Source organism: Phaethon aethereus (assembly GCF_964289735.1).
Source record: "Phaethon aethereus genome assembly, chromosome: 4".
Lineage (NCBI taxonomy): Eukaryota > Metazoa > Chordata > Aves > Phaethontiformes > Phaethontidae > Phaethon > Phaethon aethereus.
Window position 1 is genome coordinate 9,350,034 of NC_138578.1, and position 144,179 is coordinate 9,494,212.

Below are 144,179 nucleotides of genomic sequence, written 5' to 3' on the forward strand. Positions count from 1 at the left end.
CTCAGTAGGTCTGAAATCACATATGGAAACAGAAGACTTATCAGCCAATTCTACAGTGTAATGGAATGGAAAGAATATAGGGTGCTTTTCCTACCTACTTAGCCTCATCTCACTGCTTTCTACCTATAGGTGGAATTCCACAGCAACATCAGCCCACCCATGACAGAGCTGCTGCTGTCCCACCCTCCCTCTTGCTCCCATTTTGCAGTCCTGTCCCTTCCACTGCACTGGTACTACCACTGGCACAATCACACACTGACCGAATTCAGGGCACTGAGCAAAACCTAACCCTGCTGAAAGAGAACCCATTTTTAGCTGTTTCAGCTTCTTAAAACGGCTTGCCACTCTGCTGAAAAAGCATCAGAGCCAGCATATGAGAGAAGATAGATGAGACAATGACAGCCCTCAGTAAGCTCAATCCAAGATAATGGGGACCAGCAGCCTTAGAAAGTACGAGTTTGTTGTTAAGATTAAGGGGAGGTTTAGATTGGATATTAGGAAAAATTTCTTCACTGAGAGGGTGGTCAGGCATTGGAACAGGCTGCCCAGGGAGGTGGTGGAGTCGCCATCCCTGGAAGTGTTCAAAAAACGTTTGGATGTGGCACTTCAGGACATGGTTTAGGGGACATGGTGGTTCTGGATTAATGGTTGGACTTGATGATCTTAAAGGTCCTTTCCAACCTAGTGATTCTGTGATTCTGTGATTCTGTGAAGATGTAGGGTTGGAGGTCTGCCAACAGGCATATCACTCAGGGCTCTGCCCAATAATGCATTAGTACCTCAGGTTAAAGAAAGATTTATGTCAGAGGAGCACGTAAGCACAGGTGATGGAATGAGGATCACTCCTGATTTTCTTCATTCATGTTTTTTTAAGACTCCAATTCGACTCACAGTTCAGAAGTTATTTCAGCAGGAAAATATCTGGAAATAGCATTTTTGGAAAATAAATCAATGTAGCTAGGAATTAAACCCACAAATGGATTAAACCAGCTGCTCTGCCTTTGCCTCTCAGGTCTGCCTGTACTTAACACTCATCACACCTTCTTGTGGTAGAGGACAATTCAAAGAAAAGCTGTGCTATACTCTAACAATAATTACAACCATAACCACCACTGTAAAATTGGCATAATTTCTATCAGCAGAACAGACTAACAGAAGTGGAAATTGCAGTACCTTTGAAAAAGGTTAAAGATCCAAGAGGAATTTGGTTGCAAAAGCATGTCTTGCAACCTGAAAGCAGCACTGAGAGATCAGACATGTAGATGAGAACAAGGGTGCTGGTAGAATAGTTGTGGAATGACGGAACAGTCCCAGATCCACTTAAAGCATTCTACTCAAAGAAACCACAACATGAACAGAACCTCACAGCAAGGAAAACAACCAAACTTAAATAATGAAGTTATATATGACAGGTCTGCTCTCCCTTTCCAAATGAATGGTTCAAAAAAATGTGACTATTTCTCTATAACTTAGATTCTGCTCCATGAAAGGCAATGTAAAATTATTCTGGCTCTACTTTCAAAACCACCAGACTTTGGTAATTTTCTAACTCAACTGTAACCCAGCAAGAACGTTAACTAACTTTGTCTATGCAAATGAAGGTGTGTAATGAGCAGAGCGCAACATTTTATCACACTTACAAGAAACAAACATATTGTTATTCCAGTTATATGTATCATAAAAGCGAAGGCCAGAAAAACAGTAAGGTCTTTGGAGGGATGATGCTACAGACGATTAAATGAAAGGGATATGTATCTTAAAGGACATCATAAAAAGCTCACAAAACCTGCTGCTTTAAGGGAAGCAGTCACTTATTAATGACAAAGAATTAAGATCAATACAAGTAGGAGAATACTGACCTGGTCCCTTAGTAGAAAAGATTGTCTCAGAAGGAGTTCTTACTGCTAAATGCTTCACTGTGCAAGATCATTACAGTACCGAGTACCATTTTTCCGCTCCCAAGTCGTGAGAAAAGAACACTTCATTAATGTCTATTAAGACCAAAAAGAGGAATTACCTTCTGGTTGGAAAATTTACACGTCTGCACAGAGCCCCTTCTTCTTTGCCTGGTGTGCTGACAGCTCCCCCTTCTGTTCCAAGCGACTTTAACCAATCTTTCCGAGTGTACACAAAATTTTTATTAGTAAGAAAATGGTATATCTGCTATGAAAGGTCCATCTGTATTATGCCCCATGCCCTTTAATATATGCAGGTCAAAATACCATGCCCCCGTTTTATGAGAGAAATACAACCTGATGACAAACATCACAAACCATAATTCGTTCCCAGAAACACTATTTCTCCTATTAAAAGTCCTTTCAATTACAGCACTTTAGTAGTGTTTCAATACTAAAAATACTTCCTCTTTGTCCTAATTAGTATTCACATTTAAGTCTGCATTCAAAAACTTCTATATTCGTATGACAGTATAGAAAGAATCCAAGAAGTAGGTATCAGACACAGAGAATCGCCACTCTCAGCTCAGTGGTCCATAGCACACTTGTAGATAAAATTAGTTACCATCTTGCACTGTATTTATGTTAAAGCTATGCTACTATCCCAGTACATTACTAGTTTGGCACTACAGCCCTAAAATCCCAAGACCCTCCAATGAGTTCCTCAAACAGAAAAGTGAATTCAAGCCAGGCCTTGCTGTTGCTCAGCATGTGCTCCGGCAGTCTACTACACACAATACCACAATCAGCCGACAAAACCTCACTGGCCTAAGGTGTTTCAACTATTTGGAGAAAAAATACAGCAATGTACCTTCAAGAAAAGATTGGGAACGGAGGATTTAAAGCTTCAGCTTGCACCTCTTCTTCCTTCAGTGGACTGAACACCTGGGAGAAGCGTATAAACCAATGTAGACAGCTCTTCCTCTTGGCTATTTCTGGGCACGTTTCCTGCACAGCTGCAGATTCGTCAGGGCGCCAGGTGGAGGCAGCTGCTGCCCCCCATGGGTACCTTAGAAGAAAAGGCTGGGCCCCCAGGCCCTGCCACACTAGCAGTTTGGCACCTAAGCCCATTGCCATTTCTAGCCTATACATCCGAGATAAACACCCTGCATCTCCATTACTAGACACTGTATCAGAGAAAAGCAAAGAACTGCTCTTTATGCTTAATATGTAAAGCAGTAAGCCAAAGAGAAGCCCTCAAACTTTGTGAGACTTCATCCCAGAATTTAGCCCAGTTATTTAAAAAGTATAACCAAGGAATAACAAAACCCTTCTGCTGAGTATAAGGAAGATACCCACATGAGGGTATCACGTTTATTCACGACCAACCAGGAGCTGACTCTACCAGCTCAGTTCAGCCTGAGCTCTTCCACCAAGACAGCCAGCCTCCCTAGACCACAGGCAGCATGGAAGCTCTCCCTCCTCTGAGGAAAGATACCTGGAACCGCGCAGAGCTGTCAGAAGTGGTTATTTTTCAGCTGCCGGGCCGAGGCGACACGCTTAGCCCGCCACAGCCGACCCCCAAGAGCGCATGCGCCGTAACGGCTGCCAGGGAAACCGGCACGCGACGTCCTGCGCCTGCGCAGTATCTACCAGCGCGACCATGAGCGCTACTGGCCCTTCTGCATGACGCGATTGCGTCAGACGCAGCCTCGACCTGGGGCGGGGCGAGGGGGGGGTAACGGCGCGATTTTTCAAAATGGAGGCGCCGGGGGAGGGGAGCGGCCGCCGGGCCCGGGAGCGAGCAGGCCTGGGCCGAGGTGGGCGGCGGAGGGCGCCGTGATGGGGAGCCGCCGTCCTGAGGAGAACTCATAGCGGTACCTGGGGAGACCGGCCGGCGCAATGGCGACCTGCATCGGCGAGAAAATAGAGGTGCGGAGCCCAGCCCCCTGCCGCTACCGCGGGTCTGGCCGGGGCCGCCCCGCCATTTGCTGGGGGCGCGAAGAGACCAGGCAGGGGCTCGTACTTCTCCCGGGCGGCTTGTTTGTGGGAGGCGGCCGCTGGGGCGCCGAGCGCGGCTCCTCCCAGGTCTGCCCGCACCCTCGCTCCCCTCCCCCCCACCCGGATGCGGCCTGGCGGCGGGCTGTGGCGGGGCAGGCGCCCTCCTCTGTCCCCGGGCCGAGCCGTGAAGCCGCGTTTCCCCACCCATGGGGCGGGGAGTGACGACCCGACCCAGGCGGAGCGCCTCGGGCTATGACAGCCGGCAGGAGATCCGCAGCTCCGCCGGCGCGTACCTTGCGCGGAGAACTCAGCCCCCGCGGTGGTTTATGTTCCCCGCTCTCCCATGGGAGCGGCCCCTGGCCCGTGCGGGGCCCCGGGGAGCCGCCCCGGGGCCGGGCTGCGGAAAGCCCCGGGCGCTCGGTGTTTGCGGGGCGGGCGGCCGTTGCTCCCCAGCCGCTGCCATAGCAGCGGGAGCCGGGGGCGGGCGGATCTCGTCCCCCCGGGAGCGGCGGGAGAGACGGCGGGAAGGCGGTAGTGCCAGTGCAAAGCCAGCCGCCGCTCGGGGAGGACGATGCCGCGGGGAGTGCTTCGCGGCCCCGCCGCGGACGGCCGCCGCGCCGCGGGGAGCTCGGTCCAGGTACCGCCCAGGCGCCCCGGGGACGCCCAAGTGTTTGCCCCGGCATGGGGGGTGTGTGAGGACACCCCGTCTCTTGGCGGGGGCCTCTGCATCGGGAGAGAGAGGCTTCGAAGCCTGGGCTGGGGCTGACGGCTATGATTTCTTTGTTCGTGCTGTAGGATTTCAAGGTGGGGAACCTCCTGGGGAAGGGCTCCTTCGCAGGGGTCTACAGAGCAGTATCCCTGAAAACCGGTCTGGAAGTGGCTATCAAAATGGTAAGGCAGGCAGCCAAGGAAGCATCTGTTTTCCGAGAGACTGAACAAGGGCAAGCTGCAACAGGTTGGGGTTAAGCGGTTGGGCGTTCATGTCTGGATTTCTTGTTTGTATGTAACCGATATTTAGATTAGGATTCGATCCTGAAAGATGCAGTACAACCAAATAGACTGTACTGATAATTAATAGAAATGCTTACAGTGCTACTGAAAGAGCTTAAGCTCAAGTAGTCAACACTGGGTGGACAATCAGTGCTATAATTCTAACATGGAAATTTGTGACCACAAAAACTTCATTTAGAATCCTTCTGGCTGGAGAGGACCTGGAAGAAATGCCTTGAAAAGTTGCCCTCACTGCCAGAACAAACTTTGTTTGTGAAGGAAACTCACATGTCACAGGTGTTTTGCCAGATTTCTTTATAACCTATAATACTTCTATTTAGCCACCTTTTCAATGTTTAACTATATTTAGCATACCTGCCTGGCAAAATCGGAATTAGGTTTCTCTGCTTAAGAATTTCAGAATTTTTTTTTAATCAGTGTTAGTATTGAAAATGTGAATGCTTGTCTACTTTCAGGCAGTTGTGTGTTCCTCCATTTATCTATGATATTTGTTCGTTAAAAGCATATAGTAGGTTAAACTGTGTGAAAACTTGCTTATATTTAGAAGTTTTCAGGCAAGCATGCATTGAATGTCTAAAATGTCAAGTTCACTTGAAATGAACATATATATAATCAGTGTTGCAGTGCTTGAAAAAATATTCTGTGATCTGTTTACAGATAGATAAAAAAGCCATGCACAAAGTTGGAATGGTGCAGAGGGTTCAAAATGAGGTGAAAATACATTGTCAGCTAAAGCATCCATCTATACTCGAGGTAAGAATCATATTTTTGTAGAGAGGACTGTATATGTGACTTGCTGTATAGTCTACACAATGTACTTCAATTTTTTCATTGTTTTATGTTCTAGCTTTATAACTACTTTGAAGACAGCAACTATGTGTACTTGATACTTGAGATGTGTCACAATGGTGAAATGAGCAGATATATAAAGAACAGAAAGAAACCCTTTTCGGAAGAAGAAGGTGAGATTTTTTTTTTTTTCTGTGTAGCTCTCTTTGCATTAATGTTTTGGCTTAATAAATATTTCATTCCAGTGAAAGAATATTTAAAACTGCCATCACTCTGAACCAGTTTCTATATCTTAAAATCTTGTGATAAGTGATAATCTAGAGATTAATTACTATTACACATATATTTGCTTGAATTTTTGTACACTTTTGTTTCTGTTTATGCCATTTTACAGTAGCTTGTGCTATTTGGGGTTTAAAAAAAAAAAATAGACAGTGAATTTAGAAGGCAGAGCTTACCTTTGTATGTAAAATTATGTCGAAGTATAGGTCAAGACTGGGAAGTTCCACAGAGGAAAACTGGCAACTTCACATCCACAGATTTGCTTTCTTTGTGTTGGACCTCTTCACTGCAGTATTACTGTATTACATGTCACCAGGTAGAAAGCTCCAGATTAGTCTGCCTTATGTAGTATCATTGGAAATATTTACTGTGTTCCAAGGTGTGTAGAAGTGAAAATAATGCAGGTACCTGTGTTGTTTAAGGGCTGAGTTAGCAAGGAAATATCCAATTTGACAATCCATCTAGAATTTTTGAAGGACTGGCAACTGAGGGGAGATTCTACTGTGGGTTTACTTCTGTTTCTTATGGGAAGCACTGGAAACCCTCCTTCCTTGGGAGTTAACTGTAAAAGTAATTCTAAAAGTTTTTAAATTGGCTATGTTACTCTTTTGAATAGTCTTTTGAGAAAGAAGTCTTGCAAAAAAAAATAATTGCACTTATGAATTTACTAGTTTCATTTTCTTACAGTTGAGAGTGAGAGGATTTCAGTTGGAACACAGACCACTGAAGGCCTAATCAGAACAGTGTAATTAAAAAAAAAAAAAAAGGCAAAGCAAGCTGCTGTGTATAATGTTTAAGGGCATAGCCAAACAAGCTGTTCTGGTTTCAGCTGATCTGGATTCAGTGGTTATTGCCTCTGCTGCTTCCAAAATTACGATGCTGGTCATCTCTTGCACAGTTCTGCCAGTTTACCTGCTTCTCTATCAGTTTCTAATCTAATTCTGTGAAACTATTATATATATGGATTTTTTGGAACCCAGATCACAGGACTGGATTAAAGGGGTACTGCTGTACAGGCATCATCTGTTTAATTCGGATCTGCTCCAGCAAAAATAGTTCATCTGATGGTACCTTAGTTCTAAAAGCTGATAAACCACTGACCTGGATAAAGAAGTCTTTTCCTTTGAGGAGTGGTTTCTACTAAGGTGTGTTACTCACCAGTCTTTGCCCTCTGCAAAGAGAAGGAGGAGGGCTGTAAATTTTTTGCTCTAGGAAGAATAATTCTTAAAATTGCTGTAATTACAGCGTCATAACAAATGATGCTGTTTCAGCCTGGATGAGGATTTCTTACTCCTGCTATAACCTAAAACTCTTGAATATTCCCTGAATTTTGAATGTAATGGAACAGAAAGACTATCCCAGTATTGAGAACTTAGAAGTTTTTGAGAAATTTAAATACTACAAGCGTGGCCAGTTTGCCAATTATAAAACAGATATAATCCAAGTTGTCTCTTTACATTCTATAATCTGCACATAGTGAAGCTGCTTGATTTTGTGTATTTGCTGTTTCTGAAAGTGTGGAGCAACTTAACTTTTTACACTCTTAAGAATCTTAATTTTTAAAAGTTTAGGCCAGTTGCAAATATCTCCAGTCCTGTTTACATTATTCTGTTAGAAAAGAAACAAATCAGATTGCTGCAGAACTTTTTTTTATGAACTTAGAACATACTCATGCCATGTTGCTTAAAGCAAAAAGCAGAAAGTTAATTCCAATCTCATTAGCATGACACTTAACATCCTTGTAACAACCTTGTTAACAATAGCAGGCTTCAAAAACTTATTTTCACAGCTATGACTTCAATTTTATGACTAAAACATCTGGTTTTGTGTTTTGACAGCCCGACACTTCTTGCATCAAATTATTACGGGTATGCTGTATCTTCATTCTCATGGAATACTGCACCGGGACCTCACCCTTTCTAATATCTTACTCACCAATAATATGAATGTCAAGATTGCTGATTTTGGACTAGCAACTCAGCTGAAAATGCCTCACGAAAAGCATTACACCATGTGTGGAACTCCAAATTACATTTCCCCAGAGATAGCCACAAGGAGTCCACATGGACTTGAATCTGATGTGTGGTCTTTGGGCTGTATGTTTTACACTCTTCTTATTGGAAAGCCACCTTTTGACACTGACACAGTCAAGAACACGCTGAATAAAGTAGTATTAGCAGATTATGAAATGCCAGCCTTCTTATCAAGAGAGGCGCAAGATCTTATACATAGGTTGCTTCGCAAAAATCCAGCAGATCGCTTGAGTCTTTCATCAGTGTTGGATCATCCTTTTATGTCCAGGTGTAGCTCTGCACGGAGTAAAGATTCGGGAACTTCAGAAGATTCTATGGACAGTGGAAATGCTACCATCTCTACAACGTTCACAGGCTCTTCCAGTATCAGTACCAGTGGTTGCTTGAAGGAAAAGAAGAAGCTGTTAGTTGGACAGCCACTCCCAAATAAAATGACTTTTTTTCCTAAAAACAGGAATTCCACTGATACTTCGTCTGTAGATGGAAGCAGTTCGTTTCATCAGTGGGAAATGCAGGGAAAAGAACTTGGTGTAACTGGCAGGGGAAGAACCACGCAACTTGCTGAAGACAGACCACATTCACGCTACCTCCGAAGAGCCCACTCTTCAGATAGGTCTGGCACATCCCATAGTCAGACTCAAGGCATATCAAATATTGTTGAAAGATGTCACTCTATGGAACTGCTTTCTAAGCCTAAAGTAGGAACAAGGGGAAATACAGAATGCTTTTCACCTGCAAACAGCTATACTGATATAGGAGAAATATTTAAGGAGAAGACTTCTAGTAGTTCTGGTTCTTTTGAAGGGCAAATATCTCCACCTGTAAAAGATCAACCACAGTAAGAATCAGTTTTTATTACGATGAAATTTCAACCTGCCTTATATTTTAAATGCGTAATTTTTCCTGTAACTAAGCTGTTGTACGTGCCCAAAGTCTCTAGGCTTGTAGCTTGAACACCAAATAGGAGGGGGTGATAGTTGATGCTGTTGCTATGTGGAGGTTTACCTCCCCACCGTCCCCATCTTAAAGTTCATAGATGCAGCATGTCAGCTAGGTAGATTGTAGCATTTATTTATCCTGGTAATACTCTATCATTGACTTCCATGTGCAGCAAGTTGAGTGGTTTTTTTCCCACAGTAATCGTAGTAGAGAGCCTTGCTAATTCTTCTTTGTAGAAGACATAGACCAGGACAGAAGGCATTTAGAGAGTGACTACCAACGTTTTTGCTTGCTGCTTTGGGTGCTTTTTGCTGTTCATCTTTAACTATGCCTTATGTTCAGACAAGATAAAAACCAAATTAAGTACAAAATTAGGTGATGGATTGTAAAACTGGTATACCAGAAAAGGAAATCACACTCAAAAGTAACTATCTGAAACTTAGTCTGTCCTTAGTTGGAGCTTCTGGGTGAAAATCCAGCTGATACAAACCAACTCCAGTGTCAAACCTACAAGTGATGCTAGGATGTTTTCTGTGTTGGAGGCCTCATCTTTGCCCTCTGTACACCAAGAGCCCTTCTTTGTGATACACTTAACTTGCCTATGCTCAGAAGTTTGCTTTGTTTTTTTCCATCAGCAGAATATCGAAGAACAATTTCCTATTTTAATACAAGGACTACTGCATATCTTGGTTTTTGCGGCTCTCTCCACATGAAGAGTGACAACTTTGTGTGATGGTTTTATACGTTTTTCTTTTTGCAAATCAGTTCAGGAAAAATGCAACTGAGCGCATTGCCCTGTAGAAAAAGTAAATGGAGTAAGATGTTTTTCTTGACTGTTCACAACTGTTTGACCTAAGCCTCTGTTCAGAAGGTTCAGTGGGCATGTGCGTTCTTTCTAGTTTGAGAAATGTTTGATTAATCAAAAAATAAATGATTTATACAAATGTTAACATAATGCTTACTTGTTTTCCCCATGACTTCATAAAGACATGCTACATGTAAATGTGACAATGTTAATATGAGTGTGGGAATTAACTGAATGATTACTTTTTTTAATGGTTGATTATAAGAGAGCCTCTTACATCTATAGTTGGCCTGCACAGTAGTCTGAAATACAAGGTTCTAAGACCTAAAGTAGATGCTTATATTCTGGGCAGAGTGGTGTGTGATAACTGAGTCCTTGCCAATGCTAAAGTAGTGATCATTGCAAAAAGAAAGTACAGACAAGTACAGGCTATGGAGACAGAAAACCTCGCAGGAGCTTAGTGTGTATTTACAAGATCAGTGATTCTGCGGTAACTGTTTTTTTGTGTATTCTTCTTCAACATGTGGATTATAGCTTGATTTCACCAGTGACTACGTGTATGTCATTGTCTAAAAATCTGGTAAAAAATCTTTATAGTCTTTGGGATTTACTGTATTTTGTATAAACCCGAATTATTTTAGATTATCAGATTGCCTACGTATTTCAACTGCATATTTATTATGCTGAATGTGATCCACTGGGGTCATGGGCGTTAGCCCTGTGTCCTCTCTCAGGTTGTTTCCTCTACTGTGAATTAAGAACAAGATGTAAGAACAGCTGCTGCTGGCAGCATTATCAATAGTCTCTTTGTTCATATATGTCTGTCCCAAGAGTCTACTAGTGAGTGCTAACAGGCTTAAATTTGTGCTAAAAAAAGTAATAACTTTTCATTCCATTTGGAAACAGTATTTTATTTTTTTTAATGATTTATCCTATTAAGATTCCTCATGAAACAAGAAGCATATTCTATGCTGTCTAGAGCTGCAAAATGCCATCTGCATTTCTTAAATGTTCTAAAACTGTTGTGGTTTCTGCAGCTGTGAAGTTATAACTTTTGTTGTGCAAGTGACTTTGATGTAATCTTGATGACGTGTAACTCTTATTTTGCAGCTCAAATTATCTCTGCCCAATGAAGCCCCAGGTTGGTTTATTAGAGCAGAAGTCCCAGGCTGAAACAATGCAGCAGTGGCTTGGAAGCATGCAAACAAACGGTGTGTTGCTAATCAGTTGTATATTTTTGCATTCAAGTTGGAGTAGTGACTTCTAACTGTTTCTGTGGGTTTTTTTCTATATTTTCTTTCTTTCAACTTGTGACAGAAAGGGTATCTGTATGGCCAAGTAACTGTGATACCAGAGTATATTGCTGGCGTCCTAAATAACAGCAATTGGGTGTTAATATAGGCTACTGCAGATAGACTTTTTTTTTTTCTCTGAGTTAAAAGTATGGGAGACCCTAAACTGACTTGTCACTGCAAAAAATTGACACAGATATTGAAAGAGGCAAAATGACTTCCAGCATCCCTAATCTTTAGAACCATTCCTAAGCAAGAAATACCCCATTGAAAACATTTTGTTCTCTCTCTTGGACTAAGCTGTAACATTTTAGTTTCCTGAGGTAGGAATTAATTTCAGAAGGTTTTGTGTTTAGTGCTCCTTTTGAGCTTTTGGGTTGGTGAAATGAACTGTATGTAACTGCCTTCATAAGACTGAATAAATTGTATGTTGAATGTCAATACTTGGCTTCCTCAAATGAGGTCATTCTCTTCTTTTAGTATTTTAGAAAAAAAAAAAGGGCAAAAAGAGAAGAAAACACAATTCTACAACCTGCCATAATTATTCAGTTGTGACCTGAAATGTGACCAAAATTTGGCAGGTGGCTCAAAAGCCTTGTTAATTTAGTTGTGCAAATACGCCTTAAGAGAAAATGGGGACCTCGGTGAATGAGAAAGATAATGAGTCTGCAGAAGGAGGGGTGGAGGAAAGGACAAAAGACACAGAAGGGAAGGAGGTGTCCTTTGTCATGCATCATATTACATCATTTACAAATAATGTAATTTAATCATAAAACTAAATCACAGATCCATTCTGGCCTTTTTTGTTTTGATATTCCTAGACTCCTTTCCAATTCCCTGTAGACAGGAAGGGATCATATGACATATGGGCTGAATAATCCTACCTAATTTTTGGGCCCTTCTCAACTGTTCTGCAACATGGCAGGAGGTGTGCAATACTTGTTTTAGGTGAGGTAAAAGTTGATCAAGGGCTTAAATATCAAAACTAGGGAAGCAGTTATAGGAAGTTTAAAAACAAAAATAGGTTTTTGTCTTTTAACAAGTGATTGGAAATAAAACAAGGGTTTTGGAGCATGCATTTAACATCTTGAGTACTAAAACCTCTGGTTGATGCTAAAATGCTAGTTAGTTAAGCTGAAACTTAACCACTAGTACCAAGTTTCATTTATCTGAATGGCAAGTAAACTGTGTTTCAACAGATTAAACTAATTCTTGTTTAAGTATCTATTTGAAATCTTAGTATGTTATTTATAAATGGTTTTGCTAAAATGATTTGATAGATGTTAAGACCAAAGGCCATCGTAACTGAAATCCAGTAACAGAGTATTTTAAGTAGCAGTGGAATTTTGTTGGCATTGGTATTCACTGGTACTAAACTCATAGTCTAACGATTTGGACTTGAGACTAAAGAAATCTCATTCTGCCCTTAAATAAGCCTTCTAAGCTGGTATTCTGAAAAGCTTTTAAAAACATAATAGCATTTTTTCCTTTGTACTGTGACTTTTTGAATCCACAATGTACCTTTATGATGCTTTCAGTTCCGCTGAGGCCATCTGCAGACCTAACTGGCAACAGTAATGCACATGGAGGCTTTCAGTATCATCTGGATGTGCAGCAAGACATGTCAAGAAATGCATGGAACACCTTAAAAGATATAAGGAATCATGACGCATCTGTTGACTGTCTGCATTCTTTAAACCAGAGAAACCCAAAGAAATATATCCCTGGAGCTCTCTGCAAATCTGAAAAAATTCAACAATCGTCTTCTACATGTGGCCTTTGGTCAACTTCAGAGCAAAACCAAATATGGGGCAAAGAACCACCAGGACATCAGAAACCTACACTGCGAAGTATAGTATCACCTCTCTACGCTCACAGGCTAAAACCAATCAGGCAAAAAACAAAAAACGCAGTGGTATGTATCAGTTCTTGAAATGGAAACAGCTTAAGTATTAAATATAGTGTGACTGTCTCTTAAAAATCACTTGGTAGACTACAAGTATTTGTTTCTAGAGAACTTAATTTATAATAATCTAATTAAAAAGTTTATTAGTAAGATGCATCTTAGTTTCTGTATATGGAATACTGTAACCTTGTGGTCTCTTCCTGCAAATAGTGACTTGGCGTTGCTTTTAACGAGCAAAGAAACTGTAGGTAGACATAACAGATTAAATGCATATATACTTCCTACAATTTTAAAACTCTGTACTGCTTAGTTAAAATCTTAACATTGAAAGCTTAAACACAACTTGTACAGCTACGTCAAACACATCAAACACTTCTAAAGATTAGAAAAATAACTGGATTAGAAATTAAAACAGCCTTGCTCTCAAGTAAAAACTTGCATCTTTTTCCTATAGTACTGCTTTTTCCCTGTCTTGTGGGTGGGAAAGCAAAACAAATTCCATTAATTGTTACTGATCACATAAATTTTCTGGTTGGTTTGTTCCTGGTATCACCCTTTTGCCTTTTGTTCCATTTCTTAGTCTTGCTCATCCTGTCATGTTTCCCCCTGCTCCCCAATTTGGTTTAAAAAAAAAAAAAAAACAAACCAGAGCTGACCTGTCTTTGATTTGTCACTTAAGAAGCCACACCCTTGCTGTGTGTGTGAAGGCTTATAACCTTCACTCATGTTGAAGTGTTCTGTTTTAATAGCACTACTAGTAAAAGTTACAGTAAAGAAGCGTTTACAAGTTCACAGTGCATTCGAGGAAGAAGACCCTTTCTTTAAAGCTTTTGTTGAAAGAAGTGCTGTCTCATTTTGCTGCAAAGTAAAGGTCTTTTTGTTTAACTAGTATATTTAATATATTTTAGGTGAGCATTCTAGATACTGGGGAAGTGTGTATGGAGTTTCTAAAAGAGCACCATTCACAAGAACTTGTGAAAGAAGTTCTCAGAATATCTTGTGATGGAAATGTGGTGAGTATATTTTCAATTTCTTCACTATAAAGAAGACCTGTATAAAGACCTTAGAGTATCCCCTTCTTTCAGAATTGTTTTTATTTTGATTTAAGTGATTGTTTAGAAATGCAATGTTTACATATGCACAGCTATAAACTCCCTTTCCCCCCAGCCCTGTAGTACAGCCATACAAATATAGGTAGCAAGCAATTACTTCAGAGCAAAATTGGACTTGACTTTTGAAACAGGCGAAGTATTGTTGAAAAACTGCTGCTGTTAAATAATTACTTAGGGGAATAGAGCATTTGTGGTAAATCATGGTAATTAATTAAACTGTGACTTATTTCCATACCTGTTAAAAGTAGGGAGTGCTGTAGTAAGTTGCAACTGCAAACACTTTTTTCCCGCTTTTTGTAGATTGCAGTTTATCATCCAAATGAAGGAAGAGGTTTCCTTCTTGATGACAGACCTCCTGCTCCTCCTGAAGACATCTCTATGTATAATTTTGACAACTTGCCAGGTAACCTGAAATTTATTTTGAAGTTATGATGATTAATGTAATTTTTTAGTGAATCTTCTTTGAGACTTTTTAGCTTTTAGCCATTACTTTTTAGATAATTGTGAAGATAAAAGTGCTTTCAGAATAAGATTCAAACCACAGTTTAACTGGAAACTGTATTTTGAAACTTTACAAGATAGTGTAAACCCACAGGTTTTAATTTATTTTGTATGGAAGTTATAAGGAGTCCCTTACCCCTTTACAATGTAGTGTACTAAAATTAAAGCATTCATGTTCTTCTCCTTGTTCATATTGGAAAATGTTTAAATATGAATGGAGAAAATATTATCAAGTCAATTTTAAAACAGAGCAACTTTACTTTGTGCTTCCTAATACTTGTATTTTTCCCCTCCCTGCCCAAGTTACATACTTGAAAGCGTTGACAGAGTTATGTAGACAGCTGAAGAACAAATATAAGCTAACTATATGTTCTTGAGACAGGCAGACTTCTCTACTAACTAGAGATCAGAGAAGGGTTTTACCTAAAGCTGGGAAGCCAGCTGGGCCATGCTAGCCAGTTAAATGGTACATGCAGCTCTTCACTATGTCATTTAGGTTCTGAACTGTATTAATTGAAGCTTTCAAGTGAAGCTATTGAAAATGCACACTTCTCTCAAAGCTGGTGGAAAGAAGTCAGTTTCTTTGAAGATGCTTCTGTAAAGTACTTAAATATTACTCACAACCTTCAGCTATCAAATACCTATTTTAAATTACTTTTCTCTTAAGCTGGTGCACAGTGTTTAATCTGATGACTTTTATCAACAAGTTTTTAAAATTTTCTTTTTTAGAAAAGTACTGGAAAAAATACCAGTATGCAGCCAAGTTTGTGCAGTTGGTAAGAACAAAAACCCCCAAAGTTACGTTCTACACAAGATATGCCAAGTGCATGTTGATGGAAAATTCACCCACTGCAGATGTTGAAATTTGCTTTTATGATGGTATGTATTCATTTTTCAATTATGCCAATAGTAACATCATGTTATTAAAGCTGCACTAAAATACTGACAAAGAACACTTCAGGTTAAAGAAAATACTAGAAACTTTTTTTGCCACTCTGCCTTTATTCTAGCACTTGCAGATCAATTTATTATTCATTAGTTCCTTACTGGTATCCTCTTCAGGAAGCACATGTTGCAAAAGTGTTACTTAAATTACACCTCACTTCTATGCATGAGCTCTTCTTTGCATCTACATCTGATAGTTAACCTACTCAGTGAAAGGTGGGTCCCTACTCCAAGCTTTCCATTGTTAGCTGAGGTAATAGTATTACCAAGAGTGCTCACTGGAGAAAGCAGTTGGCTGCCTTCTCCAACTCTGCCCTTCATAAACTAGACTGCCCTGACAATTGTTTTCTCACTATGGACTACTGTCAGCTAGTTTGATTTGCCACGTGTGTAGACATACCCCAACAGAATTTATGACAAAAAAAAGACTTAAGAGCTCTGTGGTTCAGTGTGCCACTGACATTGAAAGAATGGGTGTCTTTTTAAAAGCTCTATTCAAATACTAATAGAGCCTACTTTACCGGTATTGCCAAAAGTTGGTTGAGACATTAATTTTGTCCCAGATTTAGAAAGGTAGTTCTTAAAATATGTAATAATCGCATTATTCGGCCTATTTAAGTAGTGATCTTTGGCCATAGAGGGCATTCCGTTAACATCACAGTTGCAATTTAAGTGGCTTTCTATTTCTGCTAGACATAGAGCTCATGCAGGAGTGGTTTTATTCTTGCAGTAATTAAGTCAGTGAGATGCACTTGAGTAGAGTAGAATGTGATAGCAGAAATCTCTATCTTATAGATGCTGGTATTTTATACAATTCATGCTCGGAATTTTTATGTTTTTTACAGGAGCAAAGATACACAAGACAGCTGGTATAACTCGGGTGATTGAAAAATCAGGGAAATCCTTCACTTTGAAAGGAGACAGCAAAGCAGGTTTGAAGAAGGAAATACAAGTTTATATGGATCATGCAAATGAGGTAAACTTATGTAGACCTTTTTCAGTGCAAAGCAACTTTCTGGAAAATTCATTTTTTCACAAATGTACTTCTGATGTTGCTTTTCATATTTTTATTACACTAATAAGGAGGGATCACAAAGTCTTTTTTGGAAGAGCAAATATCAATGTAGAGGTAACAGTAACAATGCCTCACAATGAAGACTGGTAGAGGAAATTCTTACTAGTGTGTAAAGCAGGCTTGCCTGTATGGTGAAAGGATTAAACAGAACAGATGAAGCTGCTTTATGCAAGCTTAAAAAAAAAAAAAAAACCAACAAAAAAAACATCCCACCCCCCTGAAACCAAACCACACAACAAAAACAAAACACAAAAAACCAAAAACCTGCCAGGTGTTTAACTGGTCTGCCTGCTGTGCTTTCCATCTCTTGTTTCATGTCAGCCCAATTAGCAGTCACAATTTTTTTGTCTATGAACTTAGGAAATAGCAAAAATATAGGACAGATTTCCTATTCAGTCTTCCTTATGTTCTGTTATTTTCTGGAATAGAATTCAGGGGTCTTCTAGTCCTGCTAAAAGGGAAGGAGTTGTGATTACTAAGAGCATAATTCCAGATGTGCTGAAGTTAGAAGGGAGTCTTGCTGTAGTGTAGTTTTTGAATCTCTGCCATGGTACAAGAGTGCAGCTATTCTCGATATTCAGTACCATTGAAAAAAGCATTTCCTTGTGTCAGCTCACCTGCCACACTAAACACGTATGGAATAGTTATGCTGTTCTCAATTAAAAACTTTAACAAGCTGCTCCTAATTCCAGGGACACCGTATATGCCTTGCACTGGAATCTGCTGTTTTGGAAGAAGAGAAAAGGAGTGAAAGTGTTCCATTTTTTCCAATAATTGTTGGAAGGTAATATCTTTCACTGGAAAATACTCTTGCATTTGAATATTCCCACTAAGCAGCCTTATGCAGCTAATGTTTGCAGAAGCCAGCTTTGTTTAACGGGGGCTCATAGTCATTAGCAAGATAAATATTAACTGGATAGCATGTATGAACACCTTATTTTGGACCTGCAAAGCCTCCTTTGATACTAGAACAACATATACTTGTGGATTTAGACTAAACCACGCTAACAGTTAACATGTGTAAAAACAATTCTGCAGAAGACCAGTGCCATCAAGTGCTTTGTACAGTTGATGGTAAATTGAAGGAAAAGCTAAGTCTCCTCACTTTTTTTCTTCAGTTCCTTTTGGACAGACTTTTTCCCAATTTGTTTCATCTTTTTTCCAGAAAACCTGGCAATACTGAATCGCCACAGGCTGTAGCACCTCCATTGTTGGACAATACAAACTCTTCAAAAGAAGCGATGGTGCTGGATAGCAATATAGCTGCCAGTTCTACCCCGGTTCAAACTTCAAACTGTACGCCTCCTGTAAGTATACAAGAACATTCAGTGGAGACTGCTGTCCAGTAGAAATTAAAATACTGCTGTTTTATTTGACCTAATGGAATTACCTTTGTATGGACATAAGCTTTTATTTGCTGTTTGTGAGCATCTTGACTAGAAATGTTAATTTTTATTTCGACTAACTTCTGATATCTGGACTTAAGATCATCCGAAAAATCAAAATCCTCCAAAACTTTGCCACAAATGACTCCTTGGAACACAGCTGGAAAACCGCCTACTCATCTTATACAGCACAGTCTTCAATTTGTTTTGGAGAGCTCTGATGTGCCCCCAGGCCTGTATATCAAATGATAGTCACAGGAGATACTAGCACTTGAGGCTACTGTTCTGAAATAATCAAGTGTTAGTGTGTATTGAAAAAAGTGTAAGTGTAGATATACTTATATGTATAGCAAACAAGGCTTTGTGTGCAGTTTCACTCAGCTTAAAAGACCCACCAAGCTTCAACTGCTGCATCACAGCCTTGATACAGCTTCCCCAGCCGACAGAATTATATTGGGGTTGTGGCACACTGTGTTTGTATCATCTGAACTTTTTTGAATTTATGTGGGTCTGCATCTCTGTTCTTTGATTGTGTAGCATGTGTCCTTAGTGCAGAATCTGCCAGTTTTCGCTTGACTGAAATGAACCTGGCAACAGAAATCCCTCAGGGCTTCAGTACTAGTGGGGCTTCAGTACTAGGGTTCATTTTGACACTGACTTAAGGTTACTCATCACCAGAGTTCTAACTTGAGGGTTCAGCGTTCAAACCTCATTTTTTGTTTGCCATATAGCAAACACTTAGGTACTTCTAAGACTCTCACTGTTTGCTTCCTCTTCTGAATTTGTATTTCTGAGCAAAATAACACAATAGCTGGTTGCCTTTCCATGTTACTCTTGACTCTTTCTGTCAGTTTCTTTATATTTGAACTAGATCTGTATATCCTGAGGTACAGCTTGTTGTTTCTTTCAGGTTCCTGTAATTATCTGGATCCTGATCTCTTTCCTGACCAAGTTGTCCTATTTCAGAGGCATCACCTGACTTGCATCTTTTCCCTGAACCCTGAATCTTAAATGCTGCTAAGGACACCACCTCATCTCTGTGACAATGCAAGGGGATATCTGAGTAGCAGAATTTTTATAGAAGCAGACATGTTCCTCCTAGACAGTAGTGGCGCTGCTGCCCTAAAGGCCTCCAATGTTTGATCCTCTATTATTCTTAATTCATCACTTTTGTCTCTCCAAACCTATAACAGACTCTGTATGTGCTGTAGAACTCTTCTATTAATGTCTAATATTCTAGTTGCCAATTAATAGCCATGTCCATATTTTTGTAAACTATTGCCCAAGGTCATGTGAATGAGGGCTGTTTTATAATCTAACACATGCTGAACACTTTTGCTGAAGATGGACAGGTTTTTCTGACAGTCAAATAACAAAAAAATGGGGTTTAAGTAGAAAAAGTCTGCTTAGGGAAAGCAATTCCTTTGAGTATAGGGAAGTGGTAGAAAAAAGGTGATAATACTGAGAAAGTCATACAAAATCCTATGGGGGTTTTATAATGTAATGCTGTTAAGTGAAGCAGATAGGCTAAATCTCTCTGTATATATGAAGAGATTAAAACAGGTTGTAATTGGCTACTATAGTTGGTACATAATCGGTTGGATTAATGCTAAGGCTGCTAATACTGTGTGTCTCTGGGCTTTAGGTGGTGCCATATGAAAAGTCTACGCTTATGACTAACACTGCTGAAACAACATGCTCCTCTGTTCATCAAATGGAATGCAGTCCAAACTCAGCCCAACTTTTAAAATCTGTCTTTGTGAAAAATGTTGGTTGGGCTTCTCAGGTGAGAAATTAATACTGATGAAGGTGGGAACTTGTTCTTTTTTTCCTATTAAACTTGAGAGATATTTTTAATTCCATTAACTTTAAACTAGATTTGTGAGAAATATATGAAGTTGTGCTCTGCTAGAGTTTAAATCTGAACATTGGTAAATTCCAAATAAATACCACAGTGAACTACGCAAGTAGAAGAAACTAAAATAACAGTTCACTACTTCAGTTTCACTTATCACAATTTTCCTGTGGTGCTTAGTGCTTATTTCAGTGTCTTGTCATTTAAATTTGACTCTAGTGAAAAACTGAAGCTGTTAAACTTGTGTCTGTTCACTAATGTAGATGTAAAGGTGTCATGACAAAGAGTTTTTAACAGATATGTACCAGACCTGTGCAAGAATGTACCTACCTATGCAACAGGAAAAGCTGTTTCCTTACAGAGAAACTTTTCCTCTGCTTCTCTGTGGGACCAGCTTTAGATTTAAAAAATGGTTCTCTGCAATTTCCTAACAGGAAAAGTTTGCTTTATGTATAAAAACTTTAAAATGTGTATAGCTGTGAACTCTCACAAATGAACCTTCTGTTTTATGTTTGGTCCTATTTAAAATTTCTCTAGGAGTGGTTAAGCTAAAGGTACTTCTTTTATTTAACCCTCACTGAAAAGGAGGGCTAAAGCAGAGTATCTGAAACCTTAGGAAGGCTGATTCTTGAGATTGTATGAGACTACCTACTCCAAAGTATTACACATGCAGTCTTTATCTCTGAAAGACTGACCAAGATACCCAAGTTACTTCAGCAATTATGAAAAACTTTCAGCCTTCAATTATTAGAAAAGTTCTAGGTATGTCATCTTATGTCTTTATGTCAACTTCTCTTGTTAGCTGACGAGTGGAGCAGTATGGGTTCAGTTTAATGATGGATCCCAACTGGTAGCCCAAGCAGGTGTTTCTTCTATCACTTACACATCTCCAGATGGCCAGACAACTAGGTGAGTCTATTACTGCTGTAAAAATAGTTCTGTTTTTACTGTCAGTGCAAGGCTGTTATACATAAGGTAAATTTCATAGTTGCTCTTCATTTTGTGTTGTAAATATTAAAACTTAGCTTTTTAAGCACTTCTAAGTTGATCAGCTTCTATAAGCTTAATAAAAAAACCCACCTATATAGCTTTGACCGAACTCTGGATAAGAAATGAATAAAAAAGCTGGGAATGCATCTAGTACTTGGTGTCCACAGTATAGCCACTATTCATGTAGAGTATTTAAAAGGGGAGAAAAGTAAGGTTTTAATACTTTTTTTCCAAGATACTGCTAGATTAGGGAGATGGTGTGCCAACATTGACGCATATGCCTGAAGTGCTCAGGAAGTCTTGCATGTCTTTTGGACACTGGCCCTTTCCCGTACAAATATAGCCACTCAGTAACTTGCTTCCTTTGCACAAAGTTTGACACAGTAATACACAGTCTGTTCAGACACTATTGCCACTTTAAACATTTACATGATGTTTTCTTAATTGGAAACACTTAGTTAAATATGTAAAGGGAAGAGGGGCCTGGATTTAAGCGATCAAGCTCCAATGAATGTCCTTAGATGTACTTCACATCCACTTGATTTAGTGGTTTGCCTCTTTACAGGCAAGTTTTGAAATAATTATACTGTCCTGAAATAAAAGTAATTATTTCAAGCATCTAAATTTTGTATGCTTATTTGCCTTTCTAGGTATGGAGAAAATGATAAGTTGCCAGAATATATCAAAGAGAAGCTGCACTGCCTGTCTTCTATTCTTGTGATGTTTACCAATCCAGCTGGTCCCCACTGATTACAGCAAAGCAGGTGCTGGGACACAAGAGCTTAATATACTCACTGACTTTCAAGGGATGTGACTGATCTTACTCAGCTTATGCAGAAATTCTTACAAAAGCTGGTAAAAAAACCAAACGAAAGGGTTGCTCTGTTTACATGTAGCAACTTGCTTGTAAAGTGTCTTACAAAACATGTTTTTCCTCAATGATGGATAAACTTGCTCAAGCAAAACTTTGAGCAACTTTGTTCTAGATAGATTATTCCCAAAAAGTTGATGCTGAATCTTGTATTTTTTTTTCTTCCCCCACTGCTTACTCAGTGCCAACAATCAAGGAAAATGCATCTGTGCTGTTGAAGTGTTTGTATCTGTAAATAACTTACATTTTTATGTCTTACAAGTAATATATGTAAATATGTATATGTTTTATAACTGTTTTAATTTTTTGTAGCAGTAGCTTTGACTTGCCTGCACAAGCATTTTATTAAAAAAAAAATAAATGCAGTGGTAACTGTCCAAATCTGCTTACTTGTTTCATGTTCAAGTGATGGTTTATTGAGAGCCCTTTCCTCTAAGAATTATGCTTGATTTATAATAGGAGCTGAACTGGTATCTTAGAGCATCACATGGTGGGAGTTTAAGGGCTGCGTGAAGCACAAAGTTACTCCTAAGTTGCTGAATTGAGAAACGGTACTGTGCTTTGTATATTCAGTATTTAACCTCTGGCCTAAACTGACTAAACCTAGGAGCACAGGTGATAAGAAAGCAAACTCCACTTACTGTAGTAAAAGGTAGGAAAAAGATGTAAGAAAGGATCCAAAATGGTGTCAGGGAGTGGGAAGAGGGGGAGTTGCAGCAGAGCTGAAAGTGGCTTGTGCATGTGGTCTAGGCATGACAAACTGAGCTGTAAAAGCCTCAGGAAAGAGATGATACTCCAATACAGCTCTTTCAAAGCTGTAAGCACAGCACAGAGCTGAATCACAGCCTTGATTTCAAGTCAGTTCTTACTCATCTAGTCTCTAATAGAGACAATTTTTATTTTGTCATGTCCAAATCAAGGAAATAGCGTGCAAATAAAGAATTTGGCACCAGAACCATAAGAAAAGATATAAGTAGCACTGAAAAGCCTGAAATGATTCTCCAAACAGAATTTTGTAAACACTTCTTTTAGTTAAGAAGCATACCTTCTCATGTTTGACCTTAATACTCAGAATGACTGCATGGTAAAATGACTTGACTATTATAAGTCTTTGATAAACCAAGTACTATGTATAACTTATGTAGGCTCTAAGGTTTTTTGAACATACCTGTAGATACAAGCATGTGTACAAACACAGCTTTCTTAGAAAAAAAACATTCTGGTTTAGGACTTTTAAAAGTCAATTTGATTTAAGAAGCAAGTAAACCTTGATAAGATATAGGTCAGCACTGCATGTTAAAAACTTTCATTATCAGCCACAATGATTATCTTCATTTCAGACATAATATAATCTAGCTTGATGTGCTAGCTCAACACACAAATAGTTGAAGAAAGCCTAAGGGGCAGACACCAGAGGGCAGAAAGGCATAACTTCCTTAGAAGCCACCTGATTGTTCTTTCTAAGCAGTGTGACTTAAATGCAGTTACATTTCATTGCTAACCACCATAAAAAGAAAAAATAAGCCCTACCTGTGAGTACATGAACATGTTTTTAAGAATGAGAGGATGATAATCCATTAACAAGCAAGCCACAGCTTAAAACACAGCTGACCTAGGAAAATAAAAACAAGTCTCTTGGCCACAGAATTTCAAACCTTGCTTTCTTATTTTAATTGTTATGTAAACACATTAATGTGCATGGGCTACCCCTTTTTAGGGACATTCTGTATTCTACAGGTGTTTGCTGCAGAAGAGACTTGAGTCTAGTTTTATCCCCTTAACCCTTTAGAAGAATCCCTTCAACTACCCAAACATTTACATGTTGGAAGTTAACTATCCTGAAGAACAACAGTAATAAAACCTCTAAAACATACATTTTCAGCAAAAACTAAGGTGCAGAACACTAAATCCTAACTACACTAGCAGTTTTGAAAACTCTTGCATTTCTTGTATCTCAAGTAACACCAGTTTCTCATGACTTCAGTAACTTTTCATTGCCGTAACTCCAAGAGCTTCACTTGGAGTCTGTTTTCACCACCAAAACAAAGTACTTCTGGTACTATTTACGATGAGTTAGCATATAAAAGAAATGCTTATAAAAGCAAAGTCCTTCCTCAAAATATTTTGTGATTCTGCAGTAGGAAAGCCTGAGAGAGAATAAAACTTCTGTATTCCATTTAGTCAGTTTTGAAAAAATAATTTAATTCAGCAGTCTTTTAGTGTTTGAACAATTGATTACATAGGAATACTTAATGACATTTAATAGATTCAGTAAGCATCAACTATTAAGACATACTAAGACACATTAAGCAGCAGCTGCAACTCATACTGGAATAATTCCATTTTTCCCCCCCCCCATAGTATTGAAACAGATAAGACAAACCTGTACAACAGATTAGTTTAGGCCCCATTATGAAGGAAAACTATTACTTCACTTTCTAAAATAAACACTGAATGATTCAAACATCAGGAATTCCCGTTTCTCACACCATATTATCAGAAAAAATACGTCTACAAATAATAGTCAACATCCAAGGAGCCACTTTGTTCCTTTTCACTTAATTAACACCGGTTGCTCAGCACAGTGTATTCATTCTCACAAATGACAATGAAAGTGTAAACTATCACGCTTAGTATTTTCTTCTTGTAAAGTAAAGCAAAGCTGTGCATAATTCAACTCTGTGCAGGCTATCCTTGCAACAAAAAGGGTCATTCAGCAAAACAATAGAAGAAAAATTGCACATACGGTTCACTGTAGTTCAAGTAACAGCTACTGAGGCAGTGATTTTCGATGGCTCTTCACCAACTTAACTTAAACACCCAAATCCCACACAAACTGCTTGTGAAGTCGGCACCTACCTTCCTCTAGAATTCTGTCACATTTCGCTGGAAATCCTGGAGAAGACGTATTGATATGTAAGAGTTTCCAAAGTAAGTGAGACATTTTGTATTAACCAGCGCTTACAAGCTAGCAAACCAAACGTCAGAAGGTTGACTCAAGTAGTGATGTTTTCATACAAAGTGCGTACAGCTCAACTAATCTTGTAGTTACAAAGGTTACTAATCCTGATTCACGGAATCAAGATGATACTTCTTTTACTTCTTCCTGGAAAGATGCACGTAACCTGTGACCTTCACAGGGGCATCATTTAAACTGTACACATTTCAAATGTGCCATTGTATTGACCTAACTTGCTCACATCCCTTCCTCTGCTGCCAGAAAAGCAGGATACAAAAGTTCTGTTGCAGCAGGTGTAGCCATATATTAGGATATGACCAAGCTATGTGTTCTGTCAAGGTGTAAGTACAGGTGTACAGTTCTTAGCACACAGCCAACAAGGTCAGTGGTTAGGTACTCCTCATTAAAAAGTAGTAATAAAACCAAGTATTATTTCTGGTTGGTTTTACTTTTTTTTCTTTAAAATACATATTTAACAATTCTCTTCTTGCATCCTTCCATATCTGACAGAAAATGCAATAAGTCTCTTGTATACTATCTCCAACAGTAAGAGAGAGACTACAACTACTCCACAGATTAAGCTAAATGCCCAGCGTGGTCCCAGGTGCGTGTATATTTGGCTCACAAAAACAGGCCCAAGTATTCGTGCTCCACTTCCAGAGGCAGTTAACCATCCCATGTAGATACCCTACAGAAAATCAAAACCTTACATTAGCCATACAGGAATTATTTGGCTTGACAATAATTCCCACCAATTATCCTAATTAGAAAATTCAGAAGTGTTTAAGCAATTGCTTACCTTACTTAACTCATTAAGATACCGAGTACTTTGTTTCTAGAAGTACTGCTCAGCTTCTCTAAGCATTAATTGGAAGGCTCCACTGAGCTAATATTCTATAGCTTTCTAATAAAAAAGCATTCTGGCTCAAAGCATTCAGTCTCTTTCGGCAAAATATAACATGGTAAAAATGAGATAAGTGGTGAAAAAGGAAGAAAATCTTTTGTTAAGCAGTAAGATCAGCTTGCTATGTGTTTTACCACCGTAAAATGTCAATAACTAGAAGTATCACAGCATTTGTAGTCTTTATATAACATACTTAGTAAAAGGAACATTATTCCGTACTGATATTCCAGATATATAATCAGTTGTTACAAAAATTACTCTTCCAGAACAGTCGTGAAAGTCACAACCTTTGGGCTTAGCTGTTCTGAAATTTTCACGCTGCACGATTTGCCATAAACTGTAGCATAAGCCTTGCTTACTGATTCCTCTAGGGACTTGCCTTGGATTTTAAAAAAGAATAGAGTTCCTGGAAACTTCTGCCCTGGTTGAAACACACTATTATTTGGCTAATGAGAAAAGGAATTTTAGCTGGATCACTCATTCTAATAAAGAGGGTGCAAGTCCTGGAGAGCAAATGGAATAAACCGTTTAGGCATCATGCTTACCTGAGGCTTTGGTCCTAGAATTTTTGAGTATAAAGTGTAGGACATGACGTTACAAACTGGATAGCCCAATCCTATTAGTATGTCAGAGCTGATATACTGGGCCAGATAGATCATAGGAGTATTCAGGCACCAGGACTGTGTGACAGGGCAGCCTACGGGTTCTACCGTGTGGTTGGATGGAAGCTGCATTGCTTGCAAACTCCAGAACGGCATTAACATTTCAGTGGAAATTGTTCTGGGAATGGAGTTATTCTTTATTTCTGTAAAAACAAGTTATGCATACTGTTAAGAAAAAATACAATAAAAAGCTTTCAATAAAACATTGCAATGTAGTTCAGTATGACTTGAATTATACCTTGCCACTGGATATTTGGTAGTTTTTTCCCCCAAGGCAGTAAGATAAAGAATCCAACCAAGACAATCAGTAAGCCTCCATGGAGTATGGCACGCTCACCAGTCCTACCAAACAATGAAATTACAATTAAATATATCATTTAATTAAAGTAAAATTTATGAAGGTGTGTCGTGGTTTAGCCCCAGCCGGCAACTAAGCACCACACAGCCGCTCGCTCACTCCCCCTCCCCCAGTGGGACGGGGGAGAGAATTGGGAAAAACCTCATGGGTTGAGATAAAAACAGTTTAATAGGACAGCGAGAGAGAAGGAAACAACAATAACAACAACGATAATAATACCGACAAAGGAATGTACAAGAACAAGTGATGCCCAATACAGCAATTGCTCACCGTCCGGCAATCGATGGCCCGTCCCCGAGCAGTGATTTCCACCCCCCGGCCAACTCCAGTTTATGTACTGGGCATGACGTCGTATGGTAGGGAATATCTCTTTGGCCAGCCTGGGTCAGCTGCCCTGGCCGTGTCCCCTCCCAGCTTCCCGTGCATGCCCAGCCTTCTTGCTATCAGCCCAGCACTAGAAGCTGGACTGTCCTTGACTACTTAGCAACAGCTCAAAACATCAGCACATTATCAACAGCTTCTCTTCCCAAATCCAAAACATATCCTCACACTAGCTTCTGTGAAGAAAACCAGCTCTATCCTGGATGAAACCAGGATGAGGTGCTAATGACATAGCCCATTAGTTTTTTGAAAAGATGCCTGACCAAAACACCTGCAACCAAACCTGCAAAATCACAGTAATTTAAAACTTGTTTTTCTTGTGATTCAAGGGTATAAGACTGACAAGGAAGAAGGCTATGTTAACAGAATAAAGAATAACCACAGCACAGCATCGTAACTGTGTCAAAATCGGAAGTACTTCATTGTCCTAGTAAACCCAAATTCATTAACAAGTAAAAGACTTAAGTGGATTTGGCCTTGCCATAAAGTTTCTCACATTTAGCAAACATACGTAACAAAATCCCAATAAACTCCAAAAACTTACTTTTTAGATAGCATTTTAACCACCATGAAAACAATAACCGATTCAATGCCAACCACGCTAAGGATTATTCCATTATAAAAAACGGCTTCTTTCCTGGTCCAGGAATACATATCCATCGTCAATGGAGTAGCTATACTAAATTGACAGAACAAAATGACATTAATTAAAGTAAAGCTTTTTCAACACAGCCCTTTCCATACATACATTAGCCCAAAGATCACACACAGTGGCACAGAAGCCTTTCCTCCTGACAGACATATCAGAAAACACAGGCTAGTTATAAACTGTCATGCATTATTTATTAAAAATAAATCCACTAGAGAAAACTCACAACTGCGTTACACGACCCATACTCTGAAGCATCATTATCTATTTCATGAAAAGATGATGGAGTTAAAGCAAAGCAATGGTAATACAGAGAAAAGAAAAATCAGGCCCTGTGAGTATAAAAATAACAAACATTTAATACTGTTTCAGTTTTAGCAACTAACCAGTCTCTTAGAAAATTGAGTTCCAAAAATAATGCAATTAAGAGAGATGTATTGTTAAAAGAAATTTTAGCTATGTTAGAGCTCAAAAAACTTACAAAATAAGTCTTATACTCTCAAGGTATTTTGTAAATTTAAAAAAGGAAGTATATTTCGATCTGAGGTAATGTTGCGATGTTTTACTTATTTTCTTATACACAGACGATCTGGGAATAACATACTTCTTTAGGTAAAAAAAAAATGACCATGTAAAAGAAAGCATTTAAGAATACAATTGCATTAACTATATGAAACAATTGTTTTCATCATTACTGAAGTAATCATCACTAAGAGCTTCACTGGAGCTTTTGGAGCTAATCAGAATCATACTTAGAAATTACATAAAATTAAAATAGAAAGCATAGAACAAGGTACTCAACTGAAGACAGTTTTCTCTGACGATTTTAGGTAGCCCAAGTTAAGCTACTTTTTTTTTTTAAACACTTAAAAAGTTGAGGATATGGGTTTGCATCCTTTGAAAAGCTTTCACATTAATGTTTCATATGCCACAAAGTGTAAGCTACATATTTTTAGTGATTACTGACCTTTTAATTCATTACTTTATATTGGTATACATCAATTTGATTGCATATGGTTTTGGACTTCTATTTATGAAGAGTATGGTTAAGAAAATGAGTGCAATGGAAAAGCCTTTCTATGCACACCAAGTCTAACTACATTAATGTCTAAGTATTTTGAGAGAAAATAGACAAACTTACGTTTCAAAGACAGCAAACACAAACAAGATGACAAAGAAAAGAAAATTGATTGCTACCACAGCAACATGGTCAACGTCTCCTTCTGTGTCCTGATCCGGAACACCACTTTCTGCAACAAAACAAAAGAAGACTCTCAACTGCAAACTGAGCTTTTTTTACACCATCACAAATCACAAACTAACGATTTCCTTACTCTTGTCAAGTATTTAACATGCAGGCTGGTGGGCAGGTAAGGCAGTTATATTTTGACAATCTAAGTATAAAGTTTTTAAATCAAAATGGAATTGTTGAAACTTCAATTCAATGTGGGAAAATTATTTCCAATTGGTTATACCATCTCTTTTCCCACTGTAATGCTCGAACTGACAAGTCCTGAGCAACAGCAAAATAAGCAAACTTCTTTAAATACCTTAACAATGGAAACCAAAACACCTTCTGTTCCCCTCACAAGGTCAAAAGTACATAGAGCAGAATGCTCTGCACTACCATGTAGCCTTTATTCCTCTCACCTGGGCATAGTATTTTCATACACAAACCACCCGTGTGTGGTGTGCACATATAGCTCCCTTTTTAAACAAAAAAACAATGCAATACTGAAATGGGTGACTTCCACCGATTTTTAAGCAGTTTAAGATGACCTTTCACATACTTTTTATTCTTCAAGTGAAAGGGTTACTCACAATGTTTTAAAAAATTTGAACTGCCTACAAAAAGGGTATACATTGAACGTAAGCTGTTGCACTGTATGTGGCAATTGCTGTACTTTAGTCTCACCAACCAAACTTGCTTATACAACATACAGCTTTTAATAAGATGCTGTATGTGAAAGCTGATATGCAATAACAATATTACTCAGCATGATACAGAAGAAGAGAGAAGTATGACTGCAGAGTAGAAGTTAAGGGAGGGTTTTTTAATGTTCATATTCACTTAATCCTGTCTCTTGGAAAAGACAGTTTCAACGTGAAAATCTGGAAGGATCCATACAGTTGTGGGTTTTGGGTTTTTTTGCCTTCTTTGTTACCAGACAGCACTATGGACACACCATGGACTTGAAGCAATTTCTGGACCAGTTAGAAAGAGAAGTAGCCTATTTTCCACTTTGAGTTCCAAATGCATCAGATTTTAGAATGCTTCTGAATGCTTGTATGTAATAAGACAGTACTTCAAAATTATAATCACAGAGTAAGTTGTTAAGAAAACACAGGTACCTTCTCCTTCAAAATTGATACTTTTGCACTGCCGTCCCATGTCATCCACACGATGCTCTCTAGAAATTTAGAACTGTTTTCATTAAATACATGTATTTATTTCATCTCCTATTGAGTCAAATTTCTATTGAAATAATTCTAAATGGCATAATCTTATATTCTAATTATTCCCAGCTCCTTTAAACATCACCTGTGAAGTCTACATTTGACTGCACTGGACACCACCATATTCAAGAAAGACAATATTCCAGTGGGAGAATATCACATTGAGCTCAAAAAACTTACAAAATAAATCTTATAACCTCGAAGTATTTTATCAATTTAAAAAAGGAAGTATACATCAGTCTGAGGTTATGTTCCTATGTTTTACTTATTTTCTTATATGCAGAAAATCTGGGAAGTGTGCATCTCTTCCCTCCCCTCACTGCCACAAATCGGCTAATGCATAAAATCAGCCCTTGAGATTCTTAAAGGAAAGACACAGTGTGAACCCTAAAGACAAGCTAACCTTAGCTCTCTTTAGAGAAGGGCAGAAACCATCAACACTAAAAATGTATCAAGGCCAAGCTAATAATCTAACAACTGTAACTTTTTTCATCGGTTTACATTGTAGCTGTCACATCACTATAATTACTTTATATGCATAATGAAAAAAGATATGTATTAAAGGTAGAAACCCTGAAAAATAAATAACAGCTTATAGTTTTAGCACTCCAGACTTCACGCTTATTACTCCTCCTTCTGAGCAGAGTATTATTTGTTACAAGCCACCCACTAAAACAAAGTAGAATACGTCTCTTTTTTGACTTGATTACCTGAATATGGCAAAGATGAGAATAATATTAATAACACCTAAGAGAGCTCCAAATAAAACTGGTGCAGTGTACATGTTCAGCTGAAGATGAACTAATTTCCATGTTATTCCTTCTTCTCCAATAAGTGTAAAACATGTCTGAAAAACTTGAAAATATAAATGTACTAAAAAAATCTTGACAATCATTAAGAAAATATTAGAACACATATATAATAAACACATAAAACTGGATAAGCAACGTTGTTTTAATTGCTAAGTAAAATTTAAATATTCTACCTGTCAAACATTTTACATTTTGAGAATCCTACTCTAAATAAACCGATGGATACCAGTGGGACCTCAACTAGCCAGAAAACTACTTGGTTACATACAAATACACTGTATAAATAACAACATGACACTTAAAGAACGGGAACTGAATTCTGAGTTACCAATGGTTAATTTTCTTGGCCGTGTGCAGACAGCTGATTTACTATTTTTCTTCTTCCTTCTACATGGAAAACCTTGGGACTGGACTATCCCTCCTGCTAACGGCAAGCTACAGAGAAGTTGTAGGGGCTTTTTAATTAAAATTTAAATTGGTGCAGAGCAAAAGATTGTAAGATCAGGTCATTTGCTTACTACTATTAAGAAACAGACTGAGAGTCCCTATCAAATTAGGAAAGGGAATTAACGAAACTTATACTCTATGCAAATCACTCAAATACAGATTTTTTTGTTAGTGTAGATCCTTTAATGCTCTATCAACAGCACTAGTAATAATCAACTGGAGAAAAAAAACCCTTTCAACCCTAAACATTCACCTCATTATATTACCATACACAGAGCACTTCAGCTCTACTAATTAGATAATCTTCATCTCCAGCTACAGAAGACAAGTATGTCAGTAGAGGCTGTTTAGGACAGAGCTGCTGGTCTCTCTTTACAACACAAGGCAAGTCTAATATTTCTCCCATGGAGGCAGAGTATCTTAGGAGGCACAGTTACCCCTGATCTAGCAAACACCCCTTGAGTTCTTTAATCCTTTAGCTCTCTGTAGTACCTGTGCTATGTCTTAAAATTTTTGCCAATATGAAGATACTGTGATCGTCACTACAAGATCAGAAAGATCTGTTGGATGTTATTTTCTACAATGTGTGAGGCAAGGTGAAATTTTCAGTCATTTTGGAAAGGTGGAAATGTTTGCTCAAGTACAGTAATGTTAAATTCCCTTCTCCATCAATAAAGTGCAATTGGGCATAGACTATTTAGTGCATAGTGGTACTTCTTTTCCTGCAGCCAGCAATCCAAAACAGCTAGTTTTTAACTACAAACAATAGAATTTCTTTGGACTATTTCATTTGTATATTTGAATATTTCATTTGTATTGGCATACACAAGTATATATGATCCCATTTATTCAATTTTGATACCACTGACAAACATGCCTTAAAATCCCCAACATAGAGCTGCTGAGGATTCCTACTTCCAATGCCCATTTTCATCCTAAAAAGTATTAGAGAAGTGAGGAAAGAAGCTATGCTTTACCTGGTCCTAATATGAAGCCAACTGCTTGGCAGGCACTGGTATTGGCCATGGCACTTGTTCTTTCCATAAGGGAAGTTGCACCCGCTATATACGATCGAACTACAGCTACATTTCCTTAAAATACAAAACCAAGAAAGCGTTCATGTAAATACTAAGTTATATACTTAAATTATCTAGTTACATTTATTTTAGGGTTTGGTTTTTGTCTTATTTTGCAAGAAAATAAAACCCAGAATCCCTCTAGTATTAATACATAACTGCACAACTACACAATTTTATTATAAACTAGTATTGGATGACTCTTTGCTTTGTTAAGTAGTAAGTTATCATTAGTTATCATTCACATAACAGTAAATACAATACTAAAATATCATGTTACTATCTTACACACGACATAGAATTTAATAATTTTCAGAAATGTAAATTCTGCTGTGGTTACCTGCTCCAAATCCCACAAGAGCACGTGCAGTCAGCATGTAGTATTTGTTGTGTGAATGAGGTACATGGACATAGGCATAAAGACAATTAGCAGCTACTGAAATAGCAGTTGAAACAACGAGAGGTTCTCTCCTTGGCCTGTAATTGGACCACAAGCCAAAGAGGGGAGAGGCAACCATTTGGCCGATGCTATATGAAGCTATAATCCAGCCCAGGAAACTCGCATCTGCTGTCGGATCAACCTGCAGAAACAAATTAATCAATTCTATGGGTAAAGTATTATAGTATTTTATAATATCAACAAAACCATTTTAGAATCAGTACCCTGAATACCTAAGACTCCTCATTGTAATTCTGAGGGGGGCATATGGCACTATGCAATGCAGTGTCAAACCTAAGCTATCGCTAAATAACTTAGTGTCTCTACATGGCATTGTGCAGCGTTTAGTATCAATACACCGCTCCAGGTCTCTGAGGCAGTTGTTTTCCCATAGTACTTTGTCTGGGGCCATAAACCTTGGCTAACTCCCTCCAGCAGTGCACCAAACCAATAAAAAGTGCTTTGCTTCCAAGACTAGAAACGGCTCAGTTGCAGCAAATTCAAATAGTTTTCATACCGCACTGCTGATGCTATAGGCTATAGACATAACTTAAGCAGTATGGTAGACAGTTTACATGCCAGGAGCAAAGAATCACTCAAGTCATCTCTGCACATGCCTGAATCTGTCCTCATTTACAAGGCTGATTGATGCATTTCCTTTTCTTCTCCAAGAATTCAGCACCAGCCTCAATTTTAACCATACCACTAGGACCCTGCCCAGAATATGTTCTTCCAAATTTGCATTTGGAACTTCCTTCTACAATTACAGGAGCAGTAAAGTCCTAGCATAGATTAAATTAAAGTTTGAGAGACCTTTTATGCCACTTTTAACAAGAATGCAATGAAGAGGGGGAAAAAAAACCCAAACAAACTAAAAACACTATCCAGGAACACAGGTAATTCCCTATTAAGGATATCAAGAAGGTCTATGTGCAACAACTTACAGAGCAACTTCTGCCTTCAGCTTCCCTTTTTTTTTCTTTTCAAAACACAGATGAGTCTCGTGTATTATGTTTTAACACTACAAATGCATTCAGATAAAGAGATTTCTATTTGATTCACTGTCCAAGAAAACAGTGAAATTATACTGGAAAACCAAACATTTCTGGATTACAATGTACCTTTATCAATTCAGGAAATCAACTGACAGATTTTACATGAAATAACAAAAGCTGTCTAAGCAGATGGCAAAACAAAAGTCTCTTATAACCACACACTTCCCTTTACTGTTTCTTTTCCTAAATAAAATGCCAAGTTTTGTATTACATACTTTCTGAGCAGGAGTTTTCTGTCCTTATTCATTTAAAAAAACATATTTACAAACCTTTTGGAGATATGGCCACACAGACATAATAACAATTGAGAAACCTGCAATGCAGTAAAAACATAACAGAAGTTACTTTATTTGCCATGTTTATCAGCAATTCACTTTACTGAAACAGTTATTAAAGGTTCATTCTTCTGCTCCTAAGTGTATTATAGTCTAAAACTGTGCATCAGTCTGTCACCTCAAAAAATTACATATTATATACTCATTTAAGGAGTGATAATTCCTCCTAAAAGGAGGAACTATTTTTAAAAGGACATTTTATAGGTGCGTACATACCAAACAAAAAAACCTCTTATGAAAAAAATACTGATTTGTCAAGCAAACTGCATGGGATTTTTCCTCCCACCAAGGTCCCCAGAGTAATAAGAATTTTTTGATATACTGACATACTTGTATCCATTTATCAAAGAAATTCTAATTCATCAAATTAAAAAAAAACACTTTTGAAAAAAAGTGATATTTTTGAAAAAATATGTTTTTCAAGATCATTTCTACATCCAGAAAAAAAATCAGCAGAAGTAAAAAATTACCAGAATTCTCATTACTGGGGCAGTTATTTAGGAATGAAACAGTAATTTGTTCTGCAGCAGAGAGGCAAAATCCCATAGGGGAAAACAAGTTCTCATACACATTTTGAACATACACTCCCACAAAGATCTTACCTTTTAAGAAGTCAGCATTACTTCTGTTTTCATTCCCTAGAAGTTTCACTTTGAATGATAAAAGTGTGACCCTTGTTTTGTTTGGTTCTGAGCAATAACCTTGCTCTGACACTACCTTTTACCCTGAACTATTACAAAGCCATAAAACAAAAATCTAATATGTCATTTAGTCTCAAAATAGAGTATTATTTAACTTATCTTATTAAATGTAACTCTCTGATTTGCTAGTCCTATCTTCTCTTTTGAAGAATTGGAAAGCGCACCTTTCTAAGGTTATAAAAGAACAGTAGTATTAAAGGAGGTATGTTGAGATGTAGAAAACCCTGTAATTTTCAAACAAAAATGTATTCATTAAGCAAATAACACTGAAATCCACCTGTTTACTCACCTACACTACTAAGAAACATAGTAAGATACATAATCCAGATGGATCTCCACCTGCTCTTGTAATGCTCTTGTGTTTCCACAACATCCCTGTTTTTGAACCAAAAGTCAAGAGAGAAAGAAATCATTATCACATTCTTTTCTAGTTGTTCCCACACTGAAATAATTTTTCACAAATGTCTCAATACAATTGTGTAAATTGTTAGGCAGGAATGGACTTCCACACAGCAAAGAATATAGAGAATTTATTTGAGAAGCAAGCTAATTTTTCACTGAAAAATACTAGATTGACAAATCAAAAAGCTAACAGAAATTCTGTCACATACCATTGCATTCAAATGTTACACAAAGAGAGAGATCTTCAATTCTGCAATCTTTGTATAAACACTTTGAAGCATCACAGATACCATGTATAAGCCTTAAAAAATGCATATTAAACCCTAAAATCCGAGACATCTTCTCAGAACTGTGACTTTAAAGCAAAAAAAAACCCAAATCTGAACAACTATTTATTAGACTAAAAGGTATGGCCAGTCTATTCTTACCATGAGAAAATAAGTATACAATGTAAAAGATGTGTGTAAGAGATACTGCTGAAGATTGAGGGCTACAAAAAAATTTAAAATAGAAGTTACCAACTTTGTGAGCACTAAGTTATTTTTCTAAAATTCCTAAGAACCTTCTGATAGTCACATACTTTTTTTCACAAGCAAGAACATTTCAGGGCTCTTCTTTTGGTTTTGAAATATTCAAAACAAACTAATCTCTGTCCAAAAGATGCAGACCTAGGTTATATATGCCTGAACACAGTTTATCAACATTGTTTATACAGGTCATACACAGACTTAGGCATACACGCAATTTTAAAGCTCATCTAGCTATTCCACATCATGATTTGCACATTTATTTCTTGAAGTGTCTTGGTTCAATGAAACTTTAACCACATAAATGATGCTTCTAAATGCACTCCGTGATCCTATTGCCCATCCAGCATAGGAAGAAGTCAGTCAAACTCTTGTATATGCTATGCATATGCTGTGTTTGGTTACTTTCAAGATTTTAGTTAAATCAAGAGGTACGCTTCAAGTAGAACACCGGCAAAGAGAGCAGCAGCCGCCACTCCTACACGTTCAAGATACTGTTGTTTTCCTGACAGAGCGCCCGGGGAAGGCGGCTCGGACTGTGCCCCCCCCGCCGGCTCTCGAGGCGGGCGGCGTCCCTCCAGCGTGGGCCTTCCTTGAGCGGTAAAACACCCACGCAGGGGAGACGGGGACTCGTCACCCACGGGTCGTTCCTCTAGTGCCTCATGGGGGGTGTCGCCTCAACGCCCTCGGAGCAGGGAGAGCCGGGAGGCGCCTGTTGGCGCAGCTCCCCTGCGTCCGCGGCACCAGGAGTCGCCTCACCGCCTCAGAAAGGAGGGGCGCGGGCAGGAACAAGCCCCTACCTGCTCTCCTCTGCCGCCGCCTCCGCCTCTCCAGGGTTCAGCAAAGGCTCCTGCCCCTCAGCAGCCGCCTCCGGACTGAAGACCGCGGCCGCCATACCCACCCGCGGCCGCTTCCGAGCCCCGTGGTGCCGGGATCCACCCCCGACCCCTCCCGGCCGCCCTGCGCGCACACCACCGCCAGAGGGCGCACGCGCCGCCACCGGTGGGCGCTGCCGGCCGGGCGGGAGGGCCGGGGCCTCCACCAACCGCCGCGGAACCAGCTGAGCGCGAGAGCCAGCGCGCGGGGCGGGGAAGGCGAGGTGAGCACTGGTCACGTGCATGAGGCGTGGCCAGCGGCCTCCCGCGCGTTCCCGCTCAGCGCCTGCGTGCGTGCGCGCGCCTGCCCGCGCGTGAGGCCCGCCCCGCCCTTTTTCCCTCCTCCGTCGGTCTTCCCCCCCCCCCCCCCCGACTCGCCCACCCGCCCGCCCATGTGGTGCCTCAGCGCCGGCAGCGCCGGGCCGTCGGGTGAGTGACCTTCGCGGGGTGGACGGGAGGGGACGGGAAGGAGGAGCTGGCCCGGGTAGCGGCGGTTGCTGCCTGCGCGGCCCTCAGCTAAGGGCGAGGAGGAGCTGTGCTCTCTGGTGGGGCTTCTTCGTCCCTACCGCTGGCGGGCTACCGGCCCCTGTCCCGGCGCAGGGGGATGGCCTCGATGTCCAGTGCACCCCCGGGGGCTGAGGGAGAGCGGGCGTCCGCGACCCCGGGGTGTTAACGGGCCATCGGGCGCCTCCCCCCGCCCCTTCCCGCGGCCGCTGAGGGGAGCGCGCGGCTCCCGCTCGGGGCGGGCCGAGGGCGGGCGGCCTGAGGGGGCTTCCGCCAGCCGGCGGTGAGGTGGTGGGGGCCGCCCGCAGCCTTGGGCCGGCGGGGTGCCGGGCGTTGAGCCCTGCACTTTGGACCGATAAACGTTCGGGTTAGGCTCCTCGTCCGCTGGTCGCAAGCACAGAGCGAGTGGAGGAAGGGCAGGTAGGCAGCGGCAGGGAGCTCCTCGGCGGTCGGTGTAGCGCGTCGGGCTTGGGCCCCGTTGTTTATCCGCAAGCTTCCATCGTGTGAAATTGTTGTGGGGCTTGTTTCTTACTCGTCGCCGTGACTTCTTCGTGTCTTTTTTCTTTTTTTTTTTTTCTTTTTTTTTTTTTTTGGTAAGCAGCCTTTCTTCTGTTGAAGGGAAAAGGAAAAAAAAAAAAAGCATGACCTAATTGGAAGAGAGATTTTTAAACAAAGTAATAGGCCAGGGAAGTTAAGGACTCAACCTTCTAAAATAGATACACCTTCTTTGCTTTTTCATGTTGACTTCTTAGTGGAAGCGGTTTCATATTCATGTAAGGAAGCAGTAGTCTGGGACTTTAATAAAGTCTTTATGTACTTGCCAGTGATGTTTTTCTTGTAACTGGAGCCACATGCACTGGATAAAAAGGAGTAGCGGACCTTTCACATGTTGGATTTTGGATGTATTTTTGTGTCTGTTTTTGTGAAATAAGTGTACACACCAAAAATTATAGTTACTGTACAGTATGAAGGTTCTTAGAGCAAGAGCCTAGTTATAATTTATCTATAGGTTTCCTTCTTCTCTGGAAAACATTATTTTAAAGTGTAGGGGTTTTTTTAGTGGATCACTTCTTAATGTGCTTTTGTACCTGTTACAATTTCTATTCACAACTTACAATTATGTAAAGCTTACCATGTTATCAATATACTCATTGAATATTCATAACATGCATACTGTTTCTTGGGCTACACAACTATGCAGCATCTTTATCAGGCCACTGCTTCCAGCTGACCTGTCTTACAAAGGGATCGTGATGTGATATGTGTGATGGTATCAAGTGGTGGAAATCCAGTCGCATTCTGAAACAAGCTTTGCTGATTCTTTTCTCCAGTTCAAACCCTCACTGCTAAAATACTCTATTTGCTTCTACTGTGAAGTTATAAAACCTTAGCCTCCAACAGTTGGATTTGCCTTTTCTGACAGTGGAAGTATTTGTAACTGTCTTTCTATGTAGACATTGATGGGCAGTGACTGAAGCGTGTCCTACCCTTTTGTTACCAAGATAAACAACATAGGAACATAACCTCTATTTTATCTCTGTAATATTTCTGAGAAGTTCTATAATAGCATGCTTCATGTACTTGGAATATTTTTTTGGTTTAGTGTTTTCTCGCACTCTTTTCAGTAGTGGTTTAATCTTGAACCTGATTAATTGAAATATCCTGAATTACTTTAGAGTCTTTATTGAATCAATGAAATAGAATACAGGATGAGACAACCCTTTCACCTCAATCAATGTTGCATTTAAATATAATGCACTTGTCTAGAAATTTGTTTTGGCATTCCCTTAGTGCAACAGAGCTCACCAGGCCAGCCTGCAGATTCACAGCAAAATCAACATCTTCATGTTTTCTCTCTTATTTGGCTTTTATTTTGGAGGGGATTTAAAAAACCAAAACCAAGAAACAACCAAACAAAACATGCAAGGCTGCTTTGCTAAGCATCAAAACATTCATGAAAATTTCTTTTCACAATTACTGGTAAGCAGTGTACTGACAGAACTGCAAATCTAGTTTTTGTATATTTTTGACAGCGTAAATCTACTCTTCTGTGTGCTTACTCTGAACTGACTTCCAAGCCCCATAGAGGGTCTGCTCCATATTGCTGTCCCTGTCTCCACCACCCAGTTCTCATCTAGCACCAGCAAAATACCAAGCTGTCCCCCCGCTCCAAAAAGTGGTGGAGGGACCTTGCAGAGGATGCCAAACATTTCCCGTCTGACACCCCAACAAGCACATAAGGTCAATGGATATCTCCAGAGTAGGCAAATAAAAAGCTTATATTGAGGTGATTCTATTAGACCAAGCAGATATGGATCAGAATGATAAGATTACAGAGTCAGCTTTTTGGGACTGGTGGAGTAGGAACTAACACTTTCTAACAGTGTTAAAATAGAAGGTCCCCACTTTGACTTTCTGGTGATTTCAGGTACTTATTTCTGCCCTGTAATGAGTGACTGTAGAACCACTGTGGCTTTCTAGGATGTTTATTCTAGTATTCAAGTGCCTTAACTTGTCTATAAATTCTATTTTGATAGTAACTTACTCTAGGTGTTAAAGTGTTTTTCTTTTTTCTGTATATTGAGTCTTAAGTATTGGCTTTTTAGAGGTGCAAAGGAATGTATTTATTAATCTGACCACAATTTTAACTTGTTATATCAGACAAGTTTATTTTAAGAATGACCATATTAAAGTGTGGCAGAATAAATTAATTTTTAATTAAAATTTAAGAAACCTAATATTAATTAAATTACACTATTTTGGAGTGTGATGAAGTTATTTAGACCATTTAGTATGGAGGGATCTGGAAATACTAGAAAATAGTTGAAGGTAACTTACTAACCAAGTCTTTGATTATTAAATCTGTTATTTTCTTAGGTGTACACAGATCCTGGACCTTTTTATTTTTTTAATTGAATAACCTATATCCTGCTGACCAAGAAACCAGATTTCAGTTCTCTGCTTTTCGTTCCTTCCATGTTGGAAAAGCACAGTAGTGGCTCCCTGTTCACTTTGGTAAGTATTGCTTTGAAAATAATACTAGCTTGCCTAAAATCTTGTTGGCTTTAGCGATAGTTGAGCTAGTGTATTTGCTGAAGGAGAAATGATACTAGTAAGGATTTTGATGGCATGATTCCTGTGTTTTTTCCCTGAAGGCAGTGGGAGCATCATTTTCAAAACTGTAAGAAATGAGTTGGCAAAAATTGGAAAGGAAGGGCTAAAATAAGAATTAGGATATATGTTTAAGACACCAACGAAGACAAGCTTACAAAAAAAAGATTTCTCTGCATCAGTGACTGGAGCTACTTTTTTTTTTTCTTTCTTTTTTATAAACAAATAATTACGTAGCCAGAGAAAACCAAATATTGTTTCAAGCTTTCAGTTTGAGATGTGTTTATGAAAGCCCATGTTGACTGAAAAGTTTTTGCCATCAGAGCTATATTGGCAGGACAGAGATCAATGCCACTCTTTGTTTTATCGGTTCAAGTAAAATACAGTTAGGACTGTTTGAAGATGTAGTTTGGTGACCCTATGTGCATCTTCAGTTGGCTTGTCATCAATTATGTAATACATTTCTGGTTATATTAGGCATGTTAAATTCCTACTCCTAAATTCCATTTTCCTAAAAAAGATAGAGTTTGTATTAACTGCCTTTGTATTTTGTTTAAAATGAAAAGAATTGACCTGAATGTCAAGGTTAACTTCCTTGGAATAAAGTGATACGGCTTTTCGATTAATACAGATACCAGAATAAGAACCTACTTTGTGTTACAATCAATGAACTTGCCACTCAAGTTAACCCCTCTAACTGCCTTATTTTGACCTGTTCTTTTTTCTAGATGTCAGTTTTCTGCTAATGGGTGTGAGTAAATTAGATGTCTTGTACAGAAAGCTTCTCCTCACTAAGCTTTTCATCAGAGGATGGGGAAAGCCAGAGGATCTGAAAAGGTGACCTGTTAAAAAATAACAGCATAAACAGTACTTTATATTAAAAGAAAAATACGATCTTTGAAGTACCAACAATTTTTACTATCCTATTAAAAAAAAAAAAAACAAACAACCAAAAAACTAAAAACCCAAACATGTTAAAGTTTGTTTTGCTCAGGAAATCATGTGTTTCCATACCAAGGAACTGGATTTAAAATAAGTCCTAAAGGGGTTTGCTAAATGTTTGTGTTTAAAGAGGCTCTTCTTGAGGGGATATCTACGTGTCCAATTACATTTTTCACTTATGCATATGTGATAACATTCGTCAAGCAGCATCTCTGACAGTGTTTCTAAAAACAAAACTTGCTGATTTTTTGCAGAGGAATCATTCTGTTTAATGTTGAAGAGGATCTTGCTAGCTTTCTGTAACTTCTTAATAATAATGAGCTTTAAAAGTGTAAGATGTAATCAGAAGTTTCTCTCGTAGCCCAAAGTAGTAAATTCATTCTTCTTAGAGGTCTTGAAAATAAGAAAAAATGGAAGTACCTCTTAATTTTTGAATATTTACTGATTTTTATTAGTTATTATTAAGAATAACACCTGGAAGTTTAGCATTTGCATCTCTTAAGTAAAATTAAGTGACTGAATATATATATTCTGCATCATGTAGTATTTAAATAGAAAAGTATAAATCTGCATTTAATAAGCTAATTCCTATGTATTTGAAAATCAATGAAGAAAACTTTTAAAAATACTGAAATAAAATTTTGTTCACTGTGGATAGCAGTTGAGTTATGTGGGGGCTTTTTTTTAAGTCCAAATGAAACATCTCATCTGGAAGTGGTGCTTGGATTGCTCTGTATGTCTTATGTCTTTCTTCAGTTGATTTTTCTGTTAAGTAGCAGACTTTCCTGCAAAACGAGAATGTTGGATTTTTAAACTGTTTAGTTTACTTTTGTTGGAATAAGCAAAAAATGTGGATTTTGTTTTGATTGCAGCATTTCTGTATTCTGTTATGTGTGTGTATCTGAAATGGGACATTTTAATGTTATCAAAAGCCTCTCTCAAAAAATTTTAGGTTCTTGGTGAGACATGATGAAGTTTCATTGTCCCATCCCCATCTCCGCCCCCCCCCCCAACACAATTACTATCTACATAGGAGGACTTCTGAATAATTCTACTATTAGCGATTGCAGTACTAGGCAAGGCTTTTCTCTTGCATGGGGTCTATAAGGATAATCACACTAATGTCAAATAGCAATAAGGAAGCATTGGTAGTAATAATGGTATTGGCTATGGCTCTTCCTTTTTCATAGTGGGGGACAAAACCTCTCACATGAGATCAAAAGCTGGAGGGGATACATAAGGCAGGCTTGCTAGCCTGCTGGTATGAAAAGTGGAAGACTAATTTGTTCTATGTATTGCCCTTGAATGGGAAGAAGATGAGCTGTCCCCCAGCAGCCTGGCTTCACCTGGATGAAGAAGGAAGAATACCATCTCCTCCTGACCCCTCACACTGGCTAGTGGGAGAAGGCAGTACCGTTCCCTAGAAGGCATGACCTGTCATGCCAGAAACAGTGTCAGCATCTTTTTTTTTAAACTGATCACTGTGAAGCTCCATTAGAAGAAATTATTAAATTTCTTATACTTCAACCATTAACTGAGATTGACTGATACTACACACTACCCTGCCTAGATGTAATCTGAAGTTTTATGTGCTGATGACTGTTGATATCCTAATGCTTTATCCTCAACTCATTATCAAGAGTTGAAATTCTGGAACACTTGCAAGTTTAGCCTTCGGTATCCTCCTAACTACAAAGGAAATACATAAATGCGGTGTTTTTCAGGGGATTTAGTGTCAAGCAAAATGTCTCTTCATTTAGTTTATTATCTACACTCACGACTCATACCTTTACCATTATTTTCTCCGAAATACTTGATGCACGTGCTGTTCTATATAAGAAAAGGCTATATAGTAGAGCTATTTTTGATATGGTGGTAAACTGGATTTTCTTTCCTCTGCTGTTGGGAGGTGAACAGATCACTCCTTTTATATTATTGTTATGTACTTTCCACATAAATCTTGTTTTAGTTGCTTAGGTAATGTTGTTGTGTGTATTTACAACCATAAGAATGAGCAAGTTATTCTTAGCGTAGAGTATTTAAGGTTGACAGGGCCATCTTGAGGGCATCTAGTCCAAATCCCTATTCCAAACAAAGCTAACTTCTTAGTTGATTCAATTCACTTGGCACCTCATCCATTTGGGTTTTGAAAGTCCCTTGAGGATGGAGAATATTCACAGTTTCCCTGGGCAGTCTTTTTTTGGTTCTTAACCACTAGTTCCAGTGGGAATTTCTTATGTTGCAACACGCAACCGTTGCCTCTTATCCTCTCACTGTATACCTCTGAGAACAGTCTTGTTTCATTTTTGCCGTAAGACTGCAGCCCATTTTAGTAGTAGAAAAAAGCAACTAGATTTGCCCCTTAGCCTCCTCTTTCCCAGGCAATGCAAACCCCTGTGCCCTTGACCTGCTGGCTGCCCTCTCACTAAATGCAGAGGGTATGCCATTGGTTTTCCTTGCTGCAAGGATGTGCTGCTAACTCATATTCACCAGAAACCCCATGCCTTTTCCTGCAAAGCTGCTACCTAGCTGGGAAGTTCCTAGCCTGTATTGTTACATGGGACTGTTCTGTCCTAGGTGCAAGATTTTGCAGTTTTATTGTTGAGCTTTAGGATGTTTGTTGATGTGTTCCTCCAGCTTATGCAGGTAGGTCTGAATGGTAGCCCTACCTTCCAGCTATCAACCTCACCTTCCAGTTTGTGTCATTGATGAACTTCCCTAAGTGCTGCTAGTAATTTATTTCCAGCTAGACTTCAGATTGTTGGCAACTCCACTTTGATGTTGGCAGTCCAGCCTGTTCGTCACCTGTTCAGTCTGTATTGCCCCAATGTGGCTACAAGGATGTGTAAGTGTTAGGGAAGTTTCTATGTCTTAATTTGGCCCTGAAAAATTACTTAAGTTTTCAACACATCAGGTGTAAAATACTACTTAAGAGCTGTGCAACCGCTAGCAATGTACCTGAGCCTTGTTTTTTTAACTTAAAAACATTCTTATATACCTTCCTTATGGTAGCCTGATTAATCTGTAAGTGCAAAGCTGCCTTCGTAACTTTGATTTTCTTTGTGGCTTTCTTTAGGTCCTCAACGTTTTTTTATATCTATATCTTTTCTTTTTTTAGATTAAAAGTTGAATCTTCTCTACTTGTTTCCTTTCAACAGAATATTTGAATTCAGAAAGATTATTGGAAACCGGGAAAAATGCCAGACGCTGGTTTCAAAAGATTACCCAGTGTTCATTGACAAGGTACTTAAAAGCAGGAGGTGATGCAGTTTAACTAAGTTTCTTTTCCTGATGGTATATGAAGGTGAAATCAACTTAGTACTTACCAGGCTGCTTTTACAGGATAGAAGAATTGAATCTTGATGTCATGTGCGTCCATATTTTCCTGATGTATGACGTTATCACAACGTGACTTGCTGCTGGGATTGGCAACTGGGGACTTCAGTTAGGGAGTACATAGAGACAGGGTGATGAACTGCACCTCTGTCAATATTGGGTTAGCTTTTGCTGAGCACCAGCTTTGTAGCAGGTGGCATTAATTGACTTCGCTGGTGTTCCCAGTTGCTCTGTATCAAGAAAAGGACATGAGCATTTATCTGTAGAGGCAAAAGAAATCAATGTAGGGTGAGCTCTCAAATGCTCTTGATTGGAAAAAGGAGGCCCTGTGCTTCCAAGTGAGGTGTGCAGATAGAAGTAATCATTGCCCTGAAGACTTTTCCATCTAGAAAGTGTGAATAGGGGGTCAGAAATAAAGAGTAGTTCTAAAGTCAAATAAATGCTCTGGTGGTCAGTGCTGTGGCAAGCTAAATACTTTAACAGTTTGCTGTTTCAAATTTTTTTTTTTTTTAAATTGAGCTGCTGTTGATAGAACTAGGAGGTAATGGCAAAAATGTGAAGTGGGGTTGGAAGGGATGGGAAAATGAGCAGTTACGTTGGTTACTAGTGGAGAATGGAAGGAAACTGAGAGAATAAAGCAGTGGCTGTACAGATACTGTTTTATTTTTTCCTCAGTAATAAAATAGTTGGGGGGCTAGGATGTCAGATCTTAAAGCTCAAAAAATGCTCAAAAATTATGTATTATGGAAGTTATTTAAAATGGGCCAGTATTACACTTTATTCCTTGATTCCTTTAATAGGTCATTTAATAAAAGCAAAGCTTGAAACAAATGTTTTGACTGTGTTGATAACATGTATCCCTATAGTTGAAATAGACCTCAGCTTTGGGGTTTTTTTAAGTACATTTTTATCCTATAACAAATTAATCTACTTTAAGGGATTGGCTTTCAGAGCAAGTTAAACACTGATATGAAATATACTGCTCTCATCCCATTCTCTCTGTAGGTTGAGGAGCAATCCGACTGTAAAATCCTTGAGGGGCACTTCATTTCCCCATTGGCTCATTATGTCCCAGGTATCCTGCCAGTCGAATCTCTTGTAGCAAGGTAAGAGAAACCAAGTGGTACTTCCTTTCTGAAACTAGTACTGCAGAGAAATAAGAACGGTCTATAAGTAGTTTTATTGTGAAGCTAATTTATTGTAATACAAATTATCTGTAAAATATTTCAAACTGTTTGTACTAATGTGTTGAAATAGATTTTGATCCCAAAAGTGAAAATAAATCTTATTTATTTGATAGTTTAATCTGTGTGTAGAAATCATATTGCACAAATCTATGGAATACCCTTGGTTTTCTTAAATTATTTGTTTGGGTTTTTTTCCAAATGAGCAGGATCCTGTAAATGAAGGGTACTACGGCCAGGGCAGTAGTTGTTTGTTTTATACATACCAGGAGAAGCTGTTTATATGAGAGAAGCATGTTATATTGCATTTGAAGGAACCATTCCAGCCTTCAATTTACATTGAATACAAAAATATTGTATGTGTACTGAAGTAGTCAATTCATTTAATTGTAGCAAGAGAGTCTAGTGCCTTTCTTAAATGGCAAGCAAAAAAAAAAAAAAGCGTCCTAACAGAAAGCTCCCTAATAGTCGGAAGATACCTAATGGCATTTTTTTCTGGTTTCACACTAGCACTGCTTTCCAGTTGAGGACTGGGTTTGGGAGCATAATTTCTGTTTCCTTTTAGTTTTGAGCCAAACTTTTGTGGTGGAATTTTTTTCCCAAGCTTTGTTTAATAACTTAAACATAGAAGTTTGTCAGCTCAAGTTGATAATGGCATTGTCAATTTTATCAATATTACTGGTTGGTGGTTTTACACGTAGTTAAACATGTAACACTAAGGAATGTCAGAAGTTGTTTGATAGTCAAAATATCAGTTCTCTTCCACCTCTCCATTGGTTAGAGAAACTGTCCCTCAACTTTATTGGACTAGTTGGTAGCATATTGGAAATTATAGTATACTGATTGTTTCCTTACCTATGTTCTCTTTACAGTTTGTAGTCAAGTTGTGCTAATTGTTACATTGGACAGTATTGTTACGGTTTTGAAATGCTCTACAAATTTCCCTTAAGATCATAGTGCATTGTGTGAATATTTTTTTCCTGAAGTGTAACACTGTTGTAAGTAACAGTGCTCCATCTTGTGGGGAAAATACTAGTGGTTCAGAACTGGGTTTTTTTTTTTCCCCCAGTAGACTGTACATAACTTGAGTAGCAACAGAAGACATTAAGTGATTGATATTGGGCATATGGAATAGTTTCATGGGTATGAACATACATGGGTGTCAACCCCATGTATGTTGGGTTTTTGATTCTTTTTAAAATTTAAATATATTGCTCATCTTAATCTTCAATTTGAGCTGTTATGCCCTCAGGAGAAAAATAGCAATGCTGTCTAGGAGAGCTAGTCATACTTGTTTAGGCTGCTCTTCATCTGAAGTTCCATTTCTCCACTCGGCAAAATTTAAATTGTGATGATGAGGCAGTGGTCTTTTTTAGGAATATGATCTTTCAGCTTGGCTCCTTTTCTTGTTTGGCATTTATTCTGTCCTACTTTTGGATTCCTTTCTTTGCTGGACCTGTTTATGAAAAATGATATTGCTGAATTGCTGGCAGTTTGCCTGCATGGGTTACAAAAATACTTTATTCTGTCTTTTTCTCTGGTGCAGCTTGTACATCGATACGCTTTGCTAAAATAGGTGTTCATTTCATATAGATTTCAGTTCATAATACCCAGAAGATGGAATAGCAAGCACAGACCTGTGTGCATTCATTTAGCAGGCACTGGAGATCATGTGAGTATGTAAAATGGAAATTTGATTGTTATGGAGAAATTAAATAATCAGATTTTATTTTAATATATGTTTGTACATCTTATCTTTAGCACTTCTGGAGGAGACGCACATTAATGGCACGTCCAATGATTAAAGAAGCCTGTATGGCTTCCCTATTGCTAGAAAATCCTTATTATATCCTTTTGTGGAAAGCATAGTAGTTATTCTTAGCTACCTCCAGAAGGTAGAAGACTTGTATGTACTTTGTGGATCAATTTCCAGTGGACTTTTCAGTGGATAGAAGCCAAGTATGACCATTGTATGAAACACAATGTGGAACACAGTTAATGTAATATGCTACTTTTACAGCAAGTATTGCTTTTCTGATTTTTTTTTTAAGATGTCCTCTACAGCTTCTTATTGTAATCATTAGAGTAGAAGTTCTGATATGAATCTGTTTACTGATCAACGTACTGATATGACTCCTTTAGCCATGACAGAGTGAAAACTATGCATTTTCTACATCATACTGTGTGACTTCTGCATGTATTAATCACAGAAAAGAAAGTTGCCTCTCATGACTTCTCTTCTCAGATACAACCCCTTGGTACCTCAGGTACTTTTGAGAATCTCACTGCTACCATTTAAGATTTGTTTTTTTAAAAAAAATTTAAGTTCTGTCTTGTCATTAACTCATCAGTAACTTTGGTAACACTGTTACTCTGTTTTATTAAAATAGGATCTCTGGTTATACTTTTTTCCTACCCATAGATCTGACAAAAGTAAAATCTTAATGTTGCAAACTACATCATCAAACTACATTTAACTTGATTTAGTTCCAGTTAAACATTTGGAATTTAAGTTCAAGATTTTAATTAATCCATGCTATTTATGTATGTGATTTATTTTATTTTACTTTATTTTTTGTTTTAAATGCCAGTGTTTTATATAGAATTTTTTTACTTTCTTTAACTTGAGTCTTCTACATGGCTGTAGAAAACCTAAGGATCAATTGTAAGTATTACCGTTACATTCATGGATACTGTCTTTTCAAAATACAACTTTTTTTTTCTCAAGAAGCTCAAAGTAGTATAAACTTTGATAACTTATTAAAAAAAAACCAAACCCCAAGCATGGACCACTTGTAACCGCCTAATGTGAAATTGTCTACCCTCTGCTAGATTGTTTTGTCATTTTTTATGTTAAGAGGTCACAGTGATCAGGAAAGTTTGCCACAAGATGAACTTGTACTATAGAGTGAGGCGCAAGCATGTTGCATGAAGGCAAGCAAGTACCAGTTTATTTTCCTGATTCACAACTGTGCATGTGCAAATGCTACAATTAAATTTCAGTCAACTGTGAATAATCTTTGGTCAAGTAGTGTATTTTCCTGTCATAATTAATAAGATTTTACTTTTCCAAGATATTCTAAGGATTTATGGTCAGACTTGTAAATAAATCTGATGTTGGTTGGCTGTTAGTCAGTGGAAACTATGCAATAGTCAGTATTTTACAGGACTTGCTTCCTCAATCAGTTTCTTAAATGTGAATTTAGAAGCCTAATTAGGCAATCCTGCTTATTTTGCTTTTCACATTTTCCAAACCACTGGAGTATAAATGGAATTCAGCAGGACATGTGTCTGTGGTTTTAGTCTACCAATGTTTCTTAAAGTCCAAATATGAGTTGGTGTTTTAATCCTTTTTAATCCTAAATTGGACATTTAACATGAGTAGAAGACTCATAGAAGGTGATTTATTTTTAAACCTGTCCATTCTATTAGCACTTCACCAGAAGCACTGTCTCACACGACAACATTTTAGATTTTCTAGATGTTATTTATATTTCAGCATTTGGATTTCCTAAATCCAAAAGCTTAAAAAAATTACTTTGAAGGAGTAAATTTTGATTCAAAAATAGTTTCTAGTTGTTTAGGGGTTTTTTTTTTCAAAGCAGGTGCTGAATTTTATTTATTTTGACATAAGAACCACTTTTTTTCAAGAAAGTGAATTACATTTACCAACTAAGATGATTGTTGCAAAATTGCTTTTTTGATAGGAAAACAGCTTAAACATGGTGGTTTTTTGGTTTTTTTTAATTGCATTTAGAAGTGTGAGATAATAGGAAAGTTACAGGAGAGAGTATGTGCTGGAATACTTCCATTGGTGGCTTTTTTCCAGTTATTGAGCATCTGATGCAGAAGAATAAATTAAATATTTTGGCAAGGATATTTCTAACTCCGTTCTCAGTTGTCAGCTTAGTATGTGCATGATGTAGAGAAGAATTCTTTGAAAGGAGAGTGCTCAGTGTAATACCTCAACCAGTAATCCTCTTCAATACACGGTTACAAAGCAGCAGCAGTGGTTTTTGTTAATATGCTAGTAACAGTGTTTAATAAATATAGCAGCTGGAGAGGGCTGAGGAATCTCCTAACAAAGCTCTAGGAAAGAATTACATGAGCCTATAAATACTGGTCTGCAGCAGCTATGTTCATTTCTCCTGTGGCTTGCACAGTAAGCTTTGTCCTTGTGCTGCAGGGTGTCTCAAATGTGATTGTATGCTGGCAGAAGAGGCCAGTAGCCTTTTGTAACCTGACTGTGCAATACTGAAAATACACAGTCCCCCCTCCCCAAATTAGAGGTCTAGTAATTGCTCTGTAAAATACTTCTTAAAATTTATTTTACTTTTTAGAGTCCCTCTGATGGTTCAGCTGAATAGTTTTCTACTCTTTTTTTGTTTCTTCTGTGTTTTAATGCTTTGCAGTACACTACATGAATTTCTCAGTACCGTGACAAACTTCCCACTTTACAATTTCAGTCTTACAGTGACACTGATGAGTGCTTCCAAAGCTGACATACTGGTTGCTCTTCAAATGTTGTGTGCAATTTTTCAATGATGTAAAACAGGTAAATAAGAAAAAAAAAAAAAAAAAGGGATTGTTTCTGCAAATGAGATAGTGTATGTCTAGGACTGTATCATTTTGATTCTATTCCTAAAAGATGCATTATAACTTCACAGGACAGAAGATTACTACTAATGAGATTCTAATGTTGGTAATATCTGTTTCTAGAAGACCAGGCTGTCAGTGATATTACATTAGAAGTTTAGCAGGTCTCTATTTCTATCCTCATTTAGATGAAAAAGTACAAGTGCCAGAGAATCTGGACTTGCTTTTTCTCCTGTTGAATTAACAGGAGTTCAGCTCCAGAATTCTCTGGGTTTGTGATCAGGCTTTATATAAAAGTATGTATAGAATAATGAGAACTGTCAAAATCTAATCTTAGAAAATAAATCCAATATTTTCCTTTTCTGGGGAGAAAAGACGATCATGTTTAAAAAATGTCTCGGACCTGTTTGTGATGGGAGGAGCTCTTGTTCTAGAATCGGCAGCTCTTTTGCACTGGCTAGAGAGAGAAGGCTATGGACCGCTAGGGATGACTGGAATATCCATGGGAGGACATGTAAGCTTTTATATTTCCTGTTCAGTAATTTTTGTTTTAACTTCTCATTTGATCATTTAGCATATGGAAATAATTTATTTTATAGTGTTCCTCTCAGAAGTACTTTAAAATAAACATTTAAGAGTCATGAGAAACAAATTGTTGGCAATTCTCACGTTCTGTGGTGCTGAATTAGTATAATCCTCAATGAGTACTGACAAATCATAGAGCCTTTTGTCAGCCTTGACAGGCTTAATAAGAATATAAGCTTCTCACATAGTTATGTTTTTTTCCACAAGAAGCGGGGGTAGAAATGTTGTCTGAAAGAACGTCTGTACTGATAAATTGCTAGTTCTCCCTCTTTTCCTCTGTTCTTCTTGCTTAAACTTTTGTGTTTGAATGCATTGGTTGAAATGTCTCCTCTTTGTAGGCATGTTGTAACTGAGGTGACTTTTGGTATCAGTTCTGTTCTCAACTCATCTTTTTTATCTCTATCATTGGTATTGATTAGAGAAGATTTCTGTGGTGAGGTGGGTAACATTTTGTGTATGACACTGCATATTCAAACTAAACCAGCAGTGTATTAGTAAGATGCTTGAAAGGCTGATACACAGTTAAAATATTACTGCTTGTGTCTCTACAGATAATCGTTGGTCTCTGAGACATAGGTACAAAGCTTATTAAAACAACATACCTCTGTTTTGCTGATCCTTGTTTGTTTGTTGTGAGGAGCTAAGTAAATAATGTTGGTAATGGTAGTGTCTACTGAAAGGGAAACCATTTTCCCCAAAAGCACAATTTTACAACTCTAAATGTTGTAAATGTACAAAGCAGCTTTGATTTACATAAATATCACCCTGCTGAAACAACAACTTCTGTGTTAAACATGCCCTCCCTATCTTATTTGTAAGTTGGATTGGAATTCTCAAACTGATACATGCACCACGAACTGTGCAGGACACTTCAAATGCTGTGTGGGGAATAACTGAGTACTGTATCCTATGGCAATGGTCATATACAGCATGGGTATAGAAGGAGGCAAGACGTGAGAGAGTGGGTTTGGAAACTCTTTTGAAATTTTTTTTTGTAGTCCAGGAAGGTATATTTTTGGCTAGTCCTGACTTACTTATAGGACTTCTGGTACAATTTAAAACCAAGGAAGTAAATCATATTTGATGTTGATCATCTGTCGAATGTGTTTTACAACAGAAGGTAGGTGCATTAATTCAGTTCTTACTGATGGGGAGAGCTGGAACTAAGAAGAAAGAAGTCGGACTTTCTGGTTCAGAACATAGATATGTGGTGTTCTTGTAACTTTTTATTAATAAAAATAGAATAGAATTATAGTTCAGTTGTATAAATCCATTTATTAGAACATCTGGCACAGACATGGGGTATTTTCTATTAAGGGGTTTACACTGTTGTTCAGTTTAGAGAAATAAAATAAAACTTGTCAAGAACATACCCTGTAGGGAACTTCTGTACGGTGAGCTTCTTTGCTTTGTTTTTTTTTTTTTTCTGGGATAAATAGAATATTCACAAAAATGTGTTCCGAGAACTGATGTAATAATTTAAACTTTAAAGGACAGAAAAAGAGTCCACTTGATGTGCTGAATTACTTCTCCTCCACATTTTTCCAGTACACAAATTTAAAAAGTACAGAATTTTAAGTAGTTCTTCTCGAAGATTGCCTTCAGTTTGCCTTGAGATAAACTTGCAAGAGCTTGATGAAAAGGCTTTATTGACGTTTTTCATGGTTTTAAACAACTAAAAGGTCAGAATAAATATTACACTGGGAATTCTTATAGAAAAAACTGTTCAGCCTTGAAATGAATCCTATTCAGAGCAATGTTTATTGTCAGGGAAATTACTGAAGAATAGGCTGTGTCTTCTAAATAGGTGAAAGTATATCTAACTGCCACAGTCCTTAACTGCTGTGGCACTGCATATTTGTTTGATACTGTATAAACAAATAAATTGAAGGTGAGAGAGTACTTTTTACCATATTGTTAATTCAATATTAAAAGATGTAATAAGTGCCTTTGATTCTAGATGGCTTCACTGGCAGTGACAAACTGGCCTAAACCATTGCCATTGATTCCGTGTCTTTCCTGGTCAACAGCTTCTGCAGTCTTTACTACGGTAATTAATATATATTTTTGTTAATACACTAGAATGTAATCAGATACTTAAGTTAAAAGATTTGGGTTGGCCATGTTTACCTTTTCAGTCAGGGCATTTTGTCACCCTTCGACCTCTATTAGTGACTAGTGGCAAAACCCACCCTTCCTGCTCAGAATATACAGCAACTAGTAAGGAAGGTAGTTTAGAGCTACTTCAGTGGGTCATGTACCAGATTAGGGGCTGGGGCTGGTTTGTAGGATGATGGTTAGAGACCTGGTCTGAACATGGGAAGGTGAGGAAACAAGCTGTGAAATCATGTTTCCTTCTGCTTAAAGCCTGGCTTAAATATTTGGGTAATAAAGCTGCTACTACCATGAGGGGTACCTGTTTTCATTACTGGGGTAGGTGAATGAATAGACTGGCTTTGACACCCATCATTGGTTTAGCCCTGTCTAGATGTGTGTAAACCCGAAGTGGGACTGTTTTCTGCCTTTTTTTCCCTTTCCTTTTCTTGTTTGTTTTTTTAAAGGGAGGTGGGTTTCCATGTCCTATGTTATAATATATGCTTATGCTTTGATTACAATAATTCTAAGAGTTACCAGGAAACTTGGGCAGAATTTCACTGGAAAAATCACAGAGAAGAACAGATCGATTTTCTCTGCATATCATTATTTTAGAGTGATCTTTGGGTTTTACTTGTGTACTGGATGCTTGTGTTTATAATCTCAGGGTGTGTTGAGCAAGGCAGTGAACTGGAGAGAGCTAGAGAAACAGTATTTTACACAAACAGTTTATGAAGAAGAAATCATTCAAATGCTTGAATACTGTGGAGTAAGTATAGTTTCTTTTCCCTATTTACTAATATTTACATGTGCAAATCTAAAAATAATGTAACTGCTTTTTACTTACAGTAAAAGTAGCCAATTGTGAGCTAAAACATGTTTGCCTGTTGTTTCCTTATATGCTTTTGATTAAATTTAATCTTTGAAGGAAAACCTTCTGAAAAACAGAAGCTAATATTTTGGTTGTATAATGTGTGTTAAGTATAGCCCTTGCCACAAGTTTTTTCCATGACCACACTTAGTGTAATTTGCAACATAAAATTAATTTAATCCAAATATTAGAACTGTAGATAATATTTCCCAGTGACTGGCTTTATAGTCTGGAAAACCAATAGCCTGGCGTGTAAATATAAAAACGTGTTTTATTGCCCTTTGAAGCAATTGCTTCCACATACTCAATGCTGTAGAATATTTTTAATATGTAGCAACATTAAGTTACTTTTCTAGTTTGTTCAGAGTGCTAGGTCTCTCTATTTCTGTTTCTGTGTGTGATGCTAGCCTTCCCTCAGCTTTTTAGACTTTTATTGCACAGGCAGTTGGGAAAAACATGAGGTAGAGCTTTCATCATTAGCTTCTTGTTTTTTACAAGAAGCTAATTACAAAGGACAATAAATATAATTTATTGTCTGCTTTTTTTTCTCCCCTCTTTCTTTTTGACTAGGGTTGAAAGACTCTTCCCAAGAGGAATTTTGTTGCCTTACTGCTCTTTTAAATTGGAGTGGTAACTTCTTAAAAATTGCTTATACATTGCAACACTGTCTTCTAGACAATTCTGATAAATAACTTTTTTCCTAAGATTCTTTACTTTGTGACAGTCCTTTTTCAAATATTTTTATGACAGGAGAAGAGGGGCTGGAGTGGAGATAGTTAGTTACTCAGGCACTTGCCATTTTTAAGTAAAATATACTCCAGGAATACTGGAGCAGACAAAATGAAGAAACATTTCAAGATGTCCCAGCTTGTGTCTTCCTAGTATTTAGAGACAATAGATTTTTCAGTCCTAGACCTAACATGAGACCTGTTCACATATGTTTATTGCCCAGAAATTTAAGCTTAAATGACTGCAATTATAAATTAAGAGTTTAATATAGAACTAAAACCAAATGTTTGTATCATAAGCTACTATATAGAAGTACTTCCTGCCTTTTTAAGCTGACAGAAAGGAAATTATCAAGAGGTTATGATGATCAGGATTTAATTGAGTGACATGAGGGCTGAAAATAACAAGTACTGTGAGCAGTCCTGTTTTGTATGGGGTTTTTTTTCCTTTTTTTAAAATATTGAGTTGATCTTAAAAATACAGTAAACCAGCTGGTTTAAAGGAGAAACCCTTAATAAATGAGCTGTTGTCTTTGTTTAGACGGATTCTTTCAAGATGGGACAAGACTTTGTTAAAAACTTTCCGGACAGTGTGGACAGTCTGGAGGATGTGGACATGACTTCTGGAATGTTCGACCTTGATTCCTCAGACAAGACTGTATCTAAAGAAGCTGTGCACAGCTTTACCACAAATAAAAGTACTCTAAGTGCCTCATCAGAAAGACTTTTAATACAAGATGCTCCTAAAATGCAGTGCATAAATCAAACATTTTCAACCAGTAGCAATAGCAATAAAAACTTCACCAGCCCACAGGGACTCAGGATAAATAAAAGAAAGAGTGACACTTTACAGAGAGAATCCTTAAGATTCATGAAAGGAGTAATGGATGAATGTACCCATGTAGCTAACTTCTCAGGTATGTATTTCTTTGTTTTAATGTGCAGTTTCAAAAACTGAATAAAATACGAAGGAAGGAAAGGTATTTTCTTCATTCTCCATTGTGTAAACCTGCTGGCACCTTAGCTGAAATATGAAAATATCTGGAGTGTTATTCAGTAGCATCTATTTACCACTCCATTTCCTAATTGGTTTTGTTTTTTCTTAATGGCCAACTAACGATAAAGTGAGTTAAAAATTTGCCTTTTAGTATCTTTTCACAATTTTTTTTCTCTGCCTTGCTGTGGCTATTTTCAGTTAGTGCAAATCTGTATTATTTAAAAGTACAAAACATCTGTGTGATGTGAATAATATCTAGATCTAATTAATCTGCTAATAAGGTTTTTCAAGCAGATTCCAGTAAATGGTTCAACTGTGCACATACCCACTGAGGATTCTCAGCATGTCCTAGAACATACTTTGACTTCAGACTGGTTTCTGACAGTTGTCTTTGAATGTCAAAACATTCTTGATGCTGAGAACCTCTGTCATTTTTTAATTCTGGCATTCAGTACTCTACTGGTAAATGTTTAAAAAAAAAAATCCAAGGATTTCTACACTAGTGTAGATTTCTTGACTCGGACAATGTCCCAGATCACTGCTAGCCAGGGATGTTTTGTGGTGAATACCAGTGAAGTGCTTTCCTTAAAGCTTTAAAAGTTATTTCAGTAGACAGAAAAAAACCTGTAAACTTCATTCTAAGTACAAACATTCTTGTTTATCTAGACACTTACCCAGGTATCACTTAGCTAAAGCATAGACCTTTCTTGAAACTTAAGAGGGCCTGTGAACCTGATGCACTCGTCAAAGTGATGTACTCCTCTGTGTCAGTTGTCTCCCAGTTTTTTTCCTGCTCTGGAAGACATTGCATCCCGTGCCAGGTTATTTATCCTTGAAGTGTGTCTGGAGAGGAGCTTCAGAAAATCTGCCTAATGTGCAGATTTCATGGAAAATTGAATGGAAGACCAGAATTTATCTTAGCATTATATATCCTCTATACATGATCTAGTATATGCAAAAGGACAGAGTCTTAAATTATTTGTGACACCTCATTGTCAAACATCTTGGCTGGTTATTCTTTACCATACCACATATACTCTTTGTGAAGAGAAAACTGGTCTGTGTTCAACACCATTTTGGTGTTATTTTACTCAACATCATTCTGATGTTACTCCTTTTAGTAACCTGATCGGTGCAATTCTGGTTATGAGTAATAAATATATATATATAACAATATGATGGGATTTTCATGTAACTAACACATGGAGGAAACAGAAAGGAAAGTGAACATATACTGCACTTTGTCTGACCTCTCGTATGAAAAGTTGTCTTTTTTCGTGTCCTTGAGGAAAAAAAATTATACAAAGCTTCTACTCTATTGAATTTCAGATGCCTCCTAGTTCTTTTTGCTGAAAAAAGTAGATCTCAGAGAACCAACATGAATGCTATAGTTTTGTTGATAAGAGGAAAGACAGTTGTCCTGTCATTCCTCAAAGACTTGTGAAGTTTTCTGCTTTAAGGGGGGGAAGGGAATTGGTTAGTTTGTTTTTCTACTGATGGCCTCACTACTGTAATGTCAAAAATCAGATAAATTCTGCTGGAGACTTTAGAAAATATAATTTTATTAAAGCTTAGAATAATTTTATTTTTTTTAGAAATAGAGAGTATTTTTACAACAGAAATCTCAGCTGACGTTTCTATTTCTTACCTTAGATGAATTAAATTTTAATTTGTTTTTCTCTAGTTCCAGTTGACCCAAGTTTAATCATAGTTGTACAAGCTAAGGAGGATGCATATATTCCTCGAACTGGGGTGCGCAGTCTTCAAGAAATCTGGCCTGGATGTGAAATTAGGTATCTGGATGGAGGTCATGTCAGTGCCTACCTCTTCAAACAAGGACTCTTTAGGTAAGCTAAACAGTAAAGTTTAAAAATAGTTGAGAGCTTAAACCATAATTTTGAGACACATATTTTTTCTTGTAAAAGCAAGTTTATAATTTCTCTAGAGCAACAAATACCAAATACTGCTTTGAAGAACAAGTTATCAGATCTGAAATAACTTAAAGAGAATGTCAGCATTTCCAGTTTATGAGTCAGTGAAGATGAGGTGCAATATAGCTCAGATCGTTCAGTAAGCCAATGGCAAGAGAATGATCCTTCTCACTCTTGTCTTCCTATAAAAGCTTTTAGTTAGTTTGTGCATCGGTAACTGGAAAATAGGGGTTTTTTAAGCAGTGACTGCTTATGTTGTATTGTGCAGCTGTTGTCTTTTTGCAAATGTTGTCTTCTGGGAATTAAAAAAACCCACACAATTGAAGATGAGAATTAAAATATAAGCTTGACTGCAAATGAGTAGTACTTGCATGAATTCTTGCCCTAGTAATACTCGGCATTGACTTTCTGAAGATAGTTATATAAATGCAGTTCCTTAGTTTTAAAAAGTTAAGTACTTGTGCTGTTAATTTAAAAATATAAGGAGTTAGTAAGACTGTACATCCCATTTAGGAAGTCTAAGCAAGACCAAAAAGGCATAGCAACATACCAGGTCAAGGTATGCTAACCACTAGCTTATTGTTATTTAAAACTTCAGCCTTATTTTATGACAGTTTCTCAAAAATTATAAATTATGCATGTCTCTGACCCATTTCCTGACGTGTTTGAGTAGAAAACTCCTAAAGCATTAACATTTGCAGTCGTATTAAGGTTGGTAAACAGTCCGACTCATTCATGAAACTTGTAACTGGGTTGAAGTGAAAGATCCCAGAAATAAGTGAAGGACAAAGACTACCTAATAGCACGATTTTATTAAAAGCTGTTTTGAAATTGTGATGATAGCTTTGTAAGTATATCGGAATACGCTGCTTATGTCTTCCCTTTCCCAAATTATACAAATGATCTTTTTTCTTTCTTTTAGACAAGCGATTTATGATGCATTTGACCGCTTTCTTCAGAAATACGCAGTTTAAAAATCTTCATAATGTGTTCAAACTGATCTCATTTGTACTTCCGCTTACTGGAACTCGTATTTGGAAAAGAAGCCTCTTGCAACGTTGAGTCACTGACTTTGACTGTTGTAGGTAACAGTTATCAAAAATGGTAAAGTACCAGCATTACTTGCATTTCAACCAAATGCTATTCTGACACACTTGCTTCGGCTTTACCTGTGAAAAAAAAGTGGCAGCATTTATTAGTGCATGAATGGTTCAGATACTTCATGCTTAATCGCATTGTGTATTCCTTTAATGCTGAATAAATTCTGAATTATATATCAGTTGAAAACAGACCAATCTCAATATTGAAAGAATGTAAAATTTGCTGTAGGGCTAAGATGCTCTTCTTGCGTTTAGTGTATTTCTGGTTTCTTCCAGGTACGTTGGTTTCCTCTTGCTTCCTTGTCCCCTTGCTCTTCCTCTTGTGTTGTACGGCTTTGCCAGCTGTCGACCTCTTGTGTTTGTCACTGATTTTCTCTATTATGAATTGAAAATGAGCTACAATAGAAGGGGCAGCATCAAATCTAGCAAAAAGAGACTTTCAAAACTCAGTGAAGTGAAAGACACATTTTCAGTCAGTGTGCCCATGCGATTTTTCTGCCACTGAATTAAACTGTGCCCTTCCAAAAGAATCATGTAGCAATTTGTTGATTAGTTTCACAAAACTAGAATAAGTGAAAATGGACTGTCTAGTAATTAAGTGTTTACATGCATTTAGTTGAATAACATAAACTTTTTCTTCTAGATTGTGTTTTTTAGAATGCTATAGGAAATAAAGATGTAACCATTTGTCTTTAGAAGCAGTGGCACAAAGAGTCTGATTCTAAGCGGTTAAATCAACAGCAGATTATATGGTGCTATAAAGACCTGTTGGAAGTATTTCAGCAGAGGTCCTTTTCAAAGTGCGCTCAGCACTGATATGCAAAATACAGTTTTGCTGTATAATATTAAAAACGTATGTGAGACTAGGGGTTATCAAACCAGTTAGGTTAGCTCCTTATTTTTCAACACTGTTTTTTTAATTGGATGGAAAATTAAAAAAAAAAAAAAAAAAAAATCAAGATTATGAATGCATTTAAGAAAATCCAAAGTCTGTTGTTTCCTCTTTTAGGATCAAAAATGCCAACAAATTACAGTAAAATAAAAGGTTGTCATGCATCAGCTGTATATGGTATCTGTCTACATCTTATTTTGTGGAAACCTCCTGTAACATTCTTCTAAAGCTAGTTTGCAGAGAAGTTGAAACCTGAAACACTGCAATATTAATTTTAGTCCAGTAATGACTGGAGCTACATAGAAACAAACATAAAAATCCAGACATTTCTCGGGACATGTGACTTCTACACCTTTCAAATCTAGCACTTCATTGAACTCCGTGGTTAGCGGATGAAGCTCAGTTTATATAAATATATTCTCTTAAATTTTAGTCTGGCAGACAGGGCTGGTACCTGGGAAGATATCATGGTTCACTTGCAAATCGGATAAGTTCAGGTAAAACTGAAATGCAACAATTTTTAATAACACAAATTATTTAACATAAAGATTTACTGAAAATGCAAAAGAAGTTATATTCTGTTGGAAGTTAAATTGCTTATTTCAAGTGTTTTTTCATCATTTCTTCTGACAAGTATTGGTTTTATATATATTGTGAGCAAGCGTGAAGTGACTAGCACATTTAAATATAGTAAAACACTGAATGTTGGAAGGTTTGAAATCAAATATAAGTAAGCTTACAAATTCAAAATTGAAGGCTTGAATACTATAACTAAAAGATTGATGGGTTTAAGTTTTATGAGTTCATTCATCAACTAAGAGTGTTTTACAAGACCATTGTCTGCTGTTCACCAACCTTTTTATATCTCACATTTTAAATGTATTTGTGTGCTTTATGTCCTGTTTCTGTTGCAGCTATGAGAAAGGGAGATAACTGGTGGCAAGGGGAAGGGCTTGAATAAATGGAAGAGAGAAAAGACAGATTTTGTAAGGTGGGGAGTGAGCCGGAAAAAAAAAAAAATCAACTTCTCCACACTACAAAGTATAACATGCCAAAGTAAATATTTTCAAAGCGCACAATAGTAGGAATAACACAACTGATGGGAACTTGACATCCTGAGGTTATTGTTCTGATGATATTACTAACAAGGTTTAATTTGCCAAAAGGGTGTACTGTTCACAGCAGCAGATTTATGCTAATGTAACTCCTGTTTGTGAAAGTGTCTTTTGGGATAAGTGGTGAAAGATTGGTCTCTGACAAGAATGACAAATCACACTTTGCTGTGTAACTAAAGTAATGTTGCCAAATATGAAAGTCCAGTAAGAAGCATTTAAGAAATTTCTCAGGTTAGAATAACAAAAAGGTTTATTTCTGCCAGTTAGAAGACATGGGAATCTATTAGCTGGTCTGTGAAGGGGGGAATCTTGCTGTGTACATGTTTTTAACTTTTGGAAAATTGACTTTTTAAACCAGATTTTAAAATAAATCCTAAGAAAGCATTATTAATAATCCATTTTGCTGTTAAATGATAATGTGATATAAATCCAGCAATTGCATGAGAAAAATATTGGAATAAGGTTCCTGCACTAAATCCAAATAGCAGGTAAGCCATTCTGTATGTCTTAAATTTATTGTAAAACTGACCTTGATAATTTTTTGGTTTTAATGTTTTTCAATAAAAATTCTAAAAAAACCCAGCCTATTAGGTGTGAGGTTTTTTTCTTTTTCATTAACAGGAATATCGCTGTGATCCTGTAACCCTTTTTATTCCTATTAGTACTGTAGCACAAGAGGAGTCATTGATCTACAGCACAACATAAAAGCTTCACATAACAGTGATATTGCTTTCGTGTTTTTCTACATGCAGTACCTAGTAAAGAAAATAAGCTTGCATCATCTAATTGAGATACCGTTGTGATTCCAGTTTTCTATTTTTCTCTTCAGTGGCTTCATTGTGCTGGAATTTCCCAGACTTATTTAAAATTCTTTCTGCTTTTAAAAGGGTCCAAAATCTGTACAACTTCCTCCTGCTTGCTGCTGTGTTTCAAGCAAGGGTGTGTCTTACCTTAATAAATTCAGAGCGTGTAGTAGGACTGTCCAGCAGTAATTGAAAAAATCACCCGTGCTGTTGATGGTTGCTCTTGCAAGGTGGGAAGGTGGTGGTAGGGGTTTGAAGTGCTGCTGCTGGGAGAAGAAGAGGCCATTTCATCGTCTGCAGCAGTCTGTCATACGAAGAATATCACACGCTAGCTGAAAGGCTGCGTTGAACAGAGAGCTGTAGATGTTACTGGCAGGTGTATCTTTGAGTCATGGTGATGTTTATATGCAAAAAAAAAAAAAGACAAGTCTTGAAAGATCATTGTGGCTTACTCTGGGCAATTGGAGCAGTCATTCTGACTGAAGCTTGCCAGTTGCACACAGCAACTAAGATGCAATCAGTTTTTATTCTGGTGCTTAGTTACGCTGTCTGAAAAGTGGAGGCCACAGTAAAACACCTCTGCATAGTAATACTATGACTGACAAAACATGAATAGGACAAACGGAGCGGGTGGTGCATTTTGTTTACATTGGGAAGGAAAGGCTCAGGACAGAGTGAGATGTTAGGTCTGGTGTGTTATCCGTGAGTAACCCAGGTGGGTTTTTTTAGTGATTTGCTTACACATTTCTCTCCTGGCACCTAAGTGCTGATCACCATCTAGAACAGAACGCATCGAATTGTCAAATGGAGCTTTTTGCAATTTTTTTTTTTCCCCTCAAGTCTGAAAAACACCCCCCTCAAAAGTGAGCTCTCAGCAATTTTTTTTAGCAAAGCTCGATCACTTAGGTTGTGTTACTCTAGAAAGTCTGCAAAAAGGTACCATTTTTATGAAGGAAGGGAGTCGTGTTGCTTTTTCTTACTGAAAGTCATATGCATATATATAGATACTCTTTAAATAGTAAATTGGAAAGTGAAAAACCTTGCATCCTTGGAATGTTATTTTTGCTTGGTAGCTGCTAACATTTTGAGGCAGTTAATATTTTTTTAATTTTATCTTAATTGTCTTTGTCGTGTGTAACTTTTTAAAAAAAGTTGATCATTACGGTTGGTTGGGCAGGGAAGTTTCTTTATCTTAAACTGTCAGGTTCTCTGTCAGCTTGGCTGTACTGATAAGTTACACACTATTGAAAGGAGGCTTGTATAGTCTGTAGGCACGTAATTTCTCATGAAAAACTATTACATGAGTAAAACGCTACTTTATTTTGCAATCCTGTAATTTGCAGTGTTTCCTGGTACGCTTGGATGCTTCTACGCAAGAGAAAACATAAGCTTTAAAATGTAAAGTAGCTCGTAACGATTGTTACTCTCTTGGTTTCATGTAGTGTAAATCAGCCTGTTTTTCTATTTTAAATACTGTGCTCTTAAAGGAAAATGCCAAGGAATTCTGACTTGCCCTGCTAAAAAGTAACGAGAGGGATGATACAAAGTGGACAAAGAGGTATGGATGAGTCTTTGGCAACTGTAAAAGCTTTTTATCTAGTCTTCAGGCCCAGTCCATCCAATGAAGTATAAGCCACCTACCACCTACCACCACGAAGTTAGCAAAACAAGAACATACAAAAACTTCTCAAGCTGTCACATTACTGGTCACCTTTTACTGTTTTTTTGCCTGCCACATAGTTAACCCTTACTCAGTTTCCTGCTTTTTCTTGGTCTGTTCAGGTTCCTGCACTGCAGTGTCGCAGCGTTCCTGAAGCCCCAGCTGGCCAGCACATCTGCTTCCTTATCTTCTAACCTTTGTATGAGAAAAAGAGGAAACAGGAGGTTAATCCCCTTCTTACCAGTGACTTAGGTAGGGCCTGTGTACTTTCATATCCCTCTAACCTCTGCTTAACTTCTGAGTTTGGGAAACCAAATAAAAGATGTGAAAATTGTTTTGAATGGGTAGCGAGACTGATAGTCCTGTTTTCAGGAATGTAGATGTAAATATATACAGATATTGCCCTTTTTCCCTATCAGAATTATTCAGTAAGAATGCTTTCCTCAATTTCAAATATATTTGTCACTGCAATATGCAGTCAGCATATTCTAGGTTAGTAAATTTATTGCATCTGAAAATATGGAGTTCTTGTTGCAAAGAAAAATGCTTCTAAGAGCCTGAAGATTTGCTTTAATATTTCTACCTTTTTTTTCTCTTTCTTTGTATAAGTTTAAAGTGAAGAAAGAATACACGTGGCACTTTCTGTACAAAAAAAGTGCTTAGAAGCAATAGGAATTTTTTTTTCCCTGTTTATGAAAAGAGAAACTCCTCCCTTATTACCAATGTTTGGAGCTTAAATTGGCAGTTACAGAAATGTGCATTTAAAGTATGTAGGTGGCTTGCTTATGGTAGCATAACAGTTGTGGCAAATGGTTTAATTTCAAGCCCTTACCACAAAAGGTCATTAATTTCCAAATATCTTGAACAAAGCAGCAAGCACCTCAGGGGTTTCTTCTTTGGGGTGGACCTGAGCCTCCACCAGGTGATGTGATCTGATCTCATCACTCCTGACTTCATGGCACTTTGCTTGGGAGGGAGGTGTCTGCCAGCCACTTCGGCAGGTTGGGACAGTTGAACTGCTTTGGGGTTGTAGAAGATGGCCTCCATTATTTTGAGCTGCTACTGTACCCATAGTTCCAGAATTATCCTAAAAATGCCTTGGTGCCTGAAGAAGCGTGAGTTATGGTGGAGGCTTGGGGGTTCTTTTCTGATGAAGGGGTAAAATTGCATACAATCCCATGAAAGCAGAGAAGAATGTTACCCCAAACAGGATGTATTTTGCTGCTGCAAAACACTGGATATTTGGTTACTTGTGACATTGCTTTAAAAATATTTGACTAGCTTTATAGGAGCCTATTTAAGAATATGCTTACATTCATTAAAGAGATGTTGGCATTCATTTTGGAAGACCTTTTATAAGAAAGGGAGTAAAACGGGGCCAAGAGACTGAATGCAAGAAATGGGAGAGGAAAGGGTGTCTTAAGGTGTAATTGAGGCGAATTACAGAGACACTAGGAGCTTGCAAAGAGTGAAAGGGTTGATTAACTTCATGCTGCAGTGGCTTTCCTCATTCTGTGACCATCATGCTTCTGGGTTAATGCAGTGGCAGAAGCGCGGGTATAATCTCCCAACGAATCCAGCAAGCAAGGTACAAGTGCACATGTGCGATGGCAAGAGGATTTCTAGGGCATTTTTGGCAGAAAGCAGAGAGGCAGAGGAGGCATGGTGTGATGGCGAAGGTACCAGTCCGTTTCGATGCTTAAGTGTGGCGTGATTCCCGCGCTACTTGGACTGAGTATGTTTTCTTGTGCCCGTTGAACATGTTCTCTAGGCTGCGCTGAACCGCAGAAGCCGGCTTTGCTTCAGCGAAATGTTTTGATCCTCCTCCTCTCTTTGGAGACCCTCGTCCTGTTGTACAAGTACGGGAAAGACCGATAAAAACGAAACAGCCAGTAAGCGTTACTGGGGAGCTTAAACCATCTTTAACTGGGTGGGTCTGCAATGGAGAGCAGGAGCACGGCAGCTGCCCTATCTTGCGCGATCGTGTTCTGCCTTGCCCGCCGTCCTCCCCCGGGCTTTCCTGTCAGCCCTCCCCTCCAACAGCCGGTTTCAAAGGGGACTTGATATTTTAAAAAGTGAATAAAATTATTGCCGATTCTAGTCAGGTTTTCAAAACTGAGCCGTGCCTTCACTCTAAATGAGCTGTTGGGCGATTTATTTATTGGTTTGGGTTGGTTGTTTTTTTTTTTTTTTGCAGCGGCGAGGAGCTCCGACGTGCTCAGTTCATGCGTTTGCGTGTCGCGCTGAGGCGCCCAGGTGCCGGCCCTTTCCCCCCTCTCCGTTGTTTTTTTTAATTACGCAAGCTCATTAAGGCAAGGTCAGGAGGGGGCGTGTTACTGGCGACGGCTGAAATAAATGACGCGGTTTTTAGCCGTGTACCCCCGCTTGCCGCCCTTGGAGGGGGTGGGTGGTGAGGCCGCCGCTGCCCCGCCGCTTCCGCCGACGCGACGCGGGGCGGGAGGGGTGTGCTCGCGCCGCCGTCCTCGAGCCCGGCCGCCGTGAGGTCATAACGCCGGGGAGTGCCCACGAGCCCTGCCCCGCCCCTCCGCTTGGCTGCTCCGGCGGCCGCCGCCCGCGCACCCCCCTCCACGCGGGCAGGGCCGGGCCGCGGCGGGGCCGGGAGCGCGTCCCGTGCCTCCGGTGCCGGCGGGTGGCTCTGCCCCGCCTCGCCCCGCGCTCCCAGCTCGGGGAAGGGGCTGCGCTAAGGGGGTAGGAAGGAGCGAGTGGCGTTTCTGCCCGGCCGGGGGGGGGGCTGACAGGGGATCTCCCGCAGCCCCGGCCGGCGGGGCGGGGCAGTGGGGAGGGGAGGAGGCTGGCCCCCGCCTCAGCTTCCCTGCGGGCGGCAGGGCATGTCCGCGGCGCAGGTGTCGGCGGCGCCCGCCGACCGGCGGGGCTGGGGCGCTGAGGGCGGAGGCCCGGCGGTCAGCCGGCCCCGGCAGCCGGAGGAGACCCGGCAGCCGGAGCCCGGCTCGCCCCGCAGGGAGGAGGCCGCCGCGGGAGGAGGGCGGGCGGCGGCGGCCGGCGGTGGTGGAAGCCCCGCCGCCCAAGGAGAACCCGTGGACGAGGCGCAGACCCACGCAGGACAGCCCCTCCCCGCCCGCGGCGGACGGGCAGCTCGTCTGCAGGACCCAGGTGCGGCGGCCCGGCCGGGCCGGAGAAACGGCGCCGTTGGGGGGGGGGGGGTGATGGTGGTTTTCTGGTTTTGGGGGGTTTGTTTTGTTTGGGGGTGGGTTTTTCCGTTTGTTTGTTCGTTTTTTTAGGAAGGAAACGCGTGTGTTTCTCGCCGCTGCCGGAGACGGGCCGGTGCGGGCCGGCCGGCGGTGCAGCCCGCGGGAGCCCAACCGGGTGCTCCGGCTTCCGACATAGATGGGCAGAGGAGGGAGGCGGGCGAGGGGAGGTGGGGTCCGGCCGGCCGGGCGGTTCGCCGCGGGGCGGGACACGGGGGACACGAGAGGGGTGAGGGAGCTGCTGTGCCGGCTGCAGGGGCCGCAAATGGTCGCCCCGGCCGGGGGTGACCTCCGGCGGGCCCCACATGGCGCTGGGCTCTCGTGCTCGTCTCGCTTTGCTTGTCTTGAGAAATACTGCTAAACCCGTTTACTTTACCGCAGGTCGTTTGGGTGTTTGGTTTTGTTTTGTTTTTTTCCTAATTATATAATAAGGACCTCTGTATGATCCGTTACTTGGTTTTGTTTTCCAGAAGGTTTGGATTGCAGAGGCTTTAAATGTTAACAAAAGTAGGTGGTTTGCTTGCTCTTGAGATTCAAACTGTTTATCTGGAAAGGGACGAAGCAAGAGTAGCTGTGGTGTAATTTTCTGGCCTTTAATCACGATGTGTAAGGTAAAGCTACTTTATAGGCTCCCTACAGCCTAAGCAGGCAGATGGCTTTACAAAAGTTGGTCGCTGAAGACCTGACTTGAAATTGCCAGGCTTTATGCTTAGGCTAGCGAAGTGTTCCTAGAAGTTAGCAACTTCTTGGAGTATTGTTCTTGGCTGGAACTAAACAGCTGACTTCAAAAATATGTATTTCAACCTCTGTTTCCTGAGAATTTCAATGTCAGCACTTGCTCCTGAAGGCACCTGACAAACCTTTCTGTGATCTCACAGTCACTTTTATCCTTGAATTAAATATGTCTTTCCTTCACAAAAGAGAAACGTAATTTGTAGTTTCAAGCATACAGGTAATGCAAGGAGAAGAGTTCTCCAGACCGCAAAACAAAGATCAAACCTTTTGGCAACATATTTAGTCATCTTTATCATCTCAGCTGTTTTGTTTGTGTGTACTGACGCACTCATAAATACCTATTTATGCATAGCTTCTACAATCTGGTGCGCTGGGCAGCAGCTTGTGGTCTTGTCCATGCATGAAAGAGAACTTGTCACTCGTTTGCCTTGCTGGGGCAGTAATAATAATGGTACATTAGAAGCATTGGGGACGCTTCTTTTGTTGCATTAGCACCTCATGCTCACCTTCTGTAAAGTTTATTTTTCTATGTAAGATAAAACACACAAATAGCTGTTGAAGGAAGGATGAGAAAGGAGGTGGTGAGTTCATATGCTGTGCACATTATATGCCTAATTGGATGATTTCAGAGAACTTCAAATTATTTTTCTTGTGCATAAAAGTTGTTCTTGCCATTTATCAAATTTATATGAAACTGAGTAGTTACACTTGCTACTGAAAAAGGTGTTCTGATGCATAATTGAACAAATATGGGAGTCACTGTTGCTGCTAATGGCATTGGTGAAGAACACATACCAGGGTGCATGTTTTGGTTTGGCCACCACTGAAAGCACTGTGGAGGAGCCACCGTGCTTTCCCTTGTGAAGGGCAAAGTAGCTGATCTTTCCTGGCTGTTTGAAGGAAGGAATTGCCGTGTGCCTCCATCTGCAACCAGGGATGTGCTTTGAAGTAACTAATTGCATGTTGGCAAAGCAAAATCAGCCACACTAAGCCATTATGAATGTAGTAGTATGGAAATTAGTCATATGAAATAATAAGTAGATGAGCAGAAATACTACTGGGATGGAATGTAAAACTATCCGTAAAGAGGATAATAAAACGTAAAAGAATCTCACATCAAAGTAGTGACTGAATCCTGTTCGACTTGTTGATCCTGGCTTAATTTGTTGAGAATTTCCCTGAGATGTGCACCTATGGCATGTTCAGTGATAGTTACACACTTGAGAAAATTGGCCCCAGTCTGTCATCTTTTGACTTTCAATTTAGTGTGGTATTAGTTTGTAATAGAGGCAAACCTGACTCTTGTTACTGAAAGAGACTGTTAATGTCACCCGACGCTAGAACGGAAAAAGTAATGTAAAAGACTTAAAATTCTTGGCGAAAGAACTTGTTCAAAGTGTTGTTACTATGACCTATTATATTTTTGTCTCAGTTTTCTTAGTAGGTTTTAATGGTGTTATAGTAAACCAAACACCTAATGTAAACATATTTGAATTTTTCATGGTATGTTTGTTACCACAGTTCATTGTTTCTGACTAAGCCTTTCATTAAAATTCTCTGAAATTATTCTGTTTAAAAGAACTACACAGCTACTTTTACATCCTAGTCTGCATTTAACTCATGGAGAAAGACTCATAGCAGAGTGAAATTGCTAGTGAAATTAATAGGCTTCTGTCTAATCCTGGTGATGGTGAACACAGGGAGTTAGCTTTAGCATAGGCTGTGAAATGATGAAAGGTACTTCTGTGGTGTGTCTTCCTTCCCTTGTAGGGCCCGGCCAATATATTGCAGTAAGTCTTCGCTTCTTCAAGTTGAAGGTCCATGAGTAAGAGGAGAGGAACAGTTGCAAGGAAGAAGTCCTATATAATCTTGTAGATAATTTTTTACTAGGTAACAAGTTAAGCTTTTTTTAAATCGAGCCAACAAGAATGTCTGTACGGAAGCTGCGGAACAACCCAGTATTAGTCCCGTATTCCTTGTCTTTCCTCCAAGTCTTGTTTTTCCTCAGCTGCCCCTCAGAGCTGGGCTCTCCCAGAAGAGGCTACTTACCCTTCCTCCATATAAGTAATTTGCCCAGGATGGAGTTGTGGAAATAATTGTACTGTGAAAGTTTTCCCACCTCTTCATTTGATGAAACACAAAGTACTGCCCTTTTTGTAAGCTTGCAAAAGGGAATCTGAATGACAAATTCTCTAGTCTTCATGTAATTTGAGTAGCTGATGTGGGTCTCTAATGATTCATTAGGTAATTATTCAAAAATTGTTCATGAAATTTATGGAAGTATTCAATGAAGCAAAATATCTGTGCTGCTTAAGTGGTTGAAGTGGCTTTGCTTCCTAGGGTGCTTGAATGATGTAGTTAATTAAAATAATTAAAATACCTGCACACTTCAGTCTTTTATATTGTGCTCAGTTTGCCTTTCTTCATTGCGTTTATTTCTGGGCATCAAAGAACACCTTTTATCTGATCGATATTTTGGTAGCAAAACTAGTTTGCTTTAGTGCTATTATGTAAATTAATTTGCTTTAGTCTGTTAGCAAACGGGTTGCAAAAGTACAGTTTAGTAAAGGTATACTGTCTTCCTATGAATAGCAAGCTTTTGATTAGTAAATGCATAAATGATCTGATTGCCAATTTTCTTTGGTGTAGCTAAGGCAGATATTATCATTAGTTCTCATGAATTCACCAAGGGTTTGATTAGCAGCTTTTAAAAATTATTTTAAGAATTATCAGAAGATACAACATTGACAATTACCCCAACTCTGACGGGATTAAAAACATTAACTTTGCAAACCTGCTGTCTGTATTTTAGTTGTGTATAACAGCATATGTAATTTTGTGTGGTAGGGGGTTTTTTGTTTCTAAACTGGAGGCCTGTTATGAGAGAGAAATCCCTCCTGTTCACCAGAGTCTAAGACATGGTACTGGCTTGCTGTGCTCTGGCATGTGCTCCCTTTAGACCATGAAAGTTTTTGTGGAAATTGAGTCACAGGTTGCAGCTTTCTATGAAGAAGCTAAGAAAAAATTGAGATGAGAAATGAAATGCAAGGAAAATAAATAGTATCACGGTTGATCAATTGTGTATCGAGGATTTTTTTTCCCTTATTGCTTGTTGTATTGAAAAACTGGGTGGTTTTGAATGCAGATAGGTGGAAGGATGCAGGTGTCATAACTCACTGCCTTGGTTAGCTGTTCAGATAGTGTGAAGAAGGTCAATCAAGGTCAAATAGCATGGAGAAGGATGTTAGCATAATTACTGTTGGGTTTTTTGTTTCCCAGAATCTTGGATCTAAATCTATGCTCTAGGTTTAAGTTACGATATACTCCAAGGGATCGTTTTGTCACATTTGTAAGACTTTCATATTTATCTGTTTAAAACAATAGATTTCAGTATCGCTTACCTTGTTTAAAAATAGATTATACTGTGACATTTCAAACTGAGCATTGAAAGCAAAATGTTGTACAAGTTCAACAAACGTGTTCCACTGAAGGTTTGAAGAGCAGTTCTGCTGGGTGATTTCAGCCACCTCCTGAAGCACTTCTGGTATTCATGCGATGTTGTTCCTTCACTGAAGGACATACATGTGCAGTCCAAGTAAAAATAAAACTTGAACGTTGTCTAGAAATCCTTTCAGTGTAAACTGCGCTTATATCAAAATTAGCATGTGTTCCACCTTTTATTAATAGACTTTGCTTTCAGAAGGAATTGACAATACCATCTCTACCCTTCTATCAGGAAAAAATTACTTGCTGCCTAGTTATTTGCAGAACATCATCCATTCTGAAGTACTACTACTGAAAACATTTTTTTTTCTTGTAATCGGTGGTACTTTGGTGATGCATCTTTATGTACAAACTTTGCTTCCCTTAAACTCTGCACAGCATCCAGTCTGCATTTCCTTTTCTGTTGCTGTTATCCCAGAGGATTGCTGCTGCTTTAGTGGTTCCAAAATTCATCTTTCATTTTTCAGAACTGTCGTCCCATGTATCTTGACATACTGCACTTGGCATGTTTGCATGTCTATGTCTTTCTGCACAGAATATCTTGTGTTAGGATGTGGTGTGTTAGGAGACTCGGAAGAACCGTAATAAAAATGGCTTTTAAGTATGATTTCTGTTTTCACATGGATGACATCTTTGCTGGATGGAGTTCAGTGATTGAAAGATGATCATTGGCCGTTAAACTTCCCCATCCCTGATTTCCCCCCCCCCCCCCCCCCAGCCTCTCAAAACTCAGATGAAACCCAGCAAGTAAATTGAAGATAAAGGAGTTCTTTTATCAATGCAGCATGCCACTACCAAACAGGTTACCTTGTAGCATATGTCAGAATAAACCATTTTAATACAGTTAGGTTGGAATTAACAAAAAGTGTATTAGTTTATTTGCAAGGGCTTGTTGGGTTCTGCTGGAGCAGTGTACTGAAGATGCCATTTCTGGGTATTCAGCATGATGATGTTGAAACCAAAAAATGGCATAATGGTGAGCATAGAGCCTCTATCTAAATGCACTCTACAGTTAGTTTTGCCTGAACAGTGGCTGTAGGCCTGTTCACAGCAACGTGGGTTAAGCCTTTAAGTGATCTAATTTTTTGTTCTTTTACTCTCTCATCCTCATTTTTAAATTTTTTTTTTCTTCTCCTTTATCTTCCCTTTCATGCTTCACATTAAAATCCAACTCTCACATGATAAGCCCCAGAAAGCTGGTCAGGAAAGATCAGTTAATTTTGTCTTGAGCATGGCTCTTCTGAGAGGGTCAGAAACTCTGTGGAGTTGTTTTCGGGTAGGGAAGTAAAGAGTGTGGTGAGATCTTGGGCCTTTGAGCTCAGAAAGGACGACATCATGTAGGCAGTGTGTTGCCTAATATTAATTTTCCTTTTCCTTTAGTGTGCAAATGCATCTTCCAAGTCTTGGATTCCTACATACAGATAAGAGAGATTCCTTCAAACTAGTCAGGTCTTATTCAACTTGATTCAGATAGCCTCCCCTGCCGCCTGGAATAATATCCCATGACTAAGATAGTGCTGCGACATGGAGTCTTTTATTTTTTTTAATCCCTTGCTACGCCCTGGTGACACACAGAGTAGAAGTTCTGGCAGAGCAGTCCTTCAGCAGCAATTTAAGTAAAAGTGCTGTGGGATGGAAAAACGGCTTCAGTAAGGTAATTGAAGAGCTAGAGAGAGATGTGTGTTTACAGACTACTGGAGGACAAATGCTATGGCCCATCAGTTTACCTTTACAGATAATTGGCAGTTTTGTTGGAGAAAATTACAAATTTGTTTGCCACTCCACTTCTGCAGCTGCTTGTCTTGTTTTGTAAAGGGCAATTAGTTTACTATTGAATGACAAGTGAAAATTAGGATTACACAGTCGCTGTGTGTTTCTGAAAGTGCTCAGTCTAAAGTTAATTGAGGCCAAATACCAAGAAAGAGGCAGTTTGGGTGTGTGTGTTTTGTCTTTGTTTTAAAAACAGATCTGTAGGAGAGGGGGGGAGAAAACCTGCTGGTAGACGGTGTAGCAAAGGTCACAGGCCGATCAGGACTCACTGAATTCATACATCTTGTGTGATGTGCAAGTTGTATATAGCAATAGTAATATAATTCACAGTGGAATATGGAGTATACATTAGTTTATGCTTCTAATGTTCACCGTATGTTCCAGGAAGCAGACAGAGAGGGTTTTCAGAGTCGCTGGGGCACGAGGGTGGGGTTCCCAGTGTGAAGCTGTGATAAGGAAGATTAGTCACTGGATGTGGAAGAGATCAGGGTTGAGGAGGTGATGTTATCCCTGCATGAAATAATAATCCACTAGTGATTTCAGTCATGTTCAATATTTCAAGCTTGTCTTGCAGTAAAATACTGAATAAGAAATTTCAAGGAAAGGTTGTGACCACTTCTCTATGGGAAAATACGCATTGGGAGAACAGAACCGGGGCTTAACAGAAGTTGAGAGGTGGTTTCCTCTGTCTCAGTTCAAATCTCCAAGAAAAATTGCCTGATAGTAGTGGTGTTTTTTTTCCCCTGAATTCCCAACGCAAAAAGTAGAACAATTGAGATGGGTAGGGAAAGTTGCACAGAATAAGAAAATCTGACTCACATACAGAAAGGTAATTGCACGTGTATTAAAAGACGTAGTATGTTTAAATAGACTTTCTTTTTTTCAATGTAGGTTATTGATCCTAGATTGTTAGACCCAATAATGTTTCCATACATGACAGTGAGTTATTTCTAAGCATTATATTAATTCCTGACAGATATTACTTGTAGAAGTATAATGGACTCTTTCTCAGGACATCAGATGAGGTCATTATTATAAAGTTTAGGTCTTGACTCAGGATGTTTCTGAAAATGTATGAGTGTCAGCTTCATTGCCAATGCTCGTATTTATCATAAACATATCCATTGTGGAATTTGGGTGTTAAAATGTGTTAGTTCTAATGCAGTTTTCATAGTAATTTTCTCTTTTCACCTTTCCTTACATTTTTTTTCTGTTGCTTTTGGCTTGATTATGAGCAATATGGCTAAATTTGATTTGGCATTTGAGTAATTGCTTATAAAAGGAAATTATTAGGAATTTGTATATATAATTGCGTCTATGTTTTTTCCATGCTTGCATAATGGTAGCTTTCATAAATTCTGTCTTCTAACTTCTAATAGGATAACTTTTTAAATGTGTTTCAGGGGCTCATTTTCTTTGCTGCTACTTAGATTAAAATATCAGCGTTTTAAGATAGTCTTGACCTTATAGCCGAGCAAATGCTTAAATACTGTGTTATACAGTATCCTGTACACCCCATTTTCAGATTATTGCACCCATTATGAATGAGTTTTTCAGTGTTGTGTACTATTAGTTACTTATGGAAATGTTCATTGACTTTGATACCAAGACCTCAAAAAAACCACTTTGATGTAGTACGATAGATAGTTAAACAGAGTTGTTGAAGTATACCTTCCTTACTCTTTTGAAGTGCAGTCTAATCCTTCACCTGAAAATATTTTTCTTCCTTTTCAGAACTACAAAATTCCACTAAAGTTATAAAAGCAGCAAAACCCCGGACAAGGAAATCCAGCAAGGTTTGTATTTGCCAGAAAATTGAACTATGAGTTATTGGATTGATTGTACTAGAAGTCCCAGTTAATCTAACCTGTTAAGCTAAACTGGCATTTAGCTCAGCTGATAATATGGTAGGAAATTGAAGGAGTATTTCTGGCTGTAAATATTGACTATGGTAAATAGCTGATATTACTAAAATTAAAAAATAGTAAGGTATTTTGAAGCTACAACCAGAAGTGTTACCTTCTGCCGTGGTAATGGTTAATTTTGAAGGCAGAGAAAAGTAAAAAAGGAAGGGAAATTTAAAATTAGAAGGGATGCTAAAGTGACGTATGTATGAAGGATAAGGAAGGGCACTTTTGTGTGAAGGGGCTGCAAGAAACACATCACTTGAGCACAAATGATACTAGATTAGTTTTGGAAATCCTTTTTGCATATTATGTGATGTGTTCTTTATGTGCTCTTATAAAATTATCATTATGACAACAGGAGCCACTGAATCCTGTTACTGAAAAATTTAGTTTCTAAAATTTTGTACAGCCATCCCTTTTTAGGTTCAATAATACCTGTGCTCAAAAGTCTTAGAAAAGCTAAAAGACTTTTAAGCAGTACATAACTTTAAATCACATAGGAAGCTATGTTTAAGTCAGCATTTAATCTGACAATTGTTTTGTGTGCTCAAAAGTCATAAGCTCACTTTGTTTTATAATAGCAAGCAAGCAAAATTTTTTACATTCTATCTTTTTTTGTCTGTGCACACTTAAAATAGTCTTCATGAAGACATCTTTTGACACCTGTACTAATTACAAGCTAAAATGTGTTGGACCTTGATTTGGATGTAACTGAAATAACTATTTTTATAATGGATCGTATTCTGTTTTCAAAATCTGTGTGTTTGTTTTCTGTTCTATTTCTCAGTTTTTAAAAATTGCTACTTCTAACAATTCTGCTCAAAGAGGTAGTCTGGCCATCTGAGTGATGACTGACATCTCTCATGTATTAAGAAGGACTAAATCTATGATGTAGTGTAAACTGTTTGTCATCTTTGCAGGCTGGTGATTTTGGTGATATCACAAACTGGCCAACGCCAAGCGAAATAGCAAACAATGAAGTAAGTATCCTTTGTTATCTTTAGTATTACTTTTTTAAAAACCAGGTGGACTTCTCTGCTTAATACTATTCTCCTCTTGCCTCAAATGCATTTTTGGTGCTGTAGGGTTTCAGCAGAAATTTTGTCAATAATTCAGGATACTGGTCTTTGCTTAACTGTCTGCTCTGGTACTGGAATTTGGAACCCTTCACGAGCCCACACACGTACGCTCCATTTATTGTGAGTGGCGTGCCATGGACATGTAGGTAAAAATGTGCCGTATTTACTTCACCATTTTAAAACTAGTATTTTCCTTTTCTACTCGTTGGGAAGTTTATGCACAGATGAGAAGGCCTTTGGGGTTGTGAACATGCTGCCCTCCCTTGTGGCTCAGAACGTTTCGTGCGGGTTGTCTTAGGACAACGTAATTATCCTTGCCCTATTCCTCTGATATATTTCCCTCTTGCTTGGATCCTTAGTTAACATCTATTTCGTCAAATTATCTTCCTTTCACTTTATCTCAAGTGGTAAGCGCATAATGTATCTTACACCTCTTTTATGGTATTTAAAACAAGAAAAGAGCACAAATTATTCCAAGCTGTGAGGTGCCGTTTCATTCTCTGCTTTAGTTCTGCAGCACCCCATGATGCTTTTACTGTTTTCTTGGTGAGGGAAACCAGAAGATTTGGGTTCAATGTGCATTATATAATTGCAAGTGTTCAGATGAAAACTAGGTGTATTAAGGTAGTTTGGTGTGAGTCATTTGTCCTGTTGGGCTCGGTTTCTAACACCCTCCCTTCTCCCCCCCCCCAATCTGATTGTCATAACTTTGCTGTTTATGTCCTCAACAAACATTTTCTGGTGTCTAACTAGGCTTTTAGCTTTGCAGGTCAAAATTACAGATGTCTGTAGATTTGACACGTTATGTTTACTGCTGGGTAGTATTTGCCTCCTCTAGTAGCTTGTTCTACAGGATCTCAAAGAAAAACTTTGAGATTGCTAGGAGAATCTTTAAAACCTGAATAGATCATATGCCAAAAAAGTAATGCTCATTCAGTTGCTCAGATACCAGTTAGAATACTTTGTGTGCATACATCCCATTGAGGCTTAGGGTTTATACAGGATCCTTGATTTGACTTTTGTGTTTTAAAGTGTGTATAAGCTTCTCCATCATCAATATTCCTGTCAGTTGCTGATATGCTGTGAATGGAAGAGAGGAGACAGTGGTGATATATTTAACAATATCATGAAGGGCGCATGACTTGCATCCTTAAGCTGCTAATTTGTCTGGTGGCCATAGGGGTGTATACCTCAGAGCTGCACATCAAACTCCTTCCTTGCTTTCTGAACAAGATTAGAAATAATTTCACCTGTGCTTTTTATATCTCAGATGCACAGCCTTTTTGTTTGCTGCAGTCAAAAATGCTGTTCTTGAAGATTGTGTGGTCATTTCCACTGTGCAATACTTCTAATAACTTCTCAGAGAAACTTCTTGTAACACATGAGATGCAGTGTAGAGAAACTCTGTAACTGTCAGAAAAATAACGATATTTTCTGTCATGTTTTGATGCTCAGAGGAGGGGGTCTGCTGATGTTAGATCTCAGAGATTGAATAGCAATGAAAGGATTACATTTTATGTCCTTTAATATTTGTAAATGCTAATGTTGATTTGTGACTAAGACAAGAATATGCTTATTTTATCATCTCTTTTTTTGGAAATACTGATTTTGGTGACTTAAGAAAATGGGCACCCATATCTTTGGCCTTCTCTTTAGTACTGCTGGTCTTCAGTATCTGTGTGGTTATGATGTCAAAGTTTGATATGATTAATGATGTCTGTACAGTACTAATGAGAGTGGCTGAGATACATGTGTAGTGTTTCATAACAATATATACATGTTTGATGTTTGTCTGAAATAGTCTGCTTTAAGAGAATTTTTTTAAAGATACTTTGTTTTACCAGATTGTCTAGATTGCATTGCATAGATGTTAATTAAACGTTTGCTGACTTAAGTATGTGAGAATTTTAGTACACAAATTCATGTAGTGTCTGTTAAACCAAATCACATTTAGTTCATATTTAATCTCAATTGATTTGTCTAGGGGAAGGCTTTGTGTTCAAATTGATTATGGTGTAGTAGTGCACTATTTACTGTACGTACCCCAACAGGTTCAAAGCCATCTCCACAACATAGGAGTGTTCTTTCTGTTTGGCAGAAATGTCTGCGAAGCTTAATTTTGCAAGCAGATATTATATCTGATCATGGAATGATTTGGGTTAGAAGGGGCCTTTATAGGCCATCTAGTCCCACGCCCCTGCAGAGAGCAGGGTCATCTTCACCCAGATCAGGTTGCTCAGAGCCCTGTCCAGCCTGACCTGGAAGGTTTCCAGGGATGGGGCATCGACCACCTCTCTGGGAAACCTGGGCCAGGGTTTCACCACCCTCACTGTGAAAAATTTCTTCCTTAGATCTAGTCTGTATCTGTCCTCTTTTAGTTTAAAACCATTACACCCCATGTCCTATCGCTACAGGCCCTGCTAAAAAGTCTGTCCCCATCTATCTCAGAAGCCCCCTTTAAGTACTGGAAGGCTGCAATAAGGTCTCCCCGGAGCCTTCTCTTCTCCAGGCTCAACAACCCCAGCTCTCTCAGCCTGTCCTTATAGGAGAGGTGTTCCATCCCTCTGATCATTTTCATGGCCTCCTCTGGACCCTCTCCAACAGGTCCATGTCTTTCCTGTGCTGAGAGCTCCAGAGCTGGATGCAGCACTGCAGGTGGGGTCTCACCAGAGCGGAGTCGAGGGGCAGAATCACCTCCCTCGCCCTGCTGGCCACGCTGCTTTAGATGCAGCCCAGGAGACGGTTGGCTTTCTGGGCTGTGAGCACACATTGCCGGCTCATGTCCAGCTTTTCACCCAGCAGTACCCCCAAGTCCTTCTCAGCAGGGCTGCTCTCAATTCCTTCATCCCCCAGCGTGTACTGATACTGGGGAAAAGCGAAACTTTTCACTGTTCACTAAAATGATGTTCATTTTGCCTTCTTTGAAACCTGTTCTGTGGGATTTCCAAGAAGTGATGATCTCCAGGATGCTGGCACTACTCAAAGGCACACAGTTCCCAGTAAATGCCATATTCTAATGTGGGAAAAAATAAATCTGTAATCATACACCTCCACATCCTCTGGTCTTTGGTTCTTGTTCTGATTTAGCGGAACAGAATTGTCGGAGTGAAGACCTATGGCTCCTTATAGTTTACATGAACATTTGGTGTGCTGTTGAGATTGTACAGCATCATGGGGATTTCTGATGTACCATTCAGTATTCTGTAAGCACAGCTTTTTAAAGATGAGTCTGAACAGTAGGTACTAGTGAGTAATATTTCCTTCTTTCCTGTGAAATAAATTTCAGTTCTGAGGTATTGAAACACGATCGTTCTGCACTCTGCAATTCTACATCTTCAGTTAAAAAAAATACACAAAAACTTTTAAACTAAAAGTTCTTTTTATAGTCTTGTCAAGTTAGCAGAAAATAGAGCTATTTAAAATGAGACTTTACAAAACAACGCAGTTCTTAACCTCCTCAGTAGGGTGAGTTTTGAGAATAGGTAATAATAAAGGAATTTTAATAGGTAAAGGAAATTTATACCTCTTGCTATGAGCAGCTGTACTGTCAGAAATAATTACTAGTATTTCTTGCAGTGTAAGACTGTAAGTCACAGTAAGAAGCCAACAAATAGAAGAGAAAAGGAGGAGAAATCTGATCAAAAAAGCAATAATGGAATCAAGGACAACCCGGAGGCAAAGCCAGATTGTCCAGGAGATCATATTAGCGAAGATGAAGCTCAAACTAATAACCAAAGGAAAAAAGGTCAGTCTGGGCACTATGTATAATACAGCAAGTCACCACTGAGACACATTCATTTCGGTTGAATGACTTGATGAAACTTTTTATGTTTTGCATTTTCTAGGTGATAACAGGATATATTGCTTTCTGCTAGGAAGCCTAAAACAAGCTTCGTGTCTCAGGTTTTAGAGTGTTCTGTTCAGTCAAATAGGAATTCTGGGGAAAAAGCAGCTCGTGTCCTACTGATAGTTCATGGAACTCTGATAGTTTCTGGAAAATTTTAGCACGGCTGTACAAACCATTACTGTCTCTCACATCTTTATTTCACTAACTAGATAGTGCTGTGTTAATTTAACTTCACATATGTGTGTGTGTTTCTATATATACTAACATTTTAATTTTCATATTTTACTATTAGCTTACACCTTGAAGTGATCACTTGAAAGCTAAACCAGGTTATTAATTTCCTTTTGATCCAGTCTGTTACATTAAAAATAAGAAGCAAACCTGTATCTCACTTGGTCATTGGACTTGTGCAGGCTGGAGGACAGCTGAGAGAGTATTAAGATACTGTTGCCATTTGTTTTTTTTTTCTTGCTTCCCTGCTGATATTTCTTCAGATCCTTAGGACCTTTGTTGTTCAGATTTGTTAATTTTCCTATGTATATCTTTAAAAACAAATCCTTTATTGCTTTTAATTTTTTCGGTCTAAGTGGAAATCTAAAGCAAAGCATTCCACAAGTATAACCTTGGGGGTTTTTTCTGCCGGTGTAGATAACGTTTTTTAGGTATTTGCTTCTATTTCTTAGCTACAAAGGTATGGAGCCCACAATACCAATCAAGTATAGAACAGCAAATATTATCATTAAATGAATGATTAGTGGATAATTTAGGCCAGCCTACAACAAAATACAGCTTTGCTAATAATTTTTGATGCACATGAGTGAACTTAATAGAATATCTCAAGGTAAAAATACAGTACCACAGCTAAATTACCAGGAAAATTTTTATGGTTTGTGATTGAAATCTTTATTTTAGTGGTTAACTTTGTCTTTTTTTACTTTTGTTTCATATGCAAGTTGTGAAATTATATAGTATTGAATTTACTGTATATATTTAACACTTACGTAGCTATAAATTATTGGTAATGGAGCTTACCTGTAAAATTCATTAAATAAAAAAGCTTACTTTCATTTCATATATTTAAAGCTTAGTTAAGGTGACCTTTCAGTTTGAGAAATTCCTGTTTACTGCATTTAGTGTTTTTTTTAGTCATTCATCATATCTTAAAATGTCAAAGTTAAGCTTCTCCCAGTTTTTAAACTTCGAAATTAACTGTTACTACTTCTACAAGAAGAATTCTATTCTATAGAATTCAGCTCTTTTCAGGAGCTGAAACCTCAAGTTGTACTATAATTAAGAGTAATATATTAACTTCTCAAGGTAACAAGCAGAAATGGGTGCCACTTCACTTGGATGATGTAAGATCAGACAGTCAAGAAAGACCAGGCTCTCGAACTAGTTCAAGATTTCTGCTGGAAACAAACAAGTTAATACCTCATAACAACAGACGCAATGAGACAAGAAGTAAGTAGTTTTCAATCTTTGGGTCTTTCTACTTGTGGCAAATCAAGTATAATACCACGTGTGTAGGCATTAGATTGGCAGTTTATGTTGAAACTTGACTTCGACTATACTAAGTAAAACCAAGTGCTAATATTGGCCAATTACCAGCAAAAAATAAATAAATTATGCTGTAGTTTAACAAATTCTAAATTGGAAAGTTTTGTTTAAAAGCTTGCTGTCACTTTTTTTTTTTTTAACTTCTTCACAAATTGATCAGTTGTAATGTCTCAATCACTGAATCTGCTGAGTTTGGAAACAGTCTTTACAGCATGTGCTGGTGCTCTGAATCAGAGCAGCATATATTTTCTTTTTCTTCATGGCTCCTTACAGCGTCTTTGCCCACAGCTTTACGATGCAGAAAGTTTGGAAATAGTGTCATAAAGTGGCTGCTCTGTCCTGTTCTTCTGCTGTTCCCGCAGCTTGTTGCTGCTGGAGCAAATGCTTGTGGACCTACACTTTGAACTCTGCTTTGGCAGTTCCACTGATGTTGTTTTTTTCCTTTAAGTTGGACCAATTCCCTCAGTTCCCTGACCTATTTCTCAGCATGGCCATGCAAAAAAGTTGTAGTAGCACAACAGAGGGAGAAATGCAGCTGGTACTGCTTCTGGTCCTCAGGTGTTCTGAATACAGCTTGTCAGATGGCAGAAATCTTAGGCTGAGTGTAACTCTGGTTTATGTAACTCTTTTGGTTTAAAGTTTTTAAATCGCAATATACATTAAAAATTGTTTGCTCATTATAGTAAGTGCTGGACGCTACTGAGATGGGATTTGTTTATGAAGTCATTTTAGGAACATGGATGTAAGGGTCTGATCTGGATGTCTGAGGGATGGACAGGGGCGGGAGGAGGATTTTTACTAGTGTATCCCTTTCTTCAGCAACTATTCCTCAGGAACCTGATGATCAAATGACCAGAAACTTGTAGCATGAACTTTACCTCAAGGCTCTAGAAATTCAAGACCAGTTTCAGTGTGAGAGAATATAAAACATCTCCTATTCTTCAGGAACACTGGCTGTTTAAAGAAAAAACTTGTTTCAGGCTTAGTTACAACCCTAGCTCATGACGATGTTATATGTAGGACTTTTGTACGTGTCTAAGAGCCACGTGTACTCTAAGCGTGCAAAAATGAAACTGATTTGGGGAAATAGTTCAAATGATGCCTATGCATTTGGGGCCTTTAAGGTTGAGGGTAGCAAGTGCGAAGGTGAAGGTCCAGATTCCCAGTGAGATACATACAGATTATGATATTCATAAATTCAGAGTCTTTTTTTGACAGAAAATAAAATACAGGAACTTGAACATCTGAGCATACATATTTTGTTGTAGGGCTCATTAAAAAGAGTTGCTAGTGAAACAGTATTTCTAATACGAACAAGGATCATACTTCTAGTCAGTCCTGTGTTAAATTTAGCAGCTCTCGATTTGATCAGACAGAGGCTGTATTCCCAGGCATTCCTCTGAGAAAGAGGTCCCCCAGGATCTGGAAGACTATCCAATTACAACTTAAATAAACTTTAAACAAGGGTGACTGACTGAAGATGGAAGTCTCTGAGAGTGTTAGGAAAAGAGAAAGAAATGGTGTGAGAGAGTGTGTGTGAGAGAGGGTTCATTCTCTTATGCGTACAATGAGAATTACACCTGTCCTTAAGATTTCTGGTGAGTGGAGCCAAGGTCCCTGGGGTCTTGTTTGGACCTACTTGCTTTCCTTCCTTTCTTCTTTTCTTCTGCTTCTCTCTCGCTCTCTTTTGCTATGTGCACACCACATATATTTATATGAAAACCTTACATGGATTCTTAGAGAGTCATCTTAGATTTGCATCTGTTATCAAAAAGGGGTTCTTAATATAAAAAGCTCAGTTTGGGGTGGGACCAGCAGAGAATAAATGATTGCTGTTAAATGGGCAGAGTCAGGGGAGTGGTAGACAGTTGCTGCTGGGAACAGAAGGGAGGCTCCAGAGAGTCATTGCTGTGGAAATGCTACCCTGAGCAGGATCATCAAGAGCTAGCAGCTCTTCCTAGCTCTCTCTAGGTACTGGCAGTTGTCCACAGGAGGAGACTATTATGCCCGGAAGGAGAACTGCATGATCATTCCTTCTTGTCCCAAGCTGACCCATAGGTATTGTGATCCCTGAGCTGGCATCAGGGTGTCCAGTTGCTTCAGAAGCATTTGAGATTGACTGCCAGTCAAGCCCATTTACTCTTCTTTATTGCTAACAGCTTCTGCCCGACTCGCCCTTGGGCCTGGCTGGGCAAACCTTACCATTTCACCCTTGCAGCTTTCACATCTGACCTTCGCTTCAGCCAGTGTGACTGAGTCAGTGGATTGCCTGGGTGCAAGCTGAGACCTCTGTGTCACAAGGGACTTTTTGGCACTAACCGTGTATTTTGCAGTGTTGTTTCCTTCAGCCTTTCTGGGCATCCATGAAATGGAGACAGACACTTTTCAGTGTAGTGTTTTATGGTTAATACCTAGGAATAAATTAGAGAATACTTAATATACTGTGATGCTTAATTATGATTGCAAGTATTATTCTTTTTTCTCTTAAAGATTGGCGTCGTGATAGAGAAAAGAGAGATGACCATGATGAAGTGTGCAGCGTGAGAAGTGAGGGTGGCAGTGTTCGTGGATCCTCCAGAGGCAGAGGAAGAGGTAGAGGCAGAGGAAGAGGACGAGGCAGAGGAAACCCTAGAAGTATGCAAAGTTGCTTAGCAAAAATTTTAAAACTATGTTTACGATGTTACTGTTTGCACATGAAGCAAGAATTGTCTTGAAAAAACATATCCTGTAACTTAATATAATTAAGTAGCTTGAGTCTTTTTAAAATCAAACACTGAAAACCAACACTAAAATAGCAGCGTGTGTCTTGCCTTAAAATATTTGTGTGCTGGACTTAATATTTTTCATCATCTTTGTTTTATGTTCTCCGTTATTCTGAAGTGAACTTTGAATATTCAGTTGGTTATCAAGAACTCTATGGTGAAGGAACTGACCAAGTATTTCAACCTGAGCTTAATGCTAGTGTGTTGTATTACTATGGTGATGGAACAGGAGTGCAGATGTATTCTGTGGATGAAGCACTTCTCAAAGAATATATAAAGCATCAAATGTAAGTAGATTGTTTAATGTACAAATGCTTTTAGAGATCTAGTTAAGATAAAATAACTCATTTCAAACAGTGTTTAATCCTAGTTATCCATATTAAGATGGAGATGAAGGCATTTCAATTTAACTTTTTGATTTGTCCATTACCAGTGTCAGTTTGAATTCATGCACTAGTGGGCTGGAAAAACTTGAGTGATGGGGTGGAATTTTAAGGAAGGTGTTCTGCATCTTGTGCTGTAGTCTGGCTCTAACTCGTATACCTGCTTTATTTATGGTACATAGCCCTCTTTTTATGTTGTCATGTAATTGAGATATGGATGTCTCTGAGCTTGTGCCTTTGAGTGCTGTTGGTCTGTTTGCCTATAAAGCTCTTCTTGGGTGATGTAGCTAGATGTTTCCCTTATTTGCTCTCAATTTCACTTTGAGAAGTCTTGTTAGTTTTATGTTTTCAGAGTGTTTCACCTGAAACATTTAACTGAAAGAGAGTAGTTTTGCAATGATACTTGATTTTTCAATAATCTGAAATGTTTACTTTCTCGTGTACACCATTAGGCAATGAGAAACCATCTGGAAGACTGATTATCACCAGGAGACAAGTCAAAAAGGGCCTGGAAACCACTAGTTCATTTTAAAGAGACAGTTTCCACCACTGGCAGATATTTCATCTTCTGTACTTGCAACGGCATTTTTCTGCGATGCCTTTGTGGTGGTTTTGGATTGCCCTTGTATTCCATAAAGCAACTTGCTTATTTTATTCTTGCTTCTTTTGTTACAGTTGACGCAAAAAGGAAGAAAAAAGCCTCTTTAAGGGCAGAAAGTATCTGGCATGTGGCTATCAACTTCAAAACTTCTATTGCAGTCTTTTTTGTTACTCTTGCTGCCAGGCCCCTATGAGACCTGACAGTGGACATGTACCCCCATGTCAGGATAATCGGCCTGCACTGTCCTCAGACAAGTGAGGGAGGAGCACAGACACTCCACTGTTGGCCAGATTTCTGGGCATGCAGTGTAGAATCCAGACCTTCTAAGGTAGGACATGATGATGTCCCCCTCTGCTGAGAAAAAATGTCAGTTACAGCATTGGTCACATCTGACTTCTGGTTATATTTGTATTTTATTTTAGCGACAAGAGGTTGGCAGGTGTCAATAGAAGACTTGGCAAGGCTGTCTAACCAGAGCCATTGGTTGCTTGTCTGATATGAACTCCTAAGGCAGTTTGGTTATGGAGTTTGCTGTTCATGAGAGAGAGGGAGATTCTTGAGCAGGTTTAGAACATAACTTCACTATTTTTATGCTCCTTAAAAAAAAAAAAAAAGAGATGGTTTTGTTATCTATTCACTTCTTTTATCACATTAAAAATGATGGGAAACAGGCTTTATTCATCAAATACCTATTATTAGCTTCTAAATGGGGATGGTTTTGTCTGCCTTAGATAAATTAGTTATAAAATATTAAAGTGACTATGCCAAAGAAGGAAGTATATACAGAATAAAGCTACACAGAACTTTTAGGTCTCAGAGTTCCTTGTGGAGGCCAAGATAAGTCAGGATATATTAGAGAAGTGAGATTGGTTTGCATCCTAGTGAATTGATGAATTTTAAAACAATTTACCTGCTTAATACGGAAAAATCTTAGAGTCAGTGTCCAATTGAGTTGATGTGTAATTACAATAAGAAATACACTGCTATCAAGCAGTTTATGCTTATATAAGAACCAGCTTGATGTACAAGAGTAATATTAATATCACAATAAAATTTTATTTTATTACAATATTAACAAAAATATTTTTAACATTTTTAATTATAGGCTGCAGTTGTCGGCCTGAAAAGTTTCAGTGCTTAGCAACTCCTCAGTCTGTAATATGCAGTAGAACTCTATTTAAAGTCCTCTTTCTTTAAAAAATAAAGAAATAAATAAAAGTTCAGATATGTATCCAAGTCTGCATCAATTCAAGAATAAGCAAAGAGACTCTGAGGAAAATGAAAAAGAAAAGCTGGAGAGGTTGTGTATGTTTAGGTTTGTCCCTCTAATTGGAGCAAACTTGTGCATTGTCTTCATTTATCATTAATGGTCTTTCACGTTCCTTTTTCTAGAGTGATGGACACCAAGTGAGGCAGTTTGAGTCAAGTTCAGTCATTGTCCATTTCTGCTTGTGGAATTTTTAACTAGGTGAATCGTTACAAGATTTTACCTTTACTGTATGACTGTAAAGGTAACATTAGTGAAATGTTGATACATGCCTTTTGTGCTTGCTTATCTTCTAGATTGGGAGGGGAAAGGAAATGTAGCAGTTCAGAACAGTAAATAGGATATTCTTGAAAGAAACCTCTTTGTGCACTGTTGCTTCACTGATCAGTTTACTTAGCTCTGATTAAGAGCTTAATTCTCAGGAAGCCTTATTCTCTTCTCTATTTGCTCTGACTTAATGGCAGTGTTTTCATTTGTCGTATGTCTTATTGTCCAACTTTGAGACTTTATATTCATTCTGTCTTGGAGCTGGGTGTTTCATACAGAGAGTTTTTGCTTCGGAGTTCTTTAGCTACCAAAAAATAGAGAAAGAAATGGTATCAAGCTTCTCCTTGGGTCAATGATGGCATCAGAGTCCTCTCCTCTTGGTAACCTTGACCTTGATCCCAACTTCAGTGGAGACACTTAGCATTTTATACTTTGTTGAAATTAGAACTAACTTTATTTATATTTGCACGTGTTTTGGTTTTTTTTTTCTTAGCATTTTAATGCCCTCTTGTTTTATTTTTGCACTACCTCTATTTTTGTGTCGTGGAATTTTAATTGCTCTCCATTAAATATTTTAACCTTCCTGAACCTGATGAGGAGGAGTATTCCTTGGATGTAACATGCAAAATCATGGTATAACGTGTAGACTCTGTGAAAGGCCTAGATTTTAGTAGATTTTTTTTTTACGTTGTTTTTCATGGGATATTTTCTCATTCCCTTGCTTTGTGTGACAGATCATGATTTGAATTCCTTACTTTTTCTTTTCACTAAGTATAAAACATATCTTGACACCCTGATCATTTCATAGAGCAGCTTCATTGTTTGAGAAGATTCGTCTTTCTGCTATTTCTTTGTCCCTCGTCTCTCTTGTTCTGTGGTATTGTCAGATTCCTGAAATGGTCCTCGTCCCTTTTCTCTCCATCCACTAAACATCATCTCTTCTTTTAGACTTTACCTTTCTCCATGAACTGTTGTGCCTTTTGGTACAGTTTCGTGACAAATACGACGTTACTCTTTGTTTTCTCATCTTCCCACAAGCATGCTTGAAGTAATGATTCAGAGTACATGTATGTGCCTCAACACTCAGATAGGATACTTAAACCTTCTAATGTACTGGAAGCTGGGAAAAGAAAAGATACAGTTCAGGATGAAGGTGCACTGATACTGCTGTGTGGGAAATAACTTATGCCCTGACTGTAAGCAGTAGTTGTCCTTCATCTATATGGAGGCTAAGAGAATGTTGTTTCCTCCTGTTCATGTAAGTAATAAGGGAGGGGATGGGTGAAAGAAAAATTGAGCATAGTTTTTCCTGATGCGGTTCATCTATGCAACTGTAACAAGGCTTTGATTTATACCCCTAGCACTGTACTGGATCGTATGTCTGTCTTAACATGTTGAGCGTGCATGCTGTTCTGTAAGTCTTGCTTATAATGATACACCTGTTGAAAGAACGATGTTGTTGATGACAAAGTATGCTCTGTTTTTAATGGAAGATTTTAACAAGGAATCTTTTAAGTTGCTATTTTAGGATTTTCTTTAACCTGTAGTAAGCTCATATTTGTATGTTTGTTTCTGCAGTGAGTATTATTTCAGCACAGAAAACTTGGAAAGAGACTTCTTTCTGAGGAGAAAGATGGACCAACAAGGATTTCTGCCTGTTTCATTGATTGCTAGCTTCCGTCGGATGCAAGCTCTGACTACAAATGCTGCACTCATTTTGGAGGTAAAATAATTCAGAAGTACATATGTAGAAAGCTGCTTCGTTAATTTTGTACTGCTGTTGAAAGTCAGTGCTATGAAGTTAAGAAAAATTTCTGTTTACAATAACAAGGATTTTATAAAGAGGCTATAAATGGCAATGTTTGTGGGTTTTTTTCTCTTTTGGATGGTGCTGGATATGTAAAGCTTTTAAAGTTATTATGTGCTTGTCACACAGGCCCTGAAAGACAGTACAGAAGTTGAAACTGTGGATCAGAGGATAAGAAAAAGGGTTGATCCAGAAAAGTGGCCAATTCCAGGTCCTCCTCCATGCAGTCTGCCACCGACTGACTTTTCTCAGCTCATCAATTGTCCAGAATTCATACCAGGCCAAATTTTTGGCTCACATACTGGTAAAGGATTTATTTCATAGAAACATAAGTTCAGGACTGTCTGTCTAGCTTAGGAAGTTTACCTCTTGATACTGATTTCATAATAAAAGTTGTACATTTGGTAACCATTATTCAGCTGATATGCCTGTCAGCCTTGCAGTGCCAAGTCACATGGCTGGCATGGCTGATGTGAAGTAGATAAAAATGTCTCTTATGTCTTAATGGCCGCAACCATTCTCCAGCGTATAGTACAATGGAATACAGTCCTTTACTCTTACTACTTCTACTACTACTAATAATGTTAAGTTAGTCATAAAATCTGCTTCATTTTGGTAGCAGCTGAAAGTTAAGTTTTTAATTTGGTGCATCCTGGTTTTGGATGGGGATCTCATTCACATTATTAATAGGGAGATGGCTTTGTTTGCTGACAACCCTTGGCTAGGAAATATTTTACTAAAATGTTGGCTGCAAGTAAATGGGAAGAATAATGACTTAGTTAGGCACTCGTCCATAGCGCTAGAGGATGGTGTGGAGAAAACATGTCCCTAATGATGCTGCTCTTGTTTTCTGAATAACAAATAATTTTTCTCACTGTTAGATACTTTCTGCCTAAATAAGTTGATCTTTCTCTACAATGTTGAGTCAACTGTGAAGAGCGATCTCCTAAAAATGAAAAGAAATTCTGCTGATCAGTGTTACATTTAACCATCGGTTTAGAAAAATGATAGTGAAAGACTAGTGAAACAATTAAAAAAAAAAAACCCAAAACAAAGAAAAAGCCCCCCCAAAGCCCCCCCCAAAACCCACAAAACCCCCCCAGCACCAAACCACACAACAAAAAACCCCAAAACAATACCCAACGGGAACTGAACTTCTGTCTTCCAATGCTAGAGTCTGCACCGAGTTCTCCAAGAATGGGAAGCCCGCTGAGTCCAAAGGAAAACACTGAAACGAGCAGTTTTCAGACGATGTCTAAAGGGTTGTCTACAAGTTTGCCCGATTTGGACTCTGAACCTTGGATAGAAGTGAAGAAGAGGCATCATGCATCCATGGTCAGACTAAAGGTAAAATCAAAACCCTCTAAGTTATGTTTAAATAAACAAATGCAAAACCTGCCTGTTTTAACATATGTGATGCTTGATAATGCAATACAGTTAGCATGCGTACTTCTTGCTCTACCACACCTAGAATAACTAAGTGCATTGAAAACCCTGATCCAAAGCTCACTAAAATGAAAAGGAAATATTGGGATGTTTTTGTCTGCTGAGGGACATTTTTACTTGTTGATTATTGAAAAATGTAATGCACGTTGAGAATTGTTCTAAAAGCTTATGGCAGAATTATTTAGAACAGTAATTTACTTGGTAAACATCTGAAAGTTGCTGTATTGTTTCTGATTCCTGTACATCTGTTTATTGAAAATGTTCTGTCGTGCTCTAGTTGTCTCCCATTTGGATAGTCACTACCCAATTCAAATATAAAATGCATCACCTTTTCTAACTTAGGAAAGTGTTCCTATACCTGATCAAACATCAGATCAACAGCCACCTCCAGAGGAACAAGAACAAGAAGAACTTGATTTTTTGTTCGATGAAGAGATGGAACAAATTCAAGGTCGGAAGAATAAATTTACTGATTCGTCAGACAGCGATTCCAACTATGAAATTGATGATCAGGACATAAACAAGCTTTTGATTGTAACACAGACACCACCATATATGAGAAAACATCCTGGTGGAGATCGTACCGGCAACCGTGTGTGCCGTGCAAAAATTACATCAGAACTTGCTAAAGTTATTAATGATGGCTTATACTATTATGAACAGGATTTGTGGATGGAGCAGAGTGAAAATGACACTATGATGAAGGTAACTCTCTTCATTTTTGACCTGAAAACCATGACCGTCCAAACAGTTCCAAAATTAATTTCAGCCATCTGCTGAAAAGGGGGGGGGGAAATAGCTTAAAGGACGAATGGAGCATGTGGGTATAAAAAAGAGCTGACAAAGATAAAAATGAACGTTGAGAAGAAGTGCAAGAAATAAAGGTAGAATTCAGAATATGGAAGTTTTAGTACAAAGCAAATGGACCAAGAAAACCAGCAAACTGGAAGAGGGCAGAGAGAAATAGCACACAGCAAGAGAAAATGTTTCCTTTTTTGTTATGTTCTTGACAATGACTTTAACAAGATTTTTTTCACACACAGCATGCACACGCACACATGTCCCACCCCACCTTCAATTGAGTAGGGGCATGAGTGATTTGAGGTGCTACCACGCATCTTGGAAAATGCTGTCCTTTTGCAGTTTAAGCTACCAATCACAAAAAGAAAAAGCTGAACACTTTATTTACAAATACTGACTTTTCTTTAGAATGTAGCCTGAGGAAGGGAACATAGTCTTTTCTGCTCCTCTGAATTGCTAGGACCTTCCTTGGCACACTTACTGCAGAAGAAGGATGGTTTTGGGCTTTGCAAGGGGCAGGATCTCAGTCATATTTCTGTTTCTTAATTGCCTGTGAAAATTCACATGTAGATGGCCTTACCTGCCTCCCTTCATCCATTTGTTGGTGTAACTGTCTTTTAGCTACACTAGGTTATGTTCAGTGCTCGTGGCAACTTTTACAATGTGTGCTAGAGGCTCCTTCCATCTTCCTTAAAAGAAATCTGTACTGGCTGTGTACAGGTAGCTGTGTGTCAGTTCTGGCTTGCTTATGTTATCTTTAATGAAATTCACCTGTTTCTCAGGATGATAGCCATTATTGTGCTTTGTGTTTATAATTTGCTTTCTCTAATTTAGCAAGAGATTGAGAACTTTAAGAAGCTAAATCTCATTAGTAAGGAAGAATTTGATAATCTTGCACCAGAACCAATTGCTGATCCAACCCAAGAAGCTCCTCCAGGACCTCTAAGGTTACAGAAAGGTAAGTAATACATATTTGGTTTTAGAATATCTGTAACAAAGAACAATTTTGTAGGTGTTAACTCTTTCTGCCTGTGTCATATGTTAATTTTGATTTAGTCAGCCGTCTGAGGGGCTTTTTCTTTCAGTAGCGTGGTTTCAATTGAATTAGAAGAAGCTGGTACTTTTTGAGAATATATATGAGCAGCGATAGGCAGAGTTCTATTTTCTTTTCGCCATATACCAACACCAGGGGCCTTTTGTGTAGCGTGGCATTCACAATGTGTAAAGTAATAGCCAGTGATGTTGTGAAACATTTTTCTAGAAACCAGTGTTTTTCTGGGAAATGGGGATAAAGTGAGACTAGAAGAATTTTTACTTGTGTCATAACCTTACTGAGCAGTCACAATGTCCAAATCTTATCTTTTGAGGTATTTCTGATATAGCAGCATTATTAACATTTGCTAGAATACATGCTAATAGCATCTTCAAAGTAGTTGAAGAAAACCACCTCACCAAACCCACCACCTCACCAAAAAGCAAGAATGTGGTTACTCTTTCACCAGTGTTTATTTTCCATTACTTTGCTAGTGTAGATACACAAGAACAAGCAGGCAAGAAAGAAGTGCATTTAAACTTTCTGGCAAAGACATGCTTGAAACATGATTTCATAGTTTTGAGCAGTTTGTACTGCTTCTACATCAAGTGCTTATGTTAATTTGATTGTCCTTTGGGGATGGTGTAGTTCACTTGAAGTGAAACAGGCCTTTAAGATACATGGGGAGCTTATGCTTTGAAATCCCAAGTTTCTTTTGAAAACTAATATTTTTTCCTTCCTGCCTACAGATTTAGCAGAGGAGCTAGCTTGTAATTTCTTAAGTTTTGAAGTACCTCCAACAGCAGCAGTAGCTCGATCACTGCCAACAGCAGTTCCAGATTCCCCTTCTGTTCATCCTGGCTTTGTGCCACGAACGCCTCGCACCCCAAGGCTACAGGATCCCAACAAAACACCCAGATTCTACCCTGTTGTTAAAGAAGCACGATCCATTGATGTAAAGGTAAACAGAAAGACGTAATTTTTTTTCTCTAAATCCAGAAAAAGCCTATAAAACTCATGTCTGTGCATACGATTTAACAAGAACGAAAAGGCAAAAAATGAAATGCTTCTACATTTGAATTGTTTATTTTCAAAATCTTTACCATATTCTTTTTTGTTTCTACAAAATGGTTTCTGAGTTTTCTCTGTTACGTTTCTTGGAAGTCCTTCCTGAAAAAGTGTAATGTCTAAAGATTTTTAATTTGTTACATAAGACTTTAGGTTATGAAACAGGAGCGTTGTGACTTTATATGTTAGATAAAGCAAAATTCTAAAAATTTTACATTCCAAGAAGGGGAGAATGAGTGAAATCCAATTAGGGGAATAAATATTTCATTTACTTTCTTATTAGACTCCAAGAAAAAGAAAAACACGACATAGTACAAATCCTCCCTTAGAATGCCACGTCGGTTGGGTGATGGATTCCAGAGACCACAGGCCAAGAACTGCCTCTGTGAGGTAAATTTTTTTTGTTGTAGAAAATTTGTTTGCAGTGTCATTAGTTCTCACTGCTAATGGAGAAATAGGCTGCAATAAAAGACAATTTATACATACAGTGGAAGCAAGAAAAGAGTGATCAAGAAAAGCAAAAACCATCGAATACAAGGCTGTCTGGAAGTAAGTGAGCTAGACTGACTATGTTCACAACATTGTTGATGTGTATGATATAGTAGCAGTAATATTATTTGAAGTAGTAATGTTGACTTCAGTGTGTTTTGCCTTTGAGTGTTCATTTAAAATCAGGCAGTACAGTAATATTTAATTATCATCATCCAAAACTTCCTGGTTTTTGACGTATTAGCACAGAATCTAATTTTCTTGAGGTGCACCTGAAAACAGATGACTGGGACCCCAGGCATGCATTATGGTGGTTGTCAGGTCACTGTACTATTCTGACAGCTCTTGCGTAGATCAAAATAGTTGAAAACAGATTCTGTGGAAAAGGCCAGAAATAAGTTTGGTTTATGGGGTTTTTTTTCTTCAGCAGCTCCAACGCTTCACCTTCAGAAGGAGCTCCACTACCAGGAAGTTATGGGTGTACCCCAAATTCTCTTCCAAAATTTCAGCATCCTTCTCATGAACTGTTAAAGGAAAATGGCTTTACTCAGCAGGTGTACCACAAATATCATCGAAGGTGTCTAACGGGTAAGCTGCTAAATGCGCTTCCTAAAATTTTAGGTAGAAGTTACCAGGTGTCATCTGATACCAGTTTTCTCCACATTGCTCTGCGTTCTTAATTTTTCTTGGGAAAGGAAAGCAAACTTTATTTGATGCTTCTATTTTATAAACTCTGATTTCCATTTAACTTTACATTCCCTGACAAAAATTTACCCTCAAATTTAAACTTAAGTTACTGGAAGATCTTATGTGTGTATTATTAACAGCAAGGCACTTGAAAAATATTCTGCTGAAAAATTAAAAATAGCTTTCTTTTTTGCCCCTTCTGTCTTCTTCCAGAGAGGAAACGGTTGGGAATTGGCCAGTCCCAAGAAATGAACACACTTTTTCGTTTCTGGTCCTTTTTTCTGAGAGATCACTTTAACAAGAAAATGTATGAAGAATTCAAACAACTTGCTCTAGATGATGCAAAAGAACACTACAGGTATTTGCTTTTTCCTGGAAGTTGAAAACTCTTGAGGTCTTACCATTCATTTTAATGACTGTGAAGTTTACATGTATCTAAAGTGAACATTTTTAGTATTGGCTTTGACTCTTTGTAAATCTCTAAAATAGCAGCCTGTGTAAGTTATTTTAATACCGAAAATCTGTTTGCGTATATTTGTGCTTTGCAGATAAATAGCTGAACGTGCAGCATTTCCTGACTTGTAATCGGTCCTGAATTCTACAAAATCCTGTAACTTGTTGACCGTGACAAGTCAGTTCCATACTTACTAACATTGATAAGATTCTTCCTTCCATAGGTGAAGACATTTTTAACCTCATTCAGCTTGTTCACACTGCTTCTTGCCTTACAAAAATACCAGAAAAATGACCACAAAGAGAATTACTACTGCCCCTTCAGCTCTTCGATATTATTCCCTTCCTTTCACCCAGTTCCCCTCGCTTCTATTTCTCTTAGCCAGAGACACAGGGTAGCCCGATGTTCTGAATGCCAAGTGAGGAAGTACTGGCTATGGAAATCCTGAAGTTCAGATATGTTGTCTGAGACTGCAGAGTGATAGTCCCTAGGGTGCAAAGGCAGCTTTAATAATACCTTGTGTCTCTGCTCTGAGCTTTCTCAATGCTCTGTGATTATCCGAGGATACATTTACCAGGAGAAACTTCAGAAGGCTCTCAAGGGGACTAAGGTGGCAGCAGGTGAATGCAGAACAGCAGGAGGTCCCAGCTCTCTAGAGGCCCAAGGCAGCTCTGGTGACGGTGTGGCAGCCAAGGCCAGAGTGTTACTGAGTGTCACCTGGCACTGGGGTGTGCAGGAGCTGAAAGAACAGAGAGTCCTGCCCTACACGTTGGGTTCTGCATGGGTGGTGGGTTAGGCTGGCCTTTGGTCCAACCCACTGTGGTTGGTTTTATGTTGAAACTGTGGGTACAAACATACTGAAAACGTGAAAGCATTTGTCTTCATTCTGTTACATGTGTATAGTCTGTAGTTTCTAAGTTGAAACAGTGGGACAAACCTGATTTTCCCAAGTCAGTTTTGATTATTTGTGAGGGTGTTTCAGAACAATAGGTTGATAAAAATTGATGTAAATGGAAGTGTTTTTTATGAGAAGCTTAAAATGCCATTTACTTAAATGCAAGGAGAGACTGAAGACTTGCATCCTTCTGAGGAATGAGGAGCATATGTATAAGGTTTTTGTACCTCTTTGTTCTGTTACAGGTATGGATTGGAATGCTTGTTTAGATTTTACAGCTATGGCCTAGAAAAGAAATTCAGGCAAGAAATATTCAAGGATTTCCAAGAAGAAACAATGAAAGACTATGAAGCTGGTAAATATCGTAGACCAGTCACTGCTCGCACTGGTTGCCCCGGTTCCTTGTTGCAGACTCGTTAACTAACCCAAGAGCAGCTTTTGTTCATGTTCCTTTTATCTTACAATTCTCTTAATTATTCACTGGTAACTATATGTTTAAGTTTTTAATTAAACCTGACCTTTGTAAATTGGTAAAATTATCTTTTTCCATTATTAGGTCAGCTGTATGGACTGGAAAAATTTTGGGCTTATCTAAAATACTCTCAGCACAAGACTCCAGCCATTGACACCAAACTGCAAGAATACCTGAGTAAATTTAGGAGACTGGAGGACTTCAGAGTGGATGTAAGTTTCAATACCTATTTTAAATAAATATTTGGTGTACAAATATTTTTCCTGCAAGGTAAACTGAGAATAGTACTTCATTTCACAAAAAGGCAGCTTTACAAATCCTGTCAATGACTAGAAGAAGCATGATTAAAAAAACCAAATTCAAATGAAAAAAATGCAGTTTTATTCTAGACATTCTTTTTTGAACCAAAGCATGATGCTGAGATGTGATGGCTAAACTGTAAAAAGTGTTGATCCATTTTCATTATGTAATGAGATAAATAGCAAAAAATATCTTATTTGTCATCTGGGAAGACTGATGACTTCTGTAATGTCTAAGAATTTGGCAAATTAAGAAATGCCAGTTGGGCATTCATGCATGAACTGTGACAGGCATTGTCCTCGCTGAGACTTTATATGCCAAATTCAATGTATCCTTCCTGTAGAATGCCGAATTCTTAAACTGTGTGATTCCAGAGTACAGTGCTGCTGTGCTTTTCGCAACTGGGTTATGGTGCACTACATTACCATCATCCTCTATAGTCCTCCATTTTCTAGGAGTTGTGGCAAACATTTGGGCAGTGACGATTAAATAATGCTGTAGGACTGTTTAAAGTCCATAATATGTCACACACTTGCACTTCTGGCTAAATGGCCGGGAAAGCTTTAGGATATCATCAGTGAGTTGGGAATAAGTGAGATTACAAGGCCTAACTAAGGGCCTAATTATGGAATGCTCTGCCTTTTTTTGATCCTTTAAATACATGAAAAGGCAAATACGTGGCCTTACAGAAAAATATTTAACTGGTTGCCAATGTTTATTTTCAGCCTCCTATTAGTGAAGAATCTGGCAGAAAGAGACCGGTTGCTGCAACAGGTGAGGATTCAGGTCATCGGAGACATCAGTCTAATTCTTCTAAAACGCTTCTTGCCGCTAAACCCGTGGCTGCCTGTCAGTCCCAGGCACTGGGAAACGTTACCAGTGGGAATACTGTGCAAGCGTCCATAGGCAATAACAATGCTGCCACAAAATCTATAGAAAGTGATGTACCAGAAAAATAGACTTAAGACGAGCTTGTGCCCTTGAGAATCAACTTTTACGTCACTCTTTTTAATTTGGAGATCTTCAAGGCGAGCCAATCTTAACACATGATTAAAAATGTATGGGAAGACAAAGGATTGGATTTTCTTTTTCACGGGATTTAGTTCCAAAATACACACTTACCCTAGGAGAGTTGCTCTTGGTTTTGGGATCATCGGAAGGATCCTAGGGAAGATTCTTTGGCTTCAGTATTGCTTTCCTCAAGCTTTTGTTTACAAAGAACTGCATTCCTTGCATATGCAAAAAATACATTGGGGATGCCTTACATTTCAGCTCATATTTCTTAAAACAGGTATGATATACCCATGTTATTTACCGCGCTTTCTTTACCCAGATTTTCCCATTATTTGTATTTTACCAAAGCCAAAAAGATTACATTATATGTAGAATTTTAAATGTAAAGGAAGGATCTATGTGATTGGTTTGCTCTTGAATCTAGTTATTAAAAAAGTACGTTTTTGTGCAAAAGCACACTTGAGACTGTGTGCAGCTATATATGAAACTGCATTTCTGGATTCTAGTTTAAGACACAGCTTCTATTATTTTCAGGGTCTCCACAGTGTATTATATTAAGTATGGAGTTTGAGTGGACATAACTGGGATAGTTTTGCAGATATTTCCTTCAGTACTGGTTCTTAATAACTCAAGCAACAGAAAAATACAGGGGGAAAATGGATCTGTTGATTTCATGGTGTCTTAAATTAACATACAGTTTGTGCAGGTTGGTAAAACAGCAAACTATTCAAATTATTCTTGGCTTGAGAGGTGTCTTCATTTGGATTCTCCTATGATTATGAAGTACTCTAACAGGCGAGGTATCATTTTTAAATTTTTTTCTCCATATTTCCAGTAATAAAAGTTAGCTTGGAGGGAAACAAAGTATTCCTTGTAAATTTTATTTTTTGCTTTATTTTGCAATATCTGAATGAAGTTCTGCTTAAGTTGTGCTAGCTAAGCCTAAATAATTTCATACAGGTCTAAATATAATTTCACTGAATGTAAGTTATTCAAATAGAAATCCATTTCTGTAGCTGAAAGATGGGGATGTTTATATCCTGTAGTTTCTTAACATCATCGTTACTTTGTTTTTAAAGACTCAAAAAGAACTGAGTGGGTAACTTCTCTCTTCCAAGGGTAGGTGAGAAGAATTTCAGCTTTTTGTTAGTTAATTGCAGAAAAGACTTCAGTTAACTTTTAAAGTGGAAAAGTTATGTCTAGCACAAATGCCTTAATCCATGAAGGTGTCCTAACTGACCGCGCAGCCACGTGTGGGGTTTTCAACTTGTATCAGATCTCGGAGGTTGCAACAAGTCCATTAATTTTTCAGTCATTATCTTGTGAATCTCAATGAAATGAATTTTGACTATTTGCATTGTAAAGGAGTATATGTTAGCAGTGGCCTTCCCAACAGTGAATACAATTTCAATACAAAATTGAGCCTTTTGTAAGTGGCCTGTTCTAAATGAATTTAAATGAACACATACTGATATTTTAAGTGATATCCTATAAATATGCTGAAGTGACACATCTCAATCCTGTGTTTGATCCATGCCTTTTGCTGTCCAAGAAAATGATGCGAATGTAAATTTGGATTGAAATTGTATATACAAGTAATAGATTTAAGATATTTCACTTTTTCATTGGAAAATGTGCAGATTAAGCCTTTAGTGTGTGTAACTTTGTGATATCTTGACAAATTTTATAAAAACAAAAAAAAAACCAACCACCCTAATAGTGTTGTATATCAACTTTTTTTTTTCCCCCCTCCAAAGCATGAAGAAAAAACAACTTGAAAGAGTGTAAGGCTGTATATTTGCATGTGAATTTCTGTTGCTTCTGGTGCACTAAGGTATCAGGGAAACCTGTCCCGTTAAAGGCTGAAGAGGTTCTTAGAATGTGAGCCAGCCTTCTTTGAGTTCAATATTGATTTATGCTTTTCATGTGACTGGGTATTTGTCAAAGAAAAATGACAGGTGAATACTAAATAATGGCTGAAAGCAAAGAGTGCGAACACTTTACCTGCTGTCTGTCCTGCTGGCCTCTGTAGGAGCAGTTGCTTAGACTGTGTCCCTTTAGGTGGACAAAAACCCCACCCAAATCTGTCCACAGCTCTGGCTACCTTTTGGGAATGTCCCCTTTCATGTCCCACAGGCTTGAATCTTCTCTCTCTCCCCTTGCAGAAATGTGGTAAAGACAGTACTTACCCTTACTGCTCTTTGCACACTGGGCTGAGAACGAAGCCGTTGAATTTTAGAATAAACCTCAAAGCCTTTGCTGGTGAAGCAGCTTGGCTGGCTGGCTCAGGGTGGTTAATCACTTTTCAATAACTGGCATACCTGTTGCAGAGCCATGGATTTGTCTTTAAACATGAATGTACGTGTCCATCATCCTTTCCGATGCCTTTTAGGTCTATTTAAGCCAACTTTCAATTTGTCTTTTTTAAGACCACTTGTATTCTACCATTACTAAACACTTAGCAAGTCTTAGACCTTTCCTTGTCTAAAAATTCTCCCATGTGCTTATTAAGGAAATTTGAAATTTGTTTAGGTTTGTCTTCATTTCTTCTGTTGAGAAATGACTGTACAAATACTTCAAAATGCTACCTTGCCTAAAGTCAGTAAGATTTTTCTTTTGTTGTGGTCAGAATATTGGATTCTAAAGGCTTTCTAAAAGGGCAGGAAGGGCAGGCTCAGGTTGGCTGCTCTCCCTGGTGGAGATGGCTGATGCTCCTGGAGTTTGACGGGGATTCGGGTTCCTGTGGGAGAATAAAGCATTAGAACGAACAGAAACCAGTTTGTATTCATAGCAGCCTCTGCCCTGCGGACTTTGCTTCAGGCAGTGCTGCGGTACCGAGGTGACAAAGGACACTCCCTGGGTTCCAGGTGGAGGAAGAGATGACACATTAGCCGATGTTTTACTGACAAATCCCTCAGCTATGCGAGGCTGTACCCGTAATCTTAAAAGCTGTCTTCTCTGTTGTTTGGGGTTTGGGTTTTTTTTGGTGTGGGGAAGGAATGCAGTTCCCTTTACAACGTGCACTTTCACACACCCCACTATGAAAATGCAGCAAGCAGACCAACCCCAAAACCTAACCCTGTAATGGACTTGCAGCTTTTAACTTGTCAAAGGTATTGTTATTGTGTGACCTAAGTAACACTCTTCAGAAGGCTTTATTTCTAGGTGCCTACAGTGTGTACAGCTATAGGCTTTGCCCAGTTACCTCTAAAACATGACAGATGGGTAAAATGTGATTGTCACAAAAAAAACCAACCTGAAGTAAACTTAGGCACCAGAATGGGGACAACGTGATTTGTTCATGAATTTTTTGCAGGAAGAGTGCAGTGCCAGACTAGAAACTGTGAAACACATGAAAGTTGCCACCTTCTGGTACAGGAAAAAATACACAAACACAATCCCCAAAGAAAAAGGGTGAGGAACACTTTGGAGTTTGGTTGGGTGGGTTTTTTTATGTTTTCAGGCAAAAAAAATCCTTCACCTGCATTTGGACCACCACTGGCATACATGTTCTATCAAAAGCAAGCTTAAAACCCAACCTGTAAACACCTGTTAGTAAACATTCACCTTTTAAGCATAAATAGAAGCCAGGGGAAGGATTTGCCAGTAATGTTCATACTTAATTATTTATTTGGTTTGTATATTTCAGTAAGCCTTCAAGGCCAGAGTTACATTATTACTGATGTTAAGTAGGAAAAGGAGTAAATGGCCAAAGCTACAGCACGGAAGTCATGGCATATGCAAAACTACCCTTCTTTGTCCAGGAGGAAGTTTCTACCTAAACCAGCTACAAGCATGATAAAAGAGCTGATGCTACAGCAGACGTGGTGAAACTAACAGCTCTAATGAGTGAAGAGCAGAGTAACTCATGGCAAGTGTTAACAACAGCCAGCTGTGGCTTTGTACAGTAGCTGCAGCAGGTAGCATGTGTATTTATGTGGAAGCATGGGGAAAAAAAGAGTTGTCTGGCTGTCCTAGCTGGTAGTTGGGTCAGCCACCTTTCCCTGCTCCACAGCTGCACACTTCCTGGTTCCACGATGAGGTGCAACAGCTGGCGCAGAAGTGAAAGGCATACTGTAAGTCAAGTGTAGTGTAAAACCTTTTCTAGTGAGATTTAGTTAAAAGGAAAAAAAATATAGTGAAGCATCCAGATAAAGAAGTGGTGCTTAAATGCTCCCAGCTCCTGTCGTAGGCAAGAAAGCTTTTCCTTCTCCCTTGGTGTAGCTTCCATGGTTCCAGCTAAACCCTCTATTTTTGGGGTTAGTTACACTAGCGTGCTCGGCGTTAGACGAGTAGCAGACACTAGTAATGTGCAAACCGAAGCCTGGATGCTGTACCAGCACTCGGCTTACAAGGATGTGAGCTAAGCACTAGCGCTTTACTGCATTACAGTCTGTAGCTGAATGGCCACACGCTGAACTGGATCGTGCAGCCTGTACAAGAACCGGCGAGTGTAACCTAGCTTCTGTGGGGGAATGTGGCTGTGGCTCCCGTTCGGTAACTACTTCTGTGAGAAAGCTGTTCTTGGATATGCAAGGAAGAGAATTCAACCTGCCTTCTAGGACAGGTGAGTTACATGTGATTCAAGGGAGGATTGTTTATTTGTTTCATTTACATCAGTATGTCTCTCTCAGTCAAATAGTAATAAAAAGGAAGCAGTCCCTGGAGGTGTAGAAATCTGTTACTATAGACTTACCACAGGTGAAATCTGCAGAGGTACAGCTGTAAACCATAAAGCTGGAAGTCATGAACTCAGTAGTGTCACTGTTACGAATTTAGTGGAACAGATGGTGAAATTTCTGTAATATGTCGAGTGATACCCATGTCTAGATCTCCACTGTTCTTGTCCTATTTAGCGCCGTGAGACATAGTCCTTTTACTGCACATTACATGATTTCCTAAAATGCTTCTCCTTCATTTACATCATTTTTTCCCATTGTAAATGCATTGGTATAGGCTTATTCTCTTAAATACAGCTTACCTGAGTAAGTCTCCAAGATTCTTCAAAAGCTGAGCCTTGAAAGGAAAAAGAACACCACGAGGACAAGGCACAGCATTATTAGGAGTCTTGGATGTGAAACATGCACCGCTGTTTCCCCTTAGTTTGTATTCCATCATATTCTAGCTCTGCTTCGCAGCTTCTACATAAAGTCGGACAGCACTTTTGGTATCGTACATGCTTTATTAAAATGATACTCGTATTTACAATATCTGCAGAAACAATCCCTCCCAAGTCTTGCATTCAGACAGACACGCACACATACACACGCGCGCACGCCCCTTCACTCTACGGGGGTGTGAAGGCTATGCTCCCAAAAGTTAGGCAGCTTCTGGAAGAGGAGGAAGGGTGACTTTTGTGTGTGTTTGTAATTACTTAAAAAGAAGCATGGGAGTATGCATTTGGCCATCACAATGCTAATTTAAGTATATGTAGTATTAACATATGGCAGTAACACTGAGTATTCCTCTTTTACATTCTATACACAGAATGACATCAAGGTTTTCCAGTCAACAGAACATTCCAACTTCAGTCTCGATGCTGCTTGTAGAGACTATGAAACCACAATTTTGGGGCTGTCCCTTAAAACGATTCAAGTCTATGTAAGCGAAATAAGGCACAATTAATATTTGATTTGATTTAGAGGAAGGGAAAGGGAGGAGAGGCTGGCTTCAGATAATAGTTGTTGCAGAGGAAACAGTTTTACCTGATCCTTTTGGGAAAAGGATGAATTTTACCCCCATCGTAATCTGTATGGACTTCTCTTAGAGAACTGCAGTATTCTGCCAGGGCTACTAACGCCCACATACAAAACAAAATTGGAAATTCACATTTTAACACCAGTTTCAGCAGTCTAACCTACTGATACTGATGTGCATGAGTACATCTTTCTTTAATGCTGAAGGAGAAGACACACATGAAACAAGATTCAAACCTTCCACTGAGCTTGAAGACTCACGTCTTTTAGAGAGCTTGTAGTATATACTATTTGAAGGCTTCAGCTTACTGATAAAAAGGAACAGCGTTTTTGCCTTTAAATCCCTGGCCCCTCTTCACTAACGAAGCCTCACCAGACATTACAAATAAACTGCAACAAAAAGTTTGGCAGCACAGATAATGTCTAGTATTCAAATCTTCATTTGTGAGTATATTATATTCCTTGTACAAAACCTGTTGAATGTTTTTCGCAGCAGATGAACTGTACCCAAAGATGCAGGACATTCTGTGATGGGGAATAAGAGGTTGCAGTTCCGAAGGCCCCTGACTTTGGTTGTTTACAAAGTTCATTCCTGTTTAGTGTGATCCTTGGTATCTTCCTCATCTGTGTATTCTGATGGTTCTTCCCCTGGTTTTAGGAGTCTACCTACGTAGTCGTATTTTTCTGAAAAAGATTTATGATTCCATTACAATCAAATACAGCCACATTTGCTGGTTATCCTGCACTGCTGCACATTCACTTTTTCTCCTCCACACTACAGTTCTGAACCTGAATCACTGAAACTGATGGCAATTTATCAGCAAGCTCGGCCTCCTAAAACAATCTTGCTACCGCTGCTGCTGGCTACTTTCTCTACTCCGAGAACTTTGTTTCAATTCTCCCACAGCTAATCAGGCAAGCTTTATCACACAATGGCTGCAAACACTGCTATTAAAACTGGCAAAAATCCCTCAGCCTGTTTTGATTTCAATTAATGTGAAAAATGACTCCCACTCCCTCCAGAGGCATACGTCCATATTTTTGGGAAATTATTTCAGACAAACTTGCTCAATGCTTCATGCCAAAACAACTCTTAGTCCTGATCATAATTCCATGGCTTCCAAAGCCAACAACCGGCGACCAGGAATTCTATCAGCTAAGCTACATTGAAATTTGCGTGCGAAGTTCTGCGCTGAAGAGTTTTCTTGTATAAAACTAAAAAGCTGAAAAAGCTATAGTGGAATCTCTCTATGGAAGAAAGGCCTGAAATCCCTGGTCTAAAAAAGTTACGTTGCATTATTAATGCTACTCTCAACATCTCTCTTTTTAAAGCCCCAAACCCCAAACAGTCATTTTTATTAAAAGCATTCCCTTAAGCTAAAGATGTGCTGCTAATTTGAGAATTTACCTTTAAATTGCATTTCCCACTCTCTTACACTTTCCATCTGTACAGCATTTAAGTCCGATAGGTCATCGTATTCATCTCTGAGTGCATCTTTATCTAGACAGAAAGTTGCTAGTCCCCTGGAGGCATCTCTGCCAGCAAATATTCCATATGGACCCTCTGAAAACAAAAAGACAAAAATCGATACCTTCAAGTCTTTGTTTATGGTGACCAATCTCCATTCTTTATATCGTCTGCCGAAGCCATACATTGAACTTCTGCAGCGATGGGAACAGCAGTAGCTTCAACGCCATGGCTGTTCGACATTCAACAGCACTGCAATTCAATCTTAAGTATCACTAGGACATATAGGCTGCTGAGAGAAGCAGAACCAGGAAAATAGCTCTGAAGGGATATCTCGAAAAATCCCTGTCATTTGATGCAAGTCAGTTGATGCAAATTCCAAATGGACTGGAGGCTGGAATTCAAGAGAAATGCACTTTTTTAAGCAAAACACAGAATATTTACAAGTCAGGCATGAGTAAACATCTTAATTAGAAAGCCATTGAATTTTATCAATAAATAGAACTTAAGTGCCAATTAATAATTTCACTTCACTTAGGGAACCACCACAGCTTTCTACATACTTGACAGACAGTGCGTCTTTCAACACATTTTTTACTTCTGTGGAAATAACCTCATTTATTTAGGCAGCAGATCACCCATACACCTATCCTGCACTGTTCTTGAAAACTGCACAAATCTTCACGTCAAGAACGTAAAGCAACTACTTCCTTTGTGCTTTCTGACTGATGCAAAGCAGCACAACTATGCTAATAAAACTTTGATCAATGACTATAAAATAAATGTTATTACAAAGAAAACTGGATGTTTTGCAAACCAACAACTTTCAGGAGGAGATTGGTAACTGGCTTCCCCAAATTTTAATTAATCTTCAAGATTAATTTAAGAACTTCAAGCATATTGTTATCTTAGATTTTCTGGACCTAAAAACAAATACCTTAATTGAGATCAATTAAAAAAACCCCAACCAAACAAAAACACTTTAAAAGTTTCTGCAGTAGGTGCAGCAGCTAAGCAACAGGGAGATGCCCAAGGCATTATAAAGAGCAGTCACTACTTGAAGATAAATAGGCCAGAACCCTTCTCTGGCTTACCTCTCGGAAGACGACAATGGCCATCAGCCTGAAGAAAAGGCAGCACCCATGGGCAAGAATGAACACAAGTAAGTGGCAACACACTGTCCTTCACCCCCTCTATTGCCTGCTGTAGCACCTCAGACCTCTTCTGCACCAGGACGAGCCACAGGAAATCATTCAGAGAGGCCGGTTTCCTCCCAGGCCGCTTGCTCCAGCCACCACACCTATCTGCTCTTGCTGGGCATTGACTTCAGGGTTGAGACAGAGGCTCAGGCAGCAGGAAGAACTCCTGAGGCAGGGAACCTGAGTACCGTACGGGTTAGAAGAAACTACGTCCTCACCAGAACTGGTGTCGTCTCTCCAGCCCAGAGTGCTTGTAAGTTGCTTACAGTCAAACCTGAGAACAGAAGGGTGTCTTGTATGCCAAAGACAATTCCTCTGTCTCTCTGGAAACAAACCAACTGATTTAAAAGCAAAATTTCACAAGAAGTACACATCAGAGAAAGAACTATCAACTGGAAGCTTGCACTGTACAAAGCTGTCTGTAGGAGACAACCATAATGATCAAGAGCATCTCCATGCTCATCCTTTGCGATATTTAGCTCCAGGAACGGCATTCACAATAACTACCTGTGGGATCAGGGACTACATTTATGCTAGTTACCAGAAACAAAGTCAAGAGGGCTTGTGAACTCTGTTTTTCCTATTTGTATCCTGAATTATTAGATGTTTATTTGAAAAACAGAATTCAGAGACTGAAAGCAATCCTATACGGAAATATTTAATTGTGCATTTTGCATGCTCAGTCACATTCCCATGAAACAGTGTAAGAGGTAGTGGGGGCCATCATTTGCAACATAACATAGAGCTTTTTCAAACCAGAAGCCTTGCTTCACTCCAAAATAGCTGTCATTCCAGTGATCTAGTTTTTGATGTTCTGAAGGAAGAACAGAGGAGCTATAAACAGCTCTCACAAAGACCACACACAAGCAGTAATTCCTTAAAAGCAATTATAAATTGATACCTAACATCCCCACCAACGGTATTTTGTCCCCAGTTTTTCCCTTCTCTGAAGTGTTTAAAACAAGTATTTCCATAACCGCTACTAGCTATTTAATGTGTTCTCAAAATTCTGCCTAACCAGAGCTAGAGAAGCACAGCGTTCCTCTTCCCTTCTACCCTGCATTCAGTGGTTGATGAAGTTCTACAGCACCTGCTGAGATGCCACCTCTTGGTCCACCAGTTTGATTCCAATTATTTCTATTAAAAAGAGAATTACATTATATTTATCAGTATCAACCCCTGAACACCCTTACGTCTCAATACTAAACTTCATTGAAAGCATGTATGCTTTTAGAATGTATCAGTTTGCATTAAGATTAATGGATGCAAAATTTCTGCAAATATACTGCAATATCAGGTGCTATTATACCAATTTTTTTTTTCCTTTTCTAAAATTGAATTTAAATGTTAACATTCCAGCATGTTTCCTACAGAAGTATTCAGGAGTCAGAGAGAAACCATCAAGCCAGGTCCAAGCACTCAACAGAACACTAGTAAAAAACAGCCTTTGGACTTGGTAGACAGCATCTCAAATTTCAGCTCTGCGAATGTAACTTAGAAATGTGTCCCATGCTTTAATCCTTTACTAAAAGGAAAATATTGAATTATTATTATTTAAAAAAAAAGTGCAAGCCTGGCTTCACCTGAGTTGCACGGTTGCTAAAGCAGAATTTCAGAGATCTCAGTATGAGAAATCTACTTCAAGATTTAAAGCTTCCATTCAGATACTTTTACACAGAGATCAAGTACAGTATTTTATATTAACATAGACTATACAGGTCTGGGATTTTGCTATAAGTCCTAGTCTATTACTCACTTTTATATAAATACTTGTGCAACAGCCTTAAAAAGGTATTTTGCATATCAGATTACGTTGTGCTTGGAGAAGCATCCAGGAAGGTGCCAGCACTGAGAATTCTGGGGAGAAAATGCACTTCAAGAACATGATTCTGAGGTAGAGACAATAGTGCAATCCTAGACATACTCCCAGAGAGTTCTTTCGTGACCAGATGCAATTTACTCTGCAAGCCCTGCCCATCGTCCTTCTTTCCTTTCCGTTTGTCTGCCTACCTATTTAGACTGGCTCCTGTTCTAAATAATTGATTGCACCATGACATGATATACATACTGAAGAGACTGCAAAAAGAGATGCTATTAGCATAGGTATGTATACCAAGCTGTTTTTTCAAGACCCCTCACAAGATTTCAGTGGTTTTCTTTTGCTGCACCCCCAAATCAGCTATTTCATAGCCAAATACTTCTTTAAAAAATTCTCCTCCCACTCCTATTTGGCATCTCGCAACAACAAAAGGAAAGTCACGGAAGTGTCAAAACCCATTAAAACACGTCTGCTACAAGTTACTTGGCTACACGTAGCTACAAGCCTTACATGAAGGAAAACTTTGTTCCGTGAAGAATGCTTTTCTTCCCATCATTGCTTTCACATATTAAAACACTTTGTTTCAGAGCCTTTATTTATTTTAGTGCTGAGACCAAACAGTTATCAAGACTACACATTTGCCTACGTATCTCCACATCTATACCACACGTTTATACACTGCCTTTTCCCCCTGTATAAAGTCCTCATTTACCTTTCAACTCTACCTTGTGTAAAGTATGCCCTTCTCTGAGCTACAACGCATGCAAAATGTTGCTGCCCTCCACCTCAAGATCCTCAACTTTCTTTTATAACCCAGTTAAAAATGTGGCCACCTTGATGAATTTGACATCTTGTTCTGGTCTGACATTCATCTTTAATCACAAATGAAGTGAATAGCTTGAGAATTGAGAAAACCAAAGTCTCTTCAACCAGTAAGAATACTTTTCCAATTGCTGCACTCAGGATTTCTGCATCTCTTAGCCCTGTTTTGGTTCTCAAATGAAGATTTAATTTCTCTTTGCAGATACCCTAAACAGCAGGCAAGGAAAAAATTTGACATTAAAGCACTGTATTTAAAAATTTGAGCTATGGAGCTGTCCAAGCTGAAGTTTTTATCTGGCAGCACCGCTTCTAGTCACTTGCTCCAAAACAGGCTAAACTGGATCTTGGAACAGCACATGTTTCAATTTTCAACCGGTTTGGCCAATAGTTCCCCCAGCAAAACCTATGCTGGTGTTCAACTTTTAGGTGGATATTCCTGGTTTACCAAAGAGGCTATCTGACCATTTCAGTTCTATACTAGCTCTGCAGAACATCCCAGACTACTGCTCCAAGACTAGTAATGGAGGTGAAAGCTGTACAGCAAACTCTGGATTGCTCCAGCTGTCAGCACGGGGACTGCACCACAGACAGCCACGGGTGGACTTCCTATCTAATGAAGTGATTTGTAATCCAGGAATTGTATTCATTCTCACAAGGCCCATACAAGCTCTCTGAAGAAGCCACACAGCCTAACAAAGTTCGGTGTTAAACCAGCTTTGGTTTCTTCAAGTAGTCAAAAAGCACTTCGAAGCAATCACCCAATATGCAAAGCATACCAGATGTTCTTTGCATCTGTGGGCTCCACGCAGCTGCTGGAAATAAAACGCAGTTTTGTCTGAAGCTTAGAAATTCACGGACAACATTTCTTACACTGCAGACAAGAATAATCTCTCCTTTAATGTAAGTTAGAGGAACAAAGGGAGACAGACCATGAAATTATTGACAGCTGCACTATTCTACCACTTTGTCTACCTTTTCCACTCCAAACCAAAGCAACATCTCCACTGCCTGTTTAAAATTTTCCATCTGAATCCTGACATGTGTTTGTTCAGTGTTGCATCTTTTATGAGGGAATGAAAAAGCTACAAATTGGACAAAGCCATTTTGAGATGCAGCTTGAAAGCAGCTTTCTAATAACTTTTATCACTGGGAATTCAAGGTGACATAATTTTAACTTTACTGCTCCAGATTTACGTGAAAGGAAAGATGGGGGTCAATTTTAAGTTACAACTGGCATGGAAGGTAAGTGTTCTTAGGAGAGCGATCCACAAAGTCTACATACTAAGATGAGAACTGCTTAGAAAGAGGGGTCTCAACCCAACTTCTTAGCCACAAGACCAGAAGGCCTCACTCTCTCTTTCACTTGCTTCTTTTTTAACTCTGTGAAAAAAAGTGCAAGAATCAGTGACCCAGTTTCAACTAAAGGGGCAGACACCAAGCACTGCTAGGAGAGCCGGTAGTTCAGCAGTCAGGAGATTCCGGGAAGATAGCTCCATACAGACCTAGATCCCACAACTTGCTTTAGGGAGAAATGCTCTGGCCACTAGTTTATTTCATGCTAAGGCAAGCAATGCTGGCCAAGTTTCTTGATTAAATGAAAGAGAGCTACACTGCTATGTACTGGATTTAACATCTACATGTCGTTAATACTGATGCCACCATCACATCCTAATATAGCTCGCTTTGAGCATACCTGCTTGATCAGGCCCCACAAACATCAGGTGACTGGAACCTGAATGGTTTAAATAGGAACCAGGCATTTACACAGACCTTTTATCAAACACACAGTTGTTCAAGTTTTAAGGAATATATTCAGGTTATTAAAAATAGGAAAAAGAAAAAAAAAAGGGGACAGACACACAAAGCAGAAGCAGAGGAGACAGAGTGATGCATCTTCCTGCACAAAACCACTTTACTGGTCCCTGAATATGGACTGAGGGCTTAGAACAACCCCATCATCCTGGTGGCAAGGGCACTACTGCCTTCAATCAGAAGCATGGAAACCATCTCTTCGCCAATACGCCTGTATACATCTTTTTAGTTTTACTACTTCTGTAGGGACTCAGCTGCTTTATCCAGAAACGCTGTTTCTTTGAAAAGCTGACTCCTGGGGCGAGAGTCACCTCCATTACATGGACACCCAAGAGCTGACAAAAATCAGAAGAGACAGACACACACCTTACAGGAAGCACTTCTCTCCCCCCATTCTTACCCCCTGTACTTATCTGTAAGCCCTCGGCCTGCAGTGTTCTTAAGATAAGGCCACCCTTAACGGAATTCTCTGGACACAACACATATGATGTCCCTCCTGCAACATTTCACTCTAACCATACCCTTGGAAAGGATGTATTGAAAAACAGCAGTGCCATCTTTTAAGTAGAGACACAATGACATTTAGAGCACTCAGTTCCACAGGAAGTCTAACAGCATCAGATTATTTTTATACAAATGATGTCAAAAAATTACAGCTGTTTACCACAGAATTTTTTGAAGTATTTAACATCAGAAATCACAGTTCTTAACTGGATTTGCAACATGAAATAAAGGTCATTTTCCCCTCATGAAAAATGAACTATGATGGAAATTTTTGTGGAAGGAACTATTACTACCTAACCTATTCCTCTTGGAAAACTGGAAAGCAGAAATCTTCATGACACTTTGAAAGACAAGAGTGGGATGAGAAATGAGTTGACAGTGACAATGTACTGCAATGAAGGAAAGTCAGGAAATTGATTTTTTAAAATCATGAAACATTAAGAACCAAGAAGTGATGTGGAACAGTTGTATACACTGGATTGCATACAATCTTGCTTTGTCATGCTCAAAGCTGTATATTTTTTGTAACTGCACAAGGTATTTGATAAGTTAATCAAAACCTGTTTACATCATTATCTTGGCATGCCGATTTAAATGCTAAATATTAAGATTTGCTAACATTTACTTTAACTCTTACTATGCCCTTCTATTGACCAATATACTACCAGGAACCTTGATACAAACAAACATGAAATTAAATGTTGCTATAAATGAAACAGTAAAAACTGTCTCTCATTATAAGGGTATAAAACCAACACAGCACACAGTAAAGATATTAATCATTAGACTCTAAGTCATGAGATGTGATTACAAATGGGGAAAGATCACCCCAAAGCAGCTTCTCTGAAATTCTGGTTACATGGTATTTTTAATTGTGAGATGCTAATTGTTTATTTAATTCTTTTAGAGTTTGCGAGTGATAAAGGAAAAGGTAATTAATTAAAATTAATAACCAAGGAAGGCATTCCAGGACACTTACTCATTTGGGCACAAACAGAGGTGGTATTTAATACAACTAAAAGTGAAGTATTGAAACAAAGGGTATACTCGCAGGACAGGGGACTATCCCAGGAAGCAACATTTTGGAAAAGAACTTGTCGAGTAAAGTTTTAAATAAGAGTTCAATGTAAGCAAAGTGATTTTTGGAGGCACAGACAGTTAAATGTGTGATATAACCTTTTCTTGCTCTTAGCTAAAATGCATTAAACATACCAAAGACTAATAGGATACAGATGCAATAAATTGTGGAAGGCTTAAAGAAGACAACATGAGAAAAAAAAACTTGGAAAACATTTCCATTAAATGTTCAAGAACATTAAGTTTTCAGTCATGGCTGTTTGAAAGGATGACTTCAACAGTCAATCAATTTTTTAAAAATATCTTAATTGTATGTCTGTAAAGGGCTCTTCAGTGAAGCAGAGCAAAGTATAGCAGGATTCAGTGGATAGAAACTTAAAAAACAGGCGAGCTTCTAATAAAATCAGAAGCTTGGTGGGAATTTTAATGGAATCTCAACTGCTGGACAAAAATCTGGAGTAGATGACAAGTCTGTACATTTTTAGCCTCCTGCTATAAGCAGAAAAATACAGAACACCTTTGCATCCAAACTACACTTACAGAAAAAAAAAAACAGACCTTAATTTCAAAACATCAGAAGCCTTCCAAGACATCCACCTTATTCAACGTTAACCCAGCAGTCAAGACATACTTCAGATTTGATAGTGAGCCCTCAGCCAATGCTTTTGCTGCCTTCAAAGACGAAGCACTATTTCGCATCAGTACCTCAACAAAGTACAAAAGGCTCACAGTCCGAGCCTGCAATGTCAGCAAAGCCAGTGCCCTCAACTGTTTCTTCTGTTAAACAAAATTTGGCCATGGCTTTGTTGGTATGCTTTGCACTTCTCTCGCTATACTCCGGCTATGAGGCACAACACTGCACAAACTGCTGTGGGCATCTGGCTACTCTGACCGAAGTCTTTCTGAAAAGGTCTCAACCAACTGTAGAAGACTTTTCCAGCTAACTCTTTTCAGATCTTTTAAGGTCTGCAAACCACCTACTAGCTTTTTTTTCTTTTCAGCTACAAAACATTTGCAAGAAAATATTCCCCAACATGCATCCGTACAGGGAAACCATATCAGCACAATTCAAAAATCAACATGTCTGGCAGAAAACACACAGCTGATGATGCACAGGTTGAGCATCACTATCCTCATGTGCACGGTCCCAAGTAACAGAGATCTGATAAGACAAACGTGATTTCAGTTCTGTTATAAAAAGGCAGTCTTTCACTATGGGGGGTGGGGGGGAGGAAAAAAAAAAGCCTTTGTCCCTCTCCACAAAAAGCTGGAAGCACTGCTTTAGGGAAACCCACTGCTGCCCGTTATCAAAAAAAGCAGATTGATGTCCTGGAACATAAAGCTTTAGCTTCCTCACAGTAACAGACCTCCAGAGGTTGACGATGTGAACCAGTGATGATATCTGCAGTGGAGAGTCTGAAATTTAATGTATGTTTGATACACAAAAGAGTTAAAGTGAACATTTAGATTATGGCTCGGTATTATTTCATGGAGCAATTTTATGAAGCCAGCTGTCAACTTAGTGGTGTTTTAAGTGTCATGTAGCATAGGTATTACCTGCATTTTATATCAGCACATAGGTATCAGTTTAAAAGCACATAAAGTGAGAGAGACAAAAGAACTAGCCTGATGAAGTGTCATGAAAACTGCAGCACACCAGACTAAGTTTTCTTAGATTTGCTGATCAATAAACAAAATAAGGCATGGCAAGGTAGTTTAGATGCCATTGTTCACTTTTACAGTACTCAGTCAGAAAAGCATTTTGATTCCATTATGGCAGTTTCAATTTCTGTGACTGATAGCAGAGCTGGTATCACAAACTTTGAGGGTAACAAGAGTTAGAAAATGCTAGCCCAGTTCAACTGTACAACTGCTTGGCACTTCCTTGGTAAGAACCAAAGATTTGTATTGTTCTTATATTATAAGAACCAAATACTCAGCTCTGTATTTTCCTTTTTGTAACCTAAGATTATTAAATAATAACAATAACTTAACGGGGTGGGGGGAATATCCTCTCTCCTCCACCCCTCACACAAGGACACTTGCCATACCTGCTATGAAAACTCCTGCATAATTTGATTAGATCAAGTTTCCCAAAGCACCATTGTTTTAAGGAAGAAAATTATCAGGAGTCATAACCCTCATTTCCTTTGGCATCAGATGTGAACACAGTGCTCCCTAGTAAGTTTATCCACCTCATTATGAAGAACACTGTTTATTACAAGAAAATATGCTGCACTTTCACAATCTACAATGTGAATAAGGAAACATAACATTGCCTTTGAAGCATATTTTTCTGAACCTTTGAAGTATACATTTCCGCTCCAAAGAACTGTATTGTCCTTCTGTCTATTTAAGAGATTGGCTTGATTTCTGCACTCTTCTCAATGGTAGCAACACATCACACTCTCCCTGCTTGCCTCTATCCTGATTAAAATTCATACTCAAATGCCATAGCATTTGCACCTAAATCAGTAACCAGCTGGTTTTTTTTCTTTCCTGAACCGCAAGAGCTAGAATGAAGGAAGCATTGCTCAGTTTGCTCAGTTGCACTTGGGAAACCTACTAGAAAAGACAGAAGGAAAAAACAAACAAACAAAAAAAGAATTAAACATTGCACATCCAAATCTAGGCAACTGGAAAACCGGAGGCGTGAGGGAAGCCCAAAGAGAACCCAGACCCGTTCTGCATCACCTATTTAAAACTACCGTAAGGCCTCCGGCAGGCCGGCCGGCCGGCCTAGTGAGGGGTTGCGGACGGCAGCGGCTGGGCCCGGGTCGCAGTCTGCAGGGCGGTCTTCCCCTGGCACAGCACGGGGCTGCCCGTCCGCGATAAACCCAGGGGCCCGAGGGAGGCCAGCAGCACCGACAGGCAGCGGGGCCTCCCCGAAACTCACCGCCCCCCCGGCTGGGGGCGAGGCCCAGGCACCATCAGCAAGAAGCCCCCGGCGGCAGGGCAGGCCCGCCGCGGCAGATCCCCGCCGTCCTCCCGCGCGCCGCCCCCGCCTCCCGCCAGCGCCGCCCGGGCGGCGGCGGGCAGCGGAGGGGCGGCGCGGGGACCCCGCCCGGCACGGCAGGAGGGCGGCTTCCGCCGAGGGACCCCCCTGGCCGTGGCCCCGGCGTCTCACCGGGCCCGTAGAACTTGCTGCCTTTGGTCACGTCGAAGACTTTGCCGTTGACAGCCAGGAGGATGCGGGGATTGCGGGCCCCGTCGAACTCGCGCAGCTGCTCCAGGGAGAAATCCCGCCGCTTCATCCGCGGCAGAGCGGCAGCCTGGCTCTGCCGGGCCGCGCCCCCCGGCCCGCTCCGCGTCCCCCAGCGCAGGTACAGCCGGTAGGCCGCCAGCAGCGCCAGCGCCAGCAGCCCCACGTTCAGCAGCATCTCACCGCCCACCGCCGCCGCCGCGCCGGCCGGCGGCTCCCCCGCGCCCCCGCCCCCTAGGCCGCCGCCGCTCCCCTCAGTCCTTAGCCTCCCGTCCCCATCGTCCGCCATCACTGCCAGGCCAGCGCCTGCCCGCCCCGCGACTCCGCCCCGCTCGCGCCCAGCGAGACGCGAAGCGGCCGCCGCGCCGCGCCCCGCCCCCGCCCCCCGCTCGCCCGGCTTCCCATTGGTGCCCGGGCGAGGCGGTACCGCCCCCGGCAGGCTCGAGCCCCGCGGGCGAATTGGGTGCGGACACGCCCCGCCAAGCCCAGCGGCCCTCCGCTCGCGAGAGGTGCCACTGCCGCCGCCAGCGCGCCTGCGCGGCTCTCAGGAGCGGTCGGGGGCCGTTGGCGGGAGCGTGGAGGCCGGGAGCGCGCGCGCATGTGGGGAGCGCGCGCAACGTAACCGCCACAGCGGCCCGCCCTTATTTCGCCTCAGCCACCGCCCTGCTTCCCTTCACGGGACAGAGCGGGCACTGCTGCCTGCGGCAGTAAAAACAGCGCGGTGTGAGGGAGCTGAGGGCGGCGGGGCTCGACGCGCCGGCTGGCAGCCTCTGAGGGCGGGGGTGGGCTGCGGGACGCTGGGGAACGGGTCGAAGGCCGGCGGTGTTGGCCACCCTGGTGCGGCCACGTTGTGCAGCGCCCTTTCGGCGGTTGCTGAGTAAGCGACACGTCTGCCCAGAGCTCTGGTGCGGAGGTGGTTTTGCTTGAGTCCGCTTGAGTGAACGCAAGGCGTGCCCCTGAGGTGACACAGCAGCCGGTCTTAGAGGGAAGCCTTTGGCGATAGCTCAAGGGACTGCTTGGTGCACTTCACCGCTTAGGGTAAATATACCCTTCCATTTTTTGCTGTCAGAAAACGGGATGATTACTAACAGTACGCTAAGGTACTAGAGTTACTCCTTGCGCTGTGAAATGTAGTAGTGGCAGCACATAGATGGCTTTACTATATCTTGTTAAGTACATTCCATGCCTGAGAGTGAGTTTGCTCAGTTATGTGAGGAGAATGACTTAAAAGCTTTTATTATTTTTACAGAGAGACTGTGTGCATGTAGATCATCCCAGTAGGGCAACACTTACCTGCAGAGAAGACAAAGACCTGGGCAGACGCTAGCCCTTCTGTTCCTCCTATTTTGTGAATGTGTTCACAAGCAAAACTGGCTGTTTCATCAGATGGTACTAAAGAGCTGCTCTACAAATGTGTAACTGGGCCTAGGGAACGTGAACCAGGCTCAGCTGCTCTCCCTGCGGTTGGGATGGGATACAAGGAGTGCTTTAGACTTGAGAAACATTGTTATTCCACATAACTGTGTGGCGTTGGAGCATCCCTGCCTAATAACATCTGCCTTACATAACTGCGGATTATTCTTAACTCAGTGACAAAAGTTAGAAAACTCAAATGCTTTCACAAAGGCTGGTAGACGGTGCAAGAGACTCAACCCAGTGGAAAATAACATTAATGATACTTAGCATTTAAATAAAGCTCTGCCTTTTCAACACCCTGTGTAACGATTAGATGTTTCATCTTCTGCTCTCCGAGCCAGTTTGGTAATGACTACCTCAGTGAGGAAACAGGATGAAGTTCTTGCAAGTTAAAGACCTGCAATTAAAATACTACTACTATTCCTCTTAAGCAGGCTCTATTTAATATATGTGTAAGTAAACACTATTAAGAAAGTTCTTTTATCTCAACAAGTCACAGCTTGATTGTGGTTAACAACAGTTTTTATCACAGAATCGTAATATGTTTGGATTGTCTGGGCACAGCTATGGTGCAGGTCAGAAAAAGATGGAATTGCACTCCTACCTCTGGATTTCCTTCCCTCATGCGTTGAATTTACGTTTTCCACAATATCTTACTATGTTCTCTTAACTTTCCTTGTATTTTAAAGATGGGTTCAGAAAAGAAGTAGTAAGAGATGTGAAGTACCTTTATCCATCTTCCTACCAAGATCTTATCTCTAAATTCATACAGACTGGCTAAATAATTCTAGACATTGCTTTGAAAGCACATGGTTTTCCACTGTGTGAATGTGGAACGTGAATATTCTGGAAGGAATATGTTCAGAAATCAGCGTGGCTACCATAAGTGTGCTAGCCTTCATTTGTCCATTCTGGATGCCTTCTTAAACAGATTATATTGGTACCTGGGCTTGGCTGGGATACCTCAATTCACTTCTGTGAGCCTTGGATCTAGCACAGCAAAATGGTGGCTATTTTTGATCCCCAGATAAAAGCTGGAAACCAAAAGGAGTTCCAGGAACCCACTCTAAGGAAATTAAAAAATTTGAAAGATCAAGTTTAGAAGAATTTTACTTGAACGAATTTAAACACTAGAAAATAGACAAATACATTAGAAATTGTATAATACAAATACTAAGTATACTGACCATACTTGGATTAGAACATTTCCAAACCTAGCAGATAGAAACGACTGAAAACGCGTAGGTTCCAAACTGGAGACACGCTGGCTGGTTGCCCCCTTGTTAGCGTACACCTTGGACAAGTCCAGATACAAAGTGCCAAGGAAGTTAAGGTCCCAGTGCAGCTGTATCCACCTTCAGTACCAGAACACCACCATTAGAAGACAGGCAGTCATGATCTGCTAACTCAAATATGACAAGCAAACGTCTTTCTGTCTTGGGGCAGACTAGTTTGAACTTCAGTCAAATTTTGTTACTCTGCTGTTAGCTTTACCTGACAGAGAAATGCCAGAAAAAACAGTTTCTCCACTATGACTGCTTCCAGTGTTTCTTTCTTGCCTGTCTTTGGTTTGCCAAGACAAAAAGTCTGTCCCTGTGAAGTACAAAAGTTATGTTCTATAAACTACGACTGGTAAAGGGTCCTCAAAAGTCTTTTAGCATTACTGTGTTGCTTCTTGGTGCACTGCTTGGTGGTTCTTTTGGTGTGAACAAATTTTATTTTGACAGCCAGCTGTCATAGAACCTGCTCCATGGTTGGGGAGCCCAGGTATTGCTAATGTATATAATCGTGAGAGTCAGGGCAGTAATTACAGCAATATGATTAGAGGAGTGAAAGGAAAATCGGGCATTCTGGGTTACCTGTGAAAAAAACCCCTCAGAATTTTCCAAATTCTGAAATTAATGCACAGCTATTCCATTTGTACAGATTTGATCTGAAGAGCAAACAAAGTAGTAGTACTTGCATATCATAGTTTCCAGTAAAGAGCTTACTGAGCCCTGAAAAAACATATGTCAAAGAATATTACCAAGTTTCTAGTTACATATGTTATAGCTTTTGTCATTCTTGAGTAATTATTTAATTTCATGGGGTTTTTTTAACCTAACAAAATTTGAAGAATATGTAGAAAATGAATAAGTTATCACTGTATTCTTATGCAATCTCATATATTGTTACTTGTTTATCTTCTAGTTCTTGGAGGTTAATAGCCGTTAACTTTCATAGCAGTTTCTCTGCCATATCTGACATGATTTGTTCTAGCAACAAGGAAAAAACAGCAGTATCTTTTAAAGTGATTTGCTCACTGATATTAGAGATTCAGTATTTTTCTACATCAGTATACATTTTCTTCTTCAGAATAGAGCCTTCTGTGTTATAGTGTGTCAGATATACTATGACTGACTATTGCACCTTTGTCCAAAGAATTGCACAAATAGATCAGTTGCCACCTGCTTTGTTTGCTCCACATGTGAAATAATTCTCTGTTTTGTTTTTTTTTTTTAAGAGTGAAGCAGGTAGGATGCTTCTGGGTGACTTTTCCATTAGGAAGTGAATTCCTCAGTGCAGTGTTATATTCTTCACTTTTTCTTTTCAAACACTGCTTATTACAGTCTCTGGAAAGAAGATTGAACTCGGTGAAAGGCACCATGAGGGCACAACTTAACAAACAGAAACTGAACTCTGATACAGCCACTATCATGGCTAAAGTTTATTTTCCATTGATTTTGAAGCTGAAGAACCATCTTTTACCATGCAAAGACAGCCTATGTTCAGGACAGATTGGGAGGTGAACTGTGTGTGAAGGAATGTAAGGATGTCTCAGTAAATTTGGAGTAATAGAAACAATCAATGAGCTCCATTGATTTTGGATATTTTTAAACCCAGCTTAATGTATGGGATGCACTGATGGTTTTGTTTTAAGCTGATACAGCTTGGAAATGCTTACCGTTGAGGTCAATGCAATACTTGATGTCTTGCTGCAAAAAGTATCTGCTTACATTCCTTAATGCATCTTTTATTTCATATTTGTTGTAAGTGCTACATGTAGACGTATCTACAGTTTTTTAGTAACACGTCACAGGGTCTTTTAATGCTGAACACATACAAGTAATGCAGAAATTTCTTTCAAAAATTTGAAAATATGGTATGAATGTCCTTAGACATAAATTCATATTCACACATACAATTTTTCATTGCTAGGAAGTTAGCTATTCTTTCTTAGTCTTTGTAAATGGTGTACTATCTGAAGTGCTTGGTCGTAATATCACAGAGACAGATTAAGTTAACCTCTAACAAAACAGTTTGATTTTGTTCATCCATTGTAAAGTTACTCTGTCTAATGGTGTGCTTCACAGAAAAGTCTCTAGAGTCCAGCCTGAGACCAGCAGAAACCTGTGAGCACCGGTCAAGCGCTGACCAGTTGAGTAACTGGTGGTGCCTTGCTACAGAGCCAGAGGTAGATTTGCTGCAAGTGGAGCTCAGCTTGGTATAGGAGCTGAGAGCAGCTTTCCTTCAAAGATGGAAAGCTCAGGTTACTCTGGCACTCAGCTCTCGGTCTCACAGTGGCTCTGTCATATATTATTCCAAAACTGGTCAAGTAAATTACTGACTTGTATACTAGAGATACATTTTCAAAAGGCATATACCAATGCATTTGCAAAGGCAGGTTTTTAACAAAACAACTTATTTGTGATATTTGCAACTCTATGTGTATGGCTGTGTTTTCAGACGTTGACTTTGGAACTGCAATCATTAGACTGTAATGAAACAGAAGAGAAAGTACCCAGGCAGGCCTTTGGGCATAGCCACCTGTAAGGAAGAAGGCAGGTTTGCAGTATAAACAGGGCACGCTCCTGCACTAAGTAACTGTGATGTCGTGTTTGACTGTAGATACTTATAGGACAAATACTAAATGCCCAGGCCTATCATTAGGTTATTTAACCTCACTGTATTGTGGGCTATATCCGCTGAAAGTGTGGATGCTATGTAAGAGCTGCAGGAGAATACTCTTCAGCAGGTCTCCATAAAAGGACACAAAGAAAACAAAAATAGCAAGTTACAGAAACAGAAGAGTGTAGTGAGGAGACTGGGGATAAGACCTGCCTAGAGGGTTGGGAAGCAAGACTACTTGCTGGTACATTGCAGATCATGAACTCAGGTATGGGTGTTCTTGCCTTAGCATTAGTAGTGTATGGCACTATAGATAATAAAATAGTGTATGCAAAATGTAGAATTAAAGTCAGAAAATAATTTGAACTGCTTAATGCAACTGCAAATAATTTTAGGATTTCCATTCTTCCAACTCAGTTCTCGACCATACAGTTGTGACCTTTTGCATACTGGGCAGAATTCTACCATGTGTATTTTACTAGAACTCTGGCAAACCAAGTGCTTAAGTAACCAGGTTATGTTTATCTGTGCAGTGATATAGCTAAATCTCATTATGTCAATGAGAGCTTTTTCAGTGGCTTTAATTTCACAAATGTAATAGTATTAGTAACCTTGTCTTGGTTTTAAAAATATTTGGGTTGGTTTGTTCATTTGTTTGTTTCCCTTTGGAAACACCACTAACATACACAATTTTCATTTAGTTTTAAAACTAATACTGATATAGCCCAATTTCAGCTGATGCTTTTTTTGCATTTCAACTCTGTCTTGGGATTATCTTTATAAGATACTGCTGTGTTTATATGTACATTTTGTTCTGTGGCATGGTATCACTTATGTTAAAAATTCCTATGGTAATTTCCGTGGTTCACTACAATCATCATCTGCTAGGTTGTCCACAGGTGTCTACCTCAGCTGCTGTTCTCTCTGTAAGTGTTAGTGTTGATACACAAAACTGCTAGCTGTGAGTTAAAGATCACAAGCAGAAGTAGGCCACTAGTGGCATTCCTTCTGTTCTCCGTTCTTGTATCTCTTTGCCCTGCTTACCTGCCTTTCCATCTCAGTTCCATTAAGTCTTTGAGACATTTTATATTCTATTCAGTCTTAAATCACAATTTTTTTTTAATGAGCCATTCCAGGCTGCTGCTCAGAAAGACAACTAATGAACCCCTGTTTTGACAAGCCAATGATTCATAGTAGCTGACCATAGAAGTATTTGAGAAGTAGTGGTGGGAAATAGACTGCACACCCCAGTTTTGGGTTCATTTCAGAAATGGTCACTAGCTATTCTGGGAAGTTTCAGCAATGAGTTCACAGGTGAAGTGAACAAAGTGAAGGAACCAATTTTTCAAGCTAATATACAATATACAGTTTTTAGCCATATCTGTTACAGTGGTGTTTCCCTAGAGAGATTGGCTTCTGTTAAGGGTAAAAGCCATTTAAGCAGCTTATGCAGGAGTTCATTGCCTCTCTTCCATCCCAAAGTCCACGTCATTATTGAGGGGGGAAAATGGTAAATACACAACCAAGTGTAAATGGACATAGTAGTGACTTAATGATTTTAAATAGGCATACATGACCATTCATATGATTAGACACTTTCTCTTTAGTGTGTTGTCATAATCTGTAAATCTGTAGAACTACATCATTCACACATGATAGGAAACCGAGATGGAGTTAAGTCATAACTTAGGCAACTGATAATAGACCTCTTGGTGGGACAAAATGTATCAGGCTTCAAACTCACCAAGAGTTGTTCTGTCCTTGTCTTTTTTTTTTTTTTTTTTTTTGGAGGGTTGTGTGTGATAACTGTGTGCACATGCAGCTCCTGTTCTTTGGCAAGCATTCATAGGGAGGAGTAAATTGCTAGAGTCCTCTGTTGCAAAGTCCAGGTTTTTCAGGTTTTGTCCTTTCTTCTTCTGTTTTTCTATTTTTGATGAGAAAAGGGGAGGAAGTTGCAGAATACAGCCAGATTATACTTATCAGCAGCAATTACATCAACAACACATCAGTAGCCTTTGCCACTTTCTAATAAATTATACTTACAAACTTATTATGCAGCCAGAACTTTGGTCTATTTGTTTAGTTAATAAGGTGAATTTTGCTCGGTCAATTCTGTTGTTAACACTCACATTCACTGATATGTGGTATTGTTACCAGGGTCTAGAAAAATCTTTTTATTTTTTTCATTGGCTGAAGAAATTCCTCCATGGGAACAGAACACCTTCTCCTTTCTGAGAAAGACAGTGTAGCCATTGTGTTAAAATATGTAAACTGGGGCCTTTATCACAAATAAGCTAGGCAACATTTCTCTTTTGAATTTCTAATTAATGAATTCTCTTTCTCTAATTTTGCAGGTAGTTTGAATGTGGACGGGCCATTTAGGAGACTGAGCAAAACCATTGCTACAGATAGCAAACAAGTGCATCTCATTCCCAGTGATATCTCTGTGGAGATGCAAAAGAGGAACACCAAATTCTAAGACTTGCTGCAGGTACAACAGGAACAAGGGATAAAAAACTCTGACAACTTAATGGTATGAGAAAATATGAGGGAAGAAGGTGCTTGCTAGAAGGGTAATAATAGTTTGCAGCATCTAAAGTTTATGTGCAGATACAGATTCTATAAAGACTAATGACAAAGACCCTGAGCAACAGCCTGTAGAGTATAGCACATAAAAATGATGACAGTGCATTTACAGACTTTATTTTCACAGGTTTCACTTTAGTTTTAGTTTGCATTTGGCATGCCAAACTGTACTAGGTAGTTAAAAAACTTTTTTTTTTAGCCAACAGGAGGTTTGATAGCATTGTTCTTAAACATTTCCTTTTATATGTTTCTAATATTAATAACAACTCCATTTATCAGTTCTTGACAAATAATCATTCTGAAACAAATTAAATATAGAAAAATTGGTTTATAAGTCTAGTATAGACTATGAAAATAAAGTTTGAGTATTTTAGTATGTGTTCAGTATGTACATTTTAAGAGTGTATGGGTTGTTATTTGTGTTTATTTAGACAGTGGATGTCCACTTAGTCATAAAGAAATGGCCATTATGACAGAATGTTTTAAAGAAGAGTAAAGCAACACCATGCCATGCTCCCAGAAAAGTACACACCAAGATTTATGTTTAAATTGACACGTAATTGAAAAAAGCAATTGCCCCTTGTCATGCACAATCCATACAATTAATCTGGCACTCTACAACTGGACAAATTTATACTCACCTAACCTAAAGTGTGTTAAAGAATAAGCACTGCAGGTCTCTATTAAGTCTCATAACATATGTGCATGGTATGTTCCAGAGCATTTTTTCTAGCCAAAAAAACCCCCTATATTTTAGCAATAAATTGCTCCCTAAAATGGCCTCATCTGAATATGTATAGTCTTTCTAATTTTAGTCTTCCTGATTTCTTGTGAAAGGTATGGATGCTTCCCAGAAATGCGAGTCAGCTGAAAACAGCTAGTAGCAAAAGTTTACAGGACCCAAACCTTGTCAGAATCCTCACTTTCAGTTTCTCAAGTAATGGTGCAACATGAGCTACGCCACAAACTTAAGCTGTTTGTTGTATAAAAGAAAGCATTGTCTTGCCTTCCAAACTCATGTTCTACCTCAGCAGTAGCTAAGAACATAGCTGATTTTTCTGTGCAGGCCCCACATTGTCTGGGACTTGTTCTAAAATAATGTCAGGAGAAGGCAAATGAGGTTTACCCAAGTACGTTAACAACTTCTAAGCCATTACAAGCAACGCCACTGGTTCTGAATAAGGTTCCAGTTTGTCTAGTGTCTTGTCAGTGCCTGCCACTGTTCAGTAGTGTTTTTGACATAGGTGTGACCAAAGTCCCCAAGATATTCCTAATTAGAGTTATATTTTGTCTGGCTAATGCAGACATTAAATCTCTTCGGAGGACAAATTATGGGCCCAACTTTTTTGTGTGGGAGTACTCCCTATGCTGGGTTATGAAAGCAAGCCTTATGTGGGAAGAGACAGCCATAACCTTTTGAGTTAAGATCCTGTGATGAGAGGAATGTAATTATTTTGGTTATGATAAATACATTACGTATTTAATGATTTGAAGGACAACTGGAAAGAAGCAGCAGCATGTAATTTTTGTGTTACAGTTATGTTTTCTTGACCATGCACATCAGTCTAGAAGTATCTGGACCTAGATTCAGAGTTTCTACTTCATGTAAAAAAGAAGCTGTAAACCTGTTAAGCAGGCAGGTGTAATTGTTACTGAAGTCCTCTAGAACAGGTGAACCCAATCCTTTATATTTTACAGGGAAGACTTTCATGAAGGGTAATATTAACTAGTTCTCTCATTCCAATTCATCTGTTATTTATACATTATAAGGATGTGAACTTTCTCTGCTGCCAGAAAAAGAGAAAGCGCCAAACAAAACAAAACACTGTGTAAGCAAAACACTCCCATGCATGTATTTTACGTTCCTCCCCTTGGAAGAGACAGATGCAAAGACCACCAAGCATATGGTAGATGATATGAGTAATATTACTCAGTCAGAGGTCAGGTGCAGCTACACTGAGAAGACAGAGTTGCTCAGTCACAGGGTTGCTACTTGTATCATATGAGCTAGCCTGCGCTGCCCAAGGAGAGGGAGGTTGAGGGGGAAGGGACTGAAGCCTTTTAAGGCTCACCCTGCTGTTAAATACACACTTTCCTCAATACATTCCTGGCAAATTTTTAGATACTGCAGCAGCAAGTGAGTTAGACTAGAATACCTTGCAAATCTTTCATTATTAAAACCTTTTGAAAGTAGGTTTATAATACTTAAAACAGGAGCCCCTGACCTGCCTTTTCCACTCACCTAGCAGGGGTGTGTATGACAATAAAACACAAGACACTGGAAAAGCAGGCTTAGTGGGTACGTATCCATATTTTATCTCTTTGCACCCCTCTCTCCTCCTTTTTATTTTGAATAATGACCAGGGCTAGGCTGAATCTAAATGGGAAATCCATGCTCCAAAGAAGAAATACAATATTATAATTTTAAAATCACTTTGTTAGAATTAGAAGCTGGAGGGACATTAGACAGAAACAGCCTGGAGAGAGTCAGAGAGAAAAGCTGTCTTTAAGACAAGTAAGGATTTGGGAACTTTCCTGTTAACATCTATGTTCAATGCATCCTTGCAGAAGTGGTCTTTAGATACTAAACTTTTCCTCCCATGGTAACAGCAACCATGTACTTCTAGTAATTTGTGCTGAACAGGGATTCAGCTATGCAGACAGTGCAAGGTACGCATGAGAGTTCAGACACAGCATAAAGCTTGTGCAGGACTATTTCCTGTTGAAAATCAGAGTAGCCTGTTTTGTCTGTTCCAGTGCTGTTAGTGGCAGCAAAGAGGTGAAAAATAGCACAAAAATGTCTACATTGCATGTGAGTGTATCTCCAGTGGTGCAGATATACTGCCAGTCCAACAGAGGGGTGCTACAGCCTCTTTTTTACTTGAGTAAATTACTTCTTGTTTATATCACAAAGGTACAAAATCATGCATGCCAGTGTTAGGAAAGAGAACCATTTGGAGAACCATTACACTACAGTAGGTTCACTCCACACAAGTATTTGTCAGGGAGATTTCAAACCAACCCGTGCTTTTTATTTGTGCCCATAATAAAGTAATGAAAAATCAATTAATATGCAGAAAAAATGAAGCACTATAAGGCTGTGGTTCTGCATTAAGTAATATAAAATCTGTGCATGCTGGATTTGCTGGCAGTAAAAATTTGATCTGTGTTGGCATGAGCACACGACTGCATTTTTGTCAAATCAGCCAGAGCATATGTTACAGTGCTTATTCAGATTTTATGCCAGCTTTCTGTCAGTTGAGGAGGATAAATTATGCCTGATCCAACATAAAGTTAGAGTGGTACCAATAGGCAATATCTCATCTGATAGGAACTCTCCTGGGACAAAATTATTTCTTCAAGCTATTTACTATCTCACAGAATGATAGCCTACCACCCTAATATGCTGTAAACCCTATGTTGTCCTTAGACAAATCTTTTTCAAGTCAGAGCATGTCTATATTTGATTAACTGTAAACAGACTGACAATTTTTTTCTCAGAGGGAAAGAAGGGAAGAGTCACAAATTCAAATTGTATTTTACACCTTAGGCAAATACAGAAATGTTTCAGAATATGATTTGTATAGAATCTCAAGGTTACTCATGCATAAACAAACTAATGACATGGGAAAAAATGAGAAGGGAAGGAAGGATTATCATTACGAATTATCATTATCCTAATGATAATTAGGAACATAATTCTTGAAATTATGATATTAGGTTTGGGTCTATATTATGAAAGAAAAAGGATTTGATTTTGTGCTTCCTGACATGTTTCTTCTTTTAAATATGCAGCTGCTGTGTCATATTATGGATCCTTGGCATTTCATTCTGAAGATGAATTGTCATGACACCAGTTACTGGAGGTGAAGATAGTAAACAAGGACATTACAGTGTGAACCAGATGATTTTTGAGATTTCCTAAGTCGAAGAGCCTAATCCTTCAGTAGGTGTATACAGGTTTTACTAACTTTGATATAAAATTGGCTGAGGTTATTTAAGATTTTGTTGGGATTTTGTTAATTGTCATTTAAATTCCATTAGAATGTATGAATTTACTTTTGTCGCTGCAGTAATGTCTGTCTTTGGCCAGGAATTGTAACTGATTGCAATTCAACATTCAAGGACAGTACTGCTTAACATTGTTCAGGCACCCCTGGCTACTCATTTCTGCACCTGCACTGCAGTCTTTACTAGGCCAGCACAGCGATTTTTTTGGGTGCATAGTAGATTAGCCCATGGAACTGATTTAACTGAAGAATAGCAGGGATTATCAAAGCTGGCACTGCCACTGAATATTTTTTTTCCTCCAAACTACATAGTGTATGAAAACAAATGGACCTGGGAACGTACAGCAGACGTGGCAAAAGAGTATGGTGGTGTGGGATAAACTGAAAGAAGGATTATTCCTGACAAACTCAAGGTAAGAGCATACGTGTGCCTCCATTCCAGGGAAGAAGTTAAAGTAGAAAAAGGTATCCTGAAGTAGATGGCAGTCATATGAATACAGAAATACTTTTGAAAAGTGCAGCAGGTACTGGGGGCTGTAAGTCAATATTTTTCTGGTATGACTACATCTGTACCAATTGTGCTGGTGTAACAAGGTTAATAAAAATGTTCTCCTAACTGACAGTTATGCTAGTAAAACATTTACAGGTACAAGACCCCTAAAAATTGGAATCATCAATAAGTAACATATCCATCTAATGTAAACATTGCACACCCCAAATTCAGCAAGAATTCCTGTTATGCAGATCTTAGTTAAGGGTTTGTAAAGCTGTAATTCTGCTAAACTGGGATACTGGGAGAATGCAGAAGTTCATTTTTAGAAGTTGAAGAGCCATTCCATTTCTCTTGATACATGTTGGTGAACTTTCCAAAGTCATTCTCAGCACAGCTGAAGTATCTTTAACATTCTTCTACTACTATTTCTTCTACAGCTACCACCTCTTAAAAGCTTATGTTTGTTCTCAGAATGGGGCTAGACTGTACTGAGAGAGTGATATTTTTAATACAATTTCCTGTGGAGGAATAACCTAGACTCTTGGCAGCATACCACTATTCAATTCATACAACGCACTGACATCATTTAGTCCAGACACAGGCTTGGGCTCATGACCATTTCGATGTAATCTGTACTAGCAAAGCTGTTTTAACTGCAATCACATTACATTATATGCAAGTACTAAATGTATACAAGAAGAGAAGAGAACTTAAAACATGCTTTGGCGTTGAGTTTTGCAAAAAGTGATGCTTCATGAAAGTTCATCAATAGAAAACACTTCCAAGAGAAAGTTGATTAACTATATTAAGTTAAACTCTGATGATGCATAGCAGTTTGCTACATATGTAGATATTTAATCCAAAATGTGATTTGTGTATATGACTTCCACCTGCAAGAGAAACAACAGCCATCCTACGTGTGATTACGGTGCACTTGGGACTGAATGGGTCCAGCTACTGAGCAGCAGACATTATAGAGGCATTCTCTTAGACAGGCTATTTTGGATGCTTGGAGACTCAGGAAATGACCACAAATCCTAAAGCAAAGAAACTAATGAAGATTATTGAGTATGGTTGGCCCAGATACTACAAGGACGGTCTGATCTCCTTGAATGATAGGGCCTGTTAATTTGCGGTAAACCAGGTGGAAACGAGAGTGATGTGAAAAAAAAAGTACGTGATTTCTCCTGATGCAATTTTTTATAAAGTGATGGCAAATTTGTGTAATACCTTTAGCTATTAAAACTGTCATTCACTTTATCTTGTACTGTTCCTTCATTATATTACTCATGTAACTGTACCTACATAGGAAATTTTTTTTATATTCCTCCAACTGTCGTGCATATAGCTTCCACACTTGTCTAAACAACTGGCTTTTGTTTGCCACTCTGAAGTCACAGTGGTCAGTTTAAATGTTAAAATGCTAGTTTACAGCCACCTTTTCTATCTCTATGTATGTGCACCCTAGGAGACATCATTTTGCTCTAGCTCTCCTTTGTGCTTCCCATAAGTGCTGTGCTGAGGTCCTAAGTCGTCTTGTTCTATGGAAGAGGCAAAAGTACAGGAATGACTAGAATTCAAACTTTTTGAGGGAACTTGTGAATTGGGCTGGGTCACAGGCAGGCTTCATGAAACATCACGTTAGAGCAAAACATGTGAGGATACCCAAAAAGAAGTGATACGTGCTGGGCCTTTATCAAAATTCACACTAAATAGGATATTTTTAAAAGACAATGACAACTTAGTCTTCATTTTGGACATGGACAACAATGTGGAAGAGAATAGTTAGTGTGGTGTGACCGAGGAATGCTTGTATAACCATGTCTGCAAGGGACCTTTGGTACACAGTAACTTGATCCCTCAGGTATGGATGTACCCTGTGTTCCTCTTCCTTCCTGCTTACCTTCTTCCCAGCCTCCCTATTGCTGGCCGGTTTTCAGTCAAAGAAACGCTCTGTCTGTAAGCTGTGCTGTAGAAGAGGTTTTTAAGAACCATTGCTATTACTATTGTTACCATTGGTGTAAATATGATGCTGTGTACACATAATACTTATTTTCATTCCTGTAATTTGGTGCTCTTATCATGTCATAGGTTTTGTGTTGTGGAGTAGCTTTTGTGAATGCTGCTTACCTCTATTTAAGTTACTATCATCCTTGTGTGCTCCAAATGACGGTTTCTTTCCCAGTAGTAAGCCAGGAAGCCACAAACATTTTTCCCTCTTTCATTCAAAGTTCCCTCTTCAGCCCTCTAGGCAGCTGCCTGTTCTTAACACATGCTTTAAATGGTGGTGACTTCAAATGGTGACCTGTAAGAGCCAGCTCATTTGCTGGTAATTTCTGCAGTGAACTAGCCACTCTTCCTTATGTTCCCATGCCAATTGTATCAGCCTCTTGGGAACATGCCCTATCATCAAAACACTTATGAGTAAGAACATTTTGATCACACAAGAAATAATTCATCGTTATAAAGTAATGTCTATAAAACCTTACCAATGCATTTTTTTAATCAGTAAAAAACTAATTAACCTTTTTTAGATATAAATCTTTTTTAAAAAACCCTTACATTGCACTAGTAAGGCAAAATGCACAGAAACATTTTACACAACACAATTTATAATTATATACAATTATTATAATTGTTATGCTATTAACTCCCAGTGTACTCAAATCTCATTGCACAGCAATGATAATGACACACTTAACTTCGGATTTGCCCACAGATGATAGAAAAAGAAATTCCTCAGAACAAAAAATGCTTGGAAAGGCTCTAATGCAATGCAGAACCACTTTCTAATTTCCTGAGGAGATCTCTACGTATATAGAGAAAATTAGTATAATAATGCTCTTGTAAATAAGGGTATTTTCTTTCTTCCTTTTTTTTTTGCTTTTTGGCAACATAAATCAAGGCCTTATACCTATCCCAAGGCTTTAACCTTTTGAATGATTCCTGAATTGCACTTAGTTATGGCCTTGTTTTCCCTATGTCAAGGCTTCACATGGGCTCTGTACTCTTGGAAGCAAAATTAAGAAAGAGTGAGAACATGCCCTATGTTGCAAGCACGCCTCCATTTCCCTCACTGCTCTGACGCAACTACTAACAGTATCAGAGCTATGGACACCTTTAATTTCCAAAGCATATGAAATAAAGTTGGGAAAAGACATACAATCTCTACAATCTGGAAAGAGACTCAAAAAACAAAATCAATATTATCTTTGCTACTATAAAAACTGAAAATTGATCAGTAACCCTTCACATTTCAGGTTTTGCTTCTGGGCTCTAAGCTTCTCAAAACCACCTGTATTATCTAGGGCTTACATGGCAAACTTAAGTGGGGAATTAAAATTGTTTTTAAAAAGGAAATTTTTTGGTGACCTTATGAAATACTTTAAGAAAGGAGAAAGTTGAGAGAGAAAAAAAGGAGATCTTGGGGAAATGGATAAGTGATAAAAGGGTAGGCTGAGGGTTTTCTTTGACTGCTATTTGAAATTAATCCTGAGCATCACCCAGTTTAAACCATGTTGTCTTTTGCACTTAGAGCCTCATCAATCAGGCACATGGTGCTCCTTGGTCGCAGAATCACAGAATAATTTAGTTTGAAGGGATCCTGGAGTTCATTTGATCCAGCTGTGGTTCAGAGCAGAGTCATTTGAGATCAGGTTGATGAGGGCCTTGTCCGGCTGAGTTCTGAATATCTCCAAGGATGGAGAGTCAATAGACACCCTTGGATAACTTGCTCTAGTGTTTGACTACCCTTGTTATGTTTTTTTTTTTTTCACAATGTCTGTTCTATCTATCCTACAATCTGTCTATCCTACTCTCCAACCCATGACCAGGACCATTTTAATTTTGTCTCTTCTTCAGAATCTGCTGCTCTTTTCTCTTCTTCCGGTCTTGGACTTTGATGTTAGGGGAGCACAAAGGGCAGGAAATCACCAGTCAGGACACTATAGAGTTAGTTTGGGAAACTGCCTGGTTCTTACAGCCAGAGAAGATTTTGTGCAGTGCTTTGGACATGGTCTTAGCATAGCTCCTGCTGAGGAGCTAAGCTGAGGAGTATCTTTTGCTACAGTTAGTCATGAGGGTGAAGGTTTGCATGTGTACTTCAGTGGAACCCAAATCTGATATATTTTACTTTTGTTTTCCCTTAGGCTAGTGATTTGTAATCAAGTGCCAATAATGCTGCTGTTTCTCCAATCCCTACTCTGCTCCCAGAAGGGCAAGCAAATTCCCTCACAAACACTGGGAAGGGATTACTGGTGCCTCAGCTTATTGCAGTACATAAAGTCATGGACCATAGCTCTGGAACTGGGCAATGCACATACAGGTAGGTATGCAGTGCCAAGATGCACATGGTATTGTTCCACGCACACTTTTCCCAGCAGCAGCCTGTTTTAAGGTGTTCCCAGGATCCACTTCAACTGCCAGCTGCTTATTCCTGACACCCTTTCAGCTGTGCCCACACAGCTGTTTATGTGTATATTTGGGAATTGAATTATGAAGCTAATTCAGGTTAAACTGCCTAACAATGCTTTTTTTGCAAAATTTTTCTTTAATACCTGTTTAATTCCCCAGGCCTGATTCGCAGTGTGGCCTTACAGACAGTTGTGTTGACAAAAGTCATATGGCTGACAAGAGGACAGGGCAGGCAGGAAGGAAGGAAAAATTGTTGGAAGTACCTTAAGTCAATATTGCTGCCAAAGGCAGTGTATCTTCAAACTTATAGCTTTGTAGTGCTGCTGCTGACAGCTGAGCTAAGCTATTGCTGTTGCTCAGAGTCCAGTGTCCGTCTTATAGTCAACGTCAGCAATGCTGACACATCCATAGGTATACTCGTATCAGTTTGCTCATCGGCAGGGATAAGCTAAAGGTTAAATTAAAAGAACATAGTTGCCAACTCAGCACTATGGACACCTACTAACTTCAGGGCTAATAATCTTGCAACATCTTCTGTCAATTCTCATGGTCTCCACAGTTCAGTAGAAAATAGTTCCCAGAGTGGTATTGAATGAGGTGCAGTTTTACCATACACTTAATTCAGAGTAACAACGGGCAACCAGTGGAAAGAGCAGATTCTACTCTTCCCCCAAACTTGCATACATCAAGTGCTGGCACCTCTTCTCTTACACCAGATCAAATGGTCATGCAATGCAAGAAGAGTCAGTTCCCTTTGAGAATCTGATGGATAACTAATACATTTTTTGGTGGGAACACTGGCCTAAATTGAAGGGATTAGGAAAAGCAGAGGTAATGAGCTAATACTTCAGTGAGGATGTAGCTACAGAAACACTTAGAAAGGGCTTCCTCTTAACCTTGTGAAGTTTTTTAAAAGGAATTCCTTGCTCTGCAAACTCAGTACTGCTGAATTTGCAAAGCAACACTCTTTGGAGTTGTGGAATAGAATCTGAATTAACAGAGTATTTAAAAGCTAAGTTTTCATTTGAATTTTTATGTTAATTTTACCCTGCCACTGATGTCACACAAGTGTGCAGCAGGAATCATTTACTGAAACCACAGACACTGCTGTGTCCCTTGTGAAGTAATTTCTACCTGTGTAAAATACATATGAAATGTTACTAAATCAAGTCAGCATTTTATACCCACTTGACACTCATATTGCAGTGATGTAAATTACTGCAATATGAGGCATCAGTGAATAAAATTACCCTAGAATAAAAGTTTTGTGTCAGAATCTGATCCCATATAAGTGTTTTGTACTGTTGTTTTAATGGAACGTTGCAAAATTGAAGAATCATTAGTAGTCCTGCCAATGCTTTAGCATTTAAAAGGTCCTATTTTCCATTTCCCCATAGTCCCTTTATGCTACTCCATTAGTTTAAAAAGGCCATAAAGAGAGCACATTTAGCCACTTGGGAATATTTTCATTTCTGTGTAGCTCTTGCCTTTGGCATAGCAGATATGTTAGGTTGTGGCTGAGGAGAAAGGGTCATGGCTGGCCCGCCTCTCTGTTCCAGCTATTCTTGGTTGCTGGAACAGCTCCTAGGGGCCCCAGGCTGCCAATTGTACTAAAATTGCTGGTAGCCTTAAGACTATTAAAGGAGTAATTAGCTACCAAATGTGGGTAATTGTGACAGAGTCTAGCTAATACTGCTTGTGTCTGAACAGACTAATTAAAGGCTGCACACATGAGAAGAAGAGAAAAGAGCCTCTTCTTTTTCTTAAAAGAATTACTAAAAGAGAAAATCTGATCTGGTATTAAAAAAAAAAAGTTCTGTTCCTTCTAATAGGATTCTAGCAGTTTTTGATAATTAAACTTGGAAAATGAAGGACAACTAGGGTTTTTAAATTAAATACTTTCACTGTGGGACCCTTCATACTCTGCTTTTGATTTCATAAAAGCCACTTTATATTTTTTACAAAAAGGATGGTCAGTGCAAGAATATTTAAAAATTATTCTTGCCGATGGAAAATCAGGAGTTCTATTGCTGCTATCAGAGACATTTCTAATTTAAAGAAGCCCAGTTGGAGATATATCATCATGGGTACATAAGTTCTGCTTCTCCCTCTGTACAAAATGAGGTGGGGAGGGGGAGCAATCTTCTGCTGGTCTAACAAGACTACAGTCCTCCATGCATTAGTATAGCCGTGTTTGTCGTCATTTGTACCTGTGCTCCTCCCTTCTGCTGCTCTTACAATCAGTTGTGAGTAGTTCCATTCCACCCCTTTTATGTAATCTGTGTCTTCAGTGGTACTTAGATATTTGCTAATACGATCATAAAATCACACATCTCAGCTGAATTTTCTATGCCTCTAGCTGTGCTGCAGGAAGGAGCAGATTTCTTAATTGCAGGAGTCCCATATATAGTTGGTTATATCGACTTCTTTCTCTAGTCTGAAGTAGATCACAGTTAGAAGAGAACAATCAGAATGAGGCCCTCGCAAGAGCAGCAGATTCAGAAGAAAACAGCTTCCGTTACTTCCTCCTACCCAGCTAAAATAGATTATTTTAGAAAACACTTCCTTGTCTTCTAAGGTGCTGCAGTATCACTAATACCCTCTCAGCTGTTCTTAGGGTGCCATAGCACTTTCTCAGCCACCAGCCAGCTACCTGGCCACCCTCAGCAGTCTCTGTTTCTTTCTCAGACTTAGACCTGTAAAACATCTCACAGATACGGCAAATGACCTGCAGTGTCCTGCATTGTGCTTTAGCCATAGCAGCTAAATTTGTAGTGTTCTCTGTCCATCTTTCTCCTCTGATCCTGATGGATCGGCTGTAAGCCTACATTTAAAATGTAGTACTCTGAAATACATAAATTATCCCATTAAATACAGCAGAACTGCATCAGGCTTGGTAGCAGTTTATGGATGTAATCAGTGACTGAATGTAGAGTCCCAAACTGTCCATTAATGCTAATTTTGCTAAGAAGATAGGTAGAAAAGCTGTACTTTTTTAGAAAGCAAGCCAGTTCCTCTTCTAACTGCAAAGGGGAAAAAGCCATGCTGTCTTGGTCTGTGCAGAGAGCAGAGAACTGTGAACTGACCCACGTATGCAAACATTCTGCAAAGTTCAAATGAGTTGAAATGGGTTAGAAATAACATTGCAACTGATATTCATTCTCCAAAACAAAAGGAAACAAAGATCTGTGATTGAATGCTAGATTGAATTAACTAGAACAGGCAGTTTATGATTGTCTTTTCAATTCAAATCTGGTGATCAGCAGAGTTTGTGGCTAATACTTTCTCTTCTGTATCCTCTCTATTGATTTGCACTTGGGAATTCATGTGAGATGTTCTGCATTGATGTGAGAGCTCCTGTGGAAATGTGAGGTCATGGTAGCTGATTCTCCTGTGCTCTGAACTGAAAATTTGGGTGACCTGACTGGCAACTCATAAAAAGATCCTTAGGTAAAGAGCAGCAGCGATGCTGGTTTTGCAGGACAGTCCAATCTGAAATAGTCTTCAGGTTGCTTTAACTGGTTTTAAGGCTGAAAATGAAAGTTCTCTTCATGTTGTATGTGGGAAGATGTCATAAGGCTCATGACAGAGGATTTCAAGAAGTCTCCTTGTTTACAGTCTTTATAACATCAATACATGTTTTGTGCTACTTGGTATTAACAATTAGAAGCATCTTAAAAATGAAAGGCAATCATTGCAGTCCAAAAGAGGGGAATGATGTAGAAATTGCTCTGTAACTTCATCACTCTTTTGTACAATTCAGGAAAGAAGAACCCACAAATAGGAACGGTGATATGTCTGTACCTTTTCAAAATGTCTGACAGATGGTGCTATGGCATGCATGTCTGCTACTTGACCTGGAGGCATTCTGACTGAGACAGTGAAAATACAGTCATATAAGCTACATTTTAGAAATACCTGTCATTGTTCATCATTATTTGCATAACTTTGAATAGATGGAAGTAGGGGCTTCTGTGTGAGTACTACCTTGCAGTAGAAATTGCAGGCTTGATAAAGTAAATTAATGTGTGACACATGCATCTTCCATCTGGATGCATGAAAAAAAGACCAGACTCTTAAAGTTTTATAAGACACATCTGTGATTTGGGTTGGGTTTTTTGTTTTGGCTTGGTTTTAATTGACAGTAATTAGCAGCTTACATGTAAGAAAGTTAAATCTTTCCCCCCCTCCCACATACAGATGCAGAACTCTGTTTCCCATTCCTACAATTGGTCATCATGTCATTAAGATATGTTCTTTCCTTATTTCTTTTTACATTAAAGGATTAGTGCCATGTTTCCTGTCTTGCCCAAGGAGCTTGACATTGTCTTGTCTCTTCAAGTGGCACAACTTAAAGTACCCCAAGTGTCTGTCCATTTACTTTACTCCAGCCCTCATCCAAGAGCAAAATGTTAATCTAATGACCAGAGCACACCCCAGAGAGATCTGTGTTTAACCGCATTTAGTCAAAGAAGGAATTAGGCCAAATTTCCTGCCTCTGACCAAGGACTGATACCATTTTGTAAATTGGAGTGTTACCTCCATGGCGTTCTCCCTCACTAGATCATGTTAGCAGAGGACAGTGATCTGTTCTGATTGCCTTCTGGAAATTCTGCATGGTAACACACAAGTAGGTGGAACAGAGGACTTGCAGCCCTGCACTATTTCTCTCTTGACTCACTGTAGGCAAGTACTTCCTAAGACAATGGCTTCAAGCAGCTTCCTGATCAGCTCACTACTTTCTTTGGATTTCATTTTGAGCCATGCAGGTATCTACTGTGTCAGGAGCTTAAGCATGAAAATGTGTCTTTGGGTTCCAGACTCACTCACATCTCATTAATATCTAGCCTAAATGCTACCTAAGACCTCTGTACAAATTGTCACTGAGTTTGCTGTTGTCTTTTCTGAGCTGGCCAGATGTAAGGTAGCTTTGTTCTGGGAAGTGAATGGCTATGTGATGGCATGATGGTGTTTTACAGCATAGTGCCCTGGCAAGGGAAGAGCAGAAACTTACAGCCAGAGATGGAGGAGCGGACAGCTGCTTTCCACAACTGTGCAAACTTAGATTGCCTTAAGCTGCTTGTGAAACCACAGTTACAGTCTTTAGGTATGTCTAGGGAGAAGCATTTTTCTATTTTTAAGATTAAATGACATTGCCACTCCAGTTTATCTAAGTAGTGCTGCTACACAATACTGCTATATTTAGAAATCGCTGAACTCCTTAATGCAAGAACAACACATTGCCAAAAAGATCACAGTACACTTCTCCATTCTGTTAGTACTATCGATCTTATAACTTATGCTAGACCACTATATTCTTTTTTAATTACCACACACATGAGTGTACATCTTCCCTATGTAACTGTGGAATCCATTTCCATCGATCTTTGTCTCGAGTGTACGTATAAAGACTATTCCCCTGATTTTCAGAGTCACCATTATCTCTGAGCTCATCCAGAGGCTCTGAATCATGGATAAGGAAAATGCATACTGGTATCTGAAATTAGTATGCATATTGGTACATACCAATGCATATTGGTACATGAAATTAATACCCTCCATTGTTCTACCCACTCCTTTTGAAGGAATCCATTCTCTCATTAGGATTGGATTGGATTGGATTGGATGTCTAATGAGGGTGGATTTGTGACATGCAATCTTCACATTAGGAAGCAGTGCGAAAGTCACATCTCTGAGTGAAAAGTACATGGTGTAACATACTTTCACACCTCACATCTCATTTTTGTAAATTTAAATAAAGAACCAATTCATAAAAAGACATACCTTGTTATAAAGCAGTGAGGATCAAAGTCAGGCACGGATAGCTGGGACATAGTACAAGGAGTCAGTACACTGAAGACCAGCAAAATAGGGGTAGGGTTACCTGTGGATCAGGACTTGCTTTGTTGAGTGAGCCTATGAACTTAATTGGTCAGCTCTGGATACACATTTGCTAGTGGGGAGAGAAGTCTGTTGTTACCAACTTCTGGCCTTGGAATTTGATGATGCATAAATAAAAGCAGGTGTTCTCCAGGATAGAAGGTTTATCAATTTTTTCACCTGTTGATCAGGAATTGCAAATTATAATTTTTCCGTTCAAATTCCTTCTTCCTTCATATTTGCATGGATAATTGCTTTCAACGAGCAAAGGGTGCATGTGTGGTATCAGGAATTGAACTCTGAATTGAGTAGAAATAGATTACAGAATACATGGAAACATGTATTGATAGTCTTCATGCCTTTTAAAAGCTAATCTGAAATCAACACTGCAATGTCAGGACATAAGCAATACCTATCAGCATGAGTATATGCAGGCACTTTGGATATGCAGAAAATAATTTGGCACGAGGTTTAGACATTTCAAATGTCGGGGTTGAGCAATATAAGTACTGTAATCTTGTTACTTCAGAGTGGCACACACGAATGCCTAAAAAGAAATCAAAGCCAATTTTCTAAATTTTAAGAATATGCTACTAAAATTTTTGTGTTTCATAGAAAGTAAATGATGTTAAGTGAGGGGAATTCATATTGAATGTCACATGTCACCCACACTTGCAGTGTTCCAAGCTGTGCTTAGCCTGTGCTGCAACATAATATACGCAGTGGCATTGCACAGAACAGGTGGGAATCCACAGGCCTCAACACACTCAAACCAGGCAGTCTTGGCAACATTTTTTCTGATATTTGTCATTTGGCTGTAATAGGACAGATTTGCTATTACACTTTCAGGTGTACAGTAACAGGAACAGATTGGTTACTAATTTGAATGATTTTAGTAGTGCATCCAACGCAAATAAAGCAATTTACCAAACAATCTGTGAGTGAAAGGATTCAGAGCTTTGCATCAGCTTTGTCATTTGTGGATCTAGCAATTAATTTTCTGACAGAGCTTTAATTAAAAGCAACATTATAGGTATAGATATTTACTTCATGTTTCCTAACTAGGGTAGAGTGAGAAGATTAACATAGAAATAGAATAATGAGATTATCCTGCAATTCTTTGGTTTTAGAACTTTAGACAAATATTCTATTCATAGGAATAAACAGTTTCATGTTCAGTGGTTCATCTAGAATAATAAATTACTTAGATTTTCTGTCTGAAGAGGGACCACTCCCACACTGGGCATGTGTCCTTTTGTAGCTTGAATTGTAACATGTAATTTAGAAGCACTTTAAAAATCTAATTCATGTGATCCAGTCCACCATTATATATCCGGTATCATATGTATGTCTGAGGCTTGATAGACCAGTAAGGTAGATGATTCATTTGATTTGCTTATGTAGGTGGTTAGATTTGTGGTACTAATAATTCCATAGGCTCTGTCTGTGTTGCCCTCTGTAATATTAGGATGCTGCCCCACCCAGTTTACTGTCCCAGCTTGGAGCTGGAAGCTCATGGTGCCACCTACCCTGGAAGGAAGTCTCTGACCTAATCTCTGTGTGGTGGAAGATTCCCAATGCAGCAGCTTAGCAAAGTCTTCCTAAAGCAGCACTGGTATGAGAAGATTGCTGTTTGGTTGGTCTGGTGTGATTAAAACAGACCAACACCTAGTTCCAGAACAAGGTCAGGAAATTAAAAGAGATCAGAACAAGCCAAGAATAGCAAGTTGCGCTCAGGGGCTTTGCAGGGGGAAGCATTCTCAGCTGAGGTATGATGTTTTCTGGGAGGATTTTAGCAGGGAGACGCACATCTGTGACATGACACTGTATGTGGTGGGGAGAACAGGGAGGGGATCTCATTGCCTAGTGAGAGGTACAGGAGAACCTGATTTGTCACAATTCACAATTTGGCTTTTAGGCAATGATATATATTAGGCAGTCTCTAGGGTTGCCAGCCCCATTCCTAGCCTCTGACTCAGTCATTCAATATTCTTGTAGCCTGACTTCATTCCTGCAAGATCACTGTCTTTGTTAGAGAAGTAGGGTGGGAAGTGGGGAAGGAGGGAGAGGAGCCCGCACTCTGCAGTGCCAACTGCAGGGCTTCTATGCCAGATCGTATTCCCCATCTGAGGTCAGGACAGCCCATGGCATTCAGGAGCCCTGGCATTGCCAGAGACCTGTTGCACACATTTCCAGCCAGTGTCCAGTGGTGGGCACCATGGTTATTGTAATTGTTAGAGGTGTCATTCCATCCTATTCCATGGCCTTTGTGATCCTTACCAGCAATTTATTCATGGATATTGGCTCTTGACTTAGAATGGTGTTTAATTTGTTTTGAGCTCTATATAAAGCTTTGTTTGCTTTTCTAAAAAAATAACAGGAATCTACAGATCGTGGTAGAAAGTAGCAAAATATTGGTGAGATCCAGAGTGATTTTTCTGCAGGTGTCATTTTATCCACAGAGTTGCTGTTGTACATGGTTAAGAAGTTAATTAGGATGGGGAAGAGGTTGTTAGCCGAGACATGTCTATAGTCTCCTTTCATGTTTTGTTCCAGAAGAGGACTGAAAGCAATAGACAGTAGCACTGAACAAGACCCAGCCTTCCTTCCCCATTCACATGCTTTTTTTAACTGTATCTCATTCATCCTGGCTATAATAGGTACCCAGCAAGACTACCCTGTGCAATTAAATAAAGAGTCAGAGGACATCCACTCGCTGCACAGACTCTGCATATGACCTTCACACTACAACGACAAAAGAAATTCAGGCATGCAGAATAACCTCAACTATAGTTAGGTTTGGTGCCATTCTAAATTGTTTGGGACAGAATAGGGTGACGGCAGTCAGATAAAATGATAAAACCATGCTATCCACATTTAGCTCTTGTTAACTGGATGTATGTACAGAGAGGGAGTGAAGGGGCCATATTAGTCACTCTCACTGCCCACAGATTTAGAACAGCGGGTATGGGGAGATTTATGCAACAGCTCTTCTTTGTTCTAGGCTCATACATGTATACTTTCATTCCCCAACTTCACTTAGTTCTCCCCACAGCAACCCTATTTACTTGGACTTTTTTTGAGGAAAATTTACTGAGTTTTCCTGCTACAACTGATGCCTACTACTTCTCTTAGCTACACAATAGCAGAACACAGGGTATGGAATCATATATATCTTTTATCGCTGCTGTGTACACTGAAATGGCAGCTGGCCTAAAAAAGTGGATTAAGTAGATTGTACTATAGTTAAATGTAATACATGCAAAATACTCAGAAGTAATTGCAACAGCAGCTGTAATAAAAAAGGAAACAATTTTTTTATATTCATGGATGATCATACTCTTCTTAATGTAGGGCTTGTTCTACACTTACTATGTAGAGTGATTCAAACTTTCACATGGTTCCTATTCCAGAAAAAGGTAAAATAGCATAAACAAATACTTTCCTAATTTATTCTTAAAGAATATGTGCATTTTAAAGTGGCATACTGGTTAAACCACGACACATTTTAAAAATTAAGCAGAACTTTAAATGACTATGATCTACTTCTGTTTGCAAACTGAGCTATCAAAAACCCCCTAGCTTTTTTTCAATACAATTTTTAGTGCTTTAACCCTAAAACTTTAATGCCAAATAAATCACATTTGGAACTGACCTATGTGTTCTCCTACAAACTAATTTTCTTATCACTGTTGGTTTAATTTCCACGGCCTAGTTTTTCTTAATATAATTGTGTTGAAAATAAGGATTGATTTAGGAGGGAGACTGAAAGCACTTCTTGTACCTTGCTTTTTAGGCTCAGGCCTTTTCTACAGAAGACTTCTCCTACTGCCCAGAAGGGCGAGTTCTTCCCAGCTGCTCACCTAATTGTGCGTCTTGTCTACAATCAAAATATATTCACTGGCTCCATAAGTCCATCCAGTGGCTGCATATGGGAATTGCATATTTTAGAAGGTAAATTCCAATTTCGTGCAATTTAGTTTATTGAGTAGTGTAGTTAATACTATTACTGGAAATAAACATGAACCAAAATGTACAACCGGAATACTCCCAGCCTTTATTGATAAGTAGGTCTGTATCTGTAAAGTACCCTTTGAATAATACTAAGAACTGATTTGTTATTACAGCAACAGGAAAAAGATAAAAGTTGATGATTGTTTATTAGTATTTAAATTAATTACCTACTAGAATGAGGAACAGAAACCTGCTGAGTGAAAAGCTTTAGCTTCTTTTCATTCTGAAACTGAGACAACTAAGGTAACTGTGAATACAAGCTCCTGTGACAATTGTCCTCTTAGATCTCGGCATACTTGTGTTTCTACTAAAGCTAACCTGTACGAAATTACATCTTCTGATCATTAAATATGGTCTTTGTTAAATGCCATAAGAAACTACAAAAAGTAATTAAAAAACCTCCATGTAAAGAGGACAAGATCTGAACAGTGTGTCCCAGAAGTCATATTAAGAATTTATATACAGACTATTTCCAGAAGATCCTACTTAAGTTCAGTATTGAATCTTGGTGGGTCATGAGACTAAATCAAGCTAGCTGATTGTTTGAGAATCTACAATTAGGTGTAGCATTTCCCCTTCGTGATCACAGCAATTTGAGCCTCAGTGCCTTGAGCCCTACTTCTAATATCACTTCTGTTATTGCTACCAGTGGTGGAGTTTTAACTGTGGAGAATATCAATGTGGTATTACCAGTGAGAAGTCGTCCATTTGCTAAAAGCCTTTTAATTCTCTGTTCTTGACAAATAGAGGCTTCTAAAATCTTCACCATCATTACTTGCTTTTTTCTTGCCATGAAAGTAAATGTATCTTTAATTTTTCCTTCTAGAGTGAATACATTATGATACAGTGTACAATCACATGGTAGCCTATTATTCGCCATGGGGTGCCCTGCTTCAGTTAGGGCGTAGGTTGGGAAGGCATAAAGAGAGGATGACATTTATAACACCAGCCTAAATCTAGCATTTCTTAAATTTTAAGTGCTTTATTTTTCCATCTACACAAAAACATTTTACCGTAGAAAGTTTCAGAAGTGTGTCTAAGATACTATCATGGCAGGTACTTTGTACATGTCAAAATAACCACATTGTAAGTATTGCATGCTATGGTACAACAGTTGCCTTTATATTCCTTTAGAGGTTTTTATACATTTCAGATCTTTGTTTATTTTCAATCTAGAATTGCTACTACTGAGGTTGCTGTGGTTGTAAACTTTTGCAGTTTCTCTTCAACAAGATATCTATTTTTAGTAATAATGTCTAAAGTTAGAATATTACATTTCTTTGTTGCCGCAATGATCGATGTAAAAATAAGAATGTCAGCATTTTGTGGATATAATGCAACTCAAATCTCCTCTTCTGCTACAGAGAATCTGCTTTCAGGTTTGGGTTTGGTTGGTTGGTGGGGGTTTTTTTTGGTTGTTGTTTTTGGTTTTTTGGTGTTGTTTTTTTTTTTTTTTAATTAGGACCACAGTAAATTTATACCTAGTTCCAATTGCAGCACCTTATTTGGTAACCTAAGTACTCTGGAGACCTGAAAACATAGTCCTATATTTGGGCTCAATGGGACTTTAAATTAAAATGAGATGGCTGCAAAGGAACACAATGAATGTATACTTTTAGGAACAATATGAACTAAAAAAAAAAACAAACAAGCAGAAAGCATTCAGCTCATCTCTGGACCCCACTCTAGTCTCTTTTTGCATGGTTCCCACTTCACATTGTTGTCTGATATCTTATGGATTCACTCTCCTCTGTAAGAGTAAAGAGCTGAGTGATACAGAAGGACTGAATCAGCTCCCAGCTCTCCTTTCCCTGTAAGCTCTAGCTCAGAATATTTTGAGTTGGAGCATAACATAGATTTCTTTAGAGCGGGGTGTTTATATTTATACTGCTTCCTTGATCAGCTCTTGAAAGGCTGTGGATTATAACATTGCCTTTGTCCTGTCCTTCCTTCTGAGTACAACCAGAGAACCACTTGCTTTTTTCTTTTATCTGTATTTGCCAATGTTAGGATTTTATTACTCATGTGTCAGTTATGACTGCATCATTTAGCAGAACCAAGAAGACTTAGCTTCTTAGTACATTAAAACATCTACAAATCTTTCCAGAGGTGTCTGGTATATTGTTTTGGTTTTGTTTGTTTCATTAAATATATAGGAAACTATTTTACCCTTATGATTTATTATTCTTCATGAGCTAGAAGACAAGGAATAAACAGGATATGTTTCTGATTTGTTCTGAGCTCCTTAATGGAGATGGGAAAAGAACTCAAAATGTGGGAGACTTTTTCACTAGGCTGTAGTACAGCCTACTTTTTACCCTGCCAGGTTCCACGCTTACTGTCTGAGCTATATTGATACTTAAGTATTCTTCTGTTAATGCAGGACCCTGCATTTTATCATGACCTGTGCTGTGACTGATCAATAAACCCCTACAATGGGGAGGTTACAAATAAAACTGTGGAACTTATACATTTAGAAAATTATTTTCAAATCAGCCATAGTTTTTTAGCTAAACAAAGCAAGATTAACAAACACCTGCATACCAAACACTTCCCATGAGTGTTCTCAATATTTAGAAAGCCCATGGATTCTGTTTAGAGCTTAACAGGTTTTGCAGTATGCCCTTAATTCGATACTCAGATGATGGGTTATTACAGAGACCTCAATACGGAAAAATCTGTCATGTTCTAGTTTCTCTGTCCAAAGGTCTTCTGCAATTCCAGAAGTCATGAGATCCATTGCCTACCTCAACTCTGATCTTTCACAACAAATGCAAACAAGGAGAAACAGTTTTCTGGTGTTGCAGGCAGCCTATTTTTCTAGAGTGAACCCAAATGAATGATTGGCATTGCCATTTTTGGGCATATTTCTCATTAATAGTGTTCTTGCTGAATGGAAAGACTTTATCATTCAATGTGTATTTACTTTGAAGTGGAAAAATACAAAAGGAAAAAATAAACAAAATCACGTTTTCAGGCAAAATAATGGTCACAGAATTGAATTTACAGTTCAACACAAATATTACAGGCATATGTTAGTCTGTCATAATTATGAATGTCCATTTGTTCTTGCCTTATGAATAAAAATAAATGTAAAAATATGCCATCTATATTTCTTAGACAAGATTTTCTTTCCTCTTTTTCTAAACCAAGCATTCCTAATCTTTTAAACATTCACCTGTACATGATAGAGCACAATTTAGTAAGGGTCATCAAATGTCATTGCAAAACCAGGTTAATTTAGTGCCATTGTGTCATTTAATAGTGTCTTTCCAATTCTAAAATCATTCTAAAAATGTCTAGTCAGGGTTTATGATGCTATGTTCTATATTT

General features: G+C 39.0%; 5 protein-coding genes across 5 annotated transcripts; 3 read left to right on the forward strand and 2 right to left on the reverse strand.

Annotated features, from left to right (window-relative positions):
• Positions 1-4,467: 4,467 nt before the first annotated feature.
• PLK4 (polo like kinase 4) lies at positions 4,468-21,566 on the forward strand (the record flags this gene model as incomplete). Its single annotated transcript, XM_081998680.1, has 16 exons — positions 4,468-4,533; positions 4,692-4,787; positions 5,565-5,660; positions 5,755-5,869; positions 7,817-8,849; positions 10,866-10,966; positions 12,586-12,962; positions 13,862-13,966; positions 14,366-14,468; positions 15,296-15,445; positions 16,357-16,487; positions 17,279-17,370; positions 17,752-17,893; positions 19,617-19,757; positions 20,629-20,735; positions 21,467-21,566. The coding sequence occupies 16 exons, from the start codon at positions 4,468-4,470 to the stop codon at positions 21,564-21,566; spliced, it is 2,955 nt and encodes a 984-aa protein (XP_081854806.1).
• A 3,552-nt stretch (positions 21,567-25,118) lies between these two features.
• On the reverse strand, positions 25,119-36,746 carry MFSD8 (major facilitator superfamily domain containing 8; the record flags this gene model as incomplete). The annotated part of the gene is made up of 12 exons (XM_081998949.1): positions 25,119-25,334; positions 26,096-26,355; positions 26,451-26,554; positions 27,496-27,630; positions 28,742-28,850; positions 29,953-30,011; positions 30,768-30,912; positions 32,294-32,407; positions 32,733-32,973; positions 34,156-34,199; positions 35,212-35,297; positions 36,652-36,746. The coding sequence occupies 12 exons, from the start codon at positions 36,744-36,746 to the stop codon at positions 25,119-25,121; spliced, it is 1,608 nt and encodes a 535-aa protein (XP_081855075.1).
• Positions 36,747-40,817: 4,071 nt separating this feature from the next.
• ABHD18 (abhydrolase domain containing 18) lies at positions 40,818-58,579 on the forward strand (the record flags this gene model as incomplete). Its single annotated transcript, XM_081999359.1, has 12 exons — positions 40,818-41,178; positions 44,442-44,526; positions 45,625-45,725; positions 47,397-47,475; positions 47,565-47,659; positions 48,451-48,468; positions 50,775-50,913; positions 52,945-53,034; positions 53,746-53,847; positions 55,219-55,594; positions 57,359-57,521; positions 58,528-58,579. Exons 1-12 carry the CDS (start codon positions 41,087-41,089, stop codon positions 58,577-58,579), a joined length of 1,392 nt encoding a protein of 463 aa, XP_081855485.1. The 5' UTR covers positions 40,818-41,086.
• Positions 58,580-66,024: 7,445 nt separating this feature from the next.
• Positions 66,025-96,492, forward strand: LARP1B (La ribonucleoprotein 1B; the record flags this gene model as incomplete). The annotated part of the gene is given in 21 exon segments (XM_081999104.1): positions 66,025-66,168; positions 66,170-66,293; positions 66,296-66,307; positions 74,146-74,207; positions 75,239-75,298; positions 78,974-79,142; positions 80,562-80,705; positions 83,292-83,435; positions 83,682-83,850; positions 87,660-87,804; positions 88,018-88,192; positions 89,063-89,235; positions 89,677-90,039; positions 90,970-91,093; positions 91,918-92,129; positions 92,520-92,626; positions 93,153-93,313; positions 93,626-93,770; positions 95,007-95,116; positions 95,318-95,445; positions 96,259-96,492. Coding segments are annotated over 21 exon segments (3,105 nt in total).
• A 6,337-nt stretch (positions 96,493-102,829) lies between these two features.
• Positions 102,830-114,447, reverse strand: PGRMC2 (progesterone receptor membrane component 2; the record flags this gene model as incomplete). Its single annotated transcript, XM_081999361.1, has 3 exons — positions 114,072-114,447; positions 103,652-103,807; positions 102,830-102,927 (listed from the first exon to the last, which is right to left on the reverse strand). Exons 1-3 carry the CDS (start codon positions 114,433-114,435, stop codon positions 102,830-102,832), a joined length of 618 nt encoding a protein of 205 aa, XP_081855487.1. The 5' UTR covers positions 114,436-114,447.
• Positions 114,448-144,179: the final 29,732 nt, after the last annotated feature.